Source organism: Bos grunniens, chromosome 28 (genome assembly GCF_055505025.1).
Source record: "Bos grunniens cultivar Pamir isolate PY7600 chromosome 28, Bosgru_T2T1.0, whole genome shotgun sequence".
NCBI classification, from domain to species: domain Eukaryota; kingdom Metazoa; phylum Chordata; class Mammalia; order Artiodactyla; family Bovidae; genus Bos; species Bos grunniens.
The window spans coordinates 1,837,599-1,951,812 of record NC_141192.1 but is presented as its reverse complement, the minus strand read 5'-3'; the positions used below and the strand labels follow the sequence as shown (position 1 = coordinate 1,951,812).

General features: G+C 43.0%; 1 protein-coding gene across 43 annotated transcripts; it reads left to right on the top strand.

Moving 5' to 3' along the window:
• The first annotated feature begins 909 nt into the window (after window positions 1-909).
• On the top strand, window positions 910-109,971 carry MARCHF8 (membrane associated ring-CH-type finger 8). 43 transcript variants are annotated; one of them, XM_086381433.1, is made up of 11 exons: window positions 910-1,035; window positions 19,636-20,000; window positions 25,532-25,654; window positions 32,085-32,165; window positions 45,175-45,273; window positions 52,246-52,425; window positions 84,769-84,819; window positions 99,333-99,415; window positions 101,901-102,081; window positions 105,351-105,498; window positions 106,344-109,971. In XM_086381433.1, the coding sequence occupies exons 6-11, from the start codon at window positions 52,324-52,326 to the stop codon at window positions 106,646-106,648; spliced, it is 870 nt and encodes a 289-aa protein (XP_086237559.1). In that variant the 5' UTR covers window positions 910-1,035; window positions 19,636-20,000; window positions 25,532-25,654; window positions 32,085-32,165; window positions 45,175-45,273; window positions 52,246-52,323; the 3' UTR covers window positions 106,649-109,971. The 43 variants fall into 43 exon arrangements, 39 of the variants coding, with proteins under 39 accessions (XP_086237559.1, XP_086237534.1, XP_086237529.1 ...); XR_015156646.1 differs by lacking the exons at window positions 19,636-20,000; window positions 25,532-25,654; window positions 45,175-45,273 and adding exons at window positions 99,642-100,487; window positions 104,714-104,852 and having other exon boundaries at window positions 106,344-107,395; XR_015156645.1 differs by lacking the exons at window positions 25,532-25,654; window positions 32,085-32,165; window positions 45,175-45,273 and adding exons at window positions 99,642-100,487; window positions 104,714-104,852 and having other exon boundaries at window positions 106,344-107,395.
• The last annotated feature ends 4,243 nt before the right edge of the window (window positions 109,972-114,214 follow it).

Here is a 114,214-nt window from a genome sequence, read left to right as displayed (position 1 = left end):
CTCATAGATAGCTAAGTATGCCAAGTGATCGGAAATAAATGGAGGAACATGACTATTCGATAGTTCACACCTTGACAACGGAACGACTCTGGAATATTTAGGGGTATTTGCTCACATTTTACGCATCAATTCAGTAAGAATATAAACTATGTCTTTTACCCAGTTTATAGTGAATATTATGGGAGAACCTGTCAGTGTCTCAATCTATGCTTCTGCAAAGTTTGATCTAGGAAAAACCACACTTGGTAGAAGTAGTCACTACAATCCGAGTGACTTCGCTATAATGAGGAAAGTCTGATGTGGACAGCTGCTCAGCGCCAAATCAAATATTTACTCAGATATGTTTTTACTTACATATACAAAGACTAATCATGGAAAAATTGATAATATAAAATTAAAATAAAAATCGTAAGTCCCATAAGCAATCTTCACACACACCCTTTCTATGGCGGGGGAGATGGTTGGCTGCGGACCTTCACTCCACAGTAGGGAGCAAAACCAAACAATTGTTCGTTAATGAAGCTCAAATCATCATTACTTATTCCTCTGCTCGCCGTCTGTTCGCTAGCTTTGGGTAGGTAAGGCAGTATTTTCCATTTTTCTCTCCAAGTTCCACATCTTAAAGCCGGACAGAATTCCCTCCCCCATCCAAGACACGAATAATACAAGCACTCAGCCCTGGAGGTCACTAAACGAGGAAGCCGGGTGGTGGGAGACGTTGCTTTTCCTCGCCGGGTCGGTCAGGACGCGTCGTTCGTCGACTGGACAAACGCAGGTGATGGGGGAGCGCTGAGGGACCCTGCCGTCGCCGCAGCCGCCCGCCCCTAGAGCGCCGTCGTCGCCGGGCAACGCCTCCGCCCCACCCCGGGCGAGCACGTGACGTGTGCGTCACGTGACGGGCCGGTCGGCGTCCTCCCGCGGAGGGGTGTAAACAGGCGCTGCGGTGGCCGAGCTGCAGCGTCTGCTGCGTCCGCGTCTCCGGCATGCTCCAGGCCGGCGGGGGCGGCCCTGCCGCGAGCTCAGCGCCCACTTGAGGTAACTCCTGCGGCCTTCCGGCCGGCGTACCCCGCGCCGCGCGCAGCAGCCGGTGCCAGGCGCCGTCGAGGCCGGCCGAACTCCTGGCCCTGGCAGGGGGTGTGGCTGCCGCCCGGCGGTCCGCGACAGGTGGGCGGGTCGGGGGCGGCCGTCCAGGTCGGCGGTCCGTAGCACCCTGGGCCGGGCCCGGCGCGGAGCCGGTCGAAAGCAGGCAGCGACCCCGGGATGTGGGCTCTTCCGCCCAGGCTCTCTGGCGCCCTTGGATCCGGCCAAGCTGGGGGCCTCAGGAGCCATCGGGAAGCTGAGGGCCCAGGGCTGCCAACGTGGAGTCCCAACTGAAGCCCTGCCCGCGACGGGCTGTGAGACCTTGGGCAAGTCAGCCCTCCTCTCGGCCTGAGTTCCCACATCTGTAAAATGCAAGTCTGGACTAGATGATCCTGTGAGGACCTTCCGTTTCTGACGTGTGTGATCTCGAGAGAGACCTGCATACCTTGGCAGCTGCCAGAGAGAAAGGATAGGTAGATAGTTCGTCCTTTAATGTCTGAATTTCTGTTTGACTTTCAGTTTTTCATCCGACACGATTTGGATTGTTGTTCACTAGGGTGCAGTTTTTAATAGAAAACTTAGAGAAAGTCATAGTGGTTGTATGTTACTTCCCCACCCCCACCCCCACCCCAGGCTTTTAGGAATACAACGGAACCTTCTTTCTTAAAATCTTGTTTGGGACCCTGATACGTAAAAAGCAAAATCTTTATCTGCCTACTGTCTTCCTCCCCCTTCCCCGGTTCCCACTACCCCATGAGGCCCCTAGAGATCCCAGGTTGAGAAGTGCTGTTACAGAGCGACTGTTTTATGTATTTGTTACTTTGATGGGATCCGGAAGATGACTGTAATGAGTATATGAAATTTTCTGTTTCTTCCTTTGATTTTGTCCAACTCTATGTCACGTAGTATGTTCCGCATATATAGTGGAGGAAGGCCCCAAATTTCCTAGAAAGACCTTTCTCTTTCCATCTTTTGTTGCATCCCCGTCCCGGGAAAGGAAGTGTGTTGATAGTGAGACCTCATGCCTTTTTGCTGGTTTAGCTGCTTGGGCACAGAGTGGGAATGGAGGACTTCGCGAGCCTTTTATTTGAGACCAACTGAAGGCACTAGGATATTTCCTCTGAAAAACAGGAAAGTTGGGAGAGTATAGGAACTAAAATTGTTAGAGCCATGGACTAATGTGAACACATTCCAAATTTGGAACCCTGGGGCAAGAGAATTGTGGATTGTGAGAGAATTGTGTTTGGGAGAAAAGAAGATCCTGTTTCATGTAGTGAGTGAACATAAACAGAATCTGAGGAGGTGGTGTGTAGGCACAAAGATTGCCAGGAGGATTTTTTTTTTTAAGCTAAGAGAAATAGTTTCCTATTATTTTGTTGTTGTGTTGTTGTTTGTCCATTCTTTTTTTTTTTTTTTAATTTTTTGTTTATTTACTTTTGACTGTGCCGGGTCTTCGTTGCTGCAGGTGGACTTCCTCTTGTTGCAGTGAGGGGGCGCTATGCTCTAGTTGCAGTAGGGAGCTTCGCATTGCAGTGCCTTCTCTAGTGGCGCCCAGGTTCTAGGGCGCAAGGGCTTCAGTAGGGCTTCAGGAGTTGGAGCGCGTGGGCTCGGTAGTTGCAGCCCCAGAGCTTTAGCGCAGAGGCTCAATAGTTGCGGCACTCTGGCTTAGTTGCTCTGTGTGGTATGTGGGATCTTCCCGGACCAGGGATCAAACCCGTGTCTCCTGCATTGGCAGGCGGATTCTTTACCACTGAGCCACCAGGAAACACCTCCTAATTTGTTTTGAAGACTCAAATTGGTAAGTGTATTAAAATTAACAGTTATTAAAAGTGGAAAACCATAATTGAGAGCTTGTCTCCTTGGTGCTTCAGTGAGGTGAATGAAAATTGGAGTTCTGGTGCACCATAAGTGGAACCCAAGGTGACCCTCGTATATTTGTGTTTTCTCTTTTCAAAGCAGACTCACTTCCTTGATCGTTGGCTTAAGTAGGCAAGTCACTTCCCTTCTTGGGGTCATAGTTTCTGCTACTAAGTGAGGAAATTGGACTGATTTTGGCTTCCCTTAGGGTTGCCAGATAAAATACAGAACACCCAGTTAAATTTGAATTTCAGTAAACAATGGGTAAGTTTTTAGTATAAGTATTGCATAGGACTTGCTTTACTAAAAATTCATTGTTTATGTAAAACTTAACTTGGGTCTACTGTATTTTTATTTGCTAAATCTGGCAACCTTAGGTCCAGCATTTTTGTCTTCTTTAAATTAGTTCCAGGAAGATTTTATAGATGCATAGACAGGGGTGAATTGATTCAAGCAGTCAAGACCCCTTGTTTGTTATCAGTAGCAGTGTCTGGTTCTTGAAGAATTGCACTGTTTCTAATTGGTTTCCACCCCCACCTGCCATGTAGCAATTTCCTTTCTGCCATAATCACATACTATTTAGGTTTACCTTCTTGGTGGTAAACGATTTAAATAACTGAAAGAAAAAAAAAAGTTGCCAGAATTTCTAAAAGCAACAAAATTGGATCATGAAATGATATATACTGTTTTTTTCCTAGAAAAAGTACTTTACAATCCCACTTATTCTCCAGTTATCTGACTCACTTGAAGACATTTTTCCAAAGCAGTGGACTGCTCCAACAGTAAATAATCCTTCACGAAGTCCTTAGGCCTTTTGCTTTGGCAGCCTGTGAGTAAGGAAGTGACCAGCATAGGCACTGTAGACATTTAGTTTTAACTGTTTATCAGTTTTGTGTTTGTTTTATTTTGAAGATTTTCAATGTTGAAATTCTTTTTCAAGGAGTATAATTTTTAACTCTTTATTTTGAGGATGAAAAAAAAAAAAACACAAAAAAAGCCCCGACTAGGCCTGATCTAGTTTCTCTGCTCAACTCACTCTGAAATTCCTGAAGTTTCTAATTCGTGTTTTCATTTAACAGCCAATAGCAGCAAAAGCAAGAGTGCCGCCTTTGAGCCAGGCTGAGGTGATCAGTGTTCTAGTTCTTCAGGTGCTTAATCTGATAGAGGAGTTAATCATGTGCAATCCAGGGATAATGTGATGAGGACCTTGAAGTGACACAAATGTGGAAACTGAGAGGAGGATCAGTACCCAACAGGTTAGACTGAATGGCAGAACTTCCTGGAGGAGGTGGTATTTAATCTGAGTCATGGAGGTTAAGGTGGCGTCAGGAAGACAGGCTTACAGAATTGTGGAAGGATGCTGGAAAGGGCAAGGGAATCCATCTTTTCAGTTCTACAAAGCATACACTTTGTTGGGTTGAAAATAGTTGATAATTTTGTTTACATGTAGTTTTTGATTCACTGTGATACTTGCCATCTGCGTTAAGTTTATTAGCATGGTACTGCTTCGGTGAGCATCTCTGCATTACAAAGACCTTCAGATGTCAGTGTAGCTCTTTGGGAAAATGTTTATGAAATACGTCACTCATGAAACCATATGAATGAGGAACTCACAGTGAGTTTTGAAATTTTATTTTAAATGACGTTTCAAAAAATTTTAAGGATTTTCTCTATATTTTTCTTACTTTTTAAAAAATGCAAGATTTATATTTATTAACATTAAAAGATACCTGAGATATTGTTGTATGAAAAATGTAGACCATAGACGTTTTCTCATATGTTTTCTTTATGAAAGTTTTATGGTTTTAGGTCATATATTCATATATTTAAATTTGTGACCTATTTTGGGAGGGCTGATGGAGGTGTGTGGTGTGAGGTACGGGTTTGGGTTCGTTATTTTCCTCTATGGATACACAGTTGTTTTCGTATTATTTGTTGAAAAGACCATCCTTTCCCTATTGAATTTCTCCGTTCCTTGCCTACTGAATTTCATTCCTGTCGGAAATTAGCTGCGATGCGTGTGTGTGGTTTGTTTCTAGGCTCTGTCTCCTCTTGATTTATGTCCTGGTGGCTCAGAGGTTGTCTGCCTGCAGCGTGGGAGACCTGGGTTCCATCCCTGGGTCAGGAAGATCCCCTGGAGAAGGAAATGGCACCCTACTCCAGTATTGTCGCCTGGAGAATCCCATGGACGGAGGAGCCTGGTAGGCTGCAGTCCATGGGGTAGCAAAGAGTTGGACACGACTGAGCAACTTCACTTTCTTTCTTCCTTTCTTTATGTCAGTACTATACTGTCTGCCTTACTGTGGCTTTATGTATGGCTTGAAATTGGTCTATAAATCCTCCAACTTTGTTCATTATTTTCAAAACTGTTTCAGGTATTTTAGGTTTTATGTATTTTCATAAATATTTTAAAATCGGCTTGTTTCAAAAACTTATTGGAATTTCAATTGCAATTGCCTTGAATTTCTGGATCAATTTGTAGAAAATTGCTATCTTAATAGTGAATTTCCCAATCTGTCATTTATTTAATTCTTTAATATTTTGCAACATGTTGTTTTTAGTTTTTTAGTGTATGCAGGTCCTATACATATTTTGTAAAATTTATATCTTTAATATTTTATGGTTTTTGATGTCATTATAAATGGATTTAAAAAGTAATTGTCCACTTTTTCATTGCTAATATGTAAAAATGCAATGGTTTTGTATATTCCCTCTGTGTCACACAGCATTTCTAACTTCACTGATTATTTCTGGTAGTCTTTAGGGCCGTTTTTCAGGATTGTCTATGTACGTAATCATTGAATAATGACAGCTTCACTCATTTATTTCTGCTTATTGCTTCTTGCCTTCCCTCCTGCCTTTCTCTTTTTTTCTTTTTTGCCTGAGTGGCTAAACCTGGCTAGAATCTCAAGTCCAATATGATGATAGAAGTGGTAAGCAGACATCCGTATTTTGTTCCCCGTCTGAGGAGTAAACATTCAGTCATATACATGATACAAAATAAAGTGCTAACTATAATTTTTTTAAATGTTAAATTAGGCTTAATAAAAGTTAAAAGCTTCTGTACTTTAAAATTTAAACTTTCTGTACTGTTTTAGGGCTTCCCAGGTGGCACAGTGATAAAGCATCTGCCTGCCAATGCGGGAGATGCAGGAGGCGAGGATCAGTCCCTGGGTTGGGAAGATCCCCTGGAGGAGGAAACGGCAACCCACTCCAGTATTCTTGCCTGGAGAATCCCATGCACAGAGGAGCCTTGCGGGCTACAGTCCACGGGGTCGAAAAGAGTCGGACGCTATTGAGCAACTGAACGTGTACACATGTACTGTTTTAAGACAAGGGAAACATGTGCTTCAGTGGGGAACAGATATTTGCGATTCATATATCTGACAAAGAGCCTTCATCCAGTCTATGGAAAGGACCTCCATAATCAACAATGGACTTCCCTGGTGGTTTAGTGGTAAAGAATCCACCTGCCAATGCAGGAGACATGGGTTTGATCCGTTTGAAAAGATTCCCGTGGAGAAGCAAGTGGCAACCCACTCCAGGATTGTTGCCTGGAAAATCCTATAGACACAAGATCCTGGCAGATTACAGTCCATGGGGTTGCAAAAGAGCTGGACATGACTTAGTGGCTAATCAACAACAATAATCAATAATAAGGCACACAGTGCCCAAATCACAACATTGGTAAAAGATTTGGACAGACCCTTCACGAAAGAAGACATTTAAATTTTTTGATAGGCACTTTAAAAATTCTCAACGTATCTAGTCATTTATGGAAATGCAAATAAAAATGAACAGCTGTTTGCCTACAGGAGTGGTTAACATTTGTAAGACTGACAATAGCAAGTGTTGGTCAGGATGCCGAGCAACTAAAACTTGCATAAATTGCTAGTAGGAGTGTGTGATGATACAGAAACTTTGAGTAAGTGTGGCAGTTTTCTGTTAGGTACATATACTCTGTGGTCCAGCAATTCTATCCCCGATTATAAAATAAAAACTTAATATCACAATTGACTTACACCTCAGTGTTTAGAGATCAAAACTGGAAATACGCCAAATGTCTATTAATGAATATACAAATAAAGTACTACGTAGCAGTATAAAGGGAACTATTGATAGTATAAATTTTATGCTGAACAAAAGCCCCACACAAAAGAATGCATACTGTATAATTCCATTCACGTTGATCCTAAGCCAGTAAAACGAATCTATAATGAAGCAGATTAATGATTGCTTGCAATCAGAGGTGAGGGAATTGACTGCAGAGGCACAGGAAAGAACTTTTTGTGGTAATGAAAATGTTCTGTCTGAATTTTGATTGGGTAGTTGTTACACTACATACACTTTGGTCAGAGCTTTTCCAACACTTAATATGGGTTCATTTCATGTAAAGTAATTTAATACACTTGATTTTTAAAAAGCAGGGGTCTAAACAGCATTTATAGAATAAGCAAATATATTTGTGTGTATGTAATGATTTTATTTAAAATCCTTTAATGTGTAAGCACATGGACATGAAATGTCCCGAAGCACGTCCAGATTGTTACCAGCTGTGTCTGCTGGTGGAATTTTAGGTGATTAAAAGAATGATTGGACTTGTATATATTATTTGAATTATTTTTTCAATGAACTTATCTTGACAAAAGAAAAGGAAGGATTTTTTTTTTTTTGTCTTGTGGATATTTTATTCCTGGATGATTTTGTCCTCTAAATACTGAATAAACGTTGTAATAAATCTAAACTATGTTTTAGAATTTAAACACTATTGCTCTGTAGTTAGTACCAGTTAAGACCAAAACCTCACGTTACCTTCAGTGTGCCTCGGTCTCCCCTTCCCCCCGTCCTCTTACCTCCCCGCAGACATGACGGCTGCGCTCAAGATCCGTGTTTCTCGTCTCTTTACCGCGCGCGCCTCTCTAAGCTGTGTTGTTTGTACCCGTGCACTGTGGAGCTACTGACTGGAATCACACCGCGTGCACACGTCTGCCACTCGCTTTCTTATCCTGCATAATATGACCCCACGTTCGTCTGTATTTTCACGTGTGGTTGTGGGACATTGATGTTTCACTGTTGTATTGCGTTATGTTATATGAATAGTTCACCGTTTTACCTTTATACTGTTGATGAATGAACACGTTGTTGAATTCTTTCGGGGCGTGAGCAGCGGTGATGTGAGCATTTTGTGTGTGTCTTCTGGTGCGCATGGACAAGACTTCCTCTGAACATATAATTACTTCTAACCATAGCTGCTGTGTTGTAGGGTAATGCATTTCTTCAGCTTTTCTAAAAGTATTTGTTTTTTATTGAACTCTAATGAATTACCACAAACTTTAGAGGCTTAAACCAAGACATGTTTTAATCTCATAGTTCTGTAGGTCAGAAGTGAGCTTGGCTTGCCTGGGTTGTCTGCTTTTTGTCTTAGAAGGCTGAAATCAAGTTGGGTGGGTGAGTACATGCTGAGTCGCTTCAGTTGTGTCCGACACTATGTGACCCGTGGACTGTAGCCCTCCAGGCTCCTCTGTGCCTGGGATTCTCCAGGCAAGAATACTGGAGTGAGGTGCCATGCCCTTCTCCAGGGGATCTTCCAGACCCAGGGATGGAGCCCTCTTCTCTTATGTCTCCTGCATCGGCAGGTGGGTTTTTTCCCACTGGCGCCACCTCAGAAGCCCCCAGGTGGGGTACATTTATTCGTAGTTAATTCAACTCTTCCCATACTATTAGTGGGTATTTAGCATGCTCTGATTTTTCTCTTTTAACAGTATTGCACTGACCATTCTTGTGTAAATGTCTTTGAACATTTATGGGAGTGTTCTTGTAGTATAGAAAGCTAAAAGTGGAGTTGTCTGGTGACGGGGATTGAAATTGAGTAGTGGTGGTTGTCTCAGTTTTTATTTCCTCTGCATTTCCCCAGATAATGTTGATCTTTTCCCCATTTTTTTGCCCATACTATCTATTGGCAGTCTCTTTATTTTTCTGTATTTTAAAATTAATGTTTAAATTTTTATCACAGTAATACTTGGATATTGTGTAAAAAGAGTAAGCATAAATGCTTGTAACGAAACAGTCACCTTTAGTTTTCTTGTTTGTTACGGTGGTTACCTCCATATTCCATAACTTAATGCTTATCTCACTGTTAATGATTATCAACTTTAAATGTTATGCATTGCTGTCCTGTTTTGAGAATGTGGGCGTCTTGAACTCTCCTCACTTATTTTCTCCATTTCAGTTATGGTTATAGTCCTATTTTTATTGAAATCAGTAATTAGTATTTGCTGCTGCTGCTGCTAAGTCGCTTCAGTCGTGTCTGACTCTGTGCGACCCCATAGACGGCGGCCCACCAGGCTCCCCCGTCCCTGGGATTCTCCAGACAAGAACACTGGAGTGGGTTACCATTTCCTTCTCCAATGCATGAAAGTGAAAAATGAAAGTGAAGTCGCTCAGTTGTGTCTGACTCTTCGTGATCCCATGGACTGCAGCCTACCAGGTTCCTCCGCCCATGGGATTTTCTAGGCAAGAGTACTGGAGTGGGTTGCCATTGCCTTCTCCAATTAGTATTTAGTCACTGACAATTTTTTTTTAACTGTAGAGCCAAATTGTAGTCTGTGACTACATTTCCTTTCTTCAGTTCAGTTGCTCAGTCGTGTCCGACTCTTTGAGACCCCCATGGACTGCAGCATGCCTGGCTTCTCTGTCCATCACCAACTCCCAGAGCTTGCTCAAACTCATGTCAGTCGAGTTGGTGATGCCATCCACCCATCTCATCCTCTGTCGTCCCCTTCTCCTCCTGCCTTCAATCTTTCCCAGCATCAGGGTCTTTTCCAGTGAGTCAGTTCTTCACATCAGGTGGCCAAAGTATTGGAGCTTCAGCTTCAGCATCAGTCCTTCCAGTGAATATTCAGGACTGATTTCCTTTAGGATGGACTGGTTGGATCTCCTTGCAGTCCTAGGAACTCTCAGGAGTCTTCTCCAAGACCACAGTTCAAAAGCATCTGTTCTTCAGCACTCAGCTTTCTTTATGGTTCAACTCTCACATCCATACGTAGGGGAAAAACCATAGCTTTGACTAGATGGACCTTTGTGGGCAAAGTAAAGTTATTACCTCACTTTTTTACATACATCGCATTTTTCATATACCTTCTCGTAGAAAAATTATTACTTTTAACAGATGCTGTATCACATCATCTACAATATCCCCTTTCCTGTCAGTCTCTGTACTCTTCTGGATGTTTTTCCTCGTAAAGCCTTTCATCATCTTGCTTTAATGTGAGTCTGAATTCTCTAGTCTTACTGCTCAGTCCCTGTGGGAGGCCTTTGCTCTGGGTCATTCAGTTTCTCCAGAGAATCATCTGTTCTCCCTTTGTGTATGCGTCTTGGTAGTTGAAGGCTCTTGCTCCTCACAGAATATTCCATAGACCGTCCACACTGGTATCTTCTCAGTGCTTGTTTAAGATGTAGGATCCCAGGCCACATCCTGGACCTGCATCAGAACAAGATGACTTATTTGCAGCAACATTTTTGAAGGTGCTGGCCTGTGCTATGGCAACAGCGACAATAGCAACAAAGCATTTTTTGTCATGCGAAGTCCGAGGCAAATTGGACGTAAGTCCTCCCCCTGTAGCCATGCCGCCTGACTTTGAAGATGGCAGTGGGAGAGAGCTGGAGGCGCTCAGCGAGTGTTTTAAAGGCCAGGCCTGGAGGTGGCCAGTGTCACTCTTCCCGTATTGTATTTGTCAGAGACCAGTCACGCTGACTCCAACGTGACTTTAAGTGAGACTGGCGAATGCAGTCTTCCGATTTGCCCAGGAACAGGCGACAGTGTAGTGGGTAAGTAGCACTGACTTTTCTTTAGTTGTCCATTCTGGTCCCCAAACTGTTTCATTCTCAGTTCAAAGTATAGGTGTACCTTGGACATATTGTGCGTTCGGTTCTAGACCAAGGCAATAAAGGAAATGTTGAGATAAAGCAAATGTTTTTTTTTTTTGGTTTTCCAAAGCACATAAAGGTTATGTTTATGCTATACTGTAATCTGTTAAGTATGCAAGAGCATACTCATAATACTATGTCTAAAAACAATGTACATACCTTAATTTAAAAATAACCTGTCGCTAAAATGTGCTCACCATCATCTGAGCCCCCAGTGAGTCACAGTCTTTTTCCTGGTGGAGGTCTTGCCTTGGTGTTGATGGCTACAGCTGACAATGATGGAGGCACGTCTGAAGGTTGGAGCGGCTGTGGCAGTGTCTTAAAATGAGACAGCAATGAAGTTTGCCGCTTTGATCGCCTCTTCCTTCTATGGCCAGTTCTCGGTAGCATGCAGTGCAGTGTGAGAACATTTCATCCACAGTAGAGCATCATTCAGAATTGGAGTCCGTCCTCGTAAACCTTTGCCACCGATTTATTAACTAAGTGTATGTAACACTGTAAATCCTGTGTTGTCATTTCAGCAGCTGAACTTCGTCTTCACCAGGAGTAGATTCCATCTCAAGATACCACTTTCTTTGCTCATGCATAAAAGTAACTCTCCCATTAAAGTTTTGTCATGCGTGTGTGCTAAGTCATTTCAGGCATGTCTCACTCTGTGGAACCCCATGGACTATAGCCTTCCAGGCTTCTCTGTCCATGGGATTTCCCAGGCAAGAATACTGGAGTGGGTTGCCATTTCCTTCTCCAGGGGATCATCCTGACTTGTGGCTCGAACCCCTGTCTCTGTGTCTCCTGCATCGGCAGGTTGGTTCTCCACCACTAGGGTCACCTGGGAAACCCAGGTTAACTTCCAAACTTTCCTTAATTTTGATAAAGTTGATCTACTTCCAAATGCCCCTTAATTCTTTCCATGAATCATGAATGTTTTTTTAGTGATGTCTAGAATGATGAGATCCTTTCTAGAAGGTTTTCAGTTTAGCCCAGATGTAGCAAAGGAATCATTATCTATGGCTGTTGTAGTCTTCTGAGATGTATTTTTTAAATAATGAGATTTAAAAGTCAAAATGACTCCTTAATCTATGAGCTGCAGAATGGATGTGTTAGTGGTCGTGAAAACAACAATACAGTAATCTCATTACAGTATATCTCCCCCGGTGCTCTTGTGTAACCAAGTGTGTTGTCAGGGAGCAGTAATTTTGAAAGGGATCTCTTTTCCTGGACATTGGGTCTCAATAGTGGGCTTGAAATCTTTAGTTAACATGTTGTGAAGTGATGTGATGTCACCCAGGCTTTGTTGTTCCATTTATAGAGCACAGGCAGAGTAGACTTAGCATAATTCTTAGAGACCGTGGGATTTTCATAGTTGAGCATTGGCTTTTACTTGAAGTAACCAGCTGCAGCAGTCCGTAATAAGAATGAGTCTGTCCTCTGAAGTTCTGAAACCAGGCACTGACTTCCTCCTAGCTATGAAAGTTTTGGATAGCATCTTCTTCCAGTATAATGCTGTTTCATCTTCACTGAAAATCTCTCATTTAGTGGAGCAGCCTCATTAATTATCTGGATTAGGCTTTGGCTTAAGAAAATGTGGCTAGTTTGATCTTCTATACAGACCACTAAAACTTTCTCCATGTCAGCAGTAAAGATATTTCTAGTCGATTCAGAGTACCAGTAGCCAAACATATTTTTTGTTTTTGCTAGCAACAGCCAATAGTAAATAATAGCCAATAGAAAATAAAGTTTCATTTTCCAGTTGTTCCCCAAACAGTTTTAAAGTCATCATGTGTGTGATCTGTTTTCTGAATTATAGCCATCAACAGATTTTGTAACTATCTTTTCAGTCGCTAAAAGTGCATCATCATCTTTTCATTTTCTAATATGAAGTTTATCATTGCATATGGAGTGGTGACTAAGAAAATGCAGCTTGTTCAGGTTTTCGTTAGGATAGCACCCCGCTTCTGGTAGTGGCTTCTTTTGGGGAGGTGGCCAAAGTATCAGTTGTTTTTTATCTTTATTTTTAGCCAATATTTTACTACTACTCATAACCTGAGGCACAAGTTCTTTGGCATGTTATAGGTAAATTAGCTCATTATGTATCTATTATTTTATATACTTTTTATTATGGCTTTCTCCATCTTGCTAATTACTGTTCCCATATTTTCTGTCTTTAAAAAACAGTTGAAATCATTTTCATCTGCTTGAATGCTCTCTCCCCTCATTTGTGGCCTTGTGATTTGTCTTTTTTCTTTCCTTTTTAAAAATTTTAATTTTTCATTTTGAGATAAATGTAGGTTGATATGCAGTTGTAAGAAATAATGTAGAGAGATCCTGTTTAAGAGATCCAGTTTTCCCCAAAGTTAACAGCTTGCAAAATTTTAGTACAATATCATGACTGGGATACTGATATCTGTATAGTTCAGAGGTAGAATATGTCTGTCATCACAAGGATCCTTTATGTTATTCTTTGTAACTTCCCCTACTTTCCCTACTCCCACTGCCTTCTTAATCTCTGGCAACCTCTAACCTCTTCTCCCACTTGTATATTTTGTCTTTTCAGGGATATTCTATGAATGGAATTATGCATCGTGTGACCTTTTCAGATAGGCTCTTATCGCTCAGCATCATTCTCTGCAGATTCATCATGGTCGTTTCATGTCCAAATAGTTCTTTTTTATTCCTTTTTTATTTCCAAGTAGTATTCTGTTGATATGAATGTGCCATGGTTTGTTGAATCATTCGCCTGCTGAAGAACATCTAGTTGAATAAAGCTGTTGCTAACATTTGTGTGCAGGTTTTCCTGTAATCGTATTACTTCATTTCTCTGGTGTAAAAGTCCCGGAGCGCAGTGGCTGGGCTCTAGGATGTTCACCTGTTTAAGAAGTTGCCCAAGTGTTTTCCAGAGAGAAGGTACCATTTTACATTCCTGCCAGTACTGAAGGGATGGTTCAGTTTCTCCTTATCCTTGCCCACATTTTGGTGTTGGCACCGTTTCTTGTTTTAGTAATTCTGGTAGGTATGTAATGACACTTCCTTGTGATTTTCACTTGCTTTTCCCTAATCGCAGACTTGGGCGTCACTGAGTGGCGGAACAGCAGCAGTGGCTAGTGAGAGTGAGCGCATTGTGATGTGTGTATCTGTCACTTGTGTGTTCTCTCAGCGGAAGTCTCTTCATGTCTTTTGCCCATTTACTAATTGGATTTTTGTTGTTAAGTTTTGAGAGTCCTTTATATACAATATTTTAGATACTAGTGCTTTGTCAGTGGTTTGCGAATATTTTCTCTGAGTCTGTGGCTTTCCTTTTCACCCTTTGAAGTTCAATTTATAAATTTTTCCAGTTGGGAATCATGTCTTTGGTGTCAAGTTTAATAACTGTCTAGCCCTAAATCCTAAAGATTTTTTAAAATGCTTTTTTCTCCCTAAAAGCTTTATAGTTTCAGGTTGCACATGTAAGTGAATGAACTGTTTGAGTTCAGGTGTTGAAACTTCACTTGAGGTTCACTTTTTTTTCCTTATTGCTCTGGCACTGTTTGTTGAAAAGTTATTTTTCCTTCATTGAATTGCTTAATCAAAAATCATTTGGGCATATTTGTGTGGGTCTATTCATGTGTTTGGAGAAGGCAATGGCTCCCCACTCCAGTCAGTACTCTTGCCTGGAAAATCCCATGGACGGAGGAGCCTGGTGGGCTGCAGTCCATGGGGTTGCTAAGTCGGACACAACAGAGCGACTTCACTTTCACTTTTCACTTTCATGCATTGGAGAAGGAAATGGCAACGCACTGCAGTGTTCTAGCCTGGTGAATCCCAGGGACGGGGGAGCCTGGTAGGCTGCCGTCTATGGGGTTGCACAGAGTTGGACACGACTGAAGCGACTTAGCAGCAGTAGCAGCAGCAGCATTCATGTGTTATCTATCCTGTTCCACTGAATTGTATGTCTGTCTCTCTGCCAATGCCACACAGTCTTGGTTGGGGTCGCTCTGTGTTGTCGTTCAGTAGCTAAGTTGTGTCCTACTTTTTGTGACCCTGTGGACTGCAGCATTCCTGGCTTCCCTGTCTTGCACCATCTCTTGGAGTTTGCTCAAACTCATGTCCATTGAGTCAGTGATATTATCCAGTCCTCTCATCCTCTCTTACTCACTTTTCCTCCTGCCCTCAATCTTTCCCAGCATCGAGGGAAAGGGAAATCTTTCCTGTGAGTCGGCTCTCTACATCAGGTGGCCAGAGTACTGGAGCTTTAGCTTCAGCATCAGTCCTTCCAATGAATATTCAGGGTTGATTTCCTTTAAGGTTGACTGGTTTGATCTTCTTGCAGTCCAAGGGACTCTCAAGAGTCTTCTCCAGCACCACAGTTCAAAAGCATCAGTTCTTTGGCCCTCAGCCTTCTTTATGCTCCGGCTCTTACACCTGTACATTACTGCTGGAAAAACCATAGCTTTGACTATACAGACCTTGTCTTGAATTCAGTAGACTGATTTCTCCCATTCTGTTATCTTTCAAAGGTGGTTGGCTTACCTTTTGTCTTTCCATATACATTTTAAAATATTTGTGTCTGTGTCTACAAAGTCTTTAAAAGAATTTAACAGGAATCTTCTTGAGTTAGTGTATTCATTAGGGAATAATAGACATTATTACTTTGTTGAGTCTTGTCCATGAACACAATTATTTATTACTTTTTTATTAGTCCTCTAATTTCTTTCACAAGCATTTTTTATAGTTTTCAGCATAGAAGATCTCTCTTACATTTACACCTAATATGCCATTTTTTCATGATTGTAAATGATGTTGTGTTTTTAATTTCCATGTCCTCATTTTCATTGCTAGTATTTAGAAGTACAGCTAATTTTTGTATGTTTATCTTGTATCCTGCAACTTTGCTGAATTCTGTTAACCTGGGAGGTTCTTTTTTTTTTTTTAGTTTCCTTGGAATGTTCTGTGTAATCTGAAGATAGGTGCAGTTTTATTTGTTTCTTTCTAATCTGTGTGCCTTTTATTTCTTTTCTTGCTCTAAAGCTTTGGCTAGAACTTATGCTGCTGCTGCTGCTAAGTCGCTTCAGTCGTGTCCGACTCTGTGCGAACCCATAGATGGCAGCCCACCAGGCCCCACCGTCCCTGGGATTCTCCAGGCAAGAACACTGGAGTGGGTTGCCATTTCCTTCTCCAATGCATGAAAGTGAAAAAATAAAGTGAAGTCGCTCAGTCGTGTCCGACTCCTAGTGACCCCATGGACTGCAGCCTACCAGGCTCCTCCGTCCATGGGATTTTCCAGGCAAGAGTACTGACTGGAGTGGGTCGCCATTGCCTTCTCCCGGCTAGAACTTATAGCACTATATTAAATAAGAGTTGCCTTTTCCCCAATCTTAGGGGCAGAGCAGTGATTTTCTCATCATTAAGTGTAATGTTAGTTGTAGGTTTTTTTTTTTTTTTTTTTAAATGCTCTTTTTCAAATTAAGTATGTTCTTTTTTATTCCTATTTTCTGAGACTTAAAAAAAAATCATGAACTGATGTTGAGTTCTGTCATACGCTTTTCCCTTGTTCATTGGTATCATCCTATGATTTTATTCATTAGCCTCTTAACACTGTAGATTACAGTGATTAATTAAAAAGATTTAATTGAAGTATAGTTAATACAGGGGCTTCCCTGGTGGCTCAGAGGTTAAAGTGGGAGACCCGGGTTCGTTCCCTGGGTGGGGAAGATCCCCTGGAGAAGGAAATGGCGACCCACTCCAGTATTCTTGCCTGGAGAATCCCATGGACGGAGGAGCCTGGTGGGCTACAGTCCACGGGTCGCAAAGAGTTGGACACGACTGAGCGACTTCACTTTCACTTTCACAGTTAATTTACAATGTTCTGTTACTTTCTGCTTGTGTATACTTTCTATTGTGTTACTTTCTGTATAACTGATTCACTTTGTGCAGCAAAGTGAATCAGTTATGTAGCATAGAACATATATCCAGTCTTTTGAAAGATTTCCCCATAAAGGTCATTACAGAGTGTTGAGTACAGTTCTGTGTGATATCTAGTAGGTCCTTATTGTTACTTATTCTATGCCGTCTATGGGGTCGCACAGAGTCGGACACGACTGAAGCGACTTAGCAGCAGCAGCAGCTATGTATTGTAGTGTGTATATGTCAGCCCCAAACTCCCAATTTATCCCTTCTCCTGATTAATTTTCAAAGATTGAAAAAGAATCTTGTATCCTTGGGATAAGCCTCACTTGGTCATGGTTTATAATTCTTTCTGTATTTACTGAATTCTGTTTGCTGATACCTTAAGGGTTTTTCTTTCTGTTCAGAGAACTTCCTTTAGCCATTTCATCCTTTGGGGGTACATCTGCTGGTGAAGCTGTCTCTTAGTTTACTTTTATCTCAAATGTCTTGATTTCCCCTTCCTTTATGAAGGATATTTTTATTGGATATTGGACTCTGTTGACAGTTCTTTTTTTTTCAGTACTTGAAAACTGTTGTGTCTTTCTGACCTCTCTATATTCTGATGAAATATATGCTGCCATTTAAATAATTTTTCCCTTATAGGTAAGGTGTTATTTCTGTCTCATTGCTTGCAAGGTTTTTTATCCTTTAGTGTTCAGAAGTTTAACTGTTTACATGTCTTACTGAGGATTTCTTTGAGTTTATCCTGTTTGCTCAGATGTTTGCTCAGAATCTTGAGTCTGTAAATGTATCTTTTACCAAATTTGGATATTTTCAGCCATTATTTCAAGTTCTTTTCAGCTCAGTTCTCTCCTATGACACGAATGTTAACTCTTGAGTTACAAACCCACAGGTCCCTGAGGCTCTGTTCATTTTTCTTTTGCAGTTTATCTTTCTCTTTGTCATTCAGATTGGGTAGTTTCTATTTGTCTATCTTCTGGGTTACTGCTTTTTTCTGTCTACACCATTCTGCTGAACCCATCTCTTGGTTTTTGTATTTTGGTAATTGTATTTTTCAGTTCTAAAATTTCCTTTTGGCTCTTCTTTATATCTTTGCTGAGCTCCCCCCCACCTTTTTTTTTAAACCAAGACACAGCAGTGGTAAGGAAGAAAGGGCCAGCTACTTACCCAACCTCCTCTTGACACCACCCTGATGAGGATGTTGGGATGCTTGGTTCTATCTTGGTGGGAGAAGATGTCTTATCTACCCTTGGTCTTTGCTGGCATGGGTAGTGATGTGACCACAGGTTTTTTTCCCTGTGGTTTTGTGGCTCAGTGATAAAGAATCTACCTGTCATGCAGGAGACACAGGAGACACACGTTTAATGCCTGAATCAGGAAGATCCCCTGGAAGACGGCATGCCAACTCACTCCAGTATTTTGGCCAGGAAGATTCCATGGACAGAGGAGCCTGGTGGGCTACAGTCCATAGGATCACAAAGAGTTGGATTTGACTGAAGCAGTTGAGCACAGCAAAACATGAATACACGTTTGTCTGGAGTCAGGTGGTGGTTTTCTTTTTTTTTACTTTCTAGGCTGACTCTTTCTACTCTTCTGGTTAGAAATAGCAAGGTTTTCTTGGAGCTTTTGTTCACTTCTTGATGTTTCTGGATTTGCCAATTCTTTGGCTCCAATTCTTTGGATTATATGAGGCAAAAAGAAAACTCAGGAGACTTAATAAGACGTCATTCCTTGAATCCTGAGATCCCTAGCTAGTCTGCCTTCTTTCTGCCTTTGAAAGTCTTCTGTTTGTTTTATATAAAATATGCAGAGCCTTTACTTGTCCTTATTGGAAAAGTACATTTACTGTAACTTCTGAGAAGTGTAAGCTTTTTCTTTTTAAGAAAATCCTTTTATTATTTTAATAGGATCTTGGTGGAAAAGGAACTTAACCTAAGTATTCAGTCCACACCTTTATTACTTCTTAATATTTTATTACATTTGTGTGAATTAGGCTGATTGAATATATTATTTGCTTAGAGCTTATATATTATTCATGGCACACATCTTATGTGGAAGAGCCTTTGGGAAATAATTGAGAGCATGAAGCTTTGCTTGCCGAGGGTTTCTCAAAAAGTTCCCTGTGATAAATGAGTTCCTTCTGTGTTACTCCCCAAAAAATTAGTTTGCTTCTTGGTGAATTTCTTTAGGGTAGTTGATGTAGAAGATGATACTGTAATACTGTAACCTAATTTTTAAAGTTAAAATGCCCTTTTATTTTATGCTAGGAGGCTATAAACTGTAAATCTTTAAATTTATCTTGGTTTGTTAAAAATAATTTAAATATTTTTTCAGGAATGGTATCTTTTATATTAGATTATATCAAAGCGTTAACATTTTAAAGAATCACTGGAAGTCTCAAGTTTGTTGATTCGGTTGTGGTAGTGTTAGGGGTGCTCTGGTGCTTACCCAGGTTGCATGTGGTTTAAGAATCTGGCTTCTAGAGCCAGCTTCAGTGTTTACTGGTGACCTTGGAGCTGGGTTTCTTCCATCCATAAAGTGTGAATGGTCACAATTACACTAGTTCATAAGGTGATTGTGATGATGTGAGTTGTTTTGAACTTGTGAAAACTGAAAATATTTTTCTATTTTATCATAAAACTTTAAAAAAATGTCCATTCTATTAGTAACAGCATCTAATACAACTTGATACAGTTCTGTGGAGATTAGACTTAAGAGTTAGGAAACTTGAGTTCTACTCCAAGCTTTCCTGTATAGTTGCTGGACTTTTGGCAAGCAGCCCTGCTTCATCCTTTTCTATCTTATTTTCCTCATTTATAAAAGTAGGATTGAGTTTGAACAGGTTGAGCTTTAATATTCCTTCTATTCTGTTTTTCTTTTTTGTCTCAGTGAATCATAATTGAGTTCATGCTGCTGCTGATGCTGCCAAGTCTCTTCAGTCGTCTCCGACTCTGTGCGACCCCATAGACGGCAGCCCACCAGGCTCCCCTGTCCCTGGGATTCTCCAGGCAAGAACACTGGAGTGGGTTGCCATTTCCTTCTCCAATGCATGAAAGTGAAAAGTGAAAGTGAAGTCGCTCAGTCGTGTCTGACTCTTCGCGACCCCATGGACTGCAGCCTACCAGGCTCCTCCATCCATGGGATTTTCCAGGCAAGAGTACTGGAGTGGGGTGCCATTGCTTTCTCCATCTCGCAATACTAATTGAGGGCAAAACTAATGCCTATGGATGGAAGGAGGGCTGCTCTTGTCTCAGGTAATGGACACACTTCTAACATTTATTAATACTCCTGTCCAACATTGAAATGGGCCACCTTAAGTGCTGGATGCTTCGTAACCCTACAGGGATGAAAGTCAAGGTCAGACTGGCAAATGATGTATCAGAGTCAGGTCAAAATTATTGAAGTCTCAGCCAGGGATGGTGCTGGATGAGTTCTCTAGCTTTCTGGCCTCCCATGGGTGGAAGTCATGACATGATAAAGTTGTTAAAGTAATCAAGAAAAGAGGTACTGTACTTTGCCACAGAGGTCACTAACCTTAACTGAATTATAATAATGGCATTTTATGTACTAAATTCCTTTTTATCTGCAGGTTTTTGTTGTTGAAGTGCAGACTAAATACTTTTTGTTCTCAGTTTTGAAGCTGTTGCTTCTCTTAAGTCTTACGTAATTTTTGATGGTTTGTGTGGGGAAAGGAGCACTATTATTTTCTTCTCTTTGAATGATCTTTGAATGTTTGTCACTTTTAAGCTAAGCTGGGAACTGTGAGTTTGGGTTCTTAGGTCCTTGAGATAGGCAGCTAAATTTGTCACCAACTATGTGGGTGCATTGCCAACTTCTCTGGAGATGTTTACCAGTCTGGGCAATTTTGATAGTATTATCTCCTCACAGTGTCTGCTGTGAGGCAGTCTTTGAAGAAATATGTGACATGTGGCAGAGCAAGCCCTTGAGGAAGAAGAGGTATTCTTATTACTTTCATTAAATTGTAGTGTTCTTGTTCCCAAGTCCTGCAGTAGAAGTTTGGTCCAAGGGAACGACTCTGTCGCTCTGCCCTAAGCATCTGGCTGAGGAGGCTTTGTGTACATGTGTGTGTGTTTACATTTCATAAAATGCTCAAGTCTCCTTCACCCACTGTGTGTCCTGTTCCTGCTGAGCTGGGTTTAGATTGTGCTGTATTGGTGGATAAATCACTTTATGACAGGTTTCTCAACCTTAGCCCTGTTGGCATTTGGGTATGGATGATTTGTTGTGGGGACTGTCGGTGCATTTTAGAATGGTTAGCAGCTTTCTTGGCCTCTTCACACTGGATGCCAGTAACATCCCGAGAGTTAGGGCAACCAAAAATATCTCTAGGACTTTGCCAAAAGTCCCCCGAGTGGCAAAAATCACCTCAGTTGAAGATCACTGACTTAGAATGCCTCTCAGTCAGCCCTGTGCCACAGTTGAGGGCATTCCCCTCCCATCTGGTTTCTCCGTGTTGCCAGCCTTGCTCACAACCTCTTCCTCCTGACTGTGCTCTGCTCATCTCATTAGGTGGAAAGTTGCCAAGTGGAAGGTGGATTCAGTGGGGAATAGGGTGGGGCTGGAGTCAGGTGTGGCCCTGGGCAGTGGCTGAGCACTGCAGCATGCAGATGGGTGTGTTTTTTGGTGGCAGCTAATGATTAGACTCAAATGTTCTTTGATGCGAGCCTGAGATGACGATGACACGGGTGGTCCTGGCGCACAGCACTTATCAGGTTTGTGATGTCGTTATGTCTCCTGAAGCCTGCCTTGGGAGTCTGTGGAGTGTTGAAAGAAAGCACTTTTCTCCTTAATGTTTTTATTTGAAAGAAGAAAAGGAAAGAGAAGCTGCATCTTGGTGAACTTCCATATTCAATTTAGATTTCATTTTTGAGGTGACTTCAGTAGCTGGATAGAGCCAGGTTTTTTTTTTTTTGTGTATTTTTTTTTTTAATGTGTATGAAATGAGGTGGGAGAATTTGTAAATATTAAGCAGAAGATGTTTAATGAGTGCAACTGGGGATGGTCCTCAAGAAATGCTGAGAGGGAGCGAGAAACAGGAAATAGCGAATGTACCACCTTGGAAGGAATGGTGGCTCTGTCTTGGGTAGGGGCAGGTGGTAAGGGGTGGGCAAGACAGACAAACTTGAGACCAGAGCAAGTGCTTGCAGTCCTTGTTTTATTAATTTTCAGACAGACAGTGTTCATAATTAGTACTTTTTCCTGGGTACTACTGATGGCTTTTTACCTAATTGGAGTCATCTTGAATGCCTGTTTTTATAAGCTTTATTCTCTTAACACTTATTGCATGCCATTTCCCATTTTTAGTACCTATTAAGGACTGCGTATTGCCTTTTATGATTATGTCTTAGTTTATTTAACCACTTCCCAGTCGCTTCACATACAGCTTATTTTAAAGAGCTTTGCTACTGGAAATACCCTCTGATGAACAATTTCGGGCGTACACCTGAACCCACAGTTCGGATGGTCTCCTTGGGATGGTGTCATGAACTGGGTGAAGTGGTTTGGATATTCTTCAGATTCTTAGATTAAATTGCTGAAGTGCATCGCTCAAAGTTTCTAATTAACATTCCCACGAGCGGGACGTTGAGTGGCCGTTTCAGGATATTCTTGCCAATGTTGGGTGTTTTAAAAAAGAAAATAATTGATTTAACAGATGGAAAACATCTCATTGTTATCTTCCTTTGCCTGTTTAAATTATTAGTGAAGTTGGCTTTTTGTTATTGTTTTTCCTTTAAAAGTACATTAGTTCCTTTTGTGAATTGGCTGCACATGTTTTTTCCCATTAATCTTTTGGGGCTGTTACTGCTTTTTTCTGATTCCTTTATACAATTTGTTTATATATTGAGGGAAGTGATCATTTGTCCTTTGTGTTTATCCAGACACTTTTCCGATTTTACAGTTGTGCCTTTTGCTTTATGTATGACTTTTAATTTTGATATGATTTCAGATTTAGAGAAAAAGTGTAAGAGTACAAAGAACTACCACATATCCTTTACTAAGATTTACCACTTGTTAGAAATTTACCCCATTAGCTTTATCACTCTCTCTCTATGCATGTGTATAAATACATTTTTTCTGATTCATTTGAGTCTAAGTTGTGTATTTCTTAAGACCTGGGACAATCTCTTATATGACCTTATAAAAATTTAATAATTAATGCAGTACTGTTACTAATTCAGACTTCATACTGCATTTTCAGCGGTTGTCCCTGTAATGTCCTTTATTGCTCTTGTGTTCTCTGTTCAGTGTCCAGTCCAGAATGACACTGAATTTGATTGTCATGTTTCTTTAGTCTCTTTTGATTTGGAATAGTTCCTTAACCCGAATTTTTCATCCTTGACATTTGACCTTTTGGAAGACTATGGACCAGTTTTTTTATTTTTTCTTTTTCCCTCCAGAATGTTTGCCAGTTTGTGTTTCTCTGAAGTTTCCTCCTGGTTAGATTCAGGGTGTACACTGCAGACAGAATTACAGGAAAGTGATTTTATTGTTCTTAGCACAAGACGTTTGGTGCCCCCAATGCTAGTTTGTTCCAATATTGATGATGACATTGGACACTTGATTAAGTCACTATTTTCTAGATTTCTCTACTGCCAAGATACAGATTTTTCCTTTGAAGTTATTAAGTATCAAAAAGTGAAAGTGTTAATCCCTCAATGGTGTCTACTCTTTGCTACTCTGTGGACTGTAGCCTGCCAGGCTCCTCTGTCCATGGAATTCTCCAGGCAAGAACACTGGAGTGGGTAGCCATTCCCTTCTTCCTGACCCAGGGATCGAACCCGGGTCTTCCTGACCCAGGGATCGAAGCCGGGTCTCCTGTATTGCAGGCAGATTCTTTACCGACTGAGCCACCAGGGAATCCTACTCCTTTTTGAACATTCACCCACATGTTTTTGCGTCCAGTGATGATTTTAGCATCCAGTAAAGAAATACATACTTCCTTCTGTATTTATTTGGAGAAGGAAATGGCAACCCACTCCAGTACTCTTGCCTAGAAAATTCCATGGGTGGAGGAGCCTGGTGGGCTACAGTCCAAGGGGTTGCAAAGAGTCAGACACGACTGAGTGACTTCACTTCTGTATTTATTAGTTGGTATTCTGCTGCAAAGAAGAGCTTCACCCCTGTTTATTTATCTATTTGAATTATTCATAGATCTGTCCTTATTTGGGGCTTGCCTGGTGGCTCAGATGGTAAAGAATCTGCCTGCAATGCAGGAGACGTGGGTTTGATCCTTGGGTTGGGAAGATCCCCTAGAGGAGGGCATGGCAGACCACTCCAGTTTTCTTACCTGGAGAATCCTCATGGAGAGAGGATCATGATAGGCTACAGTCCATGAGGTCACAAAGAGTCGGACGCAACTGAGTGACACAGCACTTTATTATTTAGTGGCCTATAATTCACTACTCAGATTATTTTATATGTCTCCATAATTCTTTGAACATTTTTTGCTTTCTGGTGCCACAAGCTACTCTGGGCCAATTTTTTGTGCCTCAGCCCTCAAATCAAATAGCCTTGCTCCTATTAGTGGGAAGTTAGGTCCGGGTGCATGGTGCATGCACCAGTGTCATGACTTCTACTCCTGTTCTGTGGACAGAGCGAGGACATGTTTGTAGATACACATGCACACGCACACATACATTTGTGGGTTTTACTTACATATTTTAAAAACTGTCGGCTCGTATTGATACTACCCAGTGTTAATTAAGACATTCTGGTGCCCCTCCTTGTTTTGAATTGTCGTATGCTTTTGCATCTTGTTTATACACAAGGTATAAAGATATTCTCCTGTGTTTATTTCTAGGAGTTTCATAGTTTTGGCTTTAGGTTAAAATTAGGAGGTACAAACTTTCAGTTACAAAATAAATGATTCATAGGTATGAAATACACAGCGTGGGGAATATGATCAGTAATTATATAATGTCTTTGTATAGTGACATGATAACATGCTTTTCATGGTGATCGTTCTGAAACACATAGAAATATTGAGTCACTGTGTTGTGTACAGGAATCACATAGTCTTGTAGGTCAGTTACACTTCAACAGCAAACAGACTCAGAAAAAGAGAGGAGATTTGTTGTTACTGGAGGCGAGATGGGGTGGAGAGAGAAATTGGATGAAGGTAGTTGAAAGGTACAGACACTCACGTAAAAGATACTTAGGGATGTCCTGTACAACATGATAAATACAGTTAGCACTCCTATATGTTATATATGAAAGTTGTTAAGGGATTAAGTCCTAGGGGTTCTCATCACAAGGGAGGAAATGTATTTTTCTCTTTCTTTAATATTGTATCCATGTGAGATGGTGTATGTCCACTAAGCTTATTGTGGTAATGTTTCATGATGTAGGTCAAATCATTATGCTGTATACCTTAAATTTACACAGTGCTGTATGTTAATTATACCTCAGTAAGACTAGAAGAAAAAAAGAATTGCTGTGTGTACTGAACTAAAACTTTTGAAGTTTACTGTCTCATTAAAAGCTGATACTTTGAAACTGACTTGGAAAAATAGCATATTAAAAGTAAAATTCAGAGCATGAAACTTACTTTATAAATTTTGACATCAGAAGACTATTTTATTCTTCAAAGTAAATGCATCAAAAATGTAAAAAAGATTTGGGATCCATCTCAAATTATTTTTGGTTTGTGATGTCAGATAGGGGTTAAAGTTGATCATTTTTTCTATATGAACAGCCAGTTGCTTCAGCACTGTTTGTTGAAAAGGATTTCCATTTTCTTTTGAATTGCTTTTGTGCCTCCTAGGAAAATCGGGTGACAGTGTCAGTGTGAGTCTGTCCCTGGACTCTCTGTTTTGATGGATTTGTCTGTCGTGAGACCAAGACCACACTTTGATGATTACTGTGGCTTTACAATAAGTCTTGAAGTGTAAGTCCTTCAACTTACTCTTTTTTAAGATTGTTTTGGCTCTTTTACATCCTTCACATTTTCCTGTATGTTTTAGAATCAAATGGCCAATTTCTGCAAAAATATCTGTTTGGAATATGAACAGAATTCTGGGCAGAATCAGCCTCTTTACAGTAATGAATTTTCCAAATTACAAACAAGGTGTATGTCTCCATGCCCTTAGATATTTAATTTCTCTCATAAGTGTATTTCAGTTTTCAGTATATGAGACATGCATGTCTTTTGTAAAAATGATTCATAATTAATCTGCTCTTTAACATTAAGATAAAATTTTAAAATTTCATTTTCATTTTGCTGTTAGTCTGTAGAAATATATTTGGATTTTGTAGAATGACCTTGCATCCTGCAGCCTTGCTAAATTGACTTAGATTAATCTGGCTGGACTAATTTAGATTTCCTAGAAATTTCTTTGTTAGTAATTATGTTCTCTGTGAAAAGAAACAGTTTTTATACCTTCTTTTCCAATTTTTAGCCATTCTTTCTTTTCTTTGCCGTATTACACTGGCTAGGAGCTTCTGTCTGTTGTTCAATAGAAGTGGTAAGAACGGGCACCCTTCCCTTGTTGCCAATCAAGTGGAAAGGGCCTCAGGATTTTACTATTAAGTGTATTATTTGCTGTAGGTGTATAGGATTAAGGAAGTTTCTCTGTGTCTAGTGTGCTGAGGTTTTTTTTTTTTTTTTTTTTAAAAACTCAGTATGGATGTTGATTTTTGTTAAGTGCTTTTGTTGCATCAGTTATTCTGTGACACGATACTGACTTTCAGATACTCATGTAACTTTATGTTCCTGGGATAAACTCCATTTGGTCATGATATATTATTATTTTTATAAGTTGCTGATTTTTCCAATAGTTTGCTAAGGATGTTTTCATCTGGGTTCATGAACTATCCTGCATTGAAGAAGGAAATGGCAGCCCACTCCAGTGTTCTTGCCTGGAGAATCCCAGGGACAGGGGCGCCTGGTGGGCTGCCGTCTGTGAGGTTGCACAGAATCGGACATGACTGAAGTGACTTAGCAGCAGCAGCAGCAGCAGCATAAACTATGTTTATGATTTGTAGGTTTTTTTTTTTTTAATTTTCTTGTTTAGATTTTTCTGATAGTTTTAGGCAAAGCATGTAAATGAGGTGGGAATTATTCTCTTCCTTATTGTTTGATAGGATTCACTAGTGAAACCACTTGAGCTTTGAGTTTTCTTTTTGTAGAAGGGTAGACTAACCAGCTAATTTGTTTAACAGACGTATTGCTATTCAGATTTTTAAAGTTTCAGCATGTGTCAGTTGTGGAAAGTTGTGTTTCTCTTTTTCCATTCTCTTTACTTTAGACCGGTGTTTTTAGACTCAAAGTGTATCTCTTTGCATGTCTTGCAGGGTATGGTTGGGTCTTGATCTTTTGGTTTTTGTTTTTCTTTATCCCCATTCTGACAGTCTGTACCTTTTAATTGGAATATTTGGCCCCTTTATATTTAATGCACTGACTGATACACAGTTGATTCTCTTTATTCATGTATTCTATATCTGCAGATATAGAATAGAATCTATAAACCTACTCACTAAAATTTAATTCTGATCCCCAAATCAGTACTGACAGTGCTCTCAGCATCATTCACGGACACGCACAAAGCAGTGAAATGTTTGAGTCATCTAGTGTCCCGGCTCTGAAGTGATGCTGAGCAAGTCATACTCTACCTTCCTGTTGCATCTCTCACACTGTCCTTTTTGTGATCTCTTCAGTGCCATGATTTTCACATTTTGTAGGGTTTTTTTTGATGCTTTCACTGTTTAAAATTGCCCCTAAGCATAGTGCTGAGATGCTGCCTCGTGTTCCTAAGTAAAGAAGACTGTAGTGTGCCTTACGGAGAAAATAGGCTTGTTATTAGGCAGGCTTCCTCAGGCAGGAGTTAAAATACTATTGATCATGAGTTCAGTGTTAATGAATGAACAAAATATATTTGCTAAATAAGGTGTCTTCAAACACAAGCAAACTAACACAAGCTTATGTGTTGATGGTTGACTGAAGTGTTGTGACCAGAGGCTCCCTGGAACCTCACCTTGTATCTCCCCTAGGAGCAATGGTTCTGTGTTCACTAATTCCATGTTCCTGCCAACTTTATGGAAGATGACTGTACACAGTGAGAACTGACTAAAGTCGGGTTTAGATCTTTTATCCCCTCCCTTTTCTGTTACTCTCTTACTCCCTTACTCTACTGATTGTTTTGATATTCCATTGAATAACTTATTTTTAGTGGTTGCATTTGCAATTGCAGCATTCATCCTCAACTTAGTGCAATCTGTCCTACTCTCATAATTAATGTCTTACCAATTCTTGTAAAATAGAAGCACTTTGCAACAATGTAATCCCATTCTCGTCATGTTCACTGTGCTGTTGTTTTCATATATTTTACATAAATCTACATTGCAAGCCTCCATGTTACACTTGTTGTGCTAAGAGGAGAAAATGAGAGATAGTTCTTTGTTAATCCACATATTTCCATCTGTGTTACCCTTCTTTTCTTTTTGTAGATTCTAGTCTTTATCAGGTATCATTTGCTGGAAATAAATTTCCTTAGTTTTTGTTCATCTGGACTTCTTTATTTTGCTTGATTTTTGAAAGATATTTTTGCTGCACATGGAATTCTTTCAACATTATGGTTATCATTTCATTGTTTTCTGGCTTTTTTCTGATAGAAAGTGATAATTCATACTGTAGTTATTGTTGTCATTGTTATTGTTTCTTTCTAGGTGCTTTCAAGATTTTTCTCTTAATTTTTGATTTCCATTAGTTTCTGATGCTCAGATGCAGTTCTGTTTATATTGATCCTACATAGGGTTCTTTCCTTTTCTCCTTTGCCTTTTGCTTCTCTTCTTTTCTCAGCTATTTGTAAGGCCTCCTCAGACAACCATTTTGCCTTTTTGCATTTCTTTTTCTTGGGGATGGTCTTGATCACTGCCTCCTGTACAATGTCATGAACCTCTGTCTATGGTTCTTCAGACACTCTATCAGGTCTAATCCCTTGAATCTACTTGTCACTTCCACTGTATAATTGTAAAGGATTTGATTTAGATCATACCTGAATTATCTAGTGGTTTTTCCTACTTTCTTCAATTTAAGTCTGAATTTGGCCATAAGGAGTTCATGATCTGAGCTACAATCAGCTCCCAGTCTTGTTTTCGCTGACTGTATAGAGCTTCTCCATCTTTGGCTGCAAAGAACATAATCAGTCTGATTTTGATATTGACTATCTGGTGATGTCCATGTGTAGAGTCTTCTCTTGTGTTGTTGGAAGAGGGAGTTTGGTATAACCAGTGCATTCTCTTGGCAAAACTCTGTTAGCCTTTGCCCTGACTTTGTTTTGTATTCCAAGGCAAAATTTGCCTGTTACTCCAGGTATCTCTTAACTTCCTACTTTTGCATTCCAGTCCCCTGTGATGAAAAGGACATCTTTTTGGGGTGCTAGTTCTAGAAGGTCTTGTAGGTCTTCATCGAACCATTCAACTTCAGCTTCTTCAGCATTACTGATCAGGTACAGACTTGGATTACTGTGATATTGAATGGTTTGACTTGGAAACAAATGAGATCATTCTGTCATTTTTGAGATTGCATCTAAGTACTGCATTTCTGGATCTTTTGTTGACTATGATGGCTACTCCATTTCTTCTAAGGGTCCACAGTAGTAGATATAATGGTCATCTGAGTTAAATTCACCCATTCCAGTCCATTTTAGTCCACTGATTTCTACAGTGTTGACGTTCACTCTTGCCATCTCCTGATTGACCACTTCCAATTTGCCTTGTTCATGGACCTAACATTCCAGGTTCCTGTGCAATACTGCTCTTTATAGCATTGGACTTTACTTCCATCACCAGTCACATCCACAACTGGGTGTTGTTTTTGCTTTGGCTCATCTCTTCACTCTTTCTGGAGTTATTTCTCCACTGATCCAAAGAATTCCAGAGAATAGCAAACAACAGAAGAGTTCTTCAAAGAATAGCAGAATTCCAAAGAATAGCAAGGAGAGATAAGAAAGCCTTCCTCAGCGATCAAAATGCAAAGAAATTGGGAAAGACTAGAGATGACTTCAAGAAAATTAGAGATACCAAGGGAACACTTCATGCAAAGATGGGCTTGCTAAAGGACAGAAATGGTATGGACCTAACAGAAGCAGAAGATACTAAGAAGAGGTGACAAGAATACACAGAAGAACTGTACAAAAAAGAGCTTCACGACCAAGATAATCATGATGCTGTGATCACTGACCTAGAGCCAGACATCCTGGAATGTGAAGTAAAGTGGGCCTTAGAAAGCATCACTACGAACAAAGCTAGTGGAGGTGATGGAATTCCAGTTGAGCTATTCCAAATCCTGAAAGATGATGCTGTGCAAGTGCTGCACTCAGTATGCCAGCAAATTTGGAAAACAGCAGTGGCCACAGGACTGGAAAAGGTCAGTTTTCATTCCAATCCCAAAGAAAGGCAATGCCAAAGCATGCTCAAACTACCACACAGTTGTACTCATCTCACACGCTCGCAAAGTAATGTTCAAAATCCTCCAAGCTAGAACTTCAACAGTACATAAACCATGAACTTCCAGATGTTCAAGCTGGTTTTAGAAAAGGCAGAGGAACCAGAGATCAAATTGCCAACATCCACTGAGTCATTGAAAAAGCAAGAGAGTTCCAGAAAAATATCTACTTCTGTTTTATTGACAAAGCCTTTGACTGTGTGGATCACCACAAACTGTGGAAAATTCTTCAAGAGATGGGGATACCAGACCACCTGACGTGCCTCCTGAGAGATCTATATGCAGGTCAAGAAGCAACAGTTAGAACTGAAAATAGACTGGTTCCAAATTGGGAAAGGAGTACATCAAGGCTGTATATTGTCACCCTGCTTATTTAACTTATATGCAGAGTACATCCTGTGAAATGCTGGGCTGGAAGAAGCACAAGCTGGAATCAAGATTGCCAGGAGAAATATCAATAACCTTAGATATGCAGATGACATTACCCTTATGGCAGAAAGTGAAGAAGAACTAAAGAGCCTCTTGGTAAAAGTGAAAGAGCAGAGTGAAAAAGTTGGCTTAAAGCTCAACATTCAAAAAAATAAGATCATGGCATCCAGTCCCTCAGTTCATGGCAAATAGATGGGGAAACAATGGAAACAGTGACAGACTTTATTTTCTTGGGCTCCAAAATCACTGCAGACCGAAGCCATGAAATTAAAAGACGCTTGCTCATTGGAAGAAAAGTTATGACCAACCTAGACAGAATATTAAAAAGCAGAGACATTACTTTGCCAACAAAAGTCTGTCCAGTCAAAGCTATGGTTTTTCCAGTAATTGTGTATGGATGTGAGAGTTGGACTATAAAGAAGGCTGGGCGTCGAGGAATTGATGCTTTTGAATTGTGGTCCTGGAGAAGACTCTTGAGAGTCCCTTGGACTGCAAGGAGATCCAACCAGTCCATCCTAAAGGAAATCAGTCCTGAATATTCATTGGAAGAACTGATGCTGAAGCTGAAATTGCAATACTTTGGCCACCTGATGTGAAGAACTGACTCACTGAAAAAGACCCTGATGCTAGAAGATTGAAGGCAGGAGGAGAAAGGGATGACAGAGGATAAGATGGTTGGATTTGAGTAAGCTTTGGGAGTTGGTGGTGGGCAGAGAAGCCTGGTGTGCTGCCGTCTGTGGCATCGCAAAGAGTCAGACACAACTGAGTGATAGAAGTGAACTGAATGTAGGGTTCACTAAGTTTCTTGGGTTTATAATATAAGTCAGTGTCTTTTAATCAAATTTGGGAGGTTTACAGCTATTGGACCTCCAAAGACTTTTTCTGCTCTAGTATCATTCTCTTCGCCATCTGATCTCCAGTTATACCTATGTTATACTGCTTGATGTTATTTCACAGCTTTGTGAGAGTGTTCATTTTTCTACAGTCTTTTTTTTTTATTTTCCAGCTTGGATAATTTACATTAGTCTGTTTTTTCTAGTTTCCTAACTTTTCTATCATCTCCAAACTACTGTTAAGGTCATCCGTTAAGTTTTCATTCTTTTCAGTTCTAGGATTTTTGTTTGGTTCTGTTTCATAATTTTCATTTCTCAGTTGAGATTTCCATTCTTTAAGACCATGTTTTCTGAACTTTCTCTCAACTTACAGTGAGTAACAGATAAAAGAGGCTTATTTTTTGTTGTTAGAGCTATTCTTGTTTTCTTTTGGTTAATATTTAACATTTTAAATTCTTTTATTTTCAACTTTTTGTGTTGTTATTCATCATGTGTCTTCTGTAAGCAGTGTATAACTGGAACTATTTGTATTTTATAAAATTATCTCATAAGTTGTATTTTAATTAGCAGTTTTAAGTAAATTTTGATTGTGAGCTTTTCTTCTTATTCAGATTTAATCTGTGAGAGTCCAGAGGACCTTAACTGAAGATATTTTCCTCAAGAGACCATTTGAATACGAATTCTGCCAGGAGGTAGGGTGTACCTTTGTCATGGATAACATTGTCCACTTTCTAGAGTACAGTACTTAAGTACTCATCACAGGCACGTTTTATTCACGTGGCCTTGTGAGTGGAAGGGGCTCTAGTAATCTCTTGGTTGGCTTAGCTGTCACGGTCCTGGCTCTAACTTTGCCTTCGCTCCTTACTCCTCTGGAGCTGTCCAGTGTTCACGCCCCAGACCTGTGGAAGGTCCACAGTGTCCCTGTCACCCGAGCCACTCCCAGCTTTGTGACTCACAGCTGCTGCTTCCTGCGCTGCCTGTTCCTTGAGCCTTCATTGTTCTACAGACTCTCTGAGCAGTGCCTTTAACTCTGTATTCATAGCTCCCTTGTCCTCTGCAGTGCAGTGTGAACCACAGGCAGCGCGCTCTCCAAGCCACATTCTGTTCTCATGCTCTGTGGCTTTCTTTGGACTAAACTTAGACGTTGGTTTAGAATGAGTGGCGCCCCACCTCCTGTCCCCCCACCTCTTTGAGAGTTCCCAGACTTCTGTAAACTGGCCTTTAGCAGGACTGACCCTGTGCATAACCTCAGTCATGTGCAAAATCCCTCTTATCTTTCCTGGAGCCGTCCCAGTGCAGGCTCAGCTGGGAGTCAGGCTTTGGAAGAAAATGTATGTAAGTGATTTTAAAAGCTAGTGATTTAATCAGGGTTCATCTTTCTAAAATAGAAACACCAGAGTTACATTTAAAGTATAGTAACAGGTAGAAAAATATCAGGGATACTTTTATTTGTTGAACACTTATACTGTGGTAGATTATTTTACTAGATTTATAGTTAAGTCATTATTATTATTTTGTAGGCCTGAATAGGCATATTTAGCTAAAAGTCTGTTGAATGAGGCTTGGCACAGTGCACCTGTTAGATTGGCACTGTATACTTCCCAGCAGTCTTGCCATCCTTACTGTGGGCAGCTGGAGGACTGGTAAACCCCGTTGAACGCAGTCACCAGAGGACTGCTGCTTCTGTAGTTGGTGCTGCCTCGTTTGACTTGCTTTAGCTGTGGGCCCGCCTCTTCTGACTCCTCACTTGCATTCAGAGTGACCATGAAGCTATATTCCAGCTGTGTCCTCTCTCCACACAGGGGTTCATATGGATCTTCTGTCCATAGTCATACTTCTGACCTCTTCCATTTCCTTGAACATTTTTTTTTAAATCTGCTGTTATTCTGGTAGTAGTCCATAAAGTTTATTGTGAAAATAATTTTGCTTCATGTATAGAATAAAATAGGCAGTGGGTAGGAAGTATTAAGAATAAGCATCTTCTTTGCTGTTGGTTTATTTTTTTTCTATCAGTTTTATTGAGGTCTAATTGGCATACAGCACTGTATAAGGTTAAGGTATACAGAAAAATGATTTGATTTACATGCATCATGAAATGATTACTACCATAACTTTGGTGAGTTTATTGCATCTTTTGTTTAAAGGGTATGCTGCTGCTGCTGCTGCTAAGTCGCTTCAGTCGTGTCCGACTCTGTGCGACCCCACAGACGGCAGCCCACTAGGCTCCGCCATCCCTGGGACTCTCCAGGCAAGAACACTGGAGTGGGTTGCCATTTCCTTCTCCAATGCAGGAAAGTGAAAAGTGAAAGGGAAGTTGCTCAGTCGTGTCCGACTCTTATCGACCCCATGGACTGCAGCCTACCAGGCTCCTCCGTCCATGGGATTTTCCAGGCAAGAATACTGGAGTAGGGTGCCATTGCCTTCTCCTTAAAGGGTATAGAGTTTCAGTTTTGGAAATTGAAAATGTTTTGGAGATCTTTTCCTGACAATGTGAATATAATTAATACTACTGAACTGTACATCTAAAATGGCTAATTTCATAAATTTTGTTACATTTTTTTCCTACAGTTAAAAAAAGAGTATCTTTTGTGGAATGTACATTTAAACGGTTAAGGGCAGAGTTCTGAATTTTTTTACCTTATCCGTTGTACTTGGTTCTATTTACTCATCCTTTACCACAGATTGAATCAACAGATTAGAGTTATTGGAGGGTCCAGAGCAGAGGAAATGTTTAGCAAACAGAATTTATAGGTGCTCAGAACATACTAGATGAGTTATTTCAGTGTGGGGTCACGCTGCCTTCCTTGTCTGCATGAAAATGCATGCTTGTCTGTGTCTTTGATTGAGATGTTTTGTGTGTCTTCCCAGAGAGAAGGGTTTTATAATGAGGTGAAAACCTCTGAGAAGTGATAGCTGACTTTAAAAGCAAATAACTATTTCCTAGTTTACATTTATATTATTTTTAAATTAGATCTTGGTTTACTTGGGCTTCCCTTGTTGCTCAGCTGGTAAAGAATCCGCCAGCAATGAGGGAGATCTGGGTTTGATCCCTGGGTTGGGAATATCCCCTGGAGAAGGGAAAGGCTAGTATTCTGGCCTGGAGAATTCCATGGACTGTATAGTCCATAGGTTTGCAAAGAGTCAGACACGACTGAGCGACTTGCACTGGGTTACTACTTTGATGATTGAAAAGTTTTTCTCACTATAGTTTTTTTCCACTGAAAAGTAATATCTAGAGGGAGAAAACTGAGTTTCAGGATCATAGAGCAAACAGTAAACTGAAGGCTTTTACATTGTACCACCCATGCAAATTAATATTAAAATTCCCAATTCTTAATAGACTTTAACCACCTTTGGGATTTACCCAGAGGAAAATGGGGCCAGAGTTACTTTTCTTTCTTTCAGCTTATGCTCTGTAATACATTATCATGCAGATCACAGTAATTAAGGCAGAAAGATTAGGAAACTGGGAGGATTCAAGGTTTAGTCATAAAGAAACACCAGTTAAATTTTCAGAAATATTTCACCCGTGCTCTATATAGAACACTGTGGGGAATGCTTAAAAGAAATGCATGGCGATCCAGAACACTGCAGGGAATGCTAAAGAAATATGTAATGGTCCAAAGAGGGTTCAGCCTTTTTGGTAGGCCAAGGGTTCTATACTGTGAGGAATGATCTGTAACTAGATAGTATTTTGTTTTAGGGTTCGCCAAAGAAACAGAACCAATAGTATATAAAAAGATAGATGGATAGAGAAAGATTCTTATTGATAGATTTTAAGAAATTGGCTCATGTGACTATAGAGGCTGCCAGGTCTAAAACCTGCACGCTAGGCTGGCAGATTGGGGAACTGAGAGAAGAGTTGAATCCGAAATTTGAGACCACAGGTCTACTGGCAAAATTCTGTCTTCTTCCAAGAGAGGCTTAGAGGGGTTTTTTGTTCTAAGGCCTTCATATGATAGATGAGTCCTACCCACATTATAGGCCCTTCCCTAGTGAGTCACACAGTAAAGAATCTGACTGCAATGCAGGAGACCTGGGTGTGATCCCTTTAGAAGGGAATGGCCACCCACTCCAGTATTCCTGCCTGGAGAATCCCATGGACAGAGGAGCCTGGCAGGCTACAGCCCATGGGGTCACAGAGTCGGACAGGACCCGTTATGGAGAGTAATATCTTTTACACAAAGTCTCTTGATTTAAATGTTAATCATATCTATGAATATACCTTCACAGAAACATCTTGAATAATATTTGACCAAATATCTGCGTACTGTGGCCTATTCAAGTTGATACATAAAATTGGCCAGCATGTATATTTAAATGTCAAACTGTAAAGAGTATTGGGTACATGTTGTGGGTGGCAAGATAGGAGTAGGGGAGCTTGTTTTGATGTTTCTTTGCTCACAGATGAGATAAATGTGAAAATGTGCTCTGAAGGCCAGGAAATTTTTGGCCTGGTGTGCAGAGTGTGTGCGACATCCCAAGAGGGTGGTAGAATGAACAAGGGTGGAGCTGACCATGGCACGGGCGGGAGAGGATTTGTCCCGGCTGGAGAGAGATTTCTTAGGTGGTGAGGCAGGCCCTGCTCTGATTCCTCTACTTTGATACTGCGTTAAGTAGAGAAGGTGCTTGCTCCAGCCTGAGATGACAGACGGCTGGAGCAGGGCTGTCTGTACCACCGGCATTATATGCTACGTTATACAGTGTAATGAGATGAGAATTCTTCTGCATAAAGCATTTCAAGTGAGATAGAGCTGCCTTAGATTTTTCTGTTATAACATGTGCCCAGAATTCTTTCTTCAGTTAGTTTAATGAATTGCTTCGAAAGATGTATGTTTGTGAATAAACATAAGATCTTCAAATGATGTGAATTGCTGCCTGTAATAATTCCAATCTTTAAGCCTTGAAATGTTTTTGGATCCATTCTGAAGTAGAAATACAGCCCAGTAACTCCCCCTTGCCCCACATTACAAATTAAGGAACATAATCAAATTTTTAGATGTAATTGGTGTAAAGACCCTTTAAAATAAAAATTCTACCAAGGAAGGTAGTTACCAGAGAGAATAGCAACAGCAGTGTCTGTGAAATAACGCACAGAACAGCGCCCGAGTGGCTCACCTCTCCGTGCCTGTGCCCCTCTGCAGTGTGGGCCTGCTTGTTTCTCCAGCCAAGTGGTGGAGTCTGTTTCCGCGCCTTTGTACCGGGCCGTGCTGGGCGGCCTGCAGTGGCCAGGGGAGCATAAGCGGGCGGGCTGCAGGCAGAGGCGCCACATGCAGCGGGCCAGCTCCTCACTGCTGCCGCCACGCTGAGAGGAGGCCCACCTGGGGGGAAGGCCCAGCCCTCCTCCTCCCTGAGCCCAGTCCCCAGCTGACCTGGGCCCAGTGCAGCAGCCCACAAGTCAGGCAAGAGCAGCAGCAGAGCTGTGCAGTCAACCCACGGGTTTGTGAGAAGTAGGAAATCCCTGCTGTTTAGGCAACTGAGGCTGGGGTAGTTTGTTATGCAGCAGTGGCAAACAGAAACATCCTGTGACTAATTGCAGGAACTCCTCTCTGTAATTCTAATTCTGGCTTCATTCCTGAGGCCTCAGGAGCCCACATTCTGGTGAGGGAGTCCCTCCAGGACAGTGTGGTGCCTGCCCAGGACGGGCTCTGGGCTGCTGCGGCCTTGGCTTCTTCTCTGTCCCCCTTTCCTCATCTGTAAGGATTAGATTTTTCCCTGCAGGACAAGCATAGAAGAGCGCTTGGAGGAACTAGAGGAAGAAGATTAGTTCTGTACTCCATTGACGGTACTTTCCATCTCTTACGTCTGTCAGACTCACACTTCTTTCTCAGAAGTGAAATGCTGCAAGAACCCCAACAAGTCTCCTCTTTTCCTTTTGTTAAGAACTACTGTTTTCAGTACCCTTGTATTTGTCCTGAAGAATGCCATGGGTATGCCTCCTTAACTTTGCTCAGGTTCAGACTCTCCTGGAAAAGTCAGACATTGGAGTCCAGGCCCCTTCCTTGTAACATCTCAGGCTCAGCTAGTTCACACACATGGTGGAGGGTTCTGCTGAGGTCTCTCTGGGTCACTGGGGAGGTCACAGATGGCATGCACTGTTTGGATCTGAGTCCTGCCTGCCCCACACTGTCTGCTGCTCACTCACCGTCAGCTTTGGCCTGCCCCTCTCTTGCTCTGTTCCTTGAGATTCTAAATTGCACATTGCCGCCTGCAGCACTCTCCTCTCCTGGCCCAGCTGTGTTTGCTCAGGACTTCCGCACCAGGCTCCCTCAGTTTTCTTGAGCGGCCCCTTCTCCTTCCGCTGGCCAGCATTTTGGGGGATACCTAGAGTCCACGCTTTCTGTCTTCTTGGCCGCCTCGTGGCTCAGATGGTAAAGAATCTGCCTGCAGCGCAGGAGAACAGGGTTCAGCCCTTGGTTCAGGAAGATCCCCTGGAGAAGGAAATGGCTACTCACTCCAGTATTCTTGCCTGGAGAATCCCAAGGACAGAGGACCCTGGCAGGCTACAGTCCATGGGGTTGCAGAGTTGGACACGACTGAGTGACTAACACTTTGTTTTCACCAGCCTTTCAGGCTGCGTGTTAGAAAATTGATCTTGAATAATCTAATAATAATAATGGAGTAGTTTAAAGATACAGCTTTAAACTGTATCTTTACAGTTTATTATTATTGTAATTATTATTGTAATTATTGTATAATTGTAATTATCATTACAATAATAATAATGGAGTAGTTTAAAGATACAGCTTTAGTTTTAAATAGTTGTAGTGGTTTAAGGTTATGTTATTATATATGTAATATATGTGTAACAATGGTTTAAGAATATATACTATAATTTTAAAATGCAGTATTTTTCTGTGACTTGTGATATATATTTGTAAATCAACTCAAAATGATAAATATCCAATTTTTGTTATAAATTGGACCTAACTTTTCAGACATGTCTTACAGTCTTGAAGTACATAAATTATTATTTTGTCAAATTTTTAATAAGTATATCCATTACTTTGGTCAGATGTCCCCCTATGCAGACAAAATTGCAGCAAAAAGCATGTTGCTATTTAATACTTAAAACTGTGGATTCTTTGTTATTGTTTGTATCCATGTCGATCATACTTCTTCTTTTCATAATAAAGCCAACAACACACCGGGTTTTGTCTTTTTCTAACAACTGTGCTACAGTGAGATGAAAAGGAAAAAACCTACATATTTTAGATTCCCCTTGTAAATTGCCACAGGCTGCTACATCTAGTGAAGTACGGCTGAGCAGCCTCAGGCAAGTTGCGTAACTTCTCTGAGCCCTTCTGGCCCTGTTGTGAGAATCAAAGGAGATAATGCGCGTGAAGCATTTACGATTTGTCAGTGCTTCATCTGTTTAGTTTTTCTCCAGCCAATTACTCTTCAGAAGTTCTATTTCTGTACTTCTCAGTTTGTTTCTCCTACCTTATCATTTTTAAGTTTTTTATTCTTTGGATTTCATTTTCTAGTTATCCTCAGCATTGCTTATTTGCTGTTCTTCATGTAACATTGAAATTATTCTTTATTACCTCTGGTCATACTCTGAATTATTCCAGAGGGTTTTATTTTATTTAACATTTCTGTCTTTAATTTTATTTCTGTGTTTATTTTTGACTGTGCTGGGTCTTCGTTGTGCGGGCTTTTCCCGAGCTGCAGTGAGCTCCAGTCTCCAGCTGCGGTGTCCGAGCATCTCACTGCGGCAGCTTCTCTTGCTGCAGGAGCACGGGCTCTGGAGTGCGCAGTCTTCGGTGGCTGCAGTGCGTGGGCTCGGCGGTTGTGGCTCGCAGGCTCGAGAGCACAGGCTTCGTAGTTTCGGCGCATGGGTTTAGTTGCTCCGTGCATGCAGGGTCTTTCTGAATCAGAGATCAAACCCCTGTCTCCTGCATTGGCAGGTGAATTCTTTCTCACTGAGAGAAGGTACCAGGGATACCCTCTAGGAGACTTTAAAACTAACAAAATCTTTTTTTTGTTTGTTTCTGAGTAAACTTCATTTAGTCTGTGGGGTGTGTTTGTGTGTTTTATCATTTTTTCCTTCACTTTCAGTAATTGCATCTGTATTTTCTGGTAGTTGCTACTTTATTCTGATGCATTTAACTTTTTAAAATGCATTTTGGTATTTTTAATAAGCTCATGGTTCTTGAAGACCATAGTGTTACACAGGCCAAGTCAGAGCTTTGTCTCAGACTGTTTTTTACTGGGTGGCATATGCAGGCCTTGCAGTGTTACTCTACCATCTTCCCTAAAATTCTCGGAACCCTGAACTTAAATTTTGATCTTAATTTCAGTAAAGAGTGGGAATAGGGTAATCTTGATGCCTTGTTACCTTTTGGTCTGGGGTGGGCATGACAGTGTCCAGATATGAGTTGCTTGTGAGAGAGCATTCTTCCCTGGTTGAGTGAGGGGAATAGGCCTTTAAGGATACTGTTAGTGAAATAGCATATTTTATGCCCTTCTTTAGTAACTTGTCACCTATTCTTCACTGTATTTCTGACTCAAAGATTGAAATTGCTAACCTGTATTTTATGAAACTTGTTTTTCTCTTTCTTAAAAGAGTTCTTATCCGCAGTTCTTAATAACTTATAATTGTAACCTTTTAGAATTATTCTTAAAAATACTTGGATTCCATTTTGAATTATTACAATTTTGGACTTAGTCTGATGTGGTCAAACTTGCACATATTTAAAGATCAGTTGTTTCTTCCCATTTGATATGAATTGTACCAGGATAAAAAATACTGAATTTTTGTGTTGTCTGAATTTCCACTGTTCTACTTGATCAGCATTTGAGACAGTAAACAGTGTTAGTTATAGTTTGAGTCATAAATGAAATTCCCAGTTAGTTCTGGCTCTTGTGGGAGAAAAGTTGATTCAGTCAATATTTACTGAATGGATATTATGTGACCACACTGGGCTAGAGAGTGCTAGTACAAGGGTGAGCAAAGTGAGATAGGACTTCTGGCTTTAGGGAGCTTACTGCCCAGTAAGGGTGAAAGTCATTAATTAAAGAATTTAACAAAAGTAAAATTCCAGTTGTGATCCTTGTTAATGAAGTAGAGGTTCTTCATCAATTCTGTAAAGCCTGTAAATGTGGATTTCCTGGGGATGTTGTTGTTATTGTTGTTTAAGTTTACATTTGACTTAGAATAACTGTCAAGACTGTTTTCCAAGGTCTCTATACCACTTCACATTCTCAAGGGCAGTATATGAGGGTTCCAGTTTCTCCACATGCTACAGTTAATATCGATGGTCTTTTTGATCATAGCCCTTCTCCGGGGGATATGTTAGGTACTCAGTCATGTCCAGCTGTTTGTATCCTCATGGACTGTAACCTGCCAGGCTCCTCTGTCCATGGGATCCTCCAGACAAGAAAACTAGAGTGGGTAGTTGTTCCCTTCTTCAGGGAATCTTCCTGAACCAGGCATCAAACCTGGGTCTCCTGCATTGCAAGTGATTCTTTACAGTCTGAACTACCAGGCAAGCTCAGGAAGGGAAGCCCAGGAGGGGTATAGTATTTTCTCATTGTGGTTTTAATTTGCAGATCATTTCATGAGCTTAGTAACTATTCATTTATCTTCTTTGGTGAAATGGCTATTAAAAACTTTTGCCCATCTTTAAATTGTGTTAAGTTGTAGGTGTTCTTTAGATATTCCAGATGCAAGTCTATCAGATAGATGATTGTTATTTTTTCCCCTAATTCATCTTTTTAGCTTTCTTGATGATGACTTTTAGAGCACAGAAGTCTTATTAAATTTGATCATCTGATTTATCAGTATTTTCCTTTCAGTAGAATGCACAGAGGTGGTCATTGAAGCCAGAGATATGGATTTGATAACTTGGGAAAAGGGAACACAGAATAAGACTAGGAGAGGGTAAAATGGAGCTTTGAGGAATCGAAAGAGTTACTGTCATGTGAGTGAGTAAATGTGTCAAGTCAAATAACATGGGCCAGAAAATGTCCTTTAGGCTTAACCGCCATGGAGATGGCTGTTGACCTTACTGTTCTGAAGCTAGATTGTGATGAGATGAAACGTGCATGGGAGGTAAAAAAAATGTCAATTTGAGTGGAGAAGAGCTCTAGGGTATAGAAGAAGAGCCCTGTTTTGCTTTAGAAAAGCAAGATAAATGGGATGATCCCAGGAGACTTATGCCTTTCTTTTTCCCTTTCTTTTTAAAATTTTCATTGAGAGAGTGAATATCCTTATTCAGTACCTAAATCATGACCCAGGTATAATACCACATTTGGTAAAAATATGTGATATGGGTAGTGTTCTGTTTGAGGTCACATGAGTCTCCTGCCTGTTTTCTGTTTATACTTTCTCTCCATTTATTTCTTCAAAGTGTTTTCAAAATGAAAAAAGTAATAAATACACACAGCTTTTTGAAAAATGTAATGGAGGCCCAAACTCTCTCATCCAGACGTCTTAGGTCAGAAGTACTTTAAACTTCAGAAATTTTCAGATTCTAGAAAGGTAATCTATACGTGGTATGTAATAGTGAGTGCTCTTATTGGGGTGATACCCATAAAACTCATTAATATTTCCTTATTGAAGTATAATACTTATACTGAGTTGCATAGGTATTAAAAGAAACTATAAATAGCTTCCTATTAGTTCAGGTCAGGTTTTGGCCCCTAAAGAGTTTAAGATTAGGTCTTAATGTTAAATAAGACCTAACACTTAATGTTAAACAAGACTTATACATTTTTTTACTAAATATAAGTAAATAGAAGCTAGCTTTGTCTTGGTATTTTTCTGAATGTTAGAAGTGTGTGTGGGAGATGCAGTACCGGCCCCTGTAATGAGCAGCAGTGGTCCTCTGCCCCACCCGCCACAGCCCTTGTCCTGCTCTGCAGAGGCAGCTCCGTATGTGTCATCGTTGCATCTTCTGACTGTTGCCTCTGTGTTTTCAAACGCTCATGCTATTTCCTGACTTATCAGTATTAGACGTTACCTCTTGACTTCCTTTTATGCCCCACCTCTCTTCTCCCTGTCCACCGGGTTTGGTTATGTCATGATGTTGTTTATGTCACTGGAATATTTACACCGTAATCAGTATTGAACTACTGTTCACTTTAGAAACAAATGATTATGCTGTCTTTCTACTGTAGTTTTGCTGTTGTTACTTTGTATTCTCACTGGTATGATCGTTATTAGACTTATCCTTAGTTCTTCTAAGATGTCCAGGGTATTATCTGTCACTCCATCTTCCCTGTTGAGACTTCTTTTGCTCTGGGGACCTGCCTCTGGACATCTTACATGCATGTGCTCCACTCTGCACCAGCGGTCTCGGGCCTGCCAGTGCAGCTACAGTCCTGGAGCTTGCGCTTTGTGCCCCTCCGAAGCTATAGTGGCTCTTTTGTGCATTCTTTCTTTTTCTTTTCCTTGCTTTAGTCCTTTATTTTGCTAGAGTACATCTTCCAGCAGTTTACCGTAAAAGGGTGCATGGGAAATTGATTACCTGGCTGTACATCTATAGGGATGTTGATTGGCTTGTTTAAATGGATTTTTAAAACTTTAGAAAGTTATCTTTATTTCCCTGAGGGTTTTTTTTTTTTTTTTTGCTTTTTGTGCTTATGTATTATTTTGGTTCCTTCCTTCATTCTTCTCCTAAGTTTGATCAGTAAGTGAGAAAGGCCAAGAACAGGGAGCAGAGATTACATAGACTGCACTGAACTGAGTTGTGGGAGCAAGAAAATGAAGAGCACTGAAATGTTACTTAAAAAGTGGTTACGGAGGGAAAGTGAATAGGAGCATTGAAAGTATTTTCTTTCTACTTCTGTTTTTAAAGATGAGAGACCCAAAATGCACTTTGAAATTCTGTATCAGTGTAGATTTTTATAATTTTTCTACAGCATCTAGTGATATAAACTACTTGTTTTATGCATTTTGGGGGAAAACTGGTTCTGTTCCTTTGTTGACGTGAAGGAGTCTTTATAAAAAGGATGGGATGACAATATGGGGTAAATGGGGTGGCTGATAGAGTGAGGCCCCTAAATAGCCAGGTGGGGAGGATGGCAAAGAGCCCAGGTACACTTCCAGAGTTGGGGCTGCTGCTTCCCATAACTGCATAATATAATTTATTTAATTCATGAAAGGCTTGAGAGCAATGGGCAGGTTTATATGGTTGGTGGCGGGAAATTGAGGGACTTTTACAATAAATTGTCATTTAAACAGCAAAAGTGCCTGATCTCATGGTCAGATACACAGGGGCTTCCTTCACACAAGGAAATCTGTTATTAAGAGAGAACAGTCTCTTTTCCTCTGGTGGAAAGAAGTCTTTCACTATTTTGGAACGAGGTTTCTTTTATAACCATCATTAAAAGAAAAAAGCATTTACGAATAGCCCATGTTTATTATTCTTTTCTGTGTTCTGCAAAAGATAATGGTTCCTGCTGCAGACACTTTTCTGCCATAGCAACAGGGACAAACATACACTGGAAAAAAAGCAGTGTAAGCAGCAGATAGTCTCAATGCTGGGCAGAAGCTCAGATTTATTGATGGTGGACAAGTACTAACCTCCCCTTGTCTGCCATGTTAATAATGCTGTGTTCCTAGCACTGCATGTTCTGAGCCGCCATTTCTAAGGATGTATAAAGGCCATCCCATTGCAGTTGCATTTTGTGGGAAATATGTAAACTGAAAGTAGTGTGACATGGAAATATTAATAAAGGCTTGTGTTGCGAAAGTCTTAAGTCAGTCATGTTCAACTCTTTGTGACCCCATAGACTGCAGCCCATAAGGCTCCTCTGTTCATGGAATTCTCCAGGCTAGAATACTGGTGTGGGTAGCCATTACCTTCTCCAGGGGATCTTCCTGACCCAGGGATCAAACCTGGGTCTCCCACATTGCAGGCAGATTCTTTACCATCTGAGCCACCAGGGAAGTCCAATAAAGGCTTACTATGCATAAAAATATGAAAGAAAGCAGTCTTCAAAATCAGTAACTTTGCAATGAAAGTTAGATGTAATAAAACCCTGAAAAGAAAGGCAAGTGATTCCCATAATACACTATGCTGTTTTATTTTTAAGGAAAAGCACTGTGCAAAAATATTAGAGGAATTGCTGGAAAAAATCTGAAGAGAGCATAAAGCAAACACTACGGTAGTTGAAGACATTAGTGTCCTGAGAATGCGTCTTCCTACTTTATTCCTGTAGGAAAATTAGGCTTGATTTCTATGAGGTCTTCAGAAATGTATTCATCACAGAAAATGAGCCCTCTTACAGTTGTATACATTCATCAATAACATAAAGTTCTGACTGTACCGACCTATGTGGAATGACTTAAGCTTTTAACACTTTAAAAATATGTATCTAAACTATAAAAGTATTACATTGTTACTGAAAGTTTAGAAAATAGAGAAATGAAAAGTCACTAAGTATTGCCACATCATTAAACTGCTGTTAGCATTTTTGTGAATTTCTCTCCTAGTACCTAACTACATATTAATATTAAATAACAATGACAGGAATATGCTTATTTTGATTTTTAATTTAAAACTTATTTAAAACTCTAATAAGAGTTTGCTGTGTGAATATAATGGTAAGTTTTGGTTGAGATAGGTTTTTTAATAGTTAGGCATTTTCCTTTGCTTTTCCCTAAAAGGTTTTAAAATCCTGTACTGGTGTTGAGTTTGATCATTTGATTATATTAATAGCATCTAATGACATAAATGGTTGATTCTGCAGGTTTTCCTTGGAAACCAGACTCTGTTCCTGTGTCTTCAGATGTGACAATATGCTGGTGACCCCAGTGCACGCTGTGTACATGTCCTGGGTTTCCCACAGGTGTGTCAGGCTCAGTGTGCCCATGGCCAACCCTCATGCATCTCCCAGTCCTCTCTGCATCCCAGTCTTGTGAAGGCACAGCCAGAAACCAGGGACAGTTTAGACCCCTCACTAGATCATGTCAGTCCTCGTTTTCTAATGGTCTGTCTCCTCCCTCCAAGTTCTGTTCTAGGTCTGGTCTCGGTCGTTCAGTGCTGTGTGTTACACCTGGTCTCCTCACTCCTAATGCTTTTGTGTGTGTGTGTGTGTGTGCTAGCTGCTGTTCATAGGCTTCTCATTTCTTATAGGAACCATTCTTCTGATTAAAAACAGGCTTAACTTACAGTTGTTTGTTTAGAGTGCCAGTGAGGATACTGCAATTCAGCAGCTCACAATGGGGAGGAGGAGGGTGCTGCTGGAGCCTGGTACCCTGTGTGCAGGGATGCGTGGAGGCATGCAGACCCGGGGTGATCGTCTCCTGGGGGATTTGCCACTGATATCTTGTGTCTTCTCCTGGCTGCCTTCTTTGTCATCTGTGTTTGTCCCCAGCATTGCTGAAATGGGCAGAATCCTTCGCTTATCTTGACCATCTGGGAAGCACACAGAACAGCCTGATTATTAAGCCCCTCTGGTCATCTTCTGGATTGGGCCTTCCTGCCTCTGCCCTTGTAGGGATAGCACTGTCAGCCACGCTCCCCCTTGGAGTCTTGGCTGCTGGAGATCCTCAGTAAACGTCAGAAAGGATCTGAGGTCCCAATGGTGTGTATTTTGCGTCAGACTGAGGTGTAGAAGGACAGAAACTAGTAATGGAAAGACAAAGCAAATAAACTGGCCTTTGTAAAGCAGTAAGAGGCATCATTTCAACTGCTTGAAAAAGCAGACTGGAAAATATGCTGATGCGAAAAACCCTATATTTGTGTATGTGGATGTAATCTTATTTGGCTTCACAATAACTCTGTGAGCTGAGTAGAGAGTATTACCTTTCTGTTTTACAGATGAAGAAACAGCCTTTGAAATTCATCAGTTTGCCCAACATCGTGTACTTAGTATTATTATTTAATAGAATCATAACTTGAACTTAGGTTTCTGATTGCCAATTTTATGTACTCCCTGTTACCTTTCTTAAAACCAGAAGAGTGATGATAACAGTGGCCACCTCCATGTCATCAGGTAAATTACATTAGGGATAGCACAAAGGAAAAATAAAAAGCGATCTGTCTTAACCCATGTGATTTTCATATTTTTACACATTGTTACTGAGCTATGGGCGTCCGTGGTGGCTCAGATGGTAAAGAAGCTGCCTGCAATGCAGGAGACCTGAGTTTGATCCCTGTGTTGGAAAGATCCCCTGGAGAAGGGAGTGGCAACCCACTCCAATATTCTTGCCTAGAGAGTTCCGTGGACAGAGGAGCCTGACAAGCTACAGTCCATGGGGTCACAAAGAGTCGGACACAACTGAGCGACTAACACTTTCACTTTCACTTTATTGAGATATGATTCACATCCATTACAGTCTACTCATTAAATGGTACAATTCTGTGCCTTTTAGTATACTTAAGAGTTATGCAGCCATCACCATAATAATTTTTTTTGAGAGTTATGTTTTAATAGATTTTAGAACATATTGTTTGCCCTAAAAAGAAACCCTTTTAGCCATCACTGCCGCCTTCCCCTAAGTCCTTACCTCAGCCCTTGAAAGTGAAAGTGAAAGTGAAGTCTCTCAGTCGTGTCTGACTCTTTCCGACTCCATGGACTGTAGCCTACCAGGCTCCTCCCTCCATGGGGTTCTCCAGGCAAGAGGACTGGAGTGGGTTGCCATTTCCTTCTCCAGGGGATCTTTCTGACCCAGGGATCAAACCCGGGTCTCCCACATTCCAGGCAGACGCTTTAACATCTGAGCCCCCAGGGAAGCCCATAAGTAACTTTCTGTCCCTATGTTTTTACCTACTGCAGACATTTCACACAAATGCCATCCTATGATATGCGGTCCTTGTTTCATTTAGTATACTCTTTTCAAGGGCCATCCGTGTTGTAGTGTGCCCATGGTTCTTTTCAGCAAAATCTCTGCTGAAAATCAGCTGGTAGCCTTGTGTGGGTTCCCTTGTGCCTAGTTATTTTTCTTTTGCTGCTTTTAAGATTCTCTCTTTAACTTTGACATTTTAATTATAATGTGTCTTGATGTGACTCTTTTTGGATTCATCTTGTTTGAGACTCTCTTTGCCTGTGGGATCTGGATGTCTGTTTCTTCCCTAGGTTAGGGAAGTTTTTAGCCATTATGTCAAATACGTTTTCTGTCCCTGTCTTTCTGTCTTTCCCCTCTGGAACTTCCATAATGCAGATGTTAGTGCATTTTATGTTGTCCCTTGGGTCCGTTGAACTATCCTCATCTTTTAGCAATTCTTTTCTCCTTTTGCCGTTCTGTTTGGAGATCTGCACTGCCCTGTCTCCCAGGTCACCGGTCTGTTCTTCTGTGTCACTTAGCCTTCTGTTGACTCCCACTAGTGTTTTACAGCTCACTTGTGTTCTTCAGCTCTGTGTGTTCCGTTTGGAAATTTCTTATATTTTCTGTCTCATTGTGGAGTTTCTCACCGTGTTCCTCCCTTGTCCTCCCCAGTTCAGTGAGCATTTTATGACCATTGCTTTAAACTCTTTATCAAGTAAATTACTTCTTTCCCCTTCAGTAGTTTTTCCCCTAGGGTTTTACCTTTTCCCTCATTTGGAGCAGGTTCCTCTGCTTCTTCATTTGGCTTGACTCTGTGTGTGTCTGTGCACCATGTAAAGCAGCCGCCTCTCCCTGTCTCCAAGGGGTGGCTCTGGTGGGCGATGAACCTTATTGCTTACCCTTGCCCTAATTTTGGTTGTTTCTTGAGCTCTCTTTGCACTTGTTGGGGTTTGTGGGGTCCAGAAACACAGTCTTCCTATCAGCCTGAGCCTGGCGCTCAAGGGACATCCCCTGTGTAGGCTGTGCATGCCCATTGGCGCCCGTGGGGTTGTGCGGGTGGAATGGGGGTGCGTGGCTGCTCACCAACTGCAGGTATTGGTGCTGTGACTTAAACAGGGCTGTCACACGCCACTGTTAGCAGACTAGAATGAGAGTGCAAAATGGTGCCTGCCAGTGCCAGCTAGGGAGAGGGAGCCTGTAAAAACGGCATCTGCCAGCATTCCGTCCCTGGAGAGTCCCAGCAGACTTCTGCCCCTTTGACAGATGCTGTAAGATCAGTAAATGAATTTCCTTCACATGTGGTCTAAGCCCTTTAGAAACTGTTGTTCTTTGTGCTGGGTCTTGGGGTGAGTGGTTCTATTGGAGAGGAATGAAGTCTTTATTCCCTGAAGTCCTGAGTTTCTCCATAAGATAAGCCCTGTTGGTTTTCACATCCAGACATTTGGGTGAGTCTCCTCACTCTGATGCAGGACCCAAGGATTGTGGTGCCTGGGGCGGGTATAAACCCCTGCTTCTTGGGTAGAAGGTCCATTTATTTGTTTGCCTGTTGATTGATTTGTTCATTAATTTATTAAAATTTCTCTTGATTGTGCATCACCACATGAGGAGTGGGGGTTTTGGTGAGAGCATGCCTTTCCTACCCGTTTCAATGTGACCCTTTATCCTTTGTTGTGGAGCCGGTGTTCAGATAGTTCTCAGGTTCTGTTCCGAGGAATTTGTCCTCCTGTGTAGCTGTCTATTTGTTGTGTCTGTAGAAGGAAGTGAGTTTAGGATCTTCCTATGCTGCCATTTTGAACCCAACTCCACACTGGTTTGCTTACCATCTGTTTGAGGTAAGTTTTGAAATCAGGAGATATGAGTTATCCAACTTTGTTCTTTCAAGATTGTTTTGGATATTCTGGGTCCATATAACTTTTAGGATCAGCTTGTCCAGTTTCTGCAAAGAAGTCAGCAGAGTTTTCAATGGGGATTGCTTTATTTGTAGGTAAGTTTTGGGAGGATTGCCATCTTAACAATAGTAAGGCTTCTGATCCATGAACATGCTGTATTCATTCCCATATTCTCTTCAGCAATCAGTTTTTTCAGTTCAGTTCTTCTAAATAATGGGTGATCATATTAGGTGTGTTGTATTTTGCAAGGTAACTTTAGTGGAATTGAAGTCCTCATGCCTGGATTGTCAGGCATAGTGCAAAAGTTTAACTATTGCTCTTATTTAAGCATGACTTGAATTGATATAAAATGATTGTTGGAAATTATGTAAAGAAAATAGTATGAGTAATACCTGCTTTATGCTTTTCGTATGAACCTTCACATGCAAAGTGGCATGGTTTATTTTGCAGGTTGGTTTTTTAAATTATCATTTTTTATCCTAAGTATGTCTGGCATAGGACAGGGATTGCTCAGGCAAGCTTTTAGGTATAGGACCTGCAGTAGGAGTGTAGAGCAGAAGAGTAGCTTATGTGGCTGTAATGAGGGAGGTCCTGTAAAACTTTGCGATAGAATGTAAAGCACTCTCAGTTTGTGTTTCTGTGGCATACACAGTCTTCCCAGGCTTGACATGGTCAGGTACCAATGATGTAATAATGATGGTTATACCAGGAGCACCGAAGGCTACTCTTGGTATGCCATGTGGTGGGACTCCAAGGCGCGGTTAGTTTGAGTAATCGTTCTGAGGCCACATGGAGTTTGTCATCTCTCACAGAGGAATTTAATTCATTAGTATAAGACATCACAGCAGTAGGTGAGTGCCTCTTGTCTTATGTAATGTGGATACATGGATTCAGACCACTTGTTTGAGCACAGTACTCCATCTTGGGTCAGCCTCACACAAAGGCTTGAAATAGAGTATGTGATGTATAATGTCTAGACTTTAACATTTTATATATTATTAAATATAATATCTAGACACAGGTGAAGAATCTGCCTGCAATGCTGGAGACCAGGCTTCAATCCCTAGGTTGGGAAGATCCCCTGGAAAAGGGAATGGCTACCCACTGCAGTATTTTTGCCTGGAGAATCCCATGGACAGAGGAGCCTGGCAGGTTAAAATCCATGGGGTTTCAAAGAGTCAGACACGACTGAGCCACTTTCACTTTCACTTTTTTCAATATTATCGACTCTCTTTTCCTGTTCTGTTGGTTATCAGTGATTACTTGCCAGTTATTAAACTAGGCTTTTTAAAAACAGGATATTCTTTTAGCTTATTTTCTCATGTGTGTTGATTCTGTCTGGCTTCTTGTTCTTTCCTGTTGCTTGCTGATCAGAGTCCTGTGGAAGAAGTCAATTTTGTGAGTCCTGCTGCTCTTCAGTTTGGTTAGTAACACTGTCAGAGTTGGGAGCAGCTACTCAGACACCTACCTTTGGTCCTGAGCACAGTTAGGGGAAAGGTGTAACAAATGGCTGCTTGACAAGCGTGAACTTAGGGTTATCAGGTCCTACGTTGTTCACACTCCCTGTCTACCACCCCAGCTCCAGTACATGTTTAATAAATGAAAATCCCCAAGTTAGAGATTCATTCTTTTGTATTAAGGCTTCCATCCTTTGTTAAAACTCAAGCAGCATCAAACGTTATCTTGTTAAACATTATGGATTGTTTGGATAATTTATATTTAATTGGTTTTATACACAGAGATTGATAGTTCTCAGTGTAGGCAGAGATAAAGAACATATAATTCAGTTGCTAGGCACTTTGGAGGAATGTAGGAGAAAACTAGAAAAAAGAGTTAGGGGCTGCCTGGAATCGTGAATATAGCTTATTCAGACATGTTACTTTACCTACAGGCAGCCTTCAGTGGTTCCAGGAATGTCTGGGATGACCCTCATCTTCCCTGTAATATTCTTAGAGCTGCTAAGTCACTTCAGTCGTGTCCGACTCTATGCGACCCCAGAGACGGCAGCCCACCAGGCTCCCCCGTCTCTGGGATTCTCCAGGCAAGAACACTGGAGTGGGTTGCCATTTCCTTCTCCAATGCATGAAAGTGAAAAGTGAAAGTGAAGTCGCTCAGTCGTGTCCGACTGTTAGCGACCCCATGGACTGCAGCCTACCAGGCTCCTCCGTCCATGGGATTTTCCAGGCAAGAGTATTGGGGTGGGGTGCCATTGCCTTCTCCAAATATTCTTAGAGCAGGTTTAGCAAATCCCAGGCTCATGGGCTGAATCTAGTCTGCCACCTGTTTCTGTAAGTGAAGTTTCATTGCAATGTGACCATTCTCGTTTGTTTACTTGCTCACTATGGGTACTTTCATGTTACACTGGCAAAATTGAGTAGTTGTGACAAATAGGCCCACAGTGTATAAAATACTTGCTTCTGGCTCTCTGTAGGGGAAGTTTGCCAGTAACTGGTCTAGAGAGTCTAAACTTTCAGAAGGTTAAGCATGGATCATAGATATCTTAAACTTATTTTAGACTTCTTAACTTTCAGTCTCACCATTATATGGACTCAAGGTCTGTGGTTTTAAGGAAAGATCACTACTGATATCCACTGGTTCAAGAAAAAATGTGTAACTTCAAAAATATTATTAAAGGATGACACTGCTACATTTAAAAACTAAGTAGCCATTGGAAGATTAATATCTGGTTATGCATGTACCTGGGGGTTTCCCATGTGGCTCAGTGGTAAAGAATCCACTTACCAGTGCAGGAGACGCAGCAGACACAGGTTTGACCCCTCGGTTGGGAAGATCCTTGGTGAAGGCAGTGGTAACTCACTCAAGTGTTCTTGCCTGGGAAATTCCATGGACAGAAGAGCGTGGCAGGCTACAGTTCATGGGGTTGCAGAGAGTTGACAGGACTGTGCAGCTGAGCGTGCACACACGCATACATGTACCTGATTCACCAACTTTTTCAGGTGCTCCCGTCTTATATGAGAAAAGTGTTGCAGTTCTTCCCCCACATTTTGCAGAATATCCCCCAAATGATATTCTGTCATTTTTGAAGATGACATTGTAACTTATTTAAATAAATATGAATATAAATATAAAATACTAATCTCACTGTTGGAAATTTTAAGTGTTGCAGATCAGTTATGTCTTGTCTTCCCTTCCCTCTCTCAGCTTGAAGTCCATGGCCCAAAATGACTCTACCACTGGAGACTTTCTTCCGTAAAGAGGAAGATCAGACAGGAGGCTGGGATGAACATGCCACTGCATCAGATCTCTGCTATTCCATCCCAGGATGCCACCTCTGCTAGAGTCTACAGAAGTAAAACCAAAGAAAAGGAGAGGGAAGAACAGGTATGGAGGGAAATGCTATTTTTAGCTTCATTATTTTTGTTCTTTTTATTAAAACAGTCTAGAATAAGCTCTGATGATCCAGTTTTTTTTATAATAATTTATAAAAGCATATGGTATGAACAGTTTTACTCAGAAGACGTTGTCTTTTTGTAGGTTTCTAGGTTTCAGATTTTGCAGTCATCTCTGGTGGTAGAGTACATGGTTTCTGGATGTCATATGTTCAGTATTTTTTTTTCAACTTGCTGCAGATGCAAAAATATCTCCAAATATGTTTCCCATACTCTCTCAATTGTCATTTAAGTTAGTAGTCTTTATTTAAGGTTCAATTAAGTTAATAGCCTCTTATAATTCTTCTTAGCCCAAATGGATATTTAAATACCACTCAGTAGAATATTTCCTTGGTCTAGAGTACTTGCCTATACCAAGTTGAGGCTATTAATTCTTCATTCAATGTAGTGTTGAATGGGTACCAGATGGGAATTTCTTAGTATGTATTTATATGTGGAAGCTGTACATATTTGTGTGGAATAGAGAAAGGAAAGTGTCCAACATTGTAGCAGAGGGATGCTTTTTGCATAAAACCCTATTGCAGATTTGTTGTAGGTGGGTATTCAGTAAATACTGAATGATATGATCTATTTGATGGAATTTTTAAGATTTAAATAAGTAACATTTCCCTCATGTGCTTATTTATCATCCATATGTCTTTTTTTGTTGGGCTGTCTATTCAAATCTTCTGTCCATTTAAAAGAACCCACCAGTTTTCTTACTGTTAATTTTGAGCATTTCTAATGTCATCTAGATACATGTCCTTTGTCAGATACGTGCTTTACAAGTGTTTACTCCAAATGTTCAGATTATCTTTTCATGCTTCTGCTGGTGTCTTTCAAAGATGAGATGTTTTTAATTTTGGTCAAGTCAAATTTATTGATTTTTTTTCTTTGTTTGCATTGTACTTTTGGCATTCTATTAAGAAATTTTGGCCTAACCCAGGGTTGCAAATAATATCTTATGTGTTTTCTTCTAAAAGTCTTATTCGGTTCAGTTCAGTCGCTCAGTCGTGTCCGACTCTTTGCGACCCCATGAATCACAGCACGCCAGGCCTCCCTGTCCATCACCAACTCCCGGAGTTCACTGAGACTCACGTCCATTGAGTCAGTGATGCTATCCAGCCATCTCATCCTCTGTCGTCCCCTCCTCCTCCTGCCCCCAATCCCTCCCAGCATCAGAGTCTTTTCCAATGAGTCAGCTCTTCGCATGAGGTGGCCAAAGTACTGGAGTTTCAGCTTTAGCATCATTCCTTCCAAAGAAATCCCAGGGCTGATCTCCTTCAGAATGGACTGGTTGGATCTCCTTGCAGTCCAAGGGACTCTCAAGAGTCTTCTCCAACACCACAATTCAAAAGCATCAATTCTTCGGCGCTCAGCCTTCTTCACAGTCCAACTCTCACATCCGTACATGACCACAGGAAAAACCATAGCCTTGACTAGACGGACCTTTGTTGGCAAAGTAATGTCTTTGCATTTGAATATGCTGTCTAGGTTGGTCATAACTTTCCTTCCAAGGAGTAAGCATCTTTTAATTTCATGGCTGCGGTGATTTTGGAGCCCCAAAAAATAAAGTCTGACACTGTTTCCACTGTTTCCCCATCTATTTGCCATGAAGTGATGGGACCAGATGCCATGATCTTAGTTTTCTGAATGTTGAGCTTGAAGCCAACTTTTTCACTCTCCACTTTCACTTTCATCAGTAGTTTTGGCTTTATGTGTTTATGATCTATTTTGAATTAATTTTTGTGGACTGTATGAAATATACATCCAGTATTATTTTTTTATATGAATATCCACTTGTGGCCAGTAACATCTGTTGAGTGGATTGTCTTTTCTCTACCACATTACCTTAAATCTGTTGCTTATATAGGGGTGTGCTTATTTTTGGAGTCTCCTGTTCCATTGAGGTATTTGCCCATCTTTACATCATTAGTGTCATGAACTTTCTGACTTTATAAGTCTGAAAAATCAGATAGTGTTCTTCAGCCTTGTTCTTGTTTTGCTTATTCTAGGTTTCTTGCACATTTATGTGAGTTTGAGAATCGGCTTGTCTGTTTTTACACACAAAGCTCTGCCGGGGTTTTTATTGACTCTGTAGTTCAGTTTGAGGGAGAGCTGGCATTTTGACAATGTCGAGCCTTAGCCCTGAGCCAAGGGCATCTCCTCTTCAAAGTGAAAGGGGAGCCACTCAGTCGTGCCTGACTCTGTGACCCATGGACTGTACAGTCCATTCCAGGCCAGCATACTGGAGTGGGCAGCCTTTCCCTGCTCCAGGGGATCTTCCCAGCCCAGGGATCGAACCCAGGTCTCCCGCACTGCAGGTGGATTCTTTACCAGCTGAGCCACAAAGGAAGCCCAAATTATTTAATTGCTCTCAGTGTTGTTTTGTAGATTTCAGTGTATGGTCTTTACACACCTTCTGTCAGATTTATCCCTAAGTACTCTGTAATTTTGATGCTATTGTAAATGATACTGCTTTTTAAAATTTTCATTTCCTCTTGTTCATTACAAGCACAGAGAAATAAAATAGATATTTTTGTGTCTTGATCTTATGTCTTGCAATTTTGCCAAACTCACTTATTAGTTCTAGTAAATTTTTTGTAGAGTCCACTGAATTTTCTGCATAAGCAGTGATGTCATCTGTAAATGAAGACAGTTTTATACTACGCTTTCTCTTTGGGTACCTCTCTCCATCTTTCTTCTCCTGGTGAAATCCCCAGCACTGTACTGAGCAGAAGCGGTGAGAACAGTCACCCTTGTGTTCCTTGTGACCTCAGAGGGAAGCATTCTTTCTTTCAGCACCAGATATGATGTCAGTTACATTTTTTGTAGATAATCTTCAACATATGGTTCCCTTCTGTTTCAGGTTTCCTGAGAGTTTTGATCAGTTTTTATCCTGGTAATTTGTATTTTTTCTCTTTTTTTCTTTTTCTTGATCTAGCCAGAGGTTTATCAATTTTATGGGTCTTCTTAAAGAATTGTCTTGGTGTCATAGATTTTTCTCTGTTGTCATTCTGTTTTCTGTTTCTTTCATTTCTGGTGTGGTATTTATGATTTCCTTTCCTCTGTTTCCTTTAATTTGTTATTCCTTTTCTAGCTTTTTAAGGTGGAAGTCAGGATTATTTGAGATCTTTATTTTCTATCATAGGATTTAGTGATTATAAATTCCCCAAGTTCTGTTTTCATGGCATTCCAGAAATTCTGCTATGTTGAGTTTAATTTTCATTCAGTTCAAAATACTTTCTAATCTCTCTTTTCATTTTTTCTTAGATCCATGAGTTATTTTTGAGTGTGCTGTTTAATTTCCAAATTTCCTGGACTTTCCAGAGATCTTGCTATTAATTCATCTCTAATTTAAATCCATTTTGGTCTGAAAACATATTTTGAATAACTTAAATCCTTTTAAATTTATCAAGACTTGTTTCATGGTACAGAATGTGGTCTCATTTGGTAAATATTATGTGTATACTTTAAAAGGATGTAGTTCGCTGTTGTTGGATGTTTTATTTTGGATAATTCTAATTGTTGTGTTTTTAAGTTCATTGTATGTTAGTCACTCAGTCATGTCTGACTCTGCAACCCCTGGACTGTAGCCCTAAGGCCCCTCTGTCCATGGAATTCTCTAGACAAGAATACTGGAGTGGGTTGCCATTCCCTTTCCAGGGGATCTTCCTGACCCAGGGATTGAAGCCGGGTATTCTGGATTACAGGCAGTTTCTTTACCCTCTGAACCACCAGGGTAATCTTTTCTCTTTCAATGTCTGATCTGCCATTAGCTTTTTTGTCTCAAATATGGTATAGGGTTTTAGACCATGCCTAGTTTCTTCCTAGAAATACGTTTAAATAAAGAGATGAATATACATCTTTAAAATATACCTGTCTCAAATTACTGTCTTTGGTTGGGTGTCATCCACCATGAGATCATTTGTATGGCTTCTGGAATCATCTGTCTGCTTTACCTGCAAGAGTCCCATGAGTTTTAACCTCATCCTAGAAACCAGGGCTTTTTTTGTCATCTGTTTACCTTTTTCTTGGTCCCTGGAGTGGTTTTTTTCAAACTTGTTTCCAACCATGTTTTTCCTGTCTGGCAATCAGATCTCATTGTGACAGAGTGGGGGCTATTCTAGCTTGCTCAAGTACACGCAGGGAGTCATGGCATGGGTGCAGTTTGAGAACTATATATATATATAATATACTTATTGTCTTTGAGAATGAAAAAATAAGATTAGATATTTTTCTAGTAATAGCATTATCAAACATTAAATACAAGTTTATCTGTTTGAACCATTACATTTTCTTTTAATCTACATACATAGATTTTGAAGCTTAAATGTAGATAAAATTATATACAACTATGAGGTCTGGCCATTTTAAATATTCTTAGTCAAAAGCCAGCAGTATTGGTTCTAGCTGTTTTATGTATTAGCAACTTACCTTTCCCAGCTGACTCTCACATAAGTCTTAAACTGGTAATGGTTTGCTCTTTATTTGGGGTATAGAATTGGAAGGATGTGCAGAATAACTGTAGCAGACCTCTGTGTTGTTGGTCTGTTGAGAATTTGCTAGATAAGAGTCTGTGTCACGGGGGTCAAACCAGGCGTGTAGTTTGGGCACATGGGAGTGAAGCACCGGCGGTTGGCCTCAGCGTGTTATGTGTAAATTGAGTGAAAACGGCACATGAATATATTTGCGTGGTACCAATGCAGGACTCAGTGGTTATGGTTTATCGGTTATCACTTTTCTCTTACAGATGTCCTATTAATTAAATGATTGAGAGGCAGATCATTTTTCAGATTTTCTGTCAGTAAGCCTATTGAAATAAGAAAACCACCCAAATTTGTTTTTAAATGCAGAGGTTTCAAAAAATAATATAGCTGTAGCGTCCTATAATAGTTGTTAATGACTTTTATATTTGATGTCATCAAGATAACTCCTTTATTTTACAGATGGAGAAACAGGTCTAAAGAGAAATGTCTTGCCCATGGACACTTGAATTTGTATATTTTTTTCTAGGTTATTTTACTTGCTCTTTAAAAATAGTTTCACGTGAATACAAATGCACTCCACACATTTATTTTTTCACTCAGTTGTGTGTCAAGCAGGTATTCACAGAATATAATACGCTGGACAGGATCCCGCCTGCACAGAGCCTGCCGTCCAGCAGGGAGACGGGAGGGCGATGCAGACTGTGACACTGCGGTGCAGCGTGCGCTGGGCGTTCCGATGGCAGCCTCCCCAGTGCGTGTGACGGGAGCTTTCCGATCTGTGATGCTGTAGCTGTGTTTTTCTTTATCTCATTTCTGCGTGGTATTTAGGGGTTCTTTTTCGGGTTTTGAGTTTGAGGACCCACATGTTTCTTTCTTTTGGAAGTTTTCCGCCCGTCATTTCCTCAACTGTTGCCTCCCTGCACCCTCTTCACTCTCTGCCTGGGGATAGAGCTCGCTGTGTCTCCCGCCATATCTCAGGGCTGGCTGTGCACGGGGCTCTGGGTGATTTCTTCACTGTCTTCTGTTCGTTGATACTCTCCTTGGCCAGGTCTAGACCTTCCATTGAGATTTTAACATCTACATGTTTTTATTTCACATATTTTCCCCATAATTTCTGGTATTTGCATTATGTTTTCTTATTTCTCATTTATCTCTGTGAACATGTAATTCAGGTTTCTTTCCTTTAGTTTTCCCAGTGTACTATGCATTTTGTGCTTATGTATAAAAACCTGAGACTCTAGATGATAAGAAAGTTCTTCATGGTTTGCAGTAAATATGCTTGATACATTACCTTCTAACAGGAGGTGTGCAGCTGTCCACTAATTACTCACTTCACATGTGGCCATTTCTACAGCATCTGAATAGGTGAAGGCACACCAAGGATTTGTTTTATTTAATTTGATGTAGTATACTTATATATACTTGGGCTTTCCGGGTGGCGCTAGTCGTAAAGAACCCGCCTGCCAATGCAGGAGACATGAGAGATTCGGGTTCTGTCCCTGGGTCAAGAAGGGCCCCTGGAGGAGGGAATGGCAACCCACTCCAATATCTTTGCCTGGAGAATGCCATGGACAGAGGAGCCTAGCGGGCTATAGCCCATGGGGTTGCAAAGAGTTGGGCACGACTAAAGCGACTTAGCACATGTATATACTTACATCGTGTTTATTCTGTACAAGGCACTGTTCTTCTAAGGGCTTTACAAAGATTAATTCATTTGGTCCTCATATGAGCCCTCTGAGGTAGGTATGGTTGTTGTCACTCTGTTTTTATGGGTGTGGCACAGAAAAATCGAGTGAGCTGCTCAGGGTTCTCTGGGTGGTGATTGGCCTGCTGTAGAATGGTATTCAGATCCAGCCCCCACACCCATGTTGTTCACTCACTTGCTCTTTGCATGCCACTCAGCCAGCTACTATCTCTTGAAGCCACACGTCCCTCGTAGTGAACCTCACCCAGCCCCACCCCCTTTGCGTCTGCACCCCTGTGGCACTTCATGAGTCCGCACTGAGCCAGTGTTAGCTACTCTGTTTACTCTGTATGTCTGAATCATGTCTTCAGTAATTTATTCATTCTTTGGAAAGTATGTAAGCACCTGTTACACGCTGGCTTTCAGTATAAATGTGGTATAAACACAGAGACACTCTCTGTGCTGCTTAAATCTCTCAAGCCGTGTGCTTCTGTCAGCCCCATCACAGCTGTGGTCCAGGACCTCACTATTTCTACTGCTGCAGCAGCCGACATACTGCTCTCCATGCTTCAGCCTGTCTCTTCCTGCCCTGGGCACTGCTGGTGGGAAAAGTGTATGCAGTTCAGTGTAGTAGGTGCCATAGTCCAGGGAAGCACCCCCGATCCAGTCTCATGGTGACAAGGAAGGTTTTTGTGGAAGAAGAAATGTCAAAGATGAGTCCTTACAAAGTAAGAGTTAGGTGAAGCTAAAGGCAGAGAGAGAGAGGTGCAAGGCCAGAACTCCTGGGGAATAGAAGAACACATGGCATGTCTGAGATACTAAGAAGAAACTCACTGTGCTGGAACTGGAAGTGTGCAGGCCAGGCCGTGAGAGAAGTCAGGAGTGGCCACGTCGCTGCTGAGGGTACCGAGATGTCAGTGCAGGTATAGAGTCCAGAGCTGAAGTTCTGTTTTAGTTAGGTGACCGTGTAGTTTGGTAAGGGAAGCTGGGGAGGAGACCACTAGTTTTAATTTGCTAAGTCATGTCCAACTCTTTGCACCCCTATGGACTGCAGCATGTCAGCCTTCTCTGTCCTTTACTGTCTCTCGCAGTTTGCTCAGACTCACGTTCATTAAGTCAGTGATGTCATCCAACCATCTTATCCTCTGTTGTCCCCTTCTCCTCTTGCTCTCAATCATTCCCAGCATCAGGGTATTTCCAGCCAGTCCGATCTTTGCATCAGGTGGCTGAAGTATTGGAGTTTCAGCTTCAGCATCAGTCCTTCCAATGAATATTCAGGACCGATTTCTTTTAGATTGGACTGGTTGGACCTCCTTGCTGTTCAAGGGATTCTCAAAAGTCTTCAGCATCACATTCAAGAGCATCAATTCTTCGGCGCTCAGCCTTCTTCACAGTCCAACTCTCATATCCAGACACAACTACTGGAAAAACCATAGCCTTGACTAGACGGACCTTTGTTGGCAAAATAATGTCTCTGCTTTTGAATATGCTATCTAGGTTGTCATAGCTTTTCTTCCAAAGAACAAACAAGTGTCTTAATTTTGTGGCTGCAGTCACCATCCACAGTGATTTTGGAATCTGAGAAAATAAAATCTGTGACTATTTCCATTGTTTCCGTATCTATCTGCCATGAACTGATGGGACCAGGTGCCATGATCTTAGTTTTTTGAATGTTGAGTTTCAAGCCAACTTTTTCACTCTCCTCTTTCACCTTCATCAAGAGGCTCTTTAGTGCCTCTTCATTTTCTGCCATTAGAATGGTATCATCTGCATATCTAAAGTTGTTGATATTTCTCCCAGTTATCTTGATTCCAGTTTGTGATTCATCCCACCCAGCATTTCACATCATGTACTCTGAATATAAATTAAATAAGCAGGGTGACAGTATACAGCCTTAATGTACTCCTTTCTCAATTTTGAACCAGTCAGTTGTTCCATGTCTGATTCAAACTGTTACTTCTTGACCCACATACAGGTTTCTCAGGAGACAGGTAAGGTGGTCTGGTTTTCCCATCTGTTATAGAAATTTCCACAGTTTGTTGTGATCTACACAGTCAAAGGCTTTAGGATAGTCAGTGAAGCGGAAGTGGATTATTTTTCTGGAATTCTCTTGCTTTTTCTGTGATCCAGTGGATGTTGGCAGTTTGATCTCTGGTTCCTCTGCCTTTTTAAAATCCAGCTTGTACATCTGGAAGTTCTCTGTTCACTTACTAAAGCGTAGCTTGAAGGATTGTGAGTATTATCTTGTTAGCATGTGAAATAAATGCAGTTATACAGTAGTTTGAACATTCTTTGGCATTGCTTTCTTTGGGATTGGAATGAAAACTGACCTTTTCCAGTCCTGTGGCCACTTCTGAGTTTCCCAAATTTGCTGGCATATTGTGTTCAGCACTTGGACAGCATCATCTTTGAAGAATTGAAACAGATCAGGTGGAATTCCCTCACCTCCACTAACTTTGTAGTAATGCTTCTGAAGGCCCTCCCCTCTTGACTTCACACTCCAGGATGTCTGACTCTAGGTGAGTGACCACACCATTGTGGTTATCCAGGTCATTAAGACATTTTTCCTACAGTTCTTTTGTATATTCTTGCCACCTCTTCTTAATCTTGTGTTGTTGGAAGAGGGTGTTTGCTATGACCAGTGTGTTCTTTTGGCAAAACTCTATTAGCCTTTGTCCTGCTTCATTCTGTACTCCAAGGCCAAATTTGCCTGTTACTCCAGGTGTTTCTTGACTTCCTACTTTTGCATTCCAGTCCCCTATAATGAAAAGGACATCTTTTTGGGGTGTTAGTTCTGGAAGGTCTTGTAGATCTTCTTAGAACCGTTCAGCTTCTTCAGCGTTACTGGTTAGGGCGTAGACTTGGATTAGTGTGATATTGAATGGTTTGCCTTGGAAACAAACAGAGATCATTCTGTCATTTTTGAGATTGCATCCAAGTACTGCATTTCGGACTCTTTTGTTGACCATGATGGCCACTTCATTTCTTCTGAGGGATTCCTGCCTGCAGTAGTAGATATAACGGTCATCTGAGTTAAATTCACCCATTCCAGTCCATTTCAGTTCGCTGATTCCTAGAATGTTGATGTTCACTCTTGTCATCTCCTGTTTGACCACTTCCAATTTGCCTTGATTCATGGACCTAACATTCCAGGTTCCTATGCACTATTGCTCTTTACAGCATCAAACCTTGCTTCTATCACCAGTCACATCCACAGCTGGGTGGTGTTTTGCTTTGGCTCCATCCCTTTGTTCTTTCTGGAGCTATTTCTCTGCAGATCTCTGGTAGCATATTGGGCACCTACTGACCTGGGGAGTTCATCTTTCAGTGTCCTATCTTTTTGCCTTTTCATACTGTTCATAGGGTTCTTAAGGCAAGAATACTGAAGTATTCCATTCCCTTGGAAGTTATGACCAATCTAGACAGCATATTAAAAGCAGAGACATTACTTTGCCAACAAAGGTCCGTCTAGTCAAGGCTATGGATTTTCCAGTGGTCATGTATGGATGTGAGAGTTGGACTATAAAGAAAGCTGAGCGCAGAAGAATTGATGCTTTTGAACTGTGGTGTTGGAGAAGACTCTTGAGAGAGTCCCTTGGACTACAAGGAGATCCAACCAGTCCATCCTAAAGGAGATCAGTCCTGGGTGTTCATTGGAAGGACTGATATTGAAGCTGAAACTCCAATACTTTGGCCACCTGATGCGAAGAGCTGACTCATTGGAAAAGACCCTGATGCTGGGAAAGATTGAAGGCAAGAGGAGATGGGGACGTCAGAGGATGAGATGGCTGGATGGCATCCCTGACTCAATGCACATGGGTTTGAGTGAACTCCGGGAGTTGGTGATGGACAGGGAGGCCTGGCGTGCTGCGGTTCATGGGGTCACAAAGAGTCGGAAACAACTGAGCGACTGAACTGAACTGAACTGAACTTCTTAATCGATTCTGCTTCTGTAAGTCCTTGCCATTTCTGTCCTTTATTGTGCTCATGTTTGCATGAAATGTTTCCTTAGTATCTCTAATTTTCTTAAAGAGATCTCTAGTCTTTCCCCTTTTATTGTTTTCTCTATTTCTTTGCATTGTTTTCTTAAGAAGGCTTTTCTTATCTCTCTTTGCTATTCTCTGGAACTTTGTGTTCAGTTGGGTATGCATTTCCCTCTCTCCTTTGCCTTTTACTTCTCTTCTTTTCTCAGCTGTTTGTAAGGCCTCCTCAGACAACCACTTTGCCTTCTTTCATTTCTTTTTCTTTGGGATAGTTTTGGTTACCACCTCCTGTACAGTGTTACGGACCTCCATCCATGGTTCTTCAGGCACTCTGTCTACCATATCTAATCCCTTGAATGTGTTTGTCATCTCCACTGAATAATCATAAGGGATTTGATTTAGGTCATACCTGAATGACCTAGTGGTTTCCCCTACTTTCTTCAATTTAAGCCTGAATGTTGCAACAGGGAGCTCATTATCTGAGCCACAGTCATCTCCTGGTCTTGCTTTTGCTGACCATATAGAGCTTCTCCATCTTAGGCTGCAAAGAATATAATCACTCTGATTTTGGTACTGACCATCTGATGATGTCCATATGTGAAGTCGTCTCTAATGTTGTTGGAAGAGAGTGTTTGCTATGACCTTTGTATTCTCTTGGCAAAACTCTGTTAGCCTTTGCCCAGCTTCATTTTGTCCTCCGAGGGCAAACTTGCCAGTTACTCCAGGTATCTCTTGAATTCCTACTTTGCATTCCAATCCCCTGTGATGAAAAGGACATCTTTTTTTTTTTTCTTTTGGTGTTAGTTCTAGAAGGTTTTGTAGATTTTCATAGAACCGTTTTGACTTCAGCTTCTTCAGCATTAGTGGTTGGGGCATAGAGTGGGATTACTGTGGTATTGAATGGTTTGCCTGGGTAAGGAACCGAGGTCATTCCATCGTTTTTGAGACTGTACCCAACTACTGCATTAGGACTCTTGTGGACTGTGAGGGCTACTCCCTTTCTTCTAAGGGATTCTTGCCCACAGTAGATATAATGGTCACCTGAATTAAATTTGCCCACGCCAGTCCATTTTAGTTGGCTGATACCTAAAATGTTGATGTTCACTCTTTCCGTTTCCTCCTGGACCATGTCCAATTTACGTTGATTCATGGACCTGACATTCCAGGTTCCTGTGAAGTATTGTTCTGCGCAGCATCGGATATTACTTTCACTACTGACTCTCCCACAGCTGAGCGTTGTTTCCGCTTTGCCCCTGGAGCTGTTTCTCCGCTCTTTGCCAGTAGCATATTGGACACCTGTCAACTTGAGGGGCTTCTCTTCCGGTGTCGTATTCTTTTTGTCTTTTCATACTGTTTCTCAAGGCACGAATACTGGAGTGGTTTGCCATGCCTTTGTCCAGTGGACCTCACTTTGTCAGAAGTCTCCACCATGACCTGTCTGTCTTGGGTGACCCTGTAAGTCATGGCTCATAGAGCTTCATTGAGTTAGCAAGACTGATCCATGTGATCATTTTGGTTAGCTTTCTGTGATTGTGGTTTTTGTTGTGGAGGCTATGGAATTGTAGTTCCTGCTTCTTCTTTCTGCCCTCTGATGGATGAGGATAAGTGGCTTTTTCAGGCTTCCTGAAGGGAGGGACTGGCTATGGGGAAAATTAGGTTTTGCTCTGGTGGGTAGGGCCGTGCTCAGTAAATCTCTGATGCAATTGTCTGCTGATGGGTGAGGCTTTACTCCCTCCACATTAGTGGTTTGGCCTAACTCCAGTCCTGGAGTCTACAGGCTCTGCCTGCTCAACTCTTTGTGACCCTATGGACTGTATTCCACCAGGTTCCTCTGTCCATGGGGATTCTCCAGGGAAGAATACTGGATTGGGTTGCCATGCCCTCCACCAGAGAATCTTCCCTATCCAGGGATCAAACCCGTGTCTCTCATGTCTCCTGCACTGGCAGCTGGGTCCTTTACCACTAGCACCACCTGGGAAGCCCTGGCTCCTGTAGGCTCTGTGGTAGTGCTAAGACTGGGTGGTGATGGTCTGAACCAAGGAGGTGGTGCTGAGGGTGAGAGCAGTGAGCAGATCGCAAGGAGAGGATCAAGAGATCGGAAGGCTAGAACAACAGTGTTGGTGGCTGATAGATTGTGGTGGTCAGACAGAGGGCCAGATAGATGAGCCTCTGGCCCAGGTTAAAGGCTAACATCATTCACTTTGACAAAGGAGAGGAAGGTTAGGGGAAGGATGGTGAGTTGGGTGGCAGATGTGCAAGTATGAGGTACTTGTGGGGCGTCGAGCTGAAAATATCCAGAATTCAGTTTTGTCTGAATCTCTGGAGGAAAATCTAAGCCAGAGATAGAAACTTTAGAGTTGGTAACATATAGGCAGTAAAGGATGCCCTAGGAATAGATAAAATTTTAGAATGAAGAGCATGAGGAGAAATCAAGGTGTGAGCGGACCCTAAGGAAGCAGAGTCACCATGTGGTATGACTGTGTCACAGACACCTGTGCTGATGGTTGCCCTTGGCGCTTGCTGCACTTCAGAGTATTTTACATCTTTCTTCCAGCCTCTTCTGCACAGAAGAGGCGCCCCTTTCATTCAGCTGTCCTTGTGCTTTGTTTGTGCGTTGTTTGTGTTTGATTGTGAACTCGGTTGACCACGTTTCAGAAGCCTGTCTGTTTTAAAGCATCAGGAGGCTACTTCTGGATTCACAGCATCTGAGTATATGTGAATAACCAGTAGTGACTGCTGTTACAAGAACATCTTAATACTATCTTTTCCCTCAGGGCTTTGGTTTTTGCATTAGGCTTAGGTCGGACACGACTGAGCGACTGAACTGAACTGAACTGAACTAGGCTGATTAAGGCATAATGCTTGTGTATTGCTAGCTGTCGTGTTAGCTCTTACAATATATAGCAGAACCACCACCCAAATTGTGAGAGATATGCGCAGGTTCATCCCTCTCTGTTCCCTGAGAGCGAAGGTCTTCTCTTCAAATGTGCTGTGTGAACCTTGGCTTTCCAGCAGGGTGCTTGTGGCCTCTCGGTGTCACTGTCTTTCTCTCTGGGTGCCAGTGGCCCTCCCATACCAACCTCCAGATGGCAGTTGTCATCCTAAATCTAACTCACAGGTGTAGAGACTAGAATATTTTACCAAATGAAGTTTGAAACTGCCTTTGAAAAAATTATTCCTTAAAGCTCAAGATAATGCTGAGAGATTTTTGAAGAAAATTTGAGCTTTAAGCCCCTTACTTAAAAAGCATTTATTAGGAAAAACAGAAAAATTGTGGGGAGACTACTTTAGGTTTAAAGAAACTAAAGAGGCATAGCAACCAAATATAATGTATAAACCTTGATGGAACCTGCTAGGAAAAATTAGTAGCCATAAGCTGAGTTTTTTAAGACAGGTGGGAAATCTGAAAATTGTCTATATTTTAGATGATAATTACAGAATTATGGCTAATAGTCTTAGATGTGAAAATGGCACGGTGGTTATAGAGGCGAATGTTCTTGTTCTTAGGACGTGCATGTACAAGTGTGTAGAGGTAACGTGTGTCTGCAGCTTACTTTCAAATGGTTCAGCAAGGAAAAGAAACAAAATGGGTGTGTGTGTGTGTCAGAGAAAGAGGAAGAAAGCATTTGTGGCAAATTCTTTAACAGTTGTTGCATCTTGTTGAAGGATAATAGGGTATTCATTATACTGTTTTTCCAGCTTTTCTGTGGATTTTTTAAATTTTCAAAATAAAAAGTTTTGGGAAATAATAGGCCATTTTCTAATATGAGTTAAAGCTAGAGTTGATAGATAATTAATAAAGCTGGTTGATGAATTATCTAATGAGTTCATAGGTATTCAGACACTTAAAAATCTGATTCCAAATGTTTTAGGATTATGGTATCATTGGTTGATATTTATGTCCAGTTGTTGAAATAGAGTTCTGTTTTTAAATTGTTTATTGCTGATCATTGATGTTTCTCATTCATCTCATTTGAATATTCAAACTGTAAGTTGTGACTAGATTGGATTTCCTCTGTGTTGTATTTGGGAGGTGTACTTCCTTTGTCTCGGTTTTCACGCTGTTGCATGTCTGTGCTTGATGTGTTCTCAGACGTGTGGCTTACTCTGTCTCTTGTTGCCCTTTCTTCTGTGATGTACTAAAGAAAAGTCTTCAAACTAGTGTGTCCAAGGCTGGGAGGCATGTGCAGTTTTTCCAAAGGGCACACAAGCATGGGTGGGCTTAAGAGGATCTGTGTTCAGATCTTCCTTTTCCACATATACTTGAGCTAAAACTACTCCTATGAGTTTGCCACCTGCGTCTCCTCCTCTACCTGAAGAAAGGAGATGCAAGTGGGAAACTCGCTTAGCAGCATTGTCCTAGGAAGTAAAGATCTCAAGCCATCAAAGGGACAGTCAGAACTACTATTTTGGGGAATCTCCTTTTACTAAATAATCAAATGACTGTGTGCCTGCCTGGTTATTTTATCTCTTCCTGTCTTATATAAACTATATTTCTGAGGCTTCAGAAGTAGGGAATGTTGGCCTATGATTGCATGTTCTGAACTCAGATACACTGTAGATACAGGTTGGTATAAAAAATAACTTCATCTCTTCCATCCCCCCAAAATGCCATTCTCCAATGAAGAGTTTTTGAGGGAGAAACCTTTAAGAGCAAAGCAAAGGAAACCTCAAGTGACAAATGACTTTTTCAAAATGGTACCGATGAACCTACTTGAGGGCAGGAGTAGAGACGGAGACGGGAGAACAGATTTGTGGACAGTGCGGGGAGTTGGAGGGGGAGGAGAGGGCGGGACGAGTTGAGAGAGTAGCACATAAACAGCTAACGGGAAGTACTGCCTGACACCGGAAGCTCAGCCTGGTGCGCTCTGACAGCCTGAGGGGTGGGTTAGGGGAGGGACTGAGAGCAAGGTCGAAGAGGGAGGGGATGTGGTGTACTTACAGGTGATTCCTGGTGCTGTACATCAGAAGCCAGTACAGCACTGTAAAGCAATTCTCCTCCTATTAGAAATAAATTTTTAAAAATGTAACTTATTTAAAAATAGCTGATTTTTTAGCTATTCTTGGTTCTTAATTGCTCGGATGGTCATTAGTTGTAGAGCAGTGCACATTTGAACAGCTGAAGTAGCACTTGCTAGTGAAACCAGTTGTTTTAAATGTGACTGGAATATTTTCTTGTCTATACCGTTTTTCAAGATATTCCAGGTAAAATATGAGGATAAAAGTGTTTTGATATCTTTCTGATAAAATGCAAATGTCGTTTTACTTTACTGAATGTCATTCAGTAAAGTAGTTAATACCTCTTTTACTGAGCTATATTATGAAATGTCTATTTCAATTATACTTAGTTCTCATAAAATAATTTATATTTTCTACCTCCTATTAATAAAAAAAGAAATTTTATTCTCGCTGCCAGACTGATTTATTTTTATCAATGTTGTAATTACAGTAAGTTATTAGTAATTTCACCTTGTATTTGCTCCACACTCTCTCATGTGGCAGAATGGAATTCATAGCCTACATAAATTTTAGATCATAACAGAAGCACATGACTGAGTTCTCCTGGAAGCCTGGTGATTGGCCCAAGCCTGACTCCTGCGTGACGCCCAGTTTAGAATCTAGTTCTTTTCTGAATCTTAAGTCTGACTTAACTTTGCCCAAATCACACATGTCTTCATTCATACACTTTATCCTGGCCAACACTACTTCAGCATTGACTTTTCCAGCATTGAGGAAATCTAACCTGCTGTTAATATAATTTAGATTAAAAGTGCCATGTTCTGTGTCAAGTATTCAAGGATCACTTAAATGCTTAAGAATGCTATTATTGGGAAACTGTGTTTTTTCTCTATTTAAGTGGGTTCTTTATAAACTCTCTATAATATGTATGTTCAATAGAGACTCCATTCTTCCTTTTCATTCTCCGTTCTCTTTCCCCATGGATGGGTGCTAGTGGGTAGATATGTAAAAGAGAAAAAGAGAAGCGAGCATCTCTGCCTCTGATGTGGCGTTTAAGAGATTCTGCTATGTGGTTGTTACCAGGTAGTTGCGTACCTGTCTGTATCCCATAGTGGAGTATGGATTCCTTACTGGTAGGGATGATACCTTCTTCATCAACAGAAATCCCTTGTAACTAAGGATGGTGCTATCCATGTTTGAATGAACATATACTCAATCTTTTGTGAATGATAATTGTAATTCTTACACAATATTTATATTTTCACGTTAAGAGCAGGTCAAAAAAGTATAAGATGGCAGGTGGAAAAATCTGGCAAATATTTTCTTGTTTAAACTTCCTGACAATATATCTGTTACAGCTTCCATAGCGGTGGGATTCTCAATTCTTCTGTTATAAAACTGACCCATTCTCCAGATCCCTGACAAGTTCAGTGGTTTGAAAGCTAAGTCATTTTAATTACTGTATGATGCACCCTTTATTAGAAGCATTGTGATCTAGAGCGACAATACGATACTGACGACTTAAAAAATGCTCTTGAATGTGGCATATAAAGAAGAGGGTCCTGGGTAGAAAACTACCAGTGTCTGAGGACATGGTTTCCAGCTGAGCTGGAATCAACTGACCAGGTCAGGACTGACATTATAGAGATAATGTGGAAAGGTTCCCACAGGGCACTCCCTCAGGCAACCTGTTAATAGCTGAGGAAGTCCAGTCCTCCTGAAATGCTCAGATAAGCTTATAATAAAGGTCAGAGCAAACAGGATATCTCATTCAGAGTTTTGGGCAACATTTGAGGGACCGAGTTTCGAGATTATGGGGAGTAAAAGTTCATCAGATGAAGGGTCTTCAGAGCAATGGCAGAGAATTCACCAGTCCATGAATGGGTGTTGACTGCAGGCAGGCAGGGTTATTGATACTTCCCTTTTATAATTCCTACTGCTTCAGGGATGTGTGATTGCATTTGTCTTAAGAGTTTGAAGGTCTGGGTTGGAATGTCAGTAGTAAGGAGAATACACATATCCTCAAGTGTGGACTCTGCATTCTGCCTCACTTTGGTCTCTCTTTTCTACATTTCATGATGCACCATGATCATAGAATCAAAAGTGCTCTGGGGCAGCCCCAACTGTGATGCAGAGTTCTTATGAAAACTGGAAGGACTTGCCTGACAACTGTTGCCTTGCCCTACTTCAGAATTCTTACAAAAACTTGGCCCTCCAATAATCAAGCCTTTCACCTCAACACCCAAAGGGAATCAGGATTCTTTATGAGGTACTTGGAATATGTGTGAGTCCATCACTTGTATTAACTGCCAGGGAGGCTACTGTATGGAAAAATACCTTTACCTGTATACATGTAGGTTTTAAGGTCATCAAGGATGGTTCTGTCAGTGGGAATTTTAAACCCAGCGACAGAGATATTTGAAAAGAGGATATGAGTCAAGGAATAGATGATAGTAGTTGAGAGAGTAAGAAGAAACAAAATGATAACTCAATAAATTTACTTTACAATTTAAAAAATAGAAGAAAGTGGATTGGTGACCATGGTGATGATTTTCTTAAAACCGGAGAATTAGTTTATCACATAGAATTCATGTATCACTTCACAATTCCTTGTGCTTCTCTGATGTTTTGTCATGGGGAGAATGTTGAAAACCCTTAAATAGATGTGTTACATATATTTAAGATGTGTTCCCCTAAGCCTTAGCCTACCAAGGAGGACGTGGAAAACACAGGAAACTGAATGTCACTGTGTCCCAACATCTTCCCTTGTGAAGTTTTAGCTTCTTAGAACAGTTATAGGCCCTTCTCATGAAAGTTCTCCCTTTACAATATATGCTCAGTCCCCCGTATCCGTAGGCTCCACATCTGCAAAGTCAGCCGACTTTGGATCGAAGATATTTGAGAAAAAAATTCCAGCAATTTCCCAAGAGCAAAATTGAATTTGTCACAGCTATTTACACAACACTTACATTGTTTTAGGTATCATAACTAATTTAGGGATGAGTTAAGGTATATGGAAGGGTGTATATAGACTGTATGCTATTACATATTATATAAAGAACTTGAGCATCTGTGGATTTTGATATCCGTAGAGGCCTGGAACTAACCCTCCGTGGATACAGAGGGACAGCTATATACATACTATCATTCCTGGATTAAGGAGTAGAAGAAGCCTCTAAAACCTAGGGTAGATTTGTACATGTGTGTGGTCCATAAGAAAGAGTTTTGATAACCTGGTTAAATGCTAACGAAGTCATAATCCTGCCACCAGCTGACTGACAGTCTAGGGAAAATTGGTGTCCGTGGCGTGCTTTGTTGATGCCATCACGACGGCTTCAGGGGTGGTGATGCAGCATATCAGGGACGTACGTGAAGACCCGGGTTCTGTCTTTCCATCTGCTCTAGCATGAATGCGGTTTACTTCATCTCAAGGCAGACGTGTAGTTAGTTGTCGGCCTTCACGGCTGCACATGAAAAAGCGTGTTGGTTTCTCTGAGGATGAGAAGGCATTCCCCGGGTGCCTCCTGCAGATCTTACCTCCTGAGCCAGAAGAGGGTTCTTGCCAGTCCACCTACTCCAGGACCAGAATGCTGGGGTCAGCATCCTGAGATGGTAGCTGGGGAGAGAGGAGTACTGAAGAGAACTGGGGCTCTGCTGAGGCTTCCCTGGTGGCTCAGAGGGTAAAGCGTCTGCCGGCAATGCGGGAGACCTGGGTTCGATTCCTGGGTCGGGATCCCCTGGAGAAGGAAATGGCACCCCACTCCAGCACTCTTGCCTGGAAAATCCCATGGACGGAGGAGCCTGGTAGGCTACAGTCCATGGGGTCACAAAGAGTCAGACACGACTGAGCGACTTCACTTTGAGGAGGAAGAAGGGGAGGCAGGCTAATAATACTCGCTCTATTTATAATACTCATTTTATTTTAATGCTACTCTTTTGATGTCTGTTATGCCATAAGGTTTTTGAGTTGGAACTGTTTTTTTATGTGGCCATATCAGGTGTCTTTCTTTTTGTCTGAGTAGTGTAACTTCTGTTTTAAGATGACACAGTGAAGCCAAATTTCAAAATATCCATCCTTTTAGACTTAAATATGTGAACAACAAATGTATAAAACATTAGCAGAAATATGCTAGCAGCAAATTCAAAGAACACAGCTGATGGTCAGTGAGAGAAATGAAATGTTTCCACAAATTCAGAGGGTTTGGCTCAGGGCCATTCTTAGCCTCTCACTGTGAAAAGCTCTATGAGAGAAAAGCATAGTGAGAAAATCCTGTAAAATCAGTCGGGCATAGTGGGAGCGTGGCTGAGGACAGGCAGTGCGTGCTGCAGGACTCTGGGGTCTCCAGGAGACTCCCCTGGGCGCTTCTCTCACGTGACCAGACAAGCAAACTGGAGATCAGTACTTTAGATGTTGAGGCTGGGCGAGGAGAAAAGAAAGAATGACACTATACCCTGGTGCCGGTTATCTGCATCAGTAAGCCGGGAGTTAGCAGGACCCTGGACGGAAGGTAGCCTTGATAAAGTCAGTCTCTGGAGCACAGTAAGCGGAGGAAGGGGCACATGAGCCTGGGGTGACAGGGCTCCCTTATTTCACTCATGATTGGGGTGGGGTGTGCAGGGGGTTGTCAGGATTAGGAGGAAAGGGAGTGATTACAAAGGAACAACCGGATTCTGATGGGAATGAAATCTCACAAGGATTGCGGAAATTAGAGAATGTTAGACTACATCCCTGGAGAAGGCAATGGCATCCCACTCCAGTACTCTTGCCTGGAAAATCCCATGGATGGAGGAGCCTGGTAGGCTGCAGTCCATGGGGTCGCTAAGAGTCGGACAAGACTCAGCGACTTCACTTTCCCTTTTCACTTTCATGCATTGGAGAAGGAAATGGCAACCCACCCCAGTGTTCTTGCCTGGAGAATCCCAGGGACGGGGGAGCCTGGTGGGCTGCCGTCTATGGGGTCACACAGAGTCGGACACGACTGAAATGACTTAGCAGCAGCAGCAGACTGCATCCCTGGGAGAAGAGAGCAGAGTGAGGCTGCTTGGAGCCCTAGCCCCAGCTGAGCTTTTTCCTTTATCACACTCCTGAACTTCCCTTCCACCCAGCACACCCACACAAAGCTGCTAGCAGCTGAGGATGTGGCTGGGAGGGAACGGGTTCACCAGCAGAAGTGCTCCACAGAACGTCCTGTGAAGAATGTCCTGAGCCAAGCAGAAGACATGGCCAGGCCCCTGCATTCACAGTAAGGCAAAGAGAAAGGCACAGTGTCTGAGGAAAAAAGATGCAGTCTGTTCTGGAAGAAATAATAATTGCCCTTCAAAAAAGAAGAGAATTTCTGCATGAGTTTTAAGAACCTGAGTTTCATAGCACATTGGCTCGGAAATGATGATGATAATAAAATAACAGAATGAGGTGGAAAGGGGAAAATGCGGAGCCAGGGAGACTCAGAGAGAACCAGTTTGCAGAACACACAGAAGCAATTAGGAATGGAATGGCCTTCCCTAGTGGCTCCGTGATAATCACTGAGTGACTAAAAACTACATCAACTACATCAACTCCTTACAGATCATTCTTTAGGGCTTCACTGGTGGCACGGTGGTGAAGAACCCACCTACCAATGCAGAAGACACGGGTTCAGTCCCTGGTCTGGGAAGATCCCCTGGAGAAGGTAATGGAAACCCACTCCAGTATTCTTGCCTGGAGAACCCCATGGACAGAGGAGCCTGGTGGACTGTGGTCCGTGGGGTCTCAAAGAGTCGGACATGACTTACTGACTAAACAACAACAGCAAAGGAACGGAATAATCATGGCTGAAAAATTAACTTACTGACAGAGCGCAGTCTTGAGAAATTCAGTGAGTGCAGAAGGAAAAAAAAACAAAGATGGAAACAGGTGAAAATGAAGGTGTGGCCATTGGAGTTCCTGGAGACAGAGCTGAACTAGAAGTATGGGCCTTCAGTTTTTCTGTTCAAGTTCCTCTTGGAATTAGTTTTTTTTGTTGCAGAAAACTGACCACTTTAGACAGCACTCATTTGGAAATGTGTAAGCATTGACAAATGGCAAAAATGAATGTTCATGTTCTTTCTAGAAGAATACCAATGAGATGAAAGATTTATTTATAGCCTGAGAGACCAGGAAAATTCCCCTTTGAAGCAATTTGTTTCCTGGCAGTGATACTAAAAGCTCCCCTCCCCCACCACACGACGATTTTCTGGGCTTTGCAGGAACTGGTCTTTGTTAAATGTAAATCCTGACCTGCTGAGCTCAGGGCAAACTGCTTTTCCTACAACCAGAACCCGCTTTGTAGGACAGGTTCTATGGAAAAAAAATTTTGTGTGTGTGTTCTGTCAGACATCTATGGTTAATCATTGACATTTTCTACATTAAAAAAAAATCTCTCAAGTAAGTCCGGGTGATAGGTTAGCTTGAAAGAAGAGCAAACAAATCCACGAACGTTTACTTTAGTTGACCAGAATACTGAACTTTTGTGTCTTGCTTGTCACCAAGCATGGTTTAGAATCCTTACACTATAAATTGCTGTGGGGAGTAGTGGATGGTAGAGCAGAAATTGGTTGCTGGAATGGACTTGTCATGAATTATTCATTCACTACCTAGTTCCTGGGAAATCAGCTGGAGGAAGTAGTTAGTCCAGTGGATCACAGGAGTGGCATGCCGGGGCTCCAGCAAGCCCTCACAAGTCCGGCAGCAGGGACGGAGTGCTTCTGCTGGCAGCTGTGGGGCGGCAGCTGCTGTGCACCGCAGGCGGGACCAGGGAGCATGCTGCTGGCGGAGAGCTTCCCTGAGGACTCCCTGATGCTTCTTGCCAGAGATGAAGCTTCAGGTAGGAGGACTGCCCTGCTCGCAGTAGCCGGATTTCTCATCCATCTTAGGGATGCCATTAGGCCTCATGGAACAAGTCTGCAGAGAACTGGAGTTGCGCCAAGGGTGCCTCATTGGTAAGGTCGCCAGCTAGACAGGCTTAGCAGTTTATTTCCACTTTTCAAGTATGTACTTTGTTTCTGACAGAACTGTTCCTTGAAATTGTGAGAAGTATTCTTGCTTCAAATACACAAGTAAGTCTATAAGTTATAGTGTGTTTTTTAATGCTATCTTCTACTCCTGGTGTAAAAAACATGGCTTTTTAAAAAAACACGGCTTTTTTATTGACTTAATATTGGTCATGTAATTTAAAATCGTGGAACTATGGCTTTAGAAAATCATGAGAAAGACAACTTGGTTTATGATGTGAGTGACTGCAGCTGCAGGGTCCATTGTGTTTTCCAGAGGAAAAGCACCTTGGTCCTTTCTGCCGGAGCATTCATTCGGGGAAGGTCTTTTAGCTTCTCATAAGATGGAAAATGCATAAGAGATGGAACAGTGACAAAGGGCCTTTGTTCTGTCTGTTGGTATTATTGACTGTGTGTGTGTGTGTCTGCGTGCGTGCGCTGTCTCACTCTTGCGCTATCTTTCTCAGTAAGCCAGACATGTGATTTCATTTGCAGGGACGTTCTGATGTTGCCATTTGCGCGTCTGTCTTATTTTGTATGGATGCTCTGTCTGTCAACCTTGCTGAGGCTATCAAATGCTCTTGAGCTGGAGGGACAAAAATAGTAGAGATACAAAAAGTCAGTCTCCAGGAATCTGGGCCAAATGGGGTATATATATTTGATAATGAAATACTGTTTATAGTTTGAAACTCTTAAGTAAGCAAACGTCCCTTAAACACATGCACTGAGAGCTCCGACACAATCAGAGAAGATCAGCAGTCTCCTTCTGCATCATTTCTTAAGCTCCACAAGAGAAAGGGATCTTTATTTTGTTCACTCATCATTCCCAAGGGCCTGGAACAGAGCAGGCACATAGTGGCTGATGAATGTGTTCCCTACGTGAGAACAGTCTATACTAAAGAATGCTTAGAATCATTCCTGCAAAGGTGGTAGTACTCACAGTGTTACAATTTCTGTAACTTTTAAAGTGATAACTAGTATTTATTATTAATCATATCTATATGGATTGTAAACTGGCATAAAATTACACATGAATTTGAGTGCATAATATTCTGAGCCAACAAAAAGAATAAACTGAAGCAACAGTTACTTACTCGAGAATTCTCAAAAACCCGGTATCAGGGAAATTGTTTTATAATAACTTTTATTAAAATGTAGTCTGAATTTTATTGATAAAGATTTTTCAGCTGACTTCAAGGATTTATGTATTTTTGGATATATAAAGAATTTTAAAATAGCAGGAATTAAAATTGTTCATTTTACTTTATATTCAAAAAATGAAAATTACTTAATGGAAAAATAGATTTGAAAAGGATTATTTTCGTCAATACATTATTAGGGATATAATCATGCCATGTTACATGTAACGTTTTAAAAGGTATTGAATTTATTTGTCTATGTCAGAGGCTTTTTAAACTATAAACCTGTTTATTCATAACTTCTAGGGTAAGTTTAAGATAGCAGTGTATGTGGTGCTGAGTGGAACTAAGCAGGGCAACTTATTCCTCATAGATAATATCACATTTGAGAGCTCCTTGTGCAATGAAAAGAAGTTATCTCTGTTAACCTCTCTCTCCTCCCCACTCCCACACAAACCCACTTTATAAAGAACAAAACTGAATCCAGAAAACCTAGATGAATGGCCCAAGAACAAATGCTTGGTTAGCTGATAGGGTTTTATGCTTGACAAACTCAGATTTTTTAGCTGCTTGTCACTTTGTTGTTGTCACAGTATACTTTAAAAAATGAAGCAGATAATCACACTGTTATGAGTTTGGACTGTATGTCACTGAAGGCAACTATTTTGCGTTACTTATTGCATTAGTCCATTTGTTGAAATACTGTTTTAGAAATTGCAGGGTTTTCACCATATTTTTTTCTGAGTTAAAATTGTAATGACTAAATGTGCCCTAAATTTTATTTTAAATTTGAATTTTTTGGTAAAATGATATTTTGTGCTGTTTTTGTTATTCCTTAAAACTGCCTAGGTTTTGCTTTTATTTTTCAGGTAGAGATTGTTGCCTAATTTTTCCAAATCCTTTTTACCAACTGTGTTAGTCTGCTTGGGCTGCCTTAATAAAACATTATGTGTATAGAGACAGAGAAGGATCTCTTTCTCTTTTCCTTCTCAAAGGGATAAGCAAAATGTGGTAAATCCAAACAATAGAATGTTATATAGCTGCAAAAAAGGATAAAGTAATCAGTGAGCTTTGACAGCATTATATCAAGTAAAAGAAACCAGACAGAAAAGGCCACATTATTTTTTGCCTGAGTCCATTTATGTAAAATCCAGAGATAGGAAGCGATAAGTGATTGTTATGGAGGGGCTTGAAAGAGAGGAGTGGGGTTTCATTTTAGGGGAATGAAAAATGTTTTAGAACTAGAGAGTGAAGGTGGTTGCTGCACGCTCCAGGTGTACTAAGTTTCACTGAATTGTGTCCTTTAGAATGGTTGGAGTGATCGTTTTTCTGTGTGTTTTACCAGATACAAAAAGAATGAAACAGATAAGATGAGCTTAAAAGCAGAAAAAATATTTCAGGAAAGGGTGAAATCATGATTCTCATGAACACATGTTAAGGAATTTATTATATTCATGTGATATGAAAGAACTAAGTTGATGCTTAAGCAGTTCAAAGAAAGAGTCAAAAGAGCATCAATTTATGTAAAGGAAATATTGAGATAATTTCAAATGGAGATAAAAACTGGTTTTTCCATGGGGGTGAGGGGTGGAAGTCAAAGTCACTCTCAGATAGGACATCTGTCAAGTATCTACAGTGTAGAAAGAATTGCACACAGCTCAATAGTTTTCAACTGAAACTCAACATTTTTTCCTTCTCTCTTTTGATAAAAAAATAAAACCTCATAGAAGAATTACTATTGATCAAAATTAAGATACTATTATATTTGGCCTAATGATTTATATATATAGGCACAATAAAAGTGTTAATGTCTCTTACAGTCCTTCTTAAGTTTGTTTTACTCTTAAGTTTTTCTAAGGAATATCAGACTGGATTTTTTAAAGCTTCATTAATTGTGGTCCTAACTGTAGGTAGCCAAGCCAAGAACTTGCTATCCAATTTCACCTACAGTACCTATAAAAATTTCTAATTTCTTGATATTTCATAAATATTTCAAGTTTTCTGGGTCTGCCAGCAAGTGGCTTTCCATTCTTATCTGTAAGGCTGGAAACCCTGTAAGCCAGTCTTCCCCAAAAGGCTTTGCATTCATGGCTCCAAGAATGTAACCTAAGTTCCTGAAATGTGCCTTGTCATATCTGATTGAATGAACACCATCCTCAAATGTGAGCTTGGTTGCAAACTCAGTGTTTCCAATTATGTCCTGGTAAGAAAGAAGACAGATTCTTATTGAAATCTATGCAGATAACTTTATGTCTACGAAAATAAGAATATGCAGTAAGAGTTTCTGAATTCTGGAGGGCTCAGACAGGAAGAATAAGATCATTGACAGGAGTTATTTTGTTTCAGTTTATGAAAGCAGAGTCTATTGAATTGTGAGTTAAAGGAAAGAGAAAGGGCTTCCTTATATATTTAGAAAATAGAACATTCAGACAATATCAAGAAAGCTTAAACAAGACTAACAATATTCCAGCAGTTCATTTAACCTTATTTGATTAATTCTTATTCCATTGACTCTTGATACGAGTTCTGGAAATCATGGCCTGGTCCACTGGTGTGGTCTCAGAGTTGTTTAAATGATGCTGTCAGAAGGCTGTGCTGAAAAGTACCTGGCAGAGTCCTTTGCAGTGAGCCTCTGACACAGCCATCTAGCCTGTAGCTGATTGCAGAGGGGCTTCAGGGAAACATCAGACTGAAATAAATAGAAAGTGTTTGTAGATGACAGAGACTTAAATGGCTCTGCTTACTCTGTTAGTGATCATTTTAAAAATGAAATATTTGATAGAATTTCTTTTAGAAAAATGTAACTGGCAGGGAAATTTGGTTATTTCTCTCACATGCAAAGCATGATAATTAAGTCAACCCCCCAGTTTTGGAGAAATAATTATAAACATAATTAACTCTGTGTTCAAAGAATGCAGTGAACAGTATATCTGGTTTATAAAAATGAGTGAGCATAAACTTTGCAGAGAAAAAAATCTTGAGATATTATAATCCTTAGACATTAACATACCATGAATACAACACAGATTTATCAGGGCTGTCAAGTAAAGAGATTCAGTAAGCCTGGAATAGGTCCTAAACTTCCTGTATATTAATGAAACTCCATAGAAAGTGTTGGGAATCCCCAACTGAAAACCTTGGCCTAGATGATGCTAGATTCAAATATTTAAAGTAGTGACCAAGTTAACATTAAAAAAACAGAAATCATGTCTGACAACAACAATATAATAGAGCATGAGTATATCTCGCTCACGAATCTCTTTTCACTCCTGACTTCTTATGGATTTCATCAGTAGTAACAAATCAAGTAAAACGAGTCTCAGTACCTCTCCCTTCATAGGATAGGGATACAAAAAAAGATACATTTTTGTCATTTTTCAGGGCCCCTTGGGAAATCTCAAAGACAGGTTTAGGAGCAAAAGATATCATGAATTTTTTTTTTTATATTATATGAAAAATTTTTATTTTTTTAATATAAATTTATTTATTTTAATTGGAGGTTAATTTTTATTGTATTTTATTTTACATTTAGGATTTGATTTTGTGTAGACAAAACCCAGAGGTTTTCAGGAGATTTGAACATTTAAAAGAGAAATCAGATCATGGGTACTTGAAAAGCAATGACTACTCATTTTAAAATTGATGATAAACATTATCCACCACTGTGAGCTTAGTCGCTTTGCGATAATTAAAGGTTCTTCTGATACAGTTGATGGTCATATTAATAAGTGTGGTTTTTTTGATATTGCATAATACAATGTGTTAATCTTGGAGATTTGCATAATTCAGTGAGCCAGTAATTTCTAAATGGCCAGTGTGTGATGTTACAGAGTCATGCATGGTTAAGATATTGTTTCAAAGAAAGATGGAGCAGTTGATTTTACTGGAGTATTAAAAGTTCATTAATACCAGAGTCTGCATCCCAGGTGATTACTGAGTTTTTATGCAGTACAAAGTAATACCATAGTTGTTTCATGGTTGTTAAAATGCATACTCCTTTTCTAACTTCATAACTGTATAACGCCAAAGAGTCTTCAGTCAAAACCATGTATCAGAGGAGATTGAATGTGCAAGTAGATTTGAGAATCCAGCTGTCTTCTATTAATTAGACAATAACAAGATTTATAAAAATGTAAAAACATGCTACTCTGCTAACTTTGTTTGGAAAAAATAGTTGGTTTTCATAGAAATGTTATTTAACTGGGTTTATTCTTAATTCTAAATGAATTAAGAGATACCTATTTTTTAAATCGTCCATTTTAATTTTGAATATAGTAAATATCCATAGGTGTAATCCACGTAAACAAAAGGTTTTTGGAGTTCTCAACAGTTTTTATGTTGTGAAGGAGTCCTGAGACTAATGGTGCTGCCGTCCCCCGGGCGTGTGCCATGGGGTGTGCGTGGCATATACTGCTGCACCTGCTGTCCCCCGGGCGTGTGCCATGGGGTGTGTGTGGCATATACTGCTGCACCTGCCGTCCCCCTGGGCGTGTGCCATGGGGTGTGCGTGGCATATACTGCTGCACCTGCCGTCCCCCCGGGCGTGTGCCATGGGGTATGCGTGGCATATACTGCTGCACCTGCTGTCCCCCCGGGCGTGTGCCATGGGGTGTGCGTGGCATATACTGCTGCACCTGCTGTCCCCCCGGGCGTGTGCCATGGGGTACGCGTGGCATATACTGCTGCACCTGCTGTCCCCCCGGGCGTGTGCCATGGGGTACGCGTGGCATATACTGCTGCACCTGCTGTCCCCCCGGGCGTGTGCCATGGGGTGTGCGTGGCATATACTGCTGCACCTGCTGTCCCCTCGGGCGTGTGCCATGGGGTGTGCGTGGCATATACTGCTGCACCTGCCATCCCCCGAGCGTGTGCCATGGGGTGTGCGTGGCATATACTGCTGCACCTGCCATCCCCCGGGCGTGTGCCATGGGGTGTGCGTGGCATATACTGCTGCACCTGCTGTCCCCCCGGGCGTGTGCCATGGGGTGTGCGTGGCATATACTGCTGCACCTGCTGTCCCCCCGGGTGTGTGCCATGGGGTGTGCGTGGCATATACTGCTGCACCCCTCGAGGGTGGAGCAGGGCGGGAGGCATGCTAGAGAACGGAATAGCAGCTGCATCAGGAAAGGAAAATGTGCTCCCAGAAAACATCAAGGGTGATATCTTTAGAACTGTCTTGCATATTTACCCTTAACTGCAAAATAGTTTGAGAAAGTGAGAACTTTTGATTCTGTTGCTGCTCAGAACAATGTTGGAGTTCTGCTGGAGATGATGGATTTTGGTTAGGTAGTTACCAGTGTCTTTTACACATAAACTGGGGTGTGTGTGTGTTTAATGACTTAACTGGTTGTGGTCAGAGTTTCAGGGAAGTTCTGTCATTTCACTTTTGTGCAGATTCCCCAAGACGTGCTTAGACGCCTCACTCCATGGTCTTCTTGTGAGCCCTCGGCTTCTTCCACGGTGTGTTTGGTCTCAGCAGGCTTGCGTCTTGGCTCTGCCCCAGGTCCATTTCATTGGAGTCACACATAGACTTGCAAAATCATTGACAGAACTGATTAAATTGGGAAATGTCCCATAGTTTTCAACAGAGATTCTCTTTATCTTAGTGATTTGGTAACTTCTTAACATTAACAGAACTTTGCTTTCTTATACCCTTAAACTGTTTTTCTCAAACTTGTTTATCAATCTGTTTCCTGACTGATTTATTTATTTGTATTAACTCAATTATGAGCTCACTGCCATCTTTTAAAGAGAAATTTACATTGTCAGGAGTCATGATTCACTTTTCTAAAAAATGAGTCAGATCCTATATGGATTATTCTGGCCCAGGATTTACAATCAAACTTGCATCTTAAAATGTGGCCTGGAGGCCAGCAGCCTGGGAGTCACCTGGGAGCCCATTAGAAACCCAGAATCTCAACTGTCCTCAGACCTAACAGTCTGCATTTTAGCAAGATCCCTGAGTAATTCAAACGTACCAAGTTTCGGAAGGACTGGTCTGAGAGAGGCAGCAGATGAGAAGAGGAGCTGTGTTCTGAGGAGTTTTCTTGTTTAATGTAGAGAAAAAGAGCCCACGAAGAGAGGCAGAGCTGAGAGTCAGCTGGGAGGTGTGTGGTGTGGCATCCTTCTCTGAGGAGGGAGCAGGCAGTGAGGCTCTCCTCTGAACCTGGTGGTGCCCGCTGGGCAGTCACGGAATGTGCTAGAGGCTGTGTGAAGACAGCTTGCCAGGGTTCTGTCGCTTGGGCACTGAAGCTTAGTTTCAGCCTGAGCTGCAGCGAAACGCTCTCTCTCTCTGTTATTCCTCATTCCAGTTCTTGATACTGGTGTTCGGTAAACTTTCCCTCTTCTCATCGGAAACCTGACGCTCTTTGACTGTAGGAGGGCCGGCGTCCCGCTCTGCCCGCTGGTGCGCGCGCGCTTCCCTGCGTCGGTCTCCTCTTCCCTAGCTGTGCGCTCCTCATGGAACGCTGCTTCAGGCGCTGCTGTGGCACTGCGGCCCCTGGTGCAGGCCTCGGAGCTGGCCTGGTTTCTGTCAGTGCCCTGTGCACGACACGGTGTTTGTATGTGGCAGTCGCGTAGTAGATAAATACGGAATGAATGAGAAACTGATGTGAATGAATCCTGGGACTTGCTTCCTTTCAGTTAGTCCAAATAAATGTAGCAATGTTTTAAAAAAACTACGGTCTACTGGAACTGAATTGTTAATTTCCTACCAAATAGTACAGAAGCAGTACCAAATACTGAGGCTTTAAACATCTGTGTCTTCCGGGGCTCTGGGGCCTGTAGAATAATGAATTGTTCTAACAAGGAAAACTGGATAAAGTTTACATCATTAAGCTTATTTCTCAAGTTCATAAGGTAAAGAGCAACTTTTAGATCTCAATCTTGATTTATAATGTTACCTAGCTTAACAGCTAGGCTCTCCCCACTCAGTACCATTCCCTATGGAATGATGAATGTTGGGAAGGTCTAGGGCATGAATTTCTGCTGCTTGGAACTTCTCTGTAGATCTCCAGACGGTGTTAAACTGGCTATTTCTTGTAAGCAGGTAATTTGATAGCGGTTATAATTGGTTTTCTGTACAAATAATACAAAGCATATGGTATCTTTGTTTTAATTTAGTAGACTAAATTAAAATTTAGTAGTAGATCGCCAGCAGATGAGCCTTTAGGTTGGATTTGCAGCAGTGTCCTGTGTGTGTCGCCAGGGCGTTCTCGACTCATGAGTGAAACTTCCATGTTTGTAGATTCACCTTGCCTGTGGATTCTCATTTTCCAGAGAAATAGATATTGGTGATATATTGCCAACACCTTCAACATTCTTTATAATTTTATTCTTTTCCTTTACAGCTAGCTAAGTGATGAGCTTAAGCCCAAGAAACAGTCCATGAAACTAAACACTTAAGAACATTGTCATACTGTATTACTTTGAAGAGATATGAACCTCTATTTGTACTCAGATTTATAAAGTAAGGGAGAATATAATAAAATTATTCCCCAAATTACACAAACACATTGCTATAAAGACAAGACAATATTGCCAAAACATGTGCTGAGTGGCAGGCTACTTGGGAGGTCTTGAAACATTTCTTCATAATCACTTTAGTGATACCAAGTGTACAGAAGCAAACTGTATGAAAGTCAAAGCAATCTGTGACTTGATGGATTGAGGGGAAGGAGAAAATCAGAATTTTCTTGGTGGCCAGCTTTCTTGAAGGAGAGCCTTAGTGGAATGGAATCAACTCTTCCTCAAAGGAGTTTTTATATGATCCATCCGCTCCTTTGTACTTCCTTCTGATAAAAGAATTCCACCTCCGTCTCAGCATTTTGTGGTCTTTGCCGTGGGTATTGCCTGGCATGTGAACTGAATGGAGAATAGATAATCTTAAAAATACACATAAGATCGTCTCCATTTCCAGTAGTTTTCTTTTCTTTTTTTTTTAACTCATTTTATTTAGAGCAAGCCTGAGTGGATGCAGGAAAGTTACTGTATTATTTTTAAAAATCATATTTACATTTGGAACATTCTCTCTCTCTGGTTTTTTTTTTTTTTACAGTTTTATAGTGTGGAGTATTGCTGTATTCATATGCTAGGGATATCATAACAAAGTACCATAGACTGGATGGTTAAAAACAACAGGAATGTATTTTCTTATTGTTCTGGAAGTTTTAAGTCCAAGATCAAGGTGTCAACAGGTTAGGTTTTTCTTGTGGACCTCTTTCCTTAATGCGTAGATAAATGGCTGTCTTCTTCCTCTGTCTCCTGTGTTCGTATATCTGTGTCCTAATTTGCTTTTCTTATAGGGACACCAGTCATATTGCTTTAGGGCCCACCCTAATGGCCTCATTTTAGTAGTTCCTTCTTTAAAGACTTCCATCTCCAAATGTAGTCACATTCTCAGTATTTAGAGTTAGGGCATCAACATAATTGGAGGTGGGTGGGGAGGTTTGAGATTGAGAGGCATTTGGTGGGGAAGAATTTGATAAAAGGACTGTGCAGCTTGAAGGTAGGGGAGTGTGAGAGGGAGGAGACCAGCAGGACCCCGTTGTCTCTACTCCAGGAGGAGTATGCTTGAGGGAGTGGGTGTGAGCTGCGCCCCTGCAGGGCACTGGCACTTTCCAGCCAGCCTTTGTGAGGGGCTTGGGCCTTGTTTTCTTTGTCCCTGTCCTACAGCAGCTCCTCACCGCATGGACCACATCACACACAACTGGGAACACAGTTCACCCCTCTGAACCTCCTCTTGAAGGCTTCTTAAGATACGTCTTGCCCTCGTATTTTACAGTTAGCTCAAAATTCCTGTCCTTTTCTTATTAATAAGTTCCTTTAGGGAAAAGACTCTTGTTTTATTCATACTTGCCAAATTCTCCAGTGTCTAATAGCTGGCCCTGTACACAGTAGTTGGTGCACAGCAAATTCTAATTGAGGGAACAATGTGTTAGTAGAATCGTTAGGTTCAGTTACTTGTTAGCCCATTTTAATCAAAACTTGATGCCTTAGGTGAGGTAAACCTAAACCTATTTGGTTTTCTTGCAGAATGAGAAGACTTTGGGACATTCCATGAGTCATTCAAGCAACATTTCTAAGGTAGGGTGCCACTGAAATATGTTATTTTTATAGCCTGGGGTTTTTATATTCTTTTCTTTCATATTTATACCTGGTGTGTGTTTTATACTCTTTTGAAGACATAAAGATCTCAATACATGGCTTTAATCTGCTCTGGAACCGGGTTATATGTGAGGTATATAACAGTTATATTTTTCTAGGGAGGCAGTTCTGAGCATGTGTTTGAGGGGAGTGAGTAATAGGAGAAAACCCTATTTCTTCCAGTAGAAATCATTTACTTTCAGGTAAAAATTCTCAGCTATCAGAGAATCTGTCACCTCGATTAGGAATGCATTTGAGAGACAGTAACAACAGTTCTACTGACTTAAATAATCTTGGATGTATGTGGTTCTGATACAAGATGTCTGGAGGTGGATGCTTCGTGGCTGGTGTGTTGTTTCTCACAGATGTTGCCGGGGACCCAAGCTCTTTCTGCTTCCTGTGTGCCATCTTCCTTGGCACACTGTCATCCTCTTGTCTGACACCTGATGGTCTTGCGGTGGGAGCTGGACCTTAGCTGACACTCTAGCTGTGCAGTCTGTCAGCTGAGAGTGACCCTTTTCAGCCAGAAGGCACCAGCTTTCCCAGAAGCCCCACTCGGTTGCCTGACTTCTGCTTAGATCTCACTGCTGAGAACTGGATCACAGCTGGATGCCAGCGGGAACGTGGCTAGGAAAAGGAGGGCAGAGAGGGTGAATCAGCCAGCCAGCCCGATCACCTGTGGGATAGTCAGTTGGGTAGTCTGTCAGGAGTACATCGGATGCTTGGGGTGACCCCAGAGCCTACAGACAGCATCTCCCGTGCCAGTGAGCTTGTTCACGTGCCCTGCTCACCTCTCAGCCCAGACACAGGCTCCGACCCCCCGTGTCCTGCAGGCGCGTCTGGGAAGGCTCCTGGCAAGGGTGGACCCTCTCCCAGGCTGGTCAGGTGGGCAGCGTGGGGAGACCCGGCCGCGCCGCAGGCCTCGTTCTTTAGAATAAGCCACGTTATATGCCGCGTGTCCTTCTATTCAGATCACTCTGTAGTATCCTTTGGAATTAAAAGTAGAATGTAGAATGTAGAACATCCTCTAAGACATTAATCGGTCTGTTCTTAGGCATGCTTGTGATCTAACCATGACATTCTGCCACTGAGTTTTGCATAAAAAGAAAATCCATAGTGCTTAGTGTGCCTGAACAATATATACAGAGTGCTTCTTGGTTCATTGCTGACCCGTGTGTGTGTGTAAAGTCGCTCAGTCATGTCTGACTCTTTGTGACTCCATGGACTATAGCCCGCCAGGTTCCTCTGTCTGTGAGGTTTTCCAGGCAAGAATACCAGAGTGGGTAGCAGTTTCATTCTCCAGGGGATCTTCCTGATCCAGGGATCAAACTCGCATCTCATTACGTCTCCTGTGTTGGCAAGCAGGTTGTTTACCACTGCGCCACCTAGGAAGCCTTCCCCCAGATCAGTGGGGGTGGCTTTAGCCCCCTCATATAAATGCCTTTCAGTGAATACTGTCTGCTGTCCCAGCCTCCTTTTCTTCCCTTTGCTGTTCCTTCAGCCAGGAATGCAGGAGCTGTAGAACCATGCAGTGGTGCATCGTTACTGTCAGAATAAAATGGCCAGTTTTGACCTATGACTTGTTGAAGGAGCTGTCCAAAATGTTTCTCTAGACACAACTCTGCAACAGTGTCTAGAGGAACATTTTATGGGCTTGACACAGACCTGGGGTGTGGGCCTTCTAAGCTACTTGGTGAGGGTTTTAGGGTAAGGTGAACAAAGGTTTACCAGCCATGTGACTTTGAGTAGGGATACTCCTCTGAACTTTAATTTTTTGAGGAGTAAAATTAGGATAATAATGCGACCTTCAGGCTTGTTGTGAGTCTTAGCGATAATGTTTGCCAGAAGCCGTGTGGCGGCTTCCTCAATGTTGTGAGTCAATAAATAAAGTGACTCTTGCTAAACTTGGTTCAACCCTGGAGACCTTCAGTTGATTGGATCAGGACAGTCTTCTTATTATTTCACTCCTGATTGAAGAATTGCAGGCAGGCTTTGTTTTATTGCATTTCACTTTATTACACTTTTCAAATGTTGCATTTTTTATAAATTGAAGGTTTGTGGCAACCTTGCTTCGAGGCAGTCAATCAGCACCGTTTTTCCAACAGCATTTGCTCACTTGTCTCTGTGTCACAGTTTGGTAATTCTCCAAATATTTCAAGCTTTTTCGTTACTATTATTGTATTTGTTATGGTGATCTGTGATTGGTGGTCTTTGATGTTACTACTGTGATTTGCTGAATCAAGCTCAGGTGATGGTTAGCATTTTTTAACAATAATGTATTTTTTAATTGAGGTATAGCTTCCCTGATAGCCCAGTTGGTAAAGAATCCACCTGCAATGCAGGAGACCCCGGTTCAGTTCCTGGGTCTGGAAGATCTGGAGAAGGGATAGGCTACCCACTCCAGTATTCTTGGGCTTCCCTTGTGGCTCAGATGGTAAAGAATCCGCCTGCAATGTGGGAGACCTGGGTTCCATTCCTGGGTTGGGAAGATCTCCTGGAGAAGGGAAAGGCTACCCGCTGCAGTGTACCGGCCTGGAGAATGCCATGGACTGTACAGTCTATGGGGTTGCAAAGAGTCAGACACCACTGAGCGACTTTAACTTTGTTTTTTAATTACAGTGTTACTTCAGAGTTAATGAAGAACTGTGAAAGCCCAAAGCTTTTTTTCCATAGTTCAGAAAGGAGATTTGGGCTTCTTGCATTTCAACAGCAGGAATTCCTGCACACTTCACTGGGATCAAAAGAAAACTTCAGAAGTGGGGAGTATTGTTTGCGCACACAGCTAACTTCGCAGTGATCTCAGCACGAAATTTTGTTGCAAAAGCTTCCTTAAGTATGTTGCTGCTGCTGCTAAGTCACTTCAGTCGTGTCCGACTCTGTGCAACCCCATAGACTGCAGCCCTCCAGGCTCCCCCGTCCCTGGGATTCTCCAGGCAAGAACACTGGAGTGGGTTGCCATTTCCTTCTCCAATGCATGAAAGTGAAAAGTCAAAGTGAAGTTGCTTAGTCGTGTCTGACTCTTAGCGACCCCATGGACTGCAGCCCACCAAGCCCCTCCGTTCATGGGATTTTCCAGGCAAGAGTACTGGAGTGGGGTGCCAGTGCCTTCTCTGTAAGTATGTTAGGGATGAGCAAGTTAAATGGGGCTGAAGAACAGAGGGCGGGGCTGCTATGACACTTGCTTTTGAGAATGCAGCTCTTGCTTGTTCTGTTTATAAAACAAGCCTGTTATTTGAGGCTACTTTTAGGCCAAGACATGTAAAACTCCTGTCTTCAGTGTGGCAGATATACTTAAGCAGATGCTTCCTACCCTTGAACTAGAAGATACAAGGGGAGGTCAGTCTATGGACAGGTTATGCTACCTGAGGTTTTGTTTTTGTCAAGAGACGCTTCCTGCCGACTCGGCCTGTGCCCGGGTTTCAGGCTGGCCTGTGCTCATGTCAGTCAGTCACGTGCAGTCTGCGTTACACTCCGTTTAAAAAGCTTACAAAATGTTCTTCGTTATGTCGCCTAAACTCTTATTCTGTCAACCACCACTGGTGCTGATTCTGCCCTTTGTGAACTAGAGCTCTGACAGGCAGTGGGATTTGGGAGGCTTTGTGTTGGAGAGAAGGGAGGGCGTGAGGTGGGTCTCTGCTGTCGGAGTGATGGGCAGCCTCTGACTGATGGCCATCACTCCTGGGTTACTTGGAGCGCGAGCTGGTGGGGGGATGTGCCCAGGTACTGACGTGGCCTTCCGGGGGACTCAGGTGGTCGCAGAGGTTGCTCCTGGAAGGCCTGCCATGTAAGGGTGAGGTGACCTGACTCCCTGTCCAGGGGTATTGTACCATTACTGCCCCCCACCTGCAAGCTGCTCATCACCTGGCATAAAGTACCCTCAACTGTCAGGTGTACAAGGAGGCCCAGTGTGGTGTTTAGGAGTATTACATGAATTCAGATTTTGTCTGCACATAACTCTGTGCCAGACATTATGCTTTGAATGCTGAGCTAAACAGAGGAGAGAGGAATAAGCAGATGTCCATAAAATACCTTTAGGCAGAATCATGAATGGGAAAGAAAAGGGGCTAAGGTACAAAATTATGAGGCACCAGAGTTGGAAGGGCTGCTCAGGGAAGGTCTGGCTGAGGAGGGGATGCTTACAACAGGACTTAAAGGGTTGAAAGGAGCTGGCCAGGATGGGGTTAAACTGTAGTAGAAAACTGGTTTGTCACCTCCTTGGGAAATCCAGTGCTTTAGGTAGAGATAAAAGGAAGGTATTTGCAGTCTTAGTCAGTAGGAGTGATGGCTCTCCTGGACATCCAGTTGTAGGCGCCTGTAAACCCTGGGGCCGTGTTGGCTGGGGCTGTTCCGGTGAGGACCACTGTTGGTGAGGCTTCCCGGTGGTGCTAGTGGTAAAGAACCCACCTGTCAGTGCAGGAGACAGAAGTGGGTTCGATCCCTGGGTCAGAAAGATCCCCTGGAGGAGGGCATGGCAACCCACTCCAGTATTCTTGCCTGGAGAATCCCATGGACACAGGAAACTGGCGGGCTGCTGTCCGTTGGGTCACAGAGTCAGACACGACTGAAGCGACTTGGCATGTTGTTGTTTAATCGCTAAGTCGTGACTGACTCTTTGTGACCTCATAGACTGAGCCCGCCAGTCTCCTCTGTCCATGGGATTTCCCAGCCACGAATACTGGAGTGGGTTGCCTTTGCCTTCTCCAGGGGATCTTCCAGACCCAGGGATTGGACTTGCGTCTTCTGCATGGGCAGGCAGATTCTTTACCACTGAGCCACCAGAGAAGCCCTGAGGACCACTGTACTTTGACCAGAAATCCTTTAGAGGAAGATTGGGATTCCTTGAGGAGGCTTGAATTCACTCTGTCCAAATGAAATTTTTTCAGATACAAGGCATCAGCTTAGGCCGGGTTCACTGTGGGGGCTGTGCTTCCTCGAGCCTCTGCTGACACCTCTCTGGGAGAGTTATCTGCAGGACAGTGCAGCGCCCAGACGCGGCATTAGCTTACCCCGAGGGAAGCATTCTCATTCAACTCTGGGAACTGGATTTGGTCCAGGTGACACAATTTCTTGAGCAAGTTCACGACGAGTAGTGCTTCCCACAGGGAGATGGCGGCGGCAAGCCGTCTCAAGAAGCCTGGAGCACGTGTGCCGCCTCCTCCCTGCGGCCAGGTGAGGCGACTGAGCTCCAGCAGTTTCCGAAGGCTCGTACCCAGCGGAATATTTTAGAGCTCTGCGTAATTTTATTCAAGTATCTCAAGAATCATGTGCCTGCCTCTGGTTAATCGTGTATTCCTGGGGAGAAGTCAGATTGGACATATGTAATGAACACTTAAAATTATAGCTGTTCTGTTGTTTGGCAAGCAGAGCTTGCCTAGAGCTCTTGAATATTTTCCTGTTAGTGTTGCCATTAGCTAGGAATGAGGAGGAGCAGAATGTCACATGTCAGATGTAAACACAGCCTTAGGGTGGCGACTCGCTGGCCACACACCTTGATTTGATTGTCACGATCAAGTTCTCCTTCTCTCTGTTTCTGAATACACAGTTAACCAGTGACAGACAGTTTACTCAGACCTGTGGGTTAAGTATAAGGCAGATGTGCCTTTCTCAATTTATACTGAAGAAAGCAGCTATCTCAAAGACAGTGTACTTATTTCATTCAATAGAAACAAGGAGAATGAATTGGCAGGGTTAATGGCGTCAAGAGGTGACAGCCTGCTTAATGTGTATCATGAATACCATGTAGCCTCACTTTGGGTCCTGATGACGCTCTGTGGTCAATGTCTTGCTCTTTGGCTCTCCTTTTGCCAAATTGACTGACTCTGTTTTCTCCTTCTTCCTCCGGATTTGTCACAGTTGAGTCTTTGGTTAAAGCTTTAGACCAGCAGCTTTCAGTTTTGTTCTGGACCCCCTGGCAGAATAAGGGGCCAGGCTAAAACTGGTTTCCTAATAATATGAAGACATGATTTGCTTTTGTTACTCTCGCTGTCTCACAAGTGTACAGTGGAGTTTCCAGAGTCTGAGTGGCATGCAAGATGGTATCTTCTGTCTGTCACTAGCAGCATGTGAGCTGGTAGTCTTGTGTTGGGGAGTTTCTAACCTTTGGTTGATGTAACCTACATAAACACACGCTCTTTGGGGCCCTCATTGGTTTTTCTTTTTTTCTTTCAATGTGTAAAGTGACCCTGAGACCAACTAGTTGGAGAACCTCTGTTTTAGACATATTAACAGAGATGCAGTTGCTCCAGAGTGTCCTTGTTTTATTCATTCAACGAGTGTTCATTGAACACGTCCTGTGTGCAAGGCGCCATGCAGGACTAAACAGCAGCGACTTCTGAACGAACGTGTTGTTCTGTAACATCTTCTTATAAACCTTGACAGTGCCAGGGAAGAAGTGAACAGGGTGCACAGATAGTGAATAATAGGTGTGGAAAGCCTTTTTTGGGGAGGAAGCCGAGGAAGGGCCAGTCATGCTGGGTGGGGTGTGAGAGCACCCCAGGAGGAGGCAGGAGTGGGTGAGATTCTAGGTGGAGGCTGGCGCAGAGTCGCAGAGCAGAGACGGAGGCGGGGCCTGGGATGTTGAGGCAGCAGTGGGGTTTCAGGCAGGTCTCTGAATATTCTTTTAGATTTTGGGTCAGGGAGGGCATGTGCTTAAAGAGATTACTGATTTCATTTGTTACCTAACATGTTGGCTTTAGAGGAAGAGCCTTAGTATTAAGTTTGAGTTCATCTTGTCTCCGAGTTCCTCTCAGTTGCATTTCCCAGGGCAAAGGTTTACCTGCCAGGTGAGTAGCCTGAGCAGAAACTTTTCATCCCCTGTGAGTGGACAGTGGTAGCCTGTTGGAACGGGGCAGTTCATCGCAGAAACACCTGAAAGTTCACTCTGCAGACCAGCGAGCAGCAGCTAGGAGTATAGCTGGAAGCCTTCTCCTCAGTGGGGGCTTTCCGAGAATGGTGTGTCACATTTCTGCATCTCTGATTTTATAAGACCCTCGTAGGAGCTCTATGGATTGTTGGCCTGATTTTTAAATGATTAAATTCCTGTGCCGAGTGGTGTGCTCTTGGGAGGTGGTGTGCTTAGCCAGGTGGCCCCAGAACACACACAGACTGAGGACTTTGGAGTCAAAAGCCACTGCTTTTGCTACCACCTCTGGATTTTCTCCAAGAATTTTTGGAAATAAAAATGTATTTCAGTTATATTTGAAAAGTTAAATATTTAAAAGAAGTCTGTAGTAGTAAAGGGTCCTTTTGAGTAGTAAATGACTCAGAAACCCAGCCCTTCTACCATGGTATTTCTGGTGAATTCTGTTCAGTTCAGTCGCTCCATCGTGTCCAGCTCTTTGTGATTTCATGGACTACAGCATGCCACGCTTCCCTGTCCATCACCAACTCCTGGAGCTTACTCAAACTCATGTCCTTTGAATCGGTGATGCCATGCAACCATCTCATCCTCTGTTGTCCCCTTTTCCTCCCGCATTTAATCTTTACCACTAACAGGGTCTTTTCAAATGAGTCAGTTCTTCGCATCAGGTGGCCAAAGTATTGGAGTTTCAGCTTCAGCATCAGTCCTTCCAATGAATATTCAGGATTGATTTCCTTTAGGATGGACTGGTTGGATCTTGCGGTCCAAGGGACTCTCAAGAGTTTTCTTCAGCTCCACAGTTCAAGAGCATCAATTCTTTGGTGCTCAGTTTTCCTTATAGTCCAACTCTCACATCCATACATGACTCCTGGAAAAACCACAGCTTTGACTAGACAGAGCTTTGTTGGCAAAGTAATGTCTCTGCTTTTTAATATGCTCTCTAGGTTGGTCATAGCTTTCCTTCCAAGGAGCAAGCGTCTTTTAATTTCATGGCTGAGTCACCACCTGCAGGGATTTTGGAGCCAAAAGTGAAGTCCGTCACTGTTTCCACTGTTTCCCCATCTATTTGCCATGAGGTGATGGGACCGGATGCCATCGTCTTCGTTTTCTGAATGTTGAGTTTTAAGCCAACATTTTCACTCTCCTCTTTCACTTTCATCAAGAGGCTCTTTAGTTCCTCTTCACTTTCTGCCATAAGGGTGGTGCCATCTGCATATCTGAGGTTATTGATATTTCTCCCGGCAATCTTGATTCCAGCTTGTGCTTCTTCCAGCCCAGCATTTCTCATGATGTACTCTGCATATAAATTAAATAAGCAGGGTGACAATATACAGCCTTGATGTACTCCTTTTCCTATTTAGAACCAGTCTGTTGTTCCATGTCCAGTTCTAACTGTTGCTTCTTGACCTGCATACAGATTTCTCAGGAGGCAGGTCAGGTGGTCTGGTATTCCCATCTTTTTAAGATTTTTCCAGTTTGTTGTGATCCACACAGTCAAAGGCTTTGGCATAGTCAATAAAGCAGAAATAGATGTTTTTCTGAAACTCTCTTGCTTTTTCTATGATCCAACGAATGTTGGCAATTTGATCTCTGATGACTTGGGGGTCTTTATATGGTTACAATTGGAGCTTCTGGGAATGTGAATCCATCTTTGCTCAGAAACTATTGGCTTCAATGTAATTTATTGAAAACAAGTTATATTTGCAAGTTTCCCAACAGTAGCTTAAAGACCTGCTTTGTGAGATGGGCCGTGGCAGAGCCCCTTCAGCTGCTGCTTTCCCTCTAGCAGTGCTGTGACATAGGCCCCTCATTATGCTGGGGATATATTGTTATTCACGTAATTCCAACCCTCTCTAAAAGGCCACCAAAAAAAAGAATTCAGTGTTTGTGCTACTCACCAGACAATACTGAGAGTCATTTGTAATGGAAATCATTTTAGAATTCAGTACACTCTCCTCCGTGAATTCTATATTGTACATATTCTATATTGACTTTTTTAATGGTCAGTTTTAATTAATTGCTATTGAGAAAGCTCATTCTTGGCACAGCCCTTGGTCAGGAGTCAACATGTATTTATCAGAGCAGCCACAGAACTGGCCTGTCCTTTAACTGTAGATCATCTTGGAAGTTGAATACAACTGGGTGTTTATTTTTAGAAATCAAGAATCTCTCAGAATGAAACATTTCTTTTCATGGAGAAACTTCTGTGCTGAGCAGAAAGTTCGCTGAAATGCTGCCTCAGTTTGTATGTTGCAGTGTCTAAACACCAAGTGAGATGCTATTTGGTTTTATTATTTGAAGTCAGACCTGCTGAGTGGTAGTAAGGACCCGATCTCTGTCTCCTGCTTTGAGGGCAGGAGGGCAGAAGCATTTAGTAATTTCCTGAGCAGAAAGTAAAGGTAAGGTGGTCTGGTAAGCAGAATTTCTGAAGTGCCACCCCCCAACCCACCCCAAGATGTCCCACTCTGATGCCCGAAGCTTGTCAGTGTGATGAGAGATATTGCTGACAAGATCATTGTAAAGGAATCATGTGAGCTCTTAAAGGCAGAGAGCTTTCCCTGCCTGGGGGCAGAGACTAGAAGCAAGAGTGGGCTTGAAGATGGGGAAGGATGGATGGGGAATGCAGGCAGCCCCTGGCTGACAGCCAGAAAGTAAACGGGTCCTCAGTCCTAAAGCTGCTGGGAACTGCCTTCTGCCAGCGGCCTGAATGGACGTGGGAGTGCGTTCTTCCCCAGAGCCTCCGCAGAGAACGGAGGCCCTGAGCAGAGGTCCCATTGCGCTGTGGGCCAGATGACAAACTTGTGGTTTTCAGCCACTAAGTGTGTGGTAATTTGTTAACAGGATAATAACAATCTGATACAGGTGGTGAATGCCATCTTTGCAGAGGAAAAACCTCTCTCTTGGTAGCTGTCAGAACTCTTCACTTCCGAAATCTCTATGCTGACAATGTAACATGCTTTCTTAATTTAGCCATATTCTTCTAAAGGAGGAAATATACATGGCTCTTACAACATTCATTTTGATGTTTGGGTTTTTGTTTTTTGGTAGAAATACAGTAGTGCAGTGACTTGCTATACTACTATTGACATTCATGTCCAAGCCCACAAGTCATGACTTGTCAGCCCTCTGCTCCCAGACAGTTTTGTACAAACCTTTTCTTGCATATGTGTAAAGATGAATTCTTAAAAGAAGGGTTGCTGGGACACAGCACATGCATTTGTAATTCTGAGTGAAATTGCCAAATCTCCATCTTAGGGGGAGGGTTACCGGGTTGCTTTCACACAATGTGTGAGAGTGATTGTTAGCTCATACTTTTGCCAACGTGGGTATTTGATTTTTTTAAAAACTCTTGTTAATGATGAAGGCATTTCTCATTTGAGCTTTAATTTGTATTTCTCATTGTGAGAAAGGCTAAGCATCTTCTTATGTTGTAAGAGATGTCTGTATTTCCTTTCCCTTTTTTTTATTAAGTCATTGCTTGATATGCTGTAATTTGAGATCCGTTGTAAACACATGCTCTCTGTATCTCCTTCTATAGTCCTTCCTCAAGTTCCTCCTGGCTTAAAAAGCAGACAGGCCCAACAAGACCATTTCCTGTGGCCCTACACCTGGTGATGAAAATCAGGTGGACAGATTCACTTTTAGGAGAGCACAAAATGTATTAAAAATAGCTTTGCTGGTAAACGCAGAAGGGCCCAGTGAAGTTCTGCAATAGAGAAGGAGGAGGAAGTGGCCGAGAGGGAGGTTGGAAAGTAGTGTAGTAAAAGGAACAAGGGAAGGAAGTGAAGCAAAAAGCCGGTGGGGAAGGTTAAGGTGAGGGAAGGTGCAGTTGGCGTCCCGCAGGAAGGAAGTCCTCTCCAGCGCCACGTTGCTGAGTTCCTTCCAGCGACCGAGGAGGCTACGTGGAGAGTCTGTTTTGACAGGCGCCCCAGTGGTGCTTTGTCCTCTTAAAGGGAAACAGAGGTGGGGGGCATGCCAACTTCTACCAGGGATATGTGGAAAGTTTTCTGTTGGCTATAAGTGCTTGGCAGCCTTGATAAAATCATTTGGAACAGTGAGTTGATAGAAAAGCCACCATTAAGTGACTTGAGAACAGCAAAACAAACTTGTCATTCCTAAGAAATAAGAGCAACCGGGATTCAGGCCTAGACAGAATCCAGAGGTTTGTTTGGGCATAATTGATTACAACATCTGAAAAAAAGGGGATTTTTATGAAAATTTTTTTGCAGTGAGATTGCTTTACATTCTTTTTCGTGACTGGAGTGTCTCTTGTTTGAGAACCAACAAAGAACTTCAGGAACAGAGGGCTTCAGTTTTCTCAACACATTTGAATGTTCTCATTATGAACATTCACACCTCTTGTCAGTAACTGCAGAGTCGTGTGTGGCCTGATCCTCCCTCGAGGAGGGGAAAGTATGTTCCCTGTGTTGTGTGGGGCACAGTCTCCTTCTCCCTTAAGCCAGCACTGCCCCACAACCTCCCACATGTCACCCCACTCGCTGTTGCTGTCCGGAGGGGCTAGATAGCTCTTGGCTGAGCGTCTGATAGGGGAGTGCAGCCGCTTAACTTACCTAGACCCCCCTGGTCGGACCCTGGAACTGTGTTTGAAGCTGTCTTCCTCATTTCATTGTCGCCATTAAATCCTTGTGGGTAGGTTGATAGATTTTACTCAGCCTGGTATCAGCAACAAGTTGAGCTCTTGAAAGATGCTGTCACTGTGCTCGGCGATCATTCTGCAGGAGGCCTGGTCCTGACCTTCACCACGTGCTCTTCTCTAGCTGCTAATGGAAGGAATGGGGCTGTGATGGCCCCGTGAGTCTTGCTCATTTTCTTGCTCTTGAGAAGGATAAGGCATTTGTTGGTTTGTATGTATGTAAATCAACAGTTTTCCCATAACCTCCTGATCTCATAAGAACGGAGAGTTTGCCTCTGCTAGTGGGAGGCTTGCTGAGGCTTGGATATTGCCTGCTGAGAGCAGAGCATCTTGTGCTGTCCTTTTTGGGATTGGAGAGGATGGAGTGAGCGTAGGGGCACAGATAGAGGCGGCCGGAGCTGATCCTGTGTGCTGAGCAGACGGAGCCGGGTGGCAGGGCCGCTGCAAGTGCAGACACGACTGTGGGAGTCCCCGTGGCACGCCTGAGACAGGAGGCTCACGGGAAGGGTGGCGGACATCAGGGGGGTGGCAGTCTGGCCTCCTCCTCAGTGCAGGCTTTCGCTCCGCCCTGAGGCTCTTCCCTCCTGCTGCTAAGCCGTGCCCCCTTCAGGGCCTGGGATGGTGTGCCTTGTTCCCCTGGATGCCCCTTTCTCGTGTGAATTACTCGAGGTTCAGAATAGTAGTAAGAGAGCATCTGTCTTGATTTCAGCTTCCCATCTGACTCCTGCCTCCTCTCAAGGACACTGACCCTGGGAGCATCGCGTTCTGCAGATGAGACCCGACTCTCCTTTCACAGGGTCTGCCTTCTCTGCAGAATCAGACAGTATGTGTGTTTCATGAGGCTCCAGGCCTCAGCATGCAACAGGGAAGGAGATAACAAGACTTTGCCTTGCGTCTGGATGAGCACGCACTTGGCCGATCCTCACATGGGGCGGGCGCTTCCTTCTCTGCCTTAGTCTGAGCGACTCAGCTTGACCCAGCAACCTCGAGGAAGCAGATCTGAGGGCCCAGGGAGGTGTGTGAGGGCACAGGGCGCGAACCGACCTTCCTGTCCTCTGCCTTAGTCTGAGCGACTCAGCTTGACCCAGCAACCTTGAGGAAGCAGATCTGAGGGCCCAGGGAGGTGTGTGAGGGCACAGGGCGCGAACCGACCTTCCTGTCCTCCCTTCCCCCCAGGTCTGCTTGCGGAGGCTCATGCTCTACACCGTGACTGGGTTTTGGCCCCGCCTACAGATGCTGAACAAAACTGGTCACCCTCACAGATTAAAGAAGGGAGCGAGAAGTTCCAGGAGGCTGTCCATCTCAGAGTAGGGTTGGGACTGAATATCAGAGACCTGGCTGATTGTAGGAGCTAGGGACGTTAGTGTGGCCCTCCTTGGCCCATCTCCCTGTGATGTAACAGTAAAGGCTCCCTGTTCCCATTTCGGGAGAATAGAGGAGCCTCTGACAGCTGTCTGGGAGGAGGGCACAGGAGAAAGTGGGGTGTGGGCAGTGGGTAGCTCATGCAACGGGAATGTAGTAGCAAAGTGTTGAGAGCCCCCCTGAGCGCCCCCCCGACACCTCTTGTTTTAGAAAGAATCATAACCAAGTAGTGCAAGATCATTTGGGGGAATGTCATTTTTCTGGCTCCAAATAAACGTTAGATTCTTAAGAATTTTGACCAGAAATGCTTTTAGAAAATAAATGTGGATTCTTTGGTGACTCAGAAGATATGATTGTTGAGTAATGCCACGTAATTTTGGCATACACACGTGCCATGATAACGTGTAACTTCACGGATCAAGTCAAATCCAAGGTTGACTTGGGTTTACGATGGTTTCATCTCCGTGTTGAGGAACAGGAGTCACTGTGCAATGAACACCTCAGGCAGAGCGCCGGTTCTCTCTGGTTCTGTCCAGGCTGATGCACATGCCAGGCAGGGGGGTTGGTGTTGCAAGTCAAGGGTTCCTTAGCTGCAGTGCTGGGATGAGAGCGTGCCCCGGGGGCAACACTTTGCAAGAGTGGGGCTTTCCAGAATCAAGGGACAGGGCCTGGGGCGCGTGGGGAGGACATGCTGGCTTGCTGTCAGACTGGTAACAGACTCAGTGCTGTCTCTGTGTGGCCCCTGAGGTTGCACGGAGCAGCTGCTCCCTCAGAATAGCTATCCTGAGGAGGGAAGAGCGCACTTGCCGCTGCGGGGGCCGAGGAAGCTCAGGATTCAGTCTTGATGAGGCCTCGCAGGTGCCCCGCAGGGGCTGGAGTAGATGTTGGGGGACGCCCAGAATAGTCGTCCTGCAGCCTCAGCTCAGCTGTACTCCCTGTTCTATTTCTCTCCTCTGCTTCTCTTCCCACCATGAACTTCCTCACCCTCCCGGATCTTTTCTCTAAGTTTGGCAGTTCAGGGAGTCTCCCCTCTGTGTAAGGAGCGCTGGCAGGGGCTTGGGGGTTCATGGACCCACTGCCAAGTGGTGAGGGCTGTTGTGTCCTGCCAACCTCCACAAGGATGGCCCCAGACACAGGGGTAGAGAGCGCCGGCCGGGGGAGTAAGGCCGCAGGGCACAGGATGGCCCCAGACACAGGGGTAGAGAGTGCCAGCTGGGGGAAGTAAGGCCGCAGGGAAGGCGCCTCGCGGTCCTTTTGTGTTTGCATGTACCTGTGGTGCTCGGTTTCTCGGCTTCTGTACGAGCTAATTTCAGTTTAGCTGCTTAGAAGATGAATGCCCATTGAATCCATACAAGGTGGATGCTGCTGCTCCACGCTCTCAGATATTCTTGACTATAGTTTTACCTTCATCTGAGAAAAGAAGAATGCTGCTTGTTCTGTTCTTGCCTTGGCTCGTAGGGACCTAACACGAGCACGGTTCACTGAGCCGTGGGCAGCAGCAGGCCCAGCGCCATTCAGGAGGTGGTGTTCGTGGTCCCCTGGCTCCTCCTAAACACTGACCAGAGCTGTGTATTGCAGGCTGGGGGCTCCTCGGTGGCGTCGGCTCCAGTGTCCTCCTTCCCTCGCACTTCTGTCACGCCCTCCAATCAGGACATCTGCAGGTAACACTCTGCACGCTACCGTGGCTCGTGTGCATCCTGGGGACACGCGTTAATGTCTGCAGATTCTTGATTCTCCATATGCCTCTGCTCTAAACAGTCAGCCTGGTTTTATGTGCTATGTGCTCACCAGGTTACCATGCGAGTCTCATTTCTTCACTTTGATGTCTGTTCTCTTTTAATATTGTTTTACTTTCTGTGCTTTTATCCCACTGTTCTCTGCATGCAGTTCCAGTGCAGTGTTTTCTGAGTGTTGTCACCACAGTCCCGTGCCATCTGCTGTTGTCTTGAAAGCTCCTCCCTGCCAGAGTCCTCTGACCCAAGGGCTCACTGTGACAGTTGTCTGTCAAGACACAGTGCAGGCGTCAAAGAGAAACTCCTGCGGTTCAGAGTGGGTCCAGGCCTTGAAGCCTACTAAGAATACCAGAGCCAGAAGAACGCTAAAGTTCTCAAAATCCCTAAATGATGTGGGTGAGAACGGCCGGGATGCCTTGGAAAGTTTTGACTATGTGGAGAGAACCTGCTCTGAAGGGAAATTGGTACTCCCTCAGGACCCATGTCTCAGAACCAACAGGTTCCACCAGAGAGAAAGAAGAATACTGAATCGCAAAGCCCTGGGCAGTTCCAAACATTCTTGTGTTTCATCCCTTTCTGCCAATCGTTCAGCAGCCTCAGAGGCAGGAGCCAGCAAGGGGGGCACACATGTCCTGCTTCTGGACGAGAATGTGGATGGCGAGGCCTTGTCCCGAAGCCGGAGGCTGCTGCGGTACCTGCTCTCACTCTCGCGCGGCTCGAGCAGCAGCAGCCTGCACCGTTTCCATGAGCTGGAGAGCTGTGCCAGCAGTCCGCAGCCCGCCAAGTCCTCCAGCAGGCTGGCCGGGAGCACCGGCTTCTGCTCCGATGAGATGGGTGATGACGACGTCTTTGAGGACAGCACGTCTGCAAAGCTGAGGAGCAGGCTGCTGCGGGCACCCCTCTGCTCCGCGGAGAAGGACAGTGACCTGGACTGTCCTTCCCCCACCTCTGAAAAGGGCCCCCGCCTCTCCCCTGTGTCCACAGCAGGGGATGCCTGCAGGTTGGTTTGCCGAGAACCAGCATCCTGGCCACCTCTGCTCCCCGTAGCTCCACGGCCTCATCTTGCTTTAATATGTGAAGTTTCCGGAGAATGTATAGACAGTTGTACACAATTACAGATTAATAGTTTTTCTCCAGAGGAATAGATTATTGATTCATTTGAAAATCCAATTTCTATGACATGGGTCCCCAAGATAGTCTCATAGATGGTAAAAGATGAAGAAGCTACACATATTAAAGGCCAAGCTGACTCTTCTCAACCAAAAATAAGTAGCATTTGCATAAAGAAAGTGGAAGAAGGAATAGTACCTCCAGTCTTCCAGCTCGATGGTCTAGATGTTAAGTGCTGGCTTCCCCTCCGGGCCTCGTTTTGGCCCCCTGCTCCACCTGCAGCACCACATGTGGGGGAAGGGCTGTTCTCCAGCAGCTGCTTCCTCCCTTCTCTTTAACTTGGATGCAGCCACCTCTGCCCAGGTCCTCAGCCACTTCCCAGCTTTATCTTCCCGGGTGTAGCTTCCTTGTCAGGCCCCCAGAAGCTTTCAGAATCCCTTTTGCCGCCACTCTTAGCCTTCTTCCCCATTCTGACCTTTCCACAGCGTCCCCTCCTCAGGATCAGCTATCATCATTTCTTTCAACAGCTGGGTCAGATGCCGCCCTCATAGACACAAACAGCTGAGAGCCTGGGCTGGGCCAGAGCCCAGCTCCTTTTAGGCCAGGTATCCCTACCTGCTCTCCAGCTGCTGGAAAAGGCCCTTCTGTTTCTCAGTCTGTTCAGTTTCTTGAGGTTAGTGCCTACACCTGCTGCATGCACCCTTAGAAATAATGATTTAAATTTCTCACTCATTGCTGAGTGGTCCTGAAAAAGAAATGAAATGGAAGTATCTTATAATGGTTTTTCAGGTCCAGGAGAAGCTCTGTGGTTTCTCTATTTACTTGCTGATAGAGGACGGGAATATGTAGTGTGGTGTGTGAAGGTGAGGTCAGTGATTATAGCTAACAAGCAGTGTTCATCATTCCAAGTTCCTGGTATTTTTGAAAGGTAGAGTGTGGTTTTGTTTTACACAGGAATTTTACCTCTGATTATTTTAACGTCATAAGTTCTGGAAGATGCTTCCACATTGCCTATTAGTGAAATTCTAAAGTCTTACTGAAAATGACTGCTTTGTCATTTCTTATATCATTTTTTCCTCTCTGATGCCAAATGCCATCCAGACTTTCCATGTTGGTGCGGTAAGCTAGAAAGTCTTAGTTTGCAGTAGCTGTTTTCTTTTGTGTTTGTATGTTTTTGTGCTTATAGTCATTTTGTGATGTTTATTTCTGAACATTTTCCTTGGGCGGACTGACCTTCCACTGAAGCGTCGTCTTCCCTGTCGTGTGGCCCTGCTTGTAAGGACCGACTTTGCTTCCGCCGCAGGATCTGTCACTGTGAAGGGGATGACGAGAGCCCTCTGATCACGCCCTGCCGCTGCACAGGGAGCCTCCACTTCGTGCACCAGACCTGCCTGCAGCAGTGGATCAAGAGCTCCGACACGCGCTGCTGCGAGCTGTGCAAGTACGAGTTCATCATGGAGACCAAGCTGAAGCCACTGAGAAAAGTGCGTGCAGGCCGCCCTCGGCAGTGGCTCAGTGCCGGGGACCAGCCCCGGCTGATCCAGGGTATTCGAAGGAGAGACGGCATAGGCGATCTATTTATTTAAATATTTATCAAAGATATAAAGAGTAATAGGATGAGGATAGCTCAGTAGGAGAATTCAGTGGAGAAAAGAGGCTGAGTAGCTTGGTTTACGCGGGAGACCAATAAAACTTCAAGACAAGAAGTTTGCACCACTTACGTAGGCCACAGGCGTCCTTCCGTTCTCCCAAAGGAGAGGAGACACTGAGGCCTTCCCGGTTGGATCTTAGAAGCCCAGGCATATTTAGCAAGCATGGCGGGTTCTGCGCTCCAGATGGAGACTCAGCCAGAATTTGGGAGAGAGAGCGACATGGGGAGACCAAGTTTCAGTGAACAAGGCCCGCACTTTATTTTCCAAAGTAGTTTTATACCTTAAGTTATGCATAGAGGATAATGGGGGAAGGAGTGGAGTCATGCAAGGACAGCAGCTCCTGGTCCTAATCAAAGCCAGGCTTTCAAACTTATCATATGCAAAAGTTCAGGTGAATTACATCATCTTCTGGCCAGGAGGCCTGTTAACATTTTAAGAAACTTATTTTTCTCTAAAGGTGATTATTCCAAAGTCAGGCACCAGCCTCCAAAAATCATTGAACAAAGCTGCATTCCTATAGGGCAAAGGTGGGGTGGGCTCAATCAAGAAAAGAATTAACTCAAGGGTCCAAGGTTACAAACATTAAAGCTACTACTTACACCAATTAATCAATACACTGCCAGGGACACAGCAGGTAAGGGATATGGAAACTTAGCAGCAAACATTGGCCCAACAAGTGAAAATCCCTTCACCAATACAATTTCTAATCAATCTTAACTACTCAAAGGAATCTGTGTTTAGACAGTTTAGAACATCTCCTGCCTCTCACAGTTGGGAGGCTCTGAACAATCACATGAGGCCGGAAAAACCTATTCAGGCAGGCTAGAGGACTTCCAAAGGAGTTTGTAGGTTGAAACACTGTCACACGCAGGAATTATTAACTGGAGCTGTAAGCTAACTCTTTTTTCAGAGAGAGGTAGTGGGGGACAGCCCCCCGTAAAGTCAGAGGGGTAGGTGAAAGCACAAAGCAGAAAGTAGGCAGACTCTGCTCGAGAATTTCCAGGGGGACTCCTGAGGCTCGATCCCGCCTTTGCGTATGCCGAGCCTCCTTCCTCATGACCTTTGTCATGGGTGGAGCTCCTCACGCTGGCTCCCGGCAGTGATAGAATTCCAGTTGAGCTATTCCAGATCCTGAAAGAGGATGCTGTGGAAAGTGCTGCACTCAATATGCAATGTGCCTGCTCCCGGCAGCTCAGTCTCGCAGAGATGAGCCCCTGGAGTCAGCACTTGGGACTGGGTGGGCCGAGGCTGACTTGGGTCCACTTCCTTTGGAAGTGGAGGCCAGTGTGTACATTCGTGTTACTGGTGCTGATTTCCAAGTCCCTCCTCGCAGGAAGAGGCTCTTTCTGACCGTTCAGTCATCATGTTTTCTTTTTCCTTGAATCTAAGACTGCTTGCTCGTCTGTATCAGTCGTTTGGCCCTGGATCACACACCATTCTATGAAGTCTTAGTCAGTATTAGACTTCACGTGTGTTAACTATCCAGGCCTTGCCTCTAATTAAGACCACATTGCGGAGATGAGTGCCTCTCCTGCACGAAGCACAGCCTGATGCAGTAAATGTATTTTTATACACTTGTGACAAATATTTGCTAGATAGGAGGTGGGGGCAAATGGGAAAGAAGGGACGCATGGGCATTATGTGAAGCACAACTCTCGTCAGGCCTCGTGTCCTTGCTTTCGCTGAGAGGAGCCTCTCCGGCACTCCCCTCCTGTGTAAAGACTGGCTGCTCTATGTGTTTTTGTGCCCAGCACATGGAGAGGTTTTGTTTGGAAGAATAAAAGGCTTGTTCTTATCTCAGAACTTTAATACGTAAATTGCAGGGAGAATCACATAATCAGGTAGTAGCACTTGATGTGCCAATACAACGCTAACTTCCAGGGAGAGCGCGGGTCAGATATTCAGGAAGGAAGTGTTCGTTGTGGATTGAAATGCCGGGGAAGGAGAGTGGGGCAGCACCATAGAATGTTTGGTGTTGAAGCAGTTCTTGAAAGATCACTCGGACTTAGAGGGAAAGTGAAGGAGTCTAAAGGGCTCGCATTGTCTCCAGAGGAAAGCAGCCACCTAAAGGTGGGCGAGCATTTCAGAGAAGGACGAAGGCTGAAACTAAGTGTATCTTAGGAACTCAGGGGAGTGTTTTAGGAGGGAAACCAAGTGAAGATACGCTATCACACTGCAGCAGAAAGCAGTCTAGATGTTAGAGAAGGCAGGCCCAAGCTACTTAAAAAAAAATGCTCTTCCCCACAAAAGCCTTATCATTTATCAGGTACCTTACTCCATCCTGATCCCTCGAGCGAGTCTTAGGGCACTGTGGCCAATACAGGTGGTCCCCAAGGCTCTGCTTTCAGCTTGTCCTGCATAGAACCGTCTGGAAAGGCTGTGGCTGGGGCCAACAGGGCATGTGCAGTGCTCACACTCGTTTTTTTCTCTACCTTTTTGTGCTTTCTGCTGATTCGGAAACCAGTAAATGAAAAAGAAAATCTGGCTATTTGGAGTAAATCAATGAGCTCCTAGAGGAGATGGGACTGGGACAGACTGCTTGTGCCAGGAACTCTTAGCATCGATTTCACGGTGTTGCTGCCAAAGTAGCAGAGGACCAAAGAGTGAGCGCCCGCCGCCATCACCTCCACTCCATAGTGCCTGCCCATCTGCTAGCGTGCTGTGGTGCCATCCGCCCCCTCTTCCCCTCACTCACGCCAGTCAGCAGCTCACGGAAACAAAAGCGTGCCACCCGGGTCTTGGCCCAACATGCTGTTTTCATCTGGACCAAAACATAAAATCTTTTTATCAAGCCAGTGAATGCCTGCTTGCAGGAATAAGCAGCCAGGGGGACCGGATTGCTGGTGGTGATTCATAGATCATGTCGATCCCGGCTTCTCTTCATTGCATAGAAAGTTGGCTGTCGACAGAATACCAGAGCCTGGTACCTGGTTGAAGCCACGTGGTTTAAAGGGAATGACTCAGTGTCTGGGGAAATTCATCTAGCTTGGGTGAGGGGTAGTGGGGAGGGAAGCCAGTCTTACCATCAACAAAGCTCTCACCCCAGGGTAGCCCCTGAGGCCTGGGAGCCTGAGCCTCACGTCTGTGTGCTGTCTTTTCAGTGGGAGAAGCTGCAGATGACGTCCAGCGAGCGCAGGAAGATCATGTGCTCCGTGACCTTCCACGTCATTGCCATCACCTGTGTGGTCTGGTCCTTGTACGTGCTCATCGACCGCACTGCTGAGGAGATCAGGCAGGGGCAGGCAACAGGTACGTGGTCAGAACGAAAGGTGTGCCCAGCCAGGGTATCCTGAATGGCACAGTGGATCTTAGGATTGGGGTATTACTCCAGGTTGATTTCCAAGTCTGACCTCCAATGTCTGGGCTTCTGGAGGGAGGTATCCATTATGACGCACCGTACGTCCTTTTTGGATGTTTCTTGTGCTGTGGTGGTACTTTGTATAACCCAGTCGGGATTTCCCTGGCAATTCAGTGGTTAAGACTTTGCCTTCCAATGCAGGGGGCACAGGTTCGATCCCTGGTCAGGGAGCTAAGATCCTGCATGCCTTGTGGCCAGGAAGCAAAACATAAAGTAGAAACAGTATTGTAACAAATTCAATAAAAAGTCTTTAGAAATGGTTCATATTAAAAAAAAAAATCTTTTAAAAAAAGGAAAAAAAAAAAAAAACCCCAGTCAGGAGAGATCGAATCATGGAGAGAATTCCACGAATGCCCCTGGAAGCACAGGATGACAGGACCTGGACGAGCTCGTCCATGCCTCCTCCACAAAACTGCATTTGATGAGTTAAGAATCTGCGGCTAGGACAGGTTCAGAAACTGTGTTTTATTTATTTCACATCTTAAATAAGGTCTGAAAGTGAAAGTGAAGTTGCTCAGTCGTGTCTGACTCTTTGCGACCCCGTGGACTGCAGCCTACCAGGCTCCTCTGTCCATGGGGTTTTCCAGGCAACAGTACTGGAGTGGATTGCCATTTCCTTCTCCAGGGGATCTTCCCAAACCAGGGATTGAACCCGGGTCTCCCGCATTGTAGGCAGACGCTTCACCGTCTGAGCCACCAGGGTGCTGATAGGCTAATCGGGTTTTTTCCCTTCCAGGAATCCTAGAGTGGCCCTTTTGGACTAAGTTGGTGGTTGTGGCCATTGGTTTTACCGGTGGACTTCTATTCATGTACGTTCAGTGCAAAGTGTACGTACAGTTATGGAGGAGACTCAAGGCTTATAACAGAGTAATCTATGTCCAAAACTGTCCAGAAACAAGCAAAAGGAACATTTTTGAAAAACCTGCACTACCAGAGCCCAACTTTGAAAGTAAAGATGGACGTGGAGTCTGTCATTCCGATACGAACTCTTCTTGTTGCACAGAGCCTGAAGACACTGGAGCAGAGATCATTCACGTCTGATGGCACGGAGGCTGTAGCTCCTGGACAGCTGAGAACAGCTGAGGGAAATTGTTTACTGCCACTGTATGCATTTTCTTACGTCCTTTAATAGCATAGGCTGGGCAGGTGACTATTTTTAATGGCTTCTCTTTTTTCTAAAGCCTCCTTAGTGACTCTCCTGGAAAACCCTCATGTCAGCTGTGCCCGGCTGGGTTCTGCTTCTGCCAGCGAGTCTACAGGAAGGGAGGGTGGACGAGCCTGTGGCCCCATGATGGGGTGCTGGCTGGGTTCTGGCTCGTAGCCTTGAGCAGGATGAGAGAGCAAGATGCCAGAGCTGAGGGGAGAATGGGAGCAGGCGGCACCTGGCCCTGCCGCACCTCTTCTGGTCGGCAGGCCCCACCTCCCGCCCACTAGCTGAACTGTTGGGGAGGACCAGCCCTGCGGAGAGGCTTCTCCACCACTAAACAGGGCCCGGGGAGGCTGCCACTGCCACAGTTCCCAAGCAGACGGGCCGTGGTGCTCTGTGCGTGGTGGTGAGTGATTCACTAAGCAAAGCAAAGCACTTTACAAAAGGAGAATCTTTATTTTGTGATATGTGTGTCGCGCAGGATTGGCATTTGAAAGGACGTCTCATTTAGAAACCTTCCTTTCGTGACCCTGATTGTCTCCTTCACACTGTAATAGATCTGAAGCCCTTTTTGCCTTATATATGCTAAGAAATGTGATTCTACTCTGTGTCCATAAAAGGGACTTGTAAAGCAGAACAAACAGGTCGGAGGCATTTTTCGTAACATTTTGTGGGATGAATGGATGGTAAATGGCAGGCAGTTCGAGCGTAATCTTGTGGTTTTAAGCCTGTTTTATGACAAGTCTTCATGTCACAGGGCTGCCCTAAACGTTTCTTTTTTTTTGTCAGTCCTGAAGAAGAAGGGTTCATGAGATCTAAATGAAAGGAAGTTGAGGTATCAGAACAAAACGGAATATTTAAAACCTATTCCTTTACAGACAGAGCTCTCCGGTTTGTGCTGACTTCACACTGAAGAAGCAGGCATGTGTCGCACAGCTGGGGCGCGCGCTGAAGGCGCTTTCAGGGGCCCGTGCTCCTGGCACCTTCCGTGGGCCGCTGCCCGGGGCAGAGAGGCAGATGGGCTGCCTCTGGCTGAGGGCCAGGACTGAGCAGAGACTGCCACGGCCCACCGCGTCCCGCTCCCAGCCACAGCCCTGCCCATTTGCCGCCTTAACTGGGCTGAACCCCTGGCCCTGCTCTCAGTCCATTCTGTTGTCAGGGATTATCTCCTGTACCATTTTTTTATAAAACCAAAATCACTACCATCAAATGGCCTTTGTACCTTTAAAAAGGTCTGCTTAAAATTCTGTTTTTAAAGACCAGTTTCATCATACCAGGCAAAAGAGAGTCAACTCCAGAAAAACAGCCCAGGGAGTTCTGCAGTATGAGATGAGTGTGCCCAGGCACTTACTCTCCGGGCAGCTCTCTGGATGTCTTGGGTGGAGGCCCCGGGTCCTGCCCTCCATCCTCTGAGCCTCAGGTGTTTGATCCAGCCTGTCAAGAGTAAGGAGCAAACAGAAGACGATTCCTCTGCATTTCAGTGTGAAATGGTTTGTTTTGAAAGCCTCAGGGGAGGGCTTTGCCCTGCCATGGCTCCTCTGGCCTGGCAGGTGCTATCCAGCCATAGCTCACCCTGGAAATAGGTCCGCTCGCCCTCTCCGCCTCCCAGGCCACATCCAGCGCGTGCCTGTGCTCACTGTGCCCCAAAGTGCAATTACCTACGCCCCCTCCCAGCCTGGGGACACCAAATAGCTACAGTCTGCTCAGGAGAGCCACATCCGAGGTCTGCCTTGCCGGTGCCCTTTAGGAACTGCCCGGGCAAGGCCCCTTGTCCCTCTTGATGGCAGGTGAGTCGTCAGGGAATACTGGATTTCTGAGTGGGCACCATTCCCCTTCCCGCAGTGGAGCTCCCTGTGCTGTCCCTGAAAAGCACGGAGACTTCTGATAGAGAGGAGAGTGTGCTCAGGTGGGGGTGGCCCCAGGACATCCCAGCCAGTGTGGCTGGTGCCCCACCTGTGGCAGAGGTGGCTTCATAACCAGCACCGTTACGTTGCTCCCATGGCCCACCCAGGCTCTCACGGGAAGCGCGCTCACACCATCCCGTCACCTCCAGCCAAGCTCCTAAAGGCCTCTGCCTGTGGATGGTCAGCCCCACGTTCTCCTTTTCTTTCCTGGGTTGGCACACACACAGCTTACCCATTGCCGTTTTCTGTCCTCACAGGGTCTGTTGACCACCTTTGACCCCCAACTAATCCCCACCCCCGCCCCGCAGGGACCGACCCTGAGGTGCGAGGCCGTGAAGCGGCGCTGTGCTGCCACCTAGTGGGGCTGTGGATCTGCCGGGCGTTGCTTTGAAGAGTTAATCATTCCCCATTTCTTCATCGTTTGGCACCTGACTGAACAAATCATAGAAACGCGGGGTAAGCTTGCAGGTCTCAGGGCCCGGAGGGCTGGAATCTGAACGCCAGGCGAGGGGGAGAGGGAAGCAGCCTGGGGTGTCGACAGCCAACCGTCTCTGACTCGGCCTCTGCTTCCCCTCAAACTATAGTTCCACTGAAGCACTTTTGTGGCTGAGTTTAAAATTTCACTGAAAATTATAAAAGATGGCTTCATCCTCCAGACCTGTACGGTCTCTTGCTTTTTTTTTTTGCTTCGGTCCACTCTTTTCAATCTTATGGGTCCAGTTTCAAAACCTGCAGCTGTGCCCTAACCTAGCTACAGACATACAGGCCCCGGGCAGCTGGGCAGGTCCGAAAGCCTCGTGTAGAGCTGCCCCCCTGACCGGTGGTCGGCCCTGGAGCCGGAGGAGGCTAGGGCACACAGGATAAAGGTCCACGATGGCGTGGATTTCGCCTGACGCAAACACACTTTTGAGATACTTTCTCTCTTGCATCTGATCTGAAGTTTGCAGCTTCTGTCTCTAGCCCAAGGAAAGACGGAAACATAGGGAAACAAAAGCGTCTGTCTTTGTTTTGAAAGTAATGAAACTGTGCAACTCATCACCTATTCAGATGCAATGTTTATAGGATGTTGATTGTTAATAAAGACCAAATTTACACTGGCATGTGTGGTGTGGTTTCTAACAGGCACTTCACACTTGAAGTTTTCCTTGACCTAGAAACTTTCTAGTTATCTAAATGTCTAGTTTTGTATCATTTTGTGTATGGTCACTGTTTCTCGGTATTACTGCTTGAATAATTCTCTGTATGGGTGGGGGGGTGTTTGTACTATACACGGAGTGTCTAATTGCAGCAATAAAGCATTTCTTTAAAAAGGAGCTTTGCCACGCAAGTGTTTTCCTGCCAGGAAGCTGGGTATTGGCAGGCACTCCAGTGGTCTGATCCCCTTTCTGGGTTCCTCTGGCTTCCGTATCAGAGAAGGTCATGCAGCCTCGGTCTGTCCCTGTGAGGGAGGCTGGATCCACCAGATGCTGGCAGTCAGTGGGGAGGAGGAGTAGGTTCTGGAGAGTGTGTGAGCATGGGAACGAAAGCTGAAGTCATTCTCACAAATGTGCGTGTTCCAAATATCTAGACTCTACTTGGACTCACCACACTGAGGAGAGCCAGACTCAAGTTCAGGGTGTGTATGGCACCATGACCATTGAAGTGGTCCATGGCTTAACTAGCCTCATTTTGTTAAATCATTGACTGATGCAGTCCAGCGGAGTGAGGAAGTGCGGCAGGGCAGGCAGCATTGCTGGTGATAGCTGAGCCTAGCTGTACTTCCTGGCTCCTGGTGAAAGGTTGTTGCTGAACCACAAAAGACGCCAGGATTCTTGGCCTCCGGAGGAGAAGAATTCAATCCAGGGCCAGAGACGGGGCTTCTTCGCTCAGAGATTTTGTGTATGTTAAAGTATAAAATAGAGAAAGCTTCTGACATAGGCATCAGAAGGGGGCAGAAAGAGTACCCCCCTGCTAGTCTTTAGCTGGATGTTATATAGCTACTAGCAGTCTGCTAATTAAAGAAAGGAAATGTCTCAAAACTCAGAGAATGGCACCAGGTGAGTCATCGGTTCAGTCGCTCAGTCGTGTCTGACTCTTTGCGACCCCATGAATCGAAGCACGCCAGGCTTCCCTATCGATCACTAACTCCTGGAGTTCACTCAAAACTCATGTCCATCGAGTCAGTGATGCCATCCAGCCATCTCATCCTCTGTCGTCCCCTTCTCCTCCTGCCCCCAATCCCTCCCAGCATCAGAGTCTTTTCGAATGAGTCAGCTCTTCACATGAGGTGGCCAAAGTACTGGAGTTTCAGCTTTAGCATCATTCCTTCCAAAGAAATCCCAGGGCTGATTTTCAGGATGGACTGGTTGGATCTCCTTGCAGTCCAAGGGACTCTCAAGAGTCTTCTCCAACACCACAGTTCAAAAGCATCAGTTCTTCGGCACTCAGCTTTCTTCACAGTCCAACTCTCACATCCATGACCACTGGAAAAACCATAGCCTGGACTAGACAGACTTTTGTTGGCAAAGTAATGTCTCTGCTTTTGAATATGCTGTCTAGGTTGGTCATAACTTTCCTTCCAAGGAGTAAGCATCTTTTAATTTCATGGCTGCAGTCACCATCTGCAGTGATTTTGGAGCCCCCCAAAATAAAGTCTGACACTGTTTCCACAGTTTCCCCATCTATTTGCCGTGAAGTGATGGGACCAGATGCCATGATCTTAGTTTTCTGAATGTTGAGCTTGAAGCCAACTTTTTCACACTCCTCTTTCACTTTCATCAAGAGGCTTTTTAGTTCCTCTTCACTTTCTGCCAAAAGGGTGGTGTCATCTGCATATCTGAGGTTATTGATATTTCTCCTGGCAATCTTGATTCCAGCTTGTGCTTCTTCCAGCCCAGCGTTTCTCATGATGTACTCTGCATATAAGTTAAATAAGCAGGGTGACAATATACAGCCTTGATGTACTCCTTTTCCTATTTGGAACCAGTCTGTTGTTCCATGTCCAGTTCTAACTGTTGCTTCCTGACCTGCATACAGATTTCTCAAGAGGCAGGTCAGGTGGTCTGGTATTCGCATCTCTTGAAGAATTTTCCACAGTTTACTGTGATCCACACAGTCAAAGGCTTTGGCATAGTCAATAAAGCAGAAATAGATGTTTTTCTGGAATTCTCTTGCTTTTTCCATGATCTAGCAGATGTTCACAATTTGATCTCTGGTTCCTCTGCCTTTTCTAAAACCAGCTTGAACATCTGGAAGTTCACAGTTCATGTATTGCTGAAGCCTGGCTTGGAGAATTTTGAGCATTACTTTGCTAGTGTGTGAGATGAGTGCAATTGTGCGGTAGTTTGAGCATGCTTTGGCATTGCCTTTCTTTGGGATTGGAATGAAAACTGACCTTTTCCAGTCCTGTGGCCACTGCTGAGTTTTCCAAATTTGCTGGCATATTGAGTGCAGCACTTTCACAGCATCGTCTTTCAGGATTTGAAACAGCTCAACTGGAATTCCATCACCTCCACTAGCTTTGTTCGTAGTGATGCTTTCTAAGGCCCACTTGACTTCACATTCCAGGATGTCTGAGTGATCACACCATCGTACTTATCTTGGTCGTGAAGCTCTTTTTTGTACAGTTCTTCTGTGTATTCTTGCCACCTCTTCTTAATATCTTCTGCCTCTGTTAGGTCCATACCATTTCTGTCCTTTATCGAGCCCATCTTTGCATGAAACGTTCCCTTGGTATCTCTAGTTTTCTTGAAGAGATCCTTAGTCTTTGTCATTCTGTTGTTTTCCTCTATTTCTTTGTGTTGATCGCTGAGGAAGGCTTTCTTATCTCGTCTTGCTATTCTTTGGAACTCTGCATTCAGATGCTTATATCTTTCCTTTTCTCCTTTGCTTTTCGCTTCTCTTCTTTTCACCGCTATTTGTAAGGCCTCCCCAGAGAGCCATTTTGCTTTTTTGCATTTCTTTTCCATGGGGATGGTCTTGATCCCTGTCTCCTGTACAATGTCATGAACCTCCGTCCATAGTTCATCAGGCACTCATCAGATCTAGTCCCTTAAATCTATTTCTCACTTCCACTGTATAATCATAAGGGATTTGATTTAGGTCATACCTGAATGATCTAGTGGTTTTCCCTACTTTTTTCAATTTAAGTCTGAATTTGGCAATAAGGAGTTCATGATCTGAGCCACAGTCAGCCCCTGGTCTTGTTTTTGTTGACTGTATAGAGCTTCTCCATCTTTGGCTGCAAAGAATATAATCAGTCTGATTTCCATGTTGACCATCTGGTGATGTCCATGTGTAGAGTCTTCTTTTTTGTTGTTGGAAGAGGGTGTTTGCTATGACCAGTGTGTTCTCTTGGCAAAACATTGTTAGCCTTTGCCCTGATTCCATACTCCAAGGCCAAATTTGCCTGTTACTCCAGATGTTTCTTGACTTCCTACTTTTGCATTCCAGTCCCCTATAATGAAAAGGACATCTTTTTTGGGTGTTCGTTCTAAAAGGTCTTATAGGTTTTCATAGAACCGTTCAACTTCAGCTTCTTCAGCGTTACTTGCTGGGGCATAGACTTTGATTACTGTGATATTGAATGGTTTGCCTTGGAAACGAACAGAGATCATTCTGTCGTTTTTGAGATTGCATCCAAGTACTGCATTTCGGACTCTCTTGTTGACCATGATGGCTACTCCATTTCTTCTGAGGGATTCCTGCCCACAGTAGTAGATATAATGGTCATCTGAGTTAAACTCACCCATTCCAGTCCATTTTAGTTCGCTGATTCCTAGAATGTCAGTGTTCACTCGTCATCTCCTGTTTGACCACTTCCAATTTGCCTTGATTCATGGACCTGGCATTCCAGGTTCCTATGCAATATTGCTCTTTACAGCATCAGACCTTGCTTCTGTCACCAGTCCCATCCACAACTGGGTATTGTTTTTGCTTTGGCGCCATCCCTTCATTCTTTCTGGAGTTATTTCTCCTTTGATCTCCAGTAGCATATTGGGCACCTACCGACCTGGGGAGTTGCTTTTTCAGTGTCCTATCATTTTGCTTTTTCATACTCCTCATGGGGTTCTTAAGGCAAGAATACTGAAGTGGTTTGCCATTCCCTTCTCCAGTGGACCACATTCTGTCAGACCTCTCCACCATGACCCGCCCGTCTTGGGTGGCCCCTCATGGCATGGCTTACTTTCACTGAGTTAGACAAGCTGTGGTCCGTGTGATAAGATTGGCTAGTTTTCTGTGATTATGGTTTCAGTGTGTCTGCCCTGTGATGCCCTCTCACAACACCTACCGTCTTACTTGGGTTTCTCTTACCTTGGACGAAGGGCATCTCTTCACAGCTGCTCCAGCAAAGCGCAGCCGCTGCTCCTTACCTTGGACGAGGGGTACTCCTCACGGCTGCCCCAGTAGCTCCGCTAGGCCCTCCGCGCAGCCACCGCTCCTGGGACATGGCGGCGAGTCATGGCGGGGAGGGGCGGGGCGGGGCGAGGCAGGGGAGGGAAGACATAAAATGATTGATTGACGTGACTCTGAGCAAAAGCAGATTTCCATACAGATAGCCTCATTAACATAGATTAG

What these genes read in the sequence shown, in the direction of transcription:
- MARCHF8 (XM_086381404.1), top strand. Translation starts at nt 52,324, where the DNA reads ATGAACATGCCACTGCATCAGATCTCTGCTATTCCATCCCAGGATGCC. An exon ending in ACAGCAGGGGATGCCTGCAG is followed by an intron (nt 100,488 to 101,900) that starts GTTGGTTTGCCG and finishes CTTCCGCCGCAG; the next exon opens with GATCTGTCACTGTGAAGGGG. An exon ending in CAGGCAGGGGCAGGCAACAG is followed by an intron (nt 105,499 to 106,343) that starts GTACGTGGTCAG and finishes TTTCCCTTCCAG; the next exon opens with GAATCCTAGAGTGGCCCTTT.